The sequence below is a fragment of the Rhipicephalus microplus genome, unplaced genomic scaffold (assembly GCF_043290135.1).
Source record: "Rhipicephalus microplus isolate Deutch F79 unplaced genomic scaffold, USDA_Rmic scaffold_41, whole genome shotgun sequence".
Classification (NCBI taxonomy): Eukaryota; Metazoa; Arthropoda; class Arachnida; order Ixodida; family Ixodidae; genus Rhipicephalus; species Rhipicephalus microplus.
In genome coordinates this window covers 3,465,796-3,591,067 of record NW_027464614.1, presented here as the reverse complement: position 1 = coordinate 3,591,067, position 125,272 = coordinate 3,465,796, and the positions used below count along the sequence as shown (strand labels likewise).

General features: G+C 45.1%; 2 protein-coding genes and 1 pseudogene across 2 annotated transcripts; 1 reads left to right on the top strand and 2 right to left on the bottom strand.

Moving 5' to 3' along the window:
• Positions 1-26,033: 26,033 nt before the first annotated feature.
• Positions 26,034-78,336, bottom strand: LOC142786992 (pancreatic alpha-amylase-like). Its single transcript, XM_075884610.1, has 9 exons — positions 77,905-78,336; positions 73,380-73,537; positions 69,165-69,354; positions 64,418-64,494; positions 63,183-63,189; positions 61,896-62,142; positions 40,520-40,895; positions 29,348-29,666; positions 26,034-26,239 (listed from the first exon to the last, which is right to left on the bottom strand). The coding sequence occupies exons 1-9, from the start codon at positions 78,094-78,096 to the stop codon at positions 26,219-26,221; spliced, it is 1,587 nt and encodes a 528-aa protein (XP_075740725.1). The 5' UTR covers positions 78,097-78,336; the 3' UTR covers positions 26,034-26,218.
• On the top strand, positions 45,993-46,649 carry LOC142786994 (uncharacterized). The gene has a single exon (XM_075884612.1). The coding sequence runs from the start codon at positions 45,993-45,995 to the stop codon at positions 46,647-46,649; it is 657 nt and encodes a 218-aa protein (XP_075740727.1).
• A 22,769-nt stretch (positions 78,337-101,105) lies between the features above and the next one.
• Positions 101,106-118,187, bottom strand: LOC119168448 (alpha-amylase-like; annotated as a pseudogene).
• Positions 118,188-125,272: the final 7,085 nt, after the last annotated feature.

Below are 125,272 nucleotides of genomic sequence, written 5' to 3'. Positions count from 1 at the left end.
TGTCTAGAGTCTCCTGTATATTGTCGCCTGGGACTTATTACTATTGCATTTTGCTTGAACAAGTCACCGAAGCCACATACTCAAAATAACCATGGTTTGTATGCTCTCATGATGGCAAAAAAATCATTTAAAAAACATATTCTTGCTGCATAGACGAGCTTTCACTCGTACCTTTGAAATGTGCTTTTCTCTTTAGCTAGTTTAACTTTATCTTTAGCTAGTTTATCTTTAGCTAGTTTATCTTTAGCTAGTTTATCTTTAGCTGGTTTAGCTGTTTATCTTTAGCTAGTTTAACTTTAAAAGACAAATCTGTTTGTACTAACGAAGCCGATAAATGAAGTGTTCCTCATAAGAGAATTGGCTATGGAAATTAAACCATCTCATTCCTCCTGTCAATTATTTCAAACGAATATGAAAAAAAAGAAGTGATGGTCACCTACCTACCCTAACCCATGGAGAGCATAAAAAATATTTTGTAAGGTACTACAGTTTAGAGGTCTCTTTTTTTATTTCTATGAGTACTTCTTTTTTTTTGTTACAACTTGCATGGTTCTCTTCTTTTATTTCTTGTAAGTTACATCTTTATGTGCAATTATTTCAATTTTCGCTTGCTGACTGCATTTAGTTTCTTGTGCCATATATGTCCCATGAATGTATTTCTGTTGGGCGTCAGGCACACTCAAGCTACAGTTTTGTAGCTTTTGGTCAGGGGTGCATTCACCTTTCTGTATGGCGAAAATAGGGACAATTATATAAAAAAACAACTGTAACAGCCTGAGGAAAATGCGAGCAGGCTCTTTAATGAGGGTGAGAAAAGTAACAAAAAAGTGGCTATCTCTTTCGAAAATTTGAACAGACTAAACTAAAATAGTGTAATGTGATAAAAGAATGCAGAATTAAATATCAATACTATCCATGGCAAATAATTTGAAAGAAGGCTAGATGTTCCGAGATCTGACGTCACTTTGAAACCGATTGGTGTGTGGCACATTCTGTAAGAGAAGTGATGTTGCAGGTGTGCATGCGATGTCAGCTGCAAAGTATGTATGTCCATTTCTAATTGACCAATTTGCTACTGCCTGAAAGTCATTGAAAGGAACACTTCCTTAATAGAACACAAAAATGGAGTTTAACATTCACAAGAAGATTACTTATGATTACATTCATAAGAAGATCGAGAAGCATATATGTTCAACAGCTGCTCACGAAAGCTCGGGTCGCTCTTATCAAAAGAAGGATGTTACAACGTCTTTAACTCGTCGGGGCTTGCCTGGATGCGCGGATGGTAAATTTTCTACGTAAGATGCTACCGAAACGCGACAAAAACTTTTGGTGGACTTATTCTAACATTTGCCGATGCTGGATTTGGTGGTGATTTACGAAGTGAAAACCCATTGTTTACAACATAGTGATAGAAATTCAATAACATACTGATCCTAGCCACTGATGTCACTGCGCAGGGAAAGGCAACCGAGCTTCTTTTCTTACAAGAGAAGTGTCATACCACAGCATAAGAACGAGCTCTCTATGGTGGCTTGGCCCCGAATGGCTCATTATGCTTCAAGAAACATAGCCGAAACAAGATGAGGATATCGAAAATTTATCTGACACGTTACCTGACGAAAGAAACCCAACATGTAACGTGGTTCTAGTTGCGCAGAACAGGACGCTGGACCCTCTATTTGGGGTCACTAAACACAGTCACTGGAAGACGATCCTTCGAATCACGGCTTGGGTGAGGAGGTTCCTACGGAACTGCCGAGCAAGTTTTATTACGAGAACAGAAAATTCTCTATCGGCTCAGGAAATGGCTGAAAGCAAAAGAAACGTAAATAGGAACTTTTCAAGCACAAAGCTTTGAAAATGAGATTGTGGCTCTAACCTCGAACAAAGCTCTCGACAAATCGTCGCCCATACGAGACCTTCACCCTTTCGCGGACATCAAATGCATCATTAGAATCAATACTTGCCTAGACAACCTTGACGCGTCGAAAATGTGAAATGCCACATACTATTACCCGTAGATCATCGTTGTACACCCCTCGTCATAGACAGCCAGCATCGACATCTTCTGCACAGTGGTGTCGGTGTTACATTCACAGAGTTGTGGAATTAGTTTTGGAATATGTGTGGTCGTCAAAGAGTTGAAAGAGTACTTGGATAGTGCGTTGTTTGTGCAAGGTTTCGTTTAAAAGCCACTTCAACTTCAATGGCCCCGTTACCTGTCGACGGAATCTCGAAGTGTCACTGATTTGAAGTAACGGGCATCGAATTCACTGGTCGAATTCAAGGGCGACAGTTCGGTGAAAACTTTCGTTGTGGTGTTTACCTGTACAGTAGTACGAGCAGTTCACTTGGAACGTGTCAGTGGCATGACTGTGAAATACTTTTTATTGGCTTTTTGTCATTCTATTTCACGTCGTGGCTTACCAAGTGTCTTTTATTTTGATAATGCTACAAACGTTGAAGACAGCCAGTCACGAACTTAAGGTGTCGTATAATGTTCTACTTGATGAGCAGGTTATATAACATGGAAGTAATATTACATGGAAATTCATGGCGGAGCACGCTTCATGGTTGGAGGCTTTTGGGAGCGAATGACTTGGTTAAAAACTGCCCCAGAAAATTCTAGGAAAACTCTAGGAAAAAAATGCTTCAGCTTCGAGTAGCTTGACACTTTACTACCAGAGTCAAAGCAGAGACAAATTCTAAGCTACGGACATGCATTTTAGATAATACTGTCGAAGCAGAGGTACTGACTACTTCAAACAATTTGTCAGGTAGATGCCTCACGGCCAATCCGCAAACACAAGTTAGTGCTAACTCGAGAGGCCGCACAAAGACGCTGCGCGCCTGGAGACGTAGACAACAAAATCTAAATGACTTTTGGCAGTGCTGGCATAAGGAATAACTACTGACACTAAGAAGCGCGCACAGCAGGTCCCAGAAGATAGAAAACACTTTGGGATGTGGTAACATTGTCATAATTGAAGATAACAAAGTGCCTGTTACGTTTCGGAAATTGGCTTGAGTTGTTGAAAGCTTAAAGGGCAATGATGGACACGCCAGAGCATCACCATCATCATCATCATCAACATTAGCCTGATTACGTCCACTGCAGGGCAAAGGCATCTCCCGTGTTCCGCCAATTAACTTGGTCCTGTGCTTGCTGCTTCCAATTTATAGCCGCAAACTTCCTAATCTCATCAGCCCGCCTACGCTTATGTCTCCCCCTAACCATCTTGCCTTCTCTGGAAATCCAGTTAGTTACCCGTAATGACCAGCGATTATCCTGTCTACGCGCTACATGCCTGGGCCATGTCCATTTCGTCTTCTTCATTTCAACTATTATATCCTTAACCCCCGTTTGTTTCCTAATCAACTCTGCTCTCTTCTTGTCTCTTAGGGTTACACCTACCAATTTTCTTTCCGATGCTCGCTACGTCATCGTCATTTTAATCTGAACCCACTTTGTAAGCCTCGATGTTTCTGCTCTGTAGCTAAGTATCGGAAGGATACAGCTGGTATATACTTTACACTTGAGGGATAGTGGCAATCTACCTGTCATAATTTGAGAGCACTTGCCAAATGCGCTCCACCCCATTTTTATTTTTGTAGTTACTTCAATCTCGTGTTCGGCTTCGCGGTTATTACCTGCCCTAAGTAGACATAGCCATTTCCAACTTTAAGTGGACTATTACCTTTCTCAAAGCGCTGCTCTCTTTCGAGGTTGTTGTACTTCACTTTCGTTTTTCTGCAGATTAATTTTAGGACCTATCCTTCTGCACCCCTTGTCTAACTCCATAATCATGAGTTGCAATTTGTCCCCTGAGTTACTCAGCAATGCAATGTCATCGGCGAAGCACAGTTACGAAGGTACTCTTCATTAACTCTTATCCCTAACTCTTCCCATTCTATATAGCCTCTGAAAACCTGTCGTAAGCACGCAGTAAATATCATTAAGGAGATTGTATCCCCCTTGCCTTATACCCTTCTTGATTGGTATTCTGTTCCTATCTTTGTGAAGCACTAAGGTAGCAGTTGATCACCTGTGGATTTCTTTTAAGATATTTATATATGCTACATTGACGCCCTGATTCCCCAGTGTCAGCATGAATGCTGATATTCCTACTGAACCAAACGCCTTCTCGTAATCTATGAATCCTATGGATAGTGGTTGGCGGTATTCTGAACAGTTCTCTATTACGTTATTGATATTTTAATGTGGTCGATTGTTGAGTAGCCTGTTCGAAATGATGCCCGTTCATTTGGTTATTTGAATTCTAATGCCCTAATTCTGTTAGCAATTACCTTTGTAAATAGCTTGTTAAGGCGGAGAGCAAGCTGATTGGGCTATAAATCTTCAAGTCCATGTGATCTCCTTTCTTATGTATGAAGATGATGTTAGCATTCTTCCGAGATTTTGGTACTCTTCCCATCAGGAGACACCTCGTAAACGGGGTGACTAGTTTTTCTAACACAATTTGTTCTCCATCTTTCAGCAGATCTGATTTTACCTGATCCTCACCAGCAACTTTGCCTCTTTGCATGCTCTCCAAGGCTTTTCTGACTTTTTTTTATTACTGGTGGGCTGTCATCTGGGCTACTGTTAGTTCTCATAGTATTAAGGTCGTGGTTGTCCTGGCTACTGTACCGATCACTGTAAAACTCCTCCACTATTTGAACTATCCTATCCAGATTGGTAGTTATTTTGCCTTCTTTGTCCCTTAGTGAATGCATTCTATTTCGCCCTATCCCAAGTTTCCTCTTCACTGCTTTGACGCTTCCTCCGTTTTTGAAAGGGTGTTCAATTTTCTCCATATTATACCTTCTTACATCAGATATCTTACGCTTATTATTCAAATTCGAAAGCTCTGAAAGTTCTATTTTCTGTGTTGTACTTGAGATTTTCATGCTTTGACGCTTCTTAATGAGATTATTTCTTACCTGGGAAAGCTTGCCAGTGTCTTGTCTAACTGCCCTGCCTCCAACTTACACTGCGCACCCCGTGATACTCGTCAGATTATCATTCATTGTATGCACGCTAAGGTTGGTTTCCTCAATAAGTGCCAATTGCCTGTTCTTAGGCGAGACCCTGAGTTCCTGTACTTCCCCTCTCAGTGCTAGCTCATTGATTGGCTTCTTGCATATGAGTTTCCGTCGTTCCTTCTTCAAGTCTTTGTGAATTCGAGACCGTACCATTCTATGGTCACTGCATCGTACCTTGCCAACCGCCTCCACATCCTCCACGATGCCTTTGTGTGCACTCATTATAAAGTCTATTCGTTCTTATTTTTGCCTTTAGGGCGCCTCCATGTCCCATAACGGATCCTTGTTTTCGGTAGAAGGTATTCAAAAGCCGTAAAAAATTGCATTCTGCAAATTCTACTAGTAGCTCTCCTCTGGCATTTCTAGTACCAATGCCATAATCACCTACTGCCTGGTCTCCAGCCTGCTTTTTACCTGATTTTGCTATAAAGTCTCCCATCAGTATAGTATACTGTGTTTTTACCTTAATAATTGCGGATCACACGTCTCCAAAAAGCTTTCATTGAAGCGTCGTCATGGCGGGATGTAGGCGTGGAAGCCTGTATCATCTTCATCTTGGATCTCTTATTGAGTTTAATTACGATACCTACCACCCTTTCATCAATGCTATAGTATTTCTCTATGTTGCCAGCTATGTTTCTGTGAACTAGGACCCCCCCTCCAAGTTGTCTTCTGTCAACCAAGCCCCGATAGCAAATGACGTGCCCATTCTGTAGCACCATATATGCCTCATCTGTTCTCCGAATCTCACTGAGCCTTGCTATATCCCATTGAACACCCTCTAGCTCCTCGAATAGTACCGCTAGGCTTGCCTCACTAGATAAGGTTATAGTGTTGAACGTTCCCGAGTTCAGGTTGCGATGGCGGCCTGTCCAAATCCATAGATTCTTGTCACCCTCTGCAGCGCTGCTGATCTGACCGCCACCATGGTCAATTGCTTCGCAGCTGCTGGGGACTGAGGTCCGTGAGTTAATAAACGTTTGATTATGGAAGGTAGTGGCAAGACACTGTATCAGGGTGGCCTATTCTTCTCTGGTGAGACCCCTCCCTTTCAGCTCGGGTCCGTGGTGTCGCTACACACCAAACGCCTGCTTACGCGGACGCCCCTGCGGTTCACGTCAGAACATGAATTGTCAAACTAGCAGACGGTACAGAACACATGAGACCAGTTCAACTTCTTTGTCCAGGGAAACTGAGCAAGGGATATTGTTGGCCGCGAAGGATGTACAAAATCGTGATGGCGAGGTGCATGGAAAACGACGACGAAGAATTCATGTGAAAGTGCAGTGATAGTGCACGGTTTGCTTGTGACCGATGCGATCACTATGTTTTGCACGGCTTAGTACTCTGCGGCAATAAACCCAGCGGAAGTGCATTTTTCCTGCAAGGGGAGCGCTGTAGGTTCAACAAGTGGGCGGAGCACGACGGAGAAACCATGGAAAATTTTAAAGCCGAGCTAAAAAGTACTTGGCCGCGAAATGAAGCAATGGGGACGTTTTATGGCAGGCGTTATGTTACACGTTATGAGCGGGTATGTGCACTGAAGATACGCAGCGAGCTCAACCAGAACGTTCGTTTTGCCAGAGCTTTGCCAACTTTTTTAGAGTGCCAGTTACAGATGAACCGGTAGCAGGTAATCCAACACCTCAGTTTGAGCAGACTATACCGCCTGTTCAAGGACTGCGCGACAGAGCCGCCAACGCCGACCTCACAGATGGAGACACCATTAGTGGCAAACCAACCGTTACGGTGTAGCACACGCACCCACAAACAACCAGATCGTTTTCACCACGAAAAACAATGAAGCTTTAGAGGAAAGCATTCTGATAACGCACAGCTGCCCTTTCAGTAAATGTAATGTTAACGTGCGAGCTTCAACTACCGAATCAATGAGCGCCGGTTTCCGTCGTGATGTTGTCCGTTTCCCAGAACAGCCTGGAAAGAGACAGCTACATGGGACTGTTCATGACCTATGTTCGCGGTATTTTTGTTGATATTGTTGCCGTGTTTTGGTACACGGAATTTATAAGGAGTGAAGGCCCTTAGGCCCGGATGCCACCGTCGCCGCTTTCGAAGCTCTCTGTGCCGGGCCATGGCCTCCGAGATGGCGAGCGCGCGGCCGTGATCTCGGAAGTCTTTGCCAGATAAGCGGGCTGAGGGAAAATACAGGTGCGCGCTCCCTGCGAAGTGTGAGAGCAGGTGCAGCGGCAGATAGGTCCCGCCACACACTTACTCATCCAGTCATGCCCACCACCGAGCGCGGATCCCCAACCGACCACCATCACGAAAGCCAGCAGCGAGGCAAAAAGCATAGCCGTTCGCGTACAATTCCTAAGGAGCTTAGCTCACTGGTTGTATCTACAACTCCTGGTTGCATTCGTACACGGAAAAACTGCTAGTTTAACTCAGTGGATGGCGGTCCTTGTTATGGTAGCGCGGAAAAAAATAGTAAGGTATTGTCGCTTGAAAGCATAATGATTCTCAATTAGCTGTCTCATTCTGGTTACATACGGTCCTTCTGGGCGTTTTAGTTTTTTTTTCTGTTGTGCGATGCTGGACGGAAAACTCCTGCTGACAGACTGTAACGTTATCCCTTATAGGCTCACAGCTGATTAAAACTACGCAATTTCATTTTCTTTATTTAATGGAAAATGAATATCGCCTACTGGCTTCTAAGTTTACCTGTTTCTTTTATTACCAAAACTGCCGACATTAGCAAAAATATTCACGTATTGTTACTCTTTTAAGTATTGCAAGGCGAGAATGCCAAATGGAGTTCGAGCTCTGCACCTTAGCCTGAACCATCACGCTTTAAAACTGATCTTGTTTACTGCTGTTTTCAGAGCTAACATGGCGTTCTTTTTTCATACACTCAAAACTAGAGGAACACTCTTTAAAAATGCCCGATTTATAAAACACTCAGACAGGCGAAGAAAGATTCTTCTTTTGTGGTTCACCTGAAAGATCGTGCGAACGTGGAAATGCAAAATAGACAGCCTGCAAATTCACAAGCAGCCGCTAGGTATACACAAATAATAAACGACTATTCGTACCAAGCAACATTTTTGTTTGCACTCGTACTTTAAATCCACGTGAAGTACTGGTTGCACAGTATCCTCTAAATCTACGACATCGCACGTACCGCAGTTGGCGAATACTGCAAATACGATGCTAAGGGGAGTATTCCTTAAAACCTACGCAGTTCCATGGATTATTACAGGCTGGTAACTAACACAACGATAGGTGACCGATATACGTGCAAAATGCTCACTCACGGACATGCTGTATCAGAACTTGTGCCTCAAGGTTACGTTCATCGGTTCGACGATGTTGTTAAAAACTCTGGTTGCCGACACACGATCCCCGTTGCAAGCGACGATACCGGGCATTACCAGCGTGTGGGTCTTGACAATAACGAAGCGCGCCATGTTGGCCGTGTTGCTGAGGTCGTAGAAACGGAAGCGGCTCTCGTTTGGCGGCACGCTGATCACCAGCGATATATTTGCTTGATGCAGCGTTCGAAGCGTCGACGAGAAGGTCAATGGAGCGTAAAGGTAGTTACAAGCATCTTCCGGGTAATTCGAGTCTGTGTGCAGGCCCTGTAGGTGGCAATAACGGTTTTGTTGCACATTCGCCATAAAGTTAACTGCGTAATTTGTCGCAATCAGAAATCTAAGCACTTCACCGACCTCGCCCGTCACAAAGCGTGGCAGCTGATTGGCTGTGCAAGTTTTCTCCCAGATACTAAGGCCCGTATTCACAAACGCTCCTTTACTCAAGGGCGCCCCTCGACTTGATGAAGCCAAGGCGGAGTGTGCTCCTCCACTCAAGGGGCCACTGCGTTTCATGAACGCTCCTCCACACTTTCTTCGCTAAACGAGGCCTTGGAAATGCTCCCTTCACTTGAGTGAACTGCATGCGCCGAGAAAAGTGCCTAATAATGAAAGTATTCTTTATTGTGGTTAGGAATTGCCTATCTCTGTTCAATAAGAGAACGCTTTTCCTAGTTATTCTTATTTATAAATTGACATTACAGCAAAATGCATGCATTTAATGTGGTAGCGTGGTTCTCCTTTGCCTTGTGCTAGTAGAGTTTGTAAAACCCCCGCTTCAAGTCTGGCAACAGTCGCACCCAGGCAGCTGAACGAACAGCTTATGTCGTTTTGGCCGCTGGTGAACATGTCTACCTGCTTAGTTTATTTTGTCTCGTATGCGTTTACTAATTGCAGTTCATATTTACGGTAGTGTCTGCGTGTGTGTCGTATGAGACCCTACTTTCGACGGGGTGACTAACGAACTGGTTGGGTAATGACAGGAAGCACAACAGATGGTTTGTTGCTTTGTTTACATTTGCTTCACTGAGAGCCTTCTGATCACTAATGTAGCCAACGAATGAATACCGTGATGGAGTGAGTATTTGTTACTCTATATCACTTTGGCGTGCTTTTAAAATTCACCACCGCATTATGTACAAGGATTACTCATACGTAAATTTGTTCTTGCTACGGAAGTACGTGCACAGCTCCTAATGTCAGGGGCTCATGCAATGTTTATTTTTCTCATTTACTGCGAATTTCAACGAGGCGCTTTCGTAGTTGTTCCCCTGCATATGTTAGGAAATTTGGAAGACAATGCTCAAAACTGCTATTCAAGGTTATACCAGGGTAGCGTTAAAAACTAGGCATAGTATACCCGTGGCTGAATGTTTGAATTAGACTGCTACGCAAATTAAGAAAAGCGATCGTGTGCCTTTCTTTACCACTTGGAGAAAAATGCAGTTTAAAATTGTTGTTTTCTTCAATTAGCAGCATATATGGAAGGTTAACAAGAATTGGTGTGTGTTTTTGTGTGTCAATTTCAACATTTTAATCTTTCAAGGATACGTGAGTAATCAGTTATTGTTTTTTCATTGTTCTTATATTTGCCCTGCATTTGTCGGTGCGTCTAATTTATCAGATTCCAATAGACGCAACCTTTAATTCTTTGTAGCTTTCATCTGCAAGCTCACAAAGTGGCAACGTCTTAATTTTTTTCCCGTCTCCTTCATCTGCAAGCTCAGAAGCACATTTGTTACTGCACAAATGTGCTTCGCAACAATGTTTTGGCTTTTATTTGCAGAATGTGATTGCTGGGAATACTTGCTGAAAAAGATCGTGGTGTCTGTCCTGCATTCCAAAAACTCGGCGCTGCATAATTTACAGCAGATGTTTTATTTTTTGGAAATCATGAAATTTAAGGCGCGTCTCACTTTTGGCGCTGTTCTGTTTTAAAAACAATCATGTGGGTTCTCTCAACCTTGAAGAAAGTGTCGTCAAGAAGCATCATATTTTACTCTGCAGATTTATTGAAGGCCAGTGAAACAATGTGGTGAAAATGCTCAAGAGTATTGCAGTCATCACGAATACATCTGGTCAGAAGCCTGTAAATAAAATAACGGCTATTGCTGCATCATTAGCACGTCTGCCCGTTATAGCAACGCTATCTCAGTTCCGTGGAAGGGGAGTAGTGCTGCTTTATATAAAACAAGTTTGATTTTGTAGAACTGCTCTCCTGTAGAATCGGAGAGGTGATATTTGCAGTCATGTTTAATCACAAAAATACAAACACAAGGATGCCTATGTGTTGATAAATGGACAAAACAGAAGTTGTGAATGGTAAATTAACCTTTATCGCATGTTGCTTATAAAGGGCAACGAGGCAAACACAAGAATGCAACTTCAAGGTGTTCATCAATCCAACATATGCAACCTAAACACTGTAAAAATAAGAGTACAAGCTCGGTGAACATCAAAAATATGATCGAGGAAGTAGACACCATAGCGTGCCTAAAGGAGTGAGGCTTCACGCATTTATTGCAGTTTTTGTGCTTTTGTATGCAGTCTTGCAAACTCTACAATGCGTTGATAATATGGCACAGTTTTGGAGACCTTTCCTCTGTGTTCTTCGGTCGGCAGCTGGTCCCCTGCCCAAAAGAGGCATGAAATAAAAATGGCAGATCCCACGTACTGTGGGAATTGATTATATGCAAAGCATAAATGAGAATTGTTGATATGTCACTTTAACTAAGCACAACGTTACGAGGTGGAGGTAAATGATGCCGCACATGACTTCCGTGTCATGATTGTCATGGACCAAGATCATGTAATACTAGCAGTGTTGCTTGCTTCATTGCTTTTCTGGAGTGATTGCTTTTACTTTTGATACCCGGAATTTCTACGCGTTCTTGCGGCTGGTCGAGGCGCCACAAAGGACATGCAATTCTCGTAGCAGGCGTATATCGTGATGGAATGCTCTTTAGGTGCTTGGCTATGACGTCTGAAAACGTAGCACGTGGTCTTTTGGAGAGTAGAAGGGCGACGTGGTGGTCGGGGACACGGCTAGCATGTCGAATGTGCGCTCTGAGGCAATCCACCAGTCTATATGTCCTGACCAGATGGTCTTTGGCAAGCACGATTGTGGCATAAGTAGAAGCGCATCGGGGAATTCCTCGGCAGATACGCAGTGCCTGACCCTGCAAACTCCCTGCAAACCGGCAAGCTGTAGCGGAAGAAACCCAGAAATAAGGCCCTGTACAGCTGTAGCATGGAGGCCACAGAAGTTCCTCATGCTTTCTCGCACATAAATTTCATTATATGCACAATAGATAGCTGTCTCTTCTTCAAGTACGCACAATGCGAGCTCCACAAAAGACTTTTGTCAATTATTATGTCCACAAAACGATGCCTTCATGCAAATTTGACACTCTGCCCATTGATGTAAACAGGGTATGGCGTCATTGGTTTGCGTGCAAACGCCATCAACGTGCACTTCACAGCTGATATAGTTAGGCCTTGTTTCTGAAGGTAGGCTGTTGTGAGGTGGGCTGCCCGCTGTATTCGTGCACACACCTGAGGGCGAGTGACTGCAGCACTCCGGGGGCAAATATCATCGGCGTATAAGGATAGGCACACCGCTTTGGCAGAATTGCCTATAACAGAGCGAGAAGTTGAAAAGGCAGTTGATAGGTTAAACAACGGTAAGTTTCCAGGACCTGATGGCCTTTGTGCTGCAGTATACAAGGAGTTCAAACACGTGATCTTGCTATCTTGAAGGAGGCATTTAACGAGGCTTTTAAATGTAAACAACTTTCAAAATCGTTCTTGTCAGCCCACACGGTCTTAATACCTAACACAAAAGATCCCGCGAAGTTAAGAAGTGCCACTTCATATAAACCAATTAGCCTAACTAATGTTGACTATAAAATATCGATGACAATATTGGCCAGACGACTTCAGACAGTTAAGACAAATCTTGCTGGGTCCCACCGAACTTGTTGCATGAAGGGAAAAAAATAATAACCAACATAAACATAGCACGATATATTACTAGAAAGTTGTGACGCAATGCATCTCAACGTTGCCATGCTTCAAATTGACCTCAAAAAGGAGTTTGATCGCATGCCGCACGACTTCCTCCTTTCATTACTGGAGCACATTAACGTAGGGAGTTTGATTAGCGGTGGTGTGCGCATAGCTTACGCTGAATGCACGACCAGATTGGTAATAAATAAAACTGCGGGTGAGCGTATACCTGTGCTGCGGTGAGTGAGACAGGGTTGCCCCTTATCGCCCCTGCTTTTTGCCATTTTTATTGAACCTTTTGGTTTAGGTGTAACTAATGACACTGCAATAAGGGTGCTCTAAATTGCTTAAAACTGAAGTTAGCCTCCTTGCATACGCAGACGACATTGAAGTTTTCTGTACAAATTATGAGAGTATATTGCGTGCCGTAAATGCCGAGGAAACTTTTTGCCAGGTGAGTGGTAGTGCCGTGAACTGGGATAAGTACCTTGGCTTCTACGTCACGCCAAGAATATTTCTAAACAATAAATGGCAGGGAACCCAGTGAACTATTTAGGAGTACCGCTGGAGTTTTATCACGACAGTGAACGATATCGGAAAAAAGAAACACAGGCATTGCGCAATGATGTGGAAAAATGGAAAGGCTGGGGTATTTCGATATTCGCACGGGCCAAAACGTGCAACTTGTTTCTGGTGAGCAAGCTGTGGTACGTAATGCAGGTTTTGCACTGCAGTAGAAAAAGTGTACAGAAAATACACAGAGTATTAGCAGTTTTCATTAGAAGCTCTGTATGGAAAAGATCAAGCCGCACAAATCTCTTCAGGAAAGTTAGAGATGGAGGGCTCAGATTAGTTCATTTGCACATAAAACAACTTGTCAATCGTTTTCTTTGTCTATGTGATGTAGATGACCCATTTTTGAGAACTGTTATACAACTAAGGTTATCTGGAGTGCTGCCGGGATTTCTCGTATCGTCATCAAATGCGCAAGGACCAATACAAGAATACTTATAGGAAGTTGTTTCGTCTTTCCACTTTTTGTCAGTGAGATTTTCGTAAGAGTATCTGGCTGAAGTACCATATAAAAAACTGTATAAAGACCTTGTGGATGTTTTACTGCCTGTACCATTGTACCCTCAGCTATATTGTGCAGGCCCAGGACAAGATGTTCTGAAACGTGTTAAAAGAATGCTTGTAGCGCCAGGGGTCAAAACTTTTTCTTTATATTACATACTGGTACCTTACCAGATAAAACGTGGTTGCAGGGTAAGGAAATATTTGTGCCAAGGAGCACAAATTGCCACTTCTGTAATAAAGCGGAAACAATTGAACACATGTTTATAGGTTGCTAGAGTGGGGTGTTTTTCTGGGACATATTGCAAACAACCTTGAAAAAAGAATTACCGTTAAGTCCACACGGCATCCGTTTTCTTTCGGTTAAAAACGAGGCAGGTGTACCTTATGGTCTAATCATGCTTCTGGGCTTGCACAATATATGGAAAACCCGATGTGCCTATTAAAACGCGGATGCAGAGGTGCTATTTGTGCACCAATATTTTTGTGAATCCATGTGCCATTTTCTTCAAATGCTGAAGGGCCAAGAAGATGTACCAGACTGGATGGGGCGCATGGGGCGCAGAATGCCCAAGTATGGATCAATAGTCAGCTAAGCTGACGGTACCTTAATGAATTCTGTGTGGTATTTGTGACGCACTTGTATTTTGACAAATATGTATAGATGTAAATTGTGAACAGTCTTGATATGCAAGGCAATAAAGAAAAAATACCGCGAGAGGTAAATGTTCAGTGTTGTTGGTTGCTGTGTTGCGTACTATTATATAGTGCATGCCGATGTCCGTTCTGCATATAGGACGTAAGCTTGACGCAATCTATGCAGTTCACTGCTTTTACAAGATGATCGTCATGATTTTTTGAGACGTTAGTCCTAGCGCAGCAGGAATGATTCTGCTCTTGGAGGCAGTTGATGCACTCTAGCCCTACCATATTGTAATACTCTGTGAGAGAGTAGCGCAACTTCCGCAGAGGGTGTATGAACTCCTTTCAGAAGCGTGACTGTACTCTGGCGAGGGAGCTTGTTCACTCTCGTTCAGCCACAGTACCAGCATTCTGCCAAGAGAGTGGGCTTGCTCTGTGTAAAAGAGAGTTCCCCGCTCTTCTGAAAAGAGAGTGAAATATGGGACAAGCCTCTACTCCCGTGAAACGAGTTGCCAGCACTCTCTTGGTGCTGTGAATGCACGCATACGTATGCACACGACGACCGACAGATGGCTGCGATTTTCATAAGGTCTAAATAGGTGGCGTCACGTAACACAAGCGCTGCGCACAGGCCGAGGAGAGGTTTCCTTCAGTGCGACTCCATGTCTGTCTTGTAGATTTCATCTCGAGTAATTCAAGATACAGACGTGACTTCCAGTTTCTTTTCAGTCGGCGATCTTGTTTATGCAGATAATGGCGTTTAATCAGTCATAACTGCGTGCTTGACCAAGCAGCTATGAACGATGGAAGAAAATAAAAAAGAACATGTTACCACATTTTTGCTCGGTTAATGGGAGTCTAGCGACGAGGAACAGAAACAACACATCCATGAATGATTCTGTAAAATTCTGTTCAAGTCTTGAGTGAAACAAGTCCGCTTGTCAAAACATCAGCTCGACAGAACCCCTGTTTACATATTTTTCAACACACTAGCACTGTGCGATAGCGCTGTGTGTTGCAGCACGTTTTTCCTACAGCAGTTTGTTTTACAGCGCTGTCTGTTGGACCACTTGTGTGTGTCATGTATTTCATTCGTGGGGTGTCTTGCATGAATGCACGGTAAGATTACTTACCAAATAGGCCGAAAAGAAGCTTTCTGTTGGTTATAGGCCTGAAGGCCAAATTTTGAGGCACTAAGGCGGTGTGCTTGAAAGGCATGCATGAGCATTTGCTTAGGTCACCTACTACTCGGAAGAACACTACTTTACGTTTTTCTCCTCAATTGACTGCACTTTAAAAAAGTTTATTTTGATCACCAGTGTTTACCATTATCCCTTCTTTGCACGAGATTTACGATATGCTATCTCCAGGTGCACGTTAACAGCTTCACCTACCGCTAGTGTCAACACATAAATCATAAGCGTTAGCAGTTTTTTTGTTATTTACTGGTACCGCAATCACCATTCGGTGATCTTAGTAGCATGGTATAGCTGAAATAAGTCATAAATAAACGGCAAGTACGTTGTCATATAATACATAAATGTCTTGCACAGGTACCACTGAAACTGCAACATTAGTGCACCGCATCGCACATGCAAGATTTGTGTCGTAACATGTTAATGTTTTTGGTTGATCACTTCTAAGTTCTCTCGTTATTGACGCACAGAGGCATATTCATTTTGGCCGCATCGTTGTCCTATTGAAACAGGTTAAAAGCGATGTGATTGTGCTGCTCTTATGTTATCAAGGCCGCCATGTTGATGAACCAGTACGTTACGAATCTGTGATGATGGCGTAATGCGCGGGCCATTATACAGGTTATAAAATGTCTAGAGGACAGATAGAAACTTCTACGGGCAAGCAGATGCAATACAAATAGAAAATAACATTTTTATCAGCATGTAAAGCAGTATGTAGTACAATTCAACTGGTCAGATCGCTTTCTAGTTCCGATGAAAACAATGCTATTTATTGTTACTAAAACTATTGTGTTAGTTTGTTCCACTCGACTACGATGCGACAAAAGAATGAATTCTTAAAGCGAATATTGCGTGTCATATGTGGCACTAGGCGTCAATTTTGGTTCGTATATTTGTAACTATGCTTTATCAATTAAACAGCAACATATAGGACAAAATTTCATATCAGTGCATAATAAACTAACCACTACTTCTGGGAAGACAAGTTTCACAACCGTGTTATGCGGATCCCTACGAAAGAGGGATTATGAAAGTTTTGTCTCAAACTCAAACTGAGCTAACGCTTACCGCTGTTGGAAATGATGAATTGCTATAATACGAGCCTGCTGTGCAGTGCGGACTTGTGCGTTCCACGAAATACGGTAGCAGCCAAATGGTGAGTGGCACAAGCAGCGTGATACAGGCGATCGAGGTAAGGGACCCGACGTACCGCCAAACAGCCAGTCCCTCACGCTGAATAGTGTTCGGCGCGGTTGCCTGCGTACAAACGCCAGCTTACCGGCATAATATGTCTTGTTCTGTGAAGGCTAATGTTCGTAAATCAGATTGCTCAGGCACGCATATCATATGTTTTATATAGACGGACTGCGCAAAAGGCGCCTACTAAAATTTCGGTTTTTTTGATATTGTCACCCTTACCATACCGAGAAGGGCTTCGCAGATAGACGTGTTTTAGATTTCGGCGTAGCCGAGTCGAACGAAACAAACTATCTGGACAATACATTCGGTACACTCATCGATACTTTAGCTTTTCGGCAAATTAAAATAGATACCTGCTTCGTTGCAGGGCTCTGATCATTTGCTTTGAAAGCGAAGCTCTGAAACACCCGTTCTTGCGTTGAGTGTGGTCCCTTGTGCTGTTTACGGCGATACTCGTGCCAAACAGTGCTCACGTCCTCAGCCCAGCTGCTCACACGAAGGTTGCTACTTTGACCCCGGCCATGGTGGTCGCATTTCGGTGGAGGCTAAATAGTAGAGGCTCGTGCACGGTGCGATGTAAGTTCACTCCAAAAAAAAACCAGGTGGCCGAAGTTTCCGTAGCCCACCACCTAGAGGCGTCTCTTATAGCCATATCGTAGTTTCGGCATGTAAAACCACAGATACCATGTTTCATGCTATATATTTATGTAACGCAGGAGACGTGATGGCTGTACGATGAATTATGTTTTGTAGACTTGGTATTCCTCCTTCACCACAACTGCATTACACCATTGTCGTGTGGTTCTTCGCCCGCTTCCCCCTCCCTCCGCCAGATGCTTAGATGCAGGGGTGGATGATAGCATCTTAGTCTCCCCACATGAGCATTTTCAGTCTGGCGAGCGAGAAAAGCCATGCTGTTGTCGATCTCGTAGTTAACAGTAGGGATCTTACCTATGATTAGGTATGACACATCCATGACAGCACGGAGTTTGCCGCAGTTCGGGTGCCAGAGTATTTGGTATACAACAAAGTCTCCCACCTGAAGCTCTGATGAAAGGAACGTCTTGTCGTATATAACCTTGTTTTCTCGTTAGTTACCATTGAATTGAGTATTGCCTTTGCACGAGCTCCCTGAAGACTTTCGGCAAAGCCTCAACGTAGATAAAGATACGATGATGTGCCATACATAAGAAAACAGGGTGGGTAACCTGTGACTTTGATAGGTGTTTTGTTGTTACGACATCATTTTTTGTTCGCACAGGAGTGGACATGAATTGCCTGCGCCGTGACATCGCAACCATCACGTGCCCATCATCTTCTGCCCACTACATAACTACACATCGTTCATCATGAAGCCCACATTTGTTTACTCAACCATTATTATGTTACACCCACTAACAGGTTTAAGTTAAGCAAAGAAATGAAGTTGTATTCGGCGACAACGTCAGAGAGGATACACCACCACACTTTCGGAGTTCGTAGTTCATCTCTCAATACTTCTTACCATGTTTGCTTACTGTTACTGCTGTTGTGTTCGTGCATTAGGTATAGGTCATGCTTTGAACTGCTGCAACTGCTCAGTGTGTGAAGTGGCCAGGTTCTCTCTAAGCTGGTCAGTGTAGCTTTTTCACGAGGTCTTCTTGCAAGCTTGTTGCGCCATAAACGTAATTCAGTTGAATTCAATTCAGTCTCGCATTGGTGACGAGTAACAACGAACTGATTAGTGCGCTCGTTTAGGCCATTATACTGCGGGTGTTGTGTGCTTATGACAAGCTGATGAATTTTGTTGCGCTTGAGGAACTGCTTGAATTTACCGGCAGTGAATCCTGTGCCGTGGTCGGAAAGAAACTTCCGCAGCTCTCCAGCAGCGAAGACACTCTTCCGGCAAGAGATGTAGGCGTCGCAAGTCTCTTTCTTGTGTGCGAAACCCCACACTTAACGCGTGGCATGATCAATGGCTAAGTGTATGAATCGTTTGGATGAAATGTAGTTGCCAAAACCTCCGATAGTGTCCATGGCCAGAAGATCAAATCGTTGCTCAGCTGTTGGTAAAGACTCCAAGGATCCAAATCATTTGGTATTCGGCTTCTTGCAGCGCTGGCAAGTGTTGTAGTGCCGAATGTACTCGCTCATGTCGGTGATAATGTCAGGCCAATAGTATAGCGGAGAAAGAAGCCGAAACGTCTTCTTTACGCCGATATGACCGAAAGCTTCATGAGCTTTTTGTAGAAGAGAAGACCGCAGGGGAAACAGAACATACACTTTTCGTATTCATGTGCGTGTCATAATAGTCAGTCTATTCGCTTGCCGGGTGGTTTGTCGTCGTGATGCTCCCGAAATTTTTCAGCAGATGGGAGTGGAACTATGGGTTTTCGAGAGAGTTTGATAGCGTCAATGTTGTCAATAGCGCTTGATATTCACATCGTACATAGAGAGATTCAAGGACCATCCGAAATGTTGGGCTCGGGGATTCTTGATGCTCTTAAGCGACTGCAACGCTGCATGGTTCCTGATTACAGTGAAAGACTTCCAGTGCAAATAACAGTGTCATTTATGCATTGCATCAATTATTGCTAAGCATTCTAGTCCTGTGATGGTGTGCTTAGTTTCACGTTTTCGTACCTTGCGTAAATGGTATGCAATTGAATGTTCTCTACCTTCATCATCAGCCTGTTTCAAGACGGCGCCAATACCGTTGTTGGATGCATCCCAGTATAGCACACTAGGCCTGGAGGCATCGTAGATGTTAAAGAAGGGCTCCTCTGTCACGCATTTATTTAGATGAGCGAAAGCTAGCTCACATACTAATACCACGTTTCAGGTGGCGTGTTTCTGGGCTGGCGTATCAGTGGGTGAGCAATCTGACCGAAGTGGTTTATGTACCGACGGTAGACGTTCACAGTGCTGAGAGAGCACTGTAAATTTCTACGTCGTGGTGATGTCGGAAACCGTAGAATTTCATCCACGTTGCTTTGTTATGAAGTGCCAGTGCCATGCCGAAACTTGTGTCCCAGGTACTCAATGGAGGTTCGAGGGAATTGACATTTCTTCAATTTCAACTAGACGCATTCGTTCGCATTTAGAAGCTTTTAAACAGCGTCTAGATAATTCCGATGGTCTGGAAACGTTTTCGAGAGAATTGAGAACATCGTCGAAGCGACAGTGGGTTGATAGTCAGGCATCGTCAGCTTGTTTAGTTGGTGGTGATTTATGCAGAAGCGCGTATGTCGCTCTCCTTTTTTCTGTGTGAGAAGTGCCAGCGCAGCGTATAGTGACGTAGAAGGTCGTATCGCAACTCGCTTGAGAAGGTCGTTGATCGGTCTGCTCATTTCAACGCTGTCGGTTTCTGAGCATTGACAGGGAGCTGTACAGAATGAAACATTGTTTGTTAGATGAATGTGATGCATTTAGCCAAGGATGCGCCCGATGACTTAGAAAAAATGTCTTCGTACTTATGTACAAACTCATCGCAAACTTCAACTCTTCGAAGGGACGCGTCCATGTTAGCCGTGACATGGTTTAGTGCACGAGGGTGTATTGCTCTTGGTGCGCATTCAGCGTGTTAAGGTCCACAGAGGAGTTAAGAGGACAGGCACTATCCAAGCGAAGAAGTAACTTGCTCTTCATGCCTTCAGACGAGCCTGCGTTTATTTAGTCACCTTTCTTATTTGTATGTTCAGATTAACACGCTCCAAAATTTTGGTATATAAATGTGGCTTGTTGCACTAAGGTGCTCGACTTCCTCATTATTGGCTGGTGAAGCGCCGCCAGCACTGCTTCGCTGATACAGGCAATCGTAGCTCTGGCTTCAACAGTAGCGCTGACAAGGAACTCGTGATTGAGAAAGTGAATTACACGAACTTTGTGTCGCCCTCCTTGTTTCCCTGGTCGGTGGAGAAAGTGGAAATGCTTGAGTGTCATGGGCATTTATTATGCCAGTGCATCTGTGTTGGGTTAAACCATCCATTGCGCAGTGGCCCCATTCTGACGCTGGTGTTCGTACCGGAGCATAAATAAGGTAGACGGTGACGAGCGCTGTTGCTTGCGACGTAAATCTCTGTAATCTGAGCTGGTGGAAGGCGCTGCAACTTCACTATCTGCACAATGGACTCTACACAAAGTGCAGTTGGGAGTCATGCCTTTGTTTTAGACGAGGTAAGCCGAAAAAGCGCCATTCCCATATGAGCAGGAAGGCCGTCGATGAGCCCTGATATACGTTGTGCATCATTTAAGTCGACAGGGCAAACGAGAGACGTGTTTTTTTTTCAATATAATATTCCTTCAGGATCTCGCGCGGTCTCTACGGATTATGAATGAATTGATGGAAAGGACCGGGACGCCGCTCGTAAAGCGTTCCTTCACGCGTTGATATGTAGGTTTTCAGGCCAATTCAGATATACCGCATGACAAGACAACACACCACGTTAACATCAAATTTACAGCGCACCTGAAAACTGTCAAAGCTCCCCGCCGTGTCATGACCCACCGGTGAAAGAACTGGCACTTCTAGCTTTTGGTAGGAGGGCTTCTGCTGGGTGGGTCTCAATGGTGCACGGCGTTGCTCCAGTAATTCTACCGGACTTTGGACCTGCAAGTGTTGTGGTCATGTGTTTGTCTTGCATATAGCTGATTTTATGTTACACTAATATTTATGACAACTGCCAGGAACACACTAATTACATTTCTGGAAAAAAAGAATATGTACGCACACACTCTTAAATTTAAAAGCGGGACACGAGCTTTTTAACAATGAACAGAATGCTTGCCCTGCTCTTAATATTGCAGCTTTAACAAGTATTCACAAAACGCATTAACGTAACGTAAGGACATCTCTGTTAATCACCTAATAAAGAAAGAAATGACTAGTTTATGTATTTTGTATGGGGCAGTGTTCCTGGCTGCATGAAAATATCTCTCAACCCCTACGAGGGTTTCTTCGTTCAAAAGACAAAATTTGACTAACAGCTATGCTGCCCATTGAAATAAAGCAGGAGTGCGTTTTAAAAGGCTCAGAGACGCGACATTGCCGCAGATATACATATATCTATAGGTGGACTCTATCTGAAAAACTTTCCTTTAGACATGTTTAATCCAATCTTCTCAATATTACTTTGTAGACAAACAGCGAGTAAAAAGGTGTTTTTGTGTTCTACAGCATCCTTTCTGAAGAACTTGGCGCTGGCCACTTTTCTGTCACGCCATGTCGTTCATGACCTCAAAGCGCCGTGTGCGTGGCGACAGTGAAGGAAATAAAGGAAAGATGGATGACGATCACTGTTGTGGAACAAGAAGACACCCTTTTTACTTGATGTTTTTTTTAGTGCAGGATATGTAGCTCGGCAGCAAAAGTACACATATCAATTGTTCGGACAGATTTCGTAAAGCACCTGAATCAGTCATATTTGTTACCAAAATGGCAGTTGGCCGAAATTCTTTATGATCTTTATGAGACCTCTATGAGATCAATATACTGCAACATTAAAATGTAGCTCCTGCGAACAACTAGTCCTGCCAAAACTTACGAAGCAGCTTTACCGGTGGCGTTGCCTACAATGTTTTCCTCCTCGTCACCTTAAATTTCTATTCAAATTTCTTCCCATACTAAACACTTCAATAATTTGATAACATTTACTTTCTCGCTTTCTGTTCTTCCTCTTAACCATCACTTCCATTTTACACAAGATACTATAGTTTAAATAAATATATATATATATATATATATATATATATATATATATATATATATATATATATATACACATTCATATATATAAAGGAAAGAAGTGTATACTTAAGGGCTCGTTTTTCTGTGCTTTACACACTATAATGATTTCTAACAGACAATAATGCCAAGGAAAGTATAAGGGAAGCTATTAGATCGATTTGTAATGTAAATATGATTAAAAGTGGATGAAAAGATAACTTGCCGTGAGCAGGATCCGCACCTGCGACCTTCCAATGACGCGTTCGATGCTCTACCACTGAGCTACCACGAGAGCTATCCCCCCAGCCACTTTATTGGGTTTATAAGGGAGTTAAATGTGGGAGTGTCAATCAGCGAACACATCCTTTTTGGGCCTATTTGGCGTCACGTAGCACGTGAACTTATTACGACTGGGCGTGTAATATTATATATATATATTTATATATATATATTTTGAGTAACAATATATACTTACGCCCACAAAATGCGTGACCGATACCTAGTGACGGCTGGTGAATAATCTATCGCAGATGGAAATTGAATAATAACTCGTAAGTTTTAGAAAAACACGTCGCCTTGCCTACCCAAGCGATATATATATATATATATATATTATGAAGTCTTCGTAGTCTTGGTATATCTCATATATATATATATATATATATATATATATATATATATATATATATATATATATATATATATATATATATATATATATATATATATATACTTATATATATATATATGAGATATAACAGACAGTAATGCCAAAGAATGTGCATGGGAAGTTATTAGAGCCAATGGTATGTAAATAAGAAGAAACAAAAGTGGATGAAAAAATAACCAGCCGTGAGCAGGAATCGAACCTACAACCTTTGAATAACGAGTTCGATTGAACGCGTTATTCGAAGGTTGTAGGTTCGATTCCTGCTCACGGCTGGTTATTTTTTCATCCACTTTTGTTTCTTATTATTTACATTCCGTTGGTTCTAATAACTTCCCCTGTACATTCCTTGGCATTACTGTCTGTTATATCTCATTAATATTGTGTTCAAACATGGAAAAACGAGCCCTTAGGTATACACTTCTTTCCCTTATTACATACATATATATATATATATATATATATATATATATATATATATATATATATATATATATATATATATATATATATATATATATATATATAATGTAGAGAAGCCGCCGAACACTGAAATGGGTCGAACTCTCAAGTGCTTTCTAATGGGTCTACCCAAAAAAGGATGCCGCTCGCGCTGAGAGCCCCGGCTCGGCCGTTACTGTCGCCGTTGTGTATGCTCGCTGTGTGTCGGCTAATAAACGCCTTAACAAATATATATATATAAGTGAACCGAACTACAGAAGTTTATTACACACACACACACACACATATATATATATATATATATATATGTGTGTGTGTGTGTGAGCCGAACTAGAGGAGAAGGTTATTACTCGATTCGTGGCGCATACAGAGAGCAGCTCTTAACGTCAACCGCTCTCGGAACCCTTCCCCCAGTGTATACACACGGACTGCACTCCACGGCAAACAGAGAGAGGGGGGGGGGTCATTAGTCACCCCGCGAGTGCTTTGAAGACAGCCGCTGTTACGTAGCTCCGCAGTGACCACTGAGGAAGGAACCAAGTCGGTTTCGAAACATCGGGTTTTTTCAAAACTTTTGGTTGGAGTCTAAATCATCTCCCAGTTTCATACCCAACCAGACAGACTTCTGTCGAATGTTTACATTCAAGCACTGTAGATTAAGAAAACGTTGGGAGAAACACCTGTGTCACCGATAGGTACTGCCTTAGGCGGTGTGGTGGGCGGAAAGGGAGCTCTCACGGGCGAAGAGATATCGGGTGGCCTTGCTCTAACACATACCTGTGCCTGAGGACTTCGATTCCTTTCGAGGAAGTTTTTTTTGTGACAAAGTCAATAACGAGGTCTTGTGCACTTCAATCGTGGCTGTTTCTACAAATGCACACACCATCGTACAATCCTTGGCAGGCTCTTGTGCACTTCAATTGTGGCTGTTTCTACAAATGCATACACCATCGTAAAATCCTTGGCAGGCCAATGGATCTTCTTTATTTAGTACAGTTCAGTGCAAAGCGTTTTCTCAATTATCAGGAGGCAATATATTTCTGTGCATTTGAAGCATGTTAACGAGTGGAATTTTGTGAATGAATACATTAGAGCTGGCAATTTTTCATGCATGGCAGGCACATAACTCATGCCCGTCCAATGCTTTGCGCCAGAGTTATCAATTGCGGATGCTAGTTATCGCATTAAAATTTTGACGCTGTATTATCAGTCTTTTATATAAAAGAGGAGAAATAAGAATAAAACATATACTATGTGGAACTAGCTCAAACATGTACTGTGTAAGCAGCATCTGAATTCCTCATATTCGTAGGAAATAAGGCTCAGTAAATTCTACGGTGCGTACGAGGCTCTCTTACCTTGATGTTGGTCTTCGCTCGGGTACTTGGTGAGCCAGGAAACTATAGCGAATAAACAAGACCAATGAGATGGTTTCATGTTTGGCAATATATTCCTAATTACTGCAGTCGATCGCGGTCACCTTGTCGCCGGGACTTGCCATGTTCCGGGTGACCTTGGGGCGTGTTATCCTTGCTCCACCTATGTCGCTTGAGGAGGAACGGGGTTGTGGGGACGGTGGCCTCTACAGCAAAGCAACGAAGGTTCAACTGTGCGGTACATTGCTTTCGACGACTACAAGCGTTGATATAGTGTCACGGGTTTTACCTTTTTGGCCAGGTTCAATGGCGTCAACGTGGTCGGGGGCCTAAATAAATCTCCTTGAAATATCTCGTCGATTATGCCTTTTTTCTTTCCTATGACCTGGCGTCAGCACGGGGAAAAAATGGCTTCTTCTTCTTATTTTTGTTGATCTGTTGCTCGTGGCGCCTACCCACTATGGGGGGTTGGCCAAGTATTGAGTGGTTTTATATAGTGATGTGCGGTTTTAAAATAGTGGAGGTTATATATTAGCAATAGTACAGATAGCCTAGAAAATTGTGGTGTTTGATCTGGTGCCTATATATGTAAAAAAAAGATTTATTCTTAACTTTGGTCACTAATTTAATATTTTATACGTATATATTGTTGTAGACACATTAGGAGAATAATACATAAATATTAATCAACTGATGAGTTTCATTATTACAGTGCCTGACAGCCGCGCTATTCTCGCACTTGAGAACACAGAGATGGAGGCTCCAAAGCGCAAGAGGACAGGCACAGATAAATCCATACCACTACGACGTAAAGGTATTTATATAAGTGTTTTTCGCATTGTAGTAAACCACCTGCAGATTATAAATCAATGGCTTATTGTATCCAGTTCACCACAGAACGCGCACAGTGGCGAAGGTGCCTGAGGAGACCTGCATTTGTCGAAATATAGATTCTGTACCTTGCAGCGCAGCTTGTTTCTCCCGGCTTCTTCTTCTTTTTGAATGCGCGCCATTTACAAGCGGTTTCTTTGTGGCATTGAAACACTGAATAGCTGGTATGCACATCGATTATGACTGGTCACAAAAATATATCTTGCATGAAAATGATACGCCTTCAATATGTGGTGCACACTTGAACTGAGCGACTTCACAGTGATGAAATGTGTGGGTCAGTTATTTACTTGATAACATTAGTTCTTTTCAGCACCACCCCAGTCCCTTAACCCTATACCAAAACGGCACACGAAATGTGGACGTATTGATGCGAAACTTTATTGGTAGTCCTGAGGTGCACCGCTCTATGCGCAGCGGGCTGCTCTCGCGTTGGGACAGTGAGCTCAAGCCCGACTGCCTCATCGTGGGCCCTTTGGACGCGTTCCACAATTGAGCCCAGGCATCCGGGGCTTCCGATAGCGGATAGTCACTTGCCTTCGTTGATTTGGTGTGATAGTTTTAGTTGGCATTTCCCTCCATATTACCTGCTGTATGACGGAACGTTGTGCCTGTTAGGCACTCGGTAGTTTTGCCTGTAAAAAAGGAAGGTAGGACGGCCAGTGAATACGTGAAAGCCTTGACGCCAGTTTGTGAAGCAGAACTTAAGCAGCTTCGCTCTAGTGGGGCCAAGCCTGAAAAAAAGCGTTGAGCTGGGTCACCTGCTTTGTTTTTTTCAATCTTGTTGTTTACTTGCTTATGCCTCTTCTTTGCCTTTATGTAGTTTCTTCTTCTATTTAAATTATTTTCTTTCTTCTTCTTTATTCATATATCTCTCTCGCTGCTTCTGGTCTTCTTTTCATTTATTTCTTTCTGTCTGTTGCTTTTATGCTCTCGGTTTCTTTCTATACTACGCTTCGATCTCTCTAATCATGTCTCTCCTCCACACCCTAGCATGTCTCCTCTGCACTGTCACTTTCCTTTCTGACCCCCTTGCTTTAGTCTACAACGCCAGCCTATGTCATGCTTAATTGCCTCGTTAAACGATGGGAACTCACCACACTCGCCTGCGGATTGCGCGCGCTCGGCTTCGACTCCCGCGTTGAGAAGAAACATATCTTGCCTAGAATTTATCACCTTCTACTTCTTTCTATCTCTTCCTTTCTCCCCCTTTGATTATATTTCTCGCACGTTTTTGTGCTTGATCTCTCAGCCACCACATGTATTTCAACCCTAGACAGACAAACAGGCCAACGTGTTCTGGAAGCAATACAGAGGGAGGAGAGGACATCTGCTTTCTCTGTACACGCCCTAACTATTAAAGACAGCGATTGTACTTTCGGCTCTATGTGCAGAAAGATGACCTTGTTGTAAGTAGCTTGGCAAAATCGTCATCGTGCGTGGCAGAGAGAGCATCTATACAGCGCACGAAGTTGTCACTGCCTTAAGCACTCTCTGAACATACCCAGACCGGTCTTCACTCAATTGCGATGTGCCGGTGCCATTGCCTTTTCATCATTGAGCACATGGCTGGTGCTGCACAGCATCTAACACGAGTAAAGAGCGGTGCTTGAATCGATACACTGCTCTACATGGCGAGGCACCATGAGATGAAGCCTTTAGTGAGCGAAAATTGCACAGTAGCAACAGTTGTATGGAATCTCACCGGGAGATGGTGCTCGAATCCGTGACGCATGCTGACGTAGATTCTCGTCATCAAGCCATCCCTACTTTTGTAGGTTCAAACAGGGTAATCGCGAAAAAAGGAGAAATGACGCGCTAAATAAAGCACGCAACAAATTGTTGCCACTCCACTCATACTTCTCAGATTCAAAAAATTTCGTCGAAGTCAACCCCTATTTGATGATTACGTCAATTACCAGAAATCTGGTTCTACAAAACGAATCATCAACATAAAGACAGTATTTTCTTCTAAAGAACAATACATAGTTGAAGAGTCATCTCTTTCGCACCAGCCTTTCACCTCGCTGGATTCGCAGAGTTCGTTCGCCGAAACTCACTTTTTTTCAGAATCTCAGTTAAAAACAGCACAAGTAAAAGAAGCAAGGTCATGACACATTGATGAGGCAAGCTCAGGGTGATTTAAAACTTTTTACGTTATTAGCACGTACAGCCAAGATGCATTGTTTCCCTGCGTCATCTCAATGCTACTGGTATTTCACGTCATGAATCTTGAGTGCGCTATTAAATCAAATAGAAATGTTGTGAACAGAAGTTATGCACTCCAAGTTTTCAAAAAAGCCAACGCAAATACGCTTGACGACAAGGAAGACTCCCCGAATGTGCATTCTATGGTTAGAGTGCATGTTTACAAGTTTACGAACACGTTTTGTGTGTGTCGTTGCGGTGAACTCAGTGTGCAACTTCAAACTTGTCGCGCGCAGATAGCATTTTGAATACCATTATTGCCACACTACCAGCGCGAACGAAGTGCCTGTAGGGTTCTTCTGAACACGTTGCTCAATTTACTCTACGATCTCTCTTTTCTTTAAATTCTTTTTCAGCCCATCTGTGGTGGTCTAGTGGCTAAGGTATTCGGTTACTGACCCTCAGGTTGCGGGATCGAATCCTGGCGGTGGCGGCTGCATTTTCAATGCAGTCGAAAATGCTGTAAGCTCGTATGCGCACATTTGGGTGGACGTTAAAGAACTCCAGGTGGTAAAATTCCCGGAGCCCTCCACTACGGCGTCTCTCATTATCATGAGGTGGGTGTGGGATATTAAACCCCACATATATACATAAATTCTTCTCCACCGTAAAGGAAGAACAACTAAAGCGAACGCTATAATACAACATTAAGATATTTTATCACTCATGATCTGGAAGAAATTTCAAAGTGGGGGCATTGACAGGTATTCATGATGCCCCATCATTTCATTTCATGCACAAACAACCAAGCACTGAAATTCTACACAATAAAAACGTTCGTATACGAGTTACTGCAGCCTCATATATATTTGGCAGCATAGTTGGTCTGAACATTTATAGATATTTAACGCATAAATACACCAAAAGACAGAAGAGAGGACAGAGCACTTCGCCATGTCTTCTGTCGTGTAGCGCCGTCTTGCGCTAAAAAGTAGTACCATGGGTTCCTACAGCCTCGGTGCCAAGAAGCGATAATATTTCGGCAATTATTATTGATGTCAACACATCAGTATGGAGCGATGTTGTCCGCATATACGTCGCTCTATGCATATACACCACTGGACAAATGATTTCTGTGATTTTCAAGCTGTTACTAAAGTTTGCATGGTAGGCGCAGCAGTAAAAGCTATTTTTCTTCTGCGCGATGTTTGTGAATCTCCTACTATCTGGTTTAACAGCTTTGTCTATCCAGTGGTATCGCTTTTTGTTGCGTCCACTTCTTGCTTCTTCAATGATAGTTGCAGCGTGAAACTGTATAGATGTAAATAAATTATATTGAACTAGTTACTTTTACCTTCTCATGTGTAGGGGTACATTTCAGCATTGACTTCGTTTCTGCACTCAGAAGTTTTCTCCTTTTTCTAAGTTTGTATACTGCACTCAATGTACTTCGCAATGTTTCATCTAAGATTTCACTATTTTTAACGTATCACATTGTATATTTACCCCATCTATGACTATGCAGATGCAATTTATGGTTTATTAGCGAAACAAAATGGACAATAGTTTTCTAGCTGGGATACATGCGTGCTTACTTGAACGTGCAACGCAATCACAGGATCCTCCCAAGAATGGTCCACGGTAATGTTTAGCTTGCCGTCAGGTCTCACAACAAATGACCTTCCTGTGCAGCCCGATGAGGTCATAATACCAGATATGACGTCGCAGTATCTTCCCGGGGGCAAAGAAGTTTGAAGAACTGCATCTAAGCGGAATTCCTCGTTGTTTATGGCGACGAAAGTAGCATTTCCGCGACCGAACGCGATTGCATGATAGCCGTTGTCCCACCAGTTAGTGACAGACGAGAAGCCTGCCACGTTGTGCAGCTCGACGAGGTTGTAGATCTGTCTCCACCTGGATCATAATGAAATCGCTAATAAGTACACAACATATAAGCACTACGCAATTCATATAGTGATGGCAAAAATATATTTCTTCAGATGGCAGCCGAGAATGTTTCCATGTTAGATATGGCCATCTCCGTGTTAGATATGGCCAAGCTTAGTCCACCTTGTTTGTGGTGGCGTCATCGCATACGTTGCCGTCGAAAATTGCGCCGGCCTTTTTCAGTATCAATATCACTTGCAGTATATGACTCACTATAGTTCCCATTGTCACTCCCCTTCAGGGGAACGTTCTGATAGGTTGTACATAATTTTCTCCGACAAGACAAAACATAAACACAAATAAATGACGATAGCTATAGCGCGAGAACAGTTATAGCGCGAGAAGTCGTCGTTTTGTTCTCGCGCTATAAGTATCGTCATGCCATACCAACTAGCCCAAGCTGCCACACTTACTCTGTTTCCTATGGTTGGGCAATCTGGATTGATTGATTAATATGTGGGGTTTAACGTCCCAAAACCACCATATAATTATGAGAGACGCCGTTGTGGAGGGCTCCGGAAATTTCGACCACCTGGGGTTCTCTAACGTGCACCCAAATCTGAGCACATGGGCCTACAACATTTCCGCCTCCATCGGAAATGCAGCCGCCACAGCCGGGATTCAAACCCGCGACCTGCGGGTCAGCAGCCGAGTACCTTAGCCACTAGACCACTGCAGTGGGGCAGGGAAAGGGGGCAATCTGGATGTCTCACCGCCACGTTCATCGCAGTAAACAAGGCCTGTGTAAGCTTTTCCGACTCAGCACATTTCCTTTCCCTCCCCTGTACCTCGTCAATGAAAAGCATGCAATGCCTTTGGAACTAAGAGTTCAAAAGTATTTTTTTTTTCTATTTCAGTGCTACAACGAATTCCGAATCGACACGGACTTTATTCCCGGCAGTCCCAATGTATTTCCTTACAGTTCTTGCACAGGAATAAGTTAATACGTCACTTTCCCGAAGAAATTTGGTGGTTAACGGTGAACGAATTTGTAAGAGAAGACACAGCAGCAGCCGACTGTATGTGTAGTGCCTTTCCTGTTTCGATGCTGCTTTCACGGCCGCTATACACTACGTTAAGAGCATAAGGGTTGTTTCTGGCAGCACCGCTTTGTTCACCAGCTCATCTACTCCACTATCATTTAATTCTCTCACTTGCTATTTCTTTTCAGTAGTTCGTTGACAAAAAACGTTCTTGTTTTCTGCATTCTTAACATTTGAGCAATAACAGGCACTGGGTTGCCTTCACAATGCCTCAAAATTCAGCCATTTGATGGAATCACCAAATGTAGCATGCGCATCGCTTTCTCTCATTTTGTCTTCCGCGTTTCGTGAACTCCCAGCATGTTGTATAATCATTTGTAGGAACTGCATTGCGTTTTGCATGCGTTAAACAGTACAGAGCAATTATGCTGGCGCTAGCGCATAGATGAACTCGGTAGCGTGAACGCGAGCAGATCACGTTCATGAAGCTTTCCTCTTTCCATGTTGGTGCAAAATCATTGTGCCGGCATGATTACGAGTGCATAATACTTTATACAGTCCTCAAGAAGGCAACCTACCTCCAATCCTTATCCCATGCATTAGGTAAACGAAAGATTATTTAGGATCTTGAGAATTGTTTTGTTGGCAACCTCTTCTACTACGTCGTTTCTGTCTGCATAGCTTGCACAAGATTTTAGTGCGTTATTAAAGAAAAGTTCAACAACGTAGCGTTTTGACGCACAGAGTGCACTGAAATAAATATCCCAGCATGGAGGAATTGGGTACCAGTCCTTTAAATGTACCATTGGCTCCGCGTGGCAATCAATCTTCAATAAACGCATGCAGCCTAGATAGTAAACAATTCTATTGTTTCCTTGGCTGCAGCTGAAACTGAAGAGAACACCATTTGTCACAACGGCACTCAAAACATCGATTCGGTAAGTACTACTCACGAGAAGAATGCGTGCACAACATAAAGGCACAAGTTTGACTGGGCCGATACACGTACCGGGATTCTATGAACCCGGCTCCAACCGATGACGTGTGCAAAGGTGTCATCGTGAGACTGAGAGTAAGGAGGAGAAGGAAAGCAGGTGATACGGCGTTGCATAGTCTTGTATAATTTAGTCATCATCATCATCATCATCAGCCTGACTACGTCCACTGCAGGACAAAGGCCTCTCCCATGTTCCGCCAGTTAACCCGGTCCTGTGCTTGCTGCTGCCAATTTATACCCGCAAACTTCTTAATCTCATCTGCCCACCTAACCTTCTGTCTCCCCCTAACCCGCTTCCCTTCTCTGGGAATCCAGTCAGTTACCCTTAATGACCAGCGGTTATCCTGTCTACGCGCTACATGCCCTGCCCATGTCCATTTCTTCTTCTTGACTTCAGCTATGATATCCTTAACCCCCGTTTGTTCCCTAATCCACTCTGCTCTCTTCTTGTCTCTTAAGGTTACACCTACCATTTTTCTTTCCATTGCTCGCTGCGTCGTCCTCAATTTAAGCTGAACCCTCTTTGTAAGTCTCCAGGTTTCTGCTCCGTAGCTAAGTACCGGCAAGATACAGCTGTTATATACCTTCCTCTTGAGGGATAGTGGCAGTCTACCTGTCATAATTTGAGAGTGCTTGCCGAATGTGCTCCACCCCATTCTTATTCTTCTAGTTACTTCAATCTCGTGGTTCGGCTCTGCGGTTATTACCTGCCCTAAGTAGACATAGTCTTTTACAACTTCAAGTGCACTATTACCTATCTCGAAGCGCTGCTCCTTGCCGAGGTTGTTGTACATTACGTTCGTTTTCTGCAGATTTTTTTAAGACCCACCTTTCTGCTCTCCTTGTCTAACTCCGTAATCATTAGTTGCAATTCGTCCCCCGAGTTACTCAGCAATGCAATGTCATCGGCGAAGCGCAGGTTACTAAGGTATTCTCCATTGACTCTTATCCCTAACTGTTCCCATTCTAGGCTTCTGAAAACCTCCTGTAAGCACGCGGTAAATAGCATTTGGGAAATTGTGTCCCCCTGCCTTACACCCTTTTTGATTGGTATTCTGTTGCCTTCTTTATGAAGCACTATGGTAGCAGTTAATCCCCTGTAGATTTCTTCCAGAATGTTTATATATACTTCATCTACACCCTGATTCCGCAGTGTTTGCATGACGGCTGATATTTCTACTGAATCAAACGCCTTCTCGTAATCTATGAAGGCTATGTATAGTGGTTGGTTGTACTCTGAGCATTTCTCTATTACCTGATTGATAGTATGAATGTGGTCGATTGTTGAGTAGCCTGTTCGAAATCCTGCTTGTTCCTTTGGTTGATTGAATTCTAATGTTTTCTTTACTCTGTTAGCAATTACCTTTGTAAATAGCTTGTATACTACGGAGAGCAAGCTGATCGGCCTGTAATTCTTCAAGTCCTTGTCATCTCCTTTCTTATGTATTAAGATGATGTTAGCGTTCTTCCAAGACTCTGGTACTCTTCCCGTCAGGAGACACCTCGTAAACAGGGTGGCTAGTTTTTCTAACACAATCTGTCCTCCATCTTTCAGCAGATCTGATGTTACCTGATCCTCACCAGGTGCTTTGCCCCTTTGCATGCTCTCCAAAGCTTTTCTGACTTCTTCTATCATTACTGGTGGGATGTAATCTGGGTTACTGCTAGTTCTTATAGTATTAAGGTCGTGGTTGTCTCGGCTACTGTACAGATCTCTGTAAAACTCCTCCGCTATTTTAACTATCCTATCCATATTGGTAGTTATTTTGCCTTCTTTGTCCCTTAGTGCATACATCCGACTTTTGCCTATCCCAAGTTTCCTCTTCAATGCTTTGACACTTCCTCCGTTTTTCAGAGCGTGTTCAATTCTCTCCATGTTATACCTTCTTACATCACATACCTTACGTCTATTAATCAACTTCGAAAGCTCTGCCAGTTCGATTTTGTCTGTTGTACTTGACACTTTTATGATTTGACGCTTCTTAATTAGGTTCTTCGTTTCCTGGGAAAGCTTGCTGGTGTCCTGTCTAACTACCCTGCCTCCAACTTCCACTGCACACTCCGTAATGATACTCGTCAGATTATGATTCATTGTATCTACGCTAAGGTTGGTTTCCTCACTAAGAGCTGAGTACCTGTTCTGCAGCGACACTCTGAATTCCTGTACTTTCCCTCTCAGTGCAAGCTGATTGATTGGCTTCTTGCGTATCAGTTTCTGTCGTTCCTTCTTCAAGTCTAGGCGAATTCGAGACCGTACCATTCTATGGTCACTGCATCGTACCTTGCCAATCACTTCCACATCCTGCACGATACCAGGGTGTGCACTCATTATAAAGTCTATTTCGTTCCTTCTTTCGCCATTAGGGCTCCTCCATGTCCACTTGCGGTTTTCTCGTTTTCGGTAGAAGGTATTCAAAATCCGTAAATTATTGCGTTCTGCGAATTCTACTAGTAGCTCTCCTCTGGCGTTTCTAGTACCGATGCCATAATCTCCTACTGCCTGGTCTCCAGCCTGCTTCTTCCCTACCTTTGCATTAAAGTCGCCCATCACTATAGTATACTGTGTTTTTACCTTACTCATTGCCGATTCCACGTCTTCATAGAAGCTTTCAACTGAAGCGTCATCATGGCTGGATGTAGGCGCGTAAGCCTGTACTACCTTCATCTTGTATCTTTTATTCAGTTTAATTACAATACCTACCACCCTTTCATTAATGCTATAGTATTCCTCTATGTTGCCAGCTATGTTTCTGTGAATTAGGAACCCCACTCCCAGTTCTCTTCTGTCTGCCAAGCCCCTGTAGCAAAGGACGTGCCCATTTTGTAACACCGTATAGGCCTCATCTGTCCTCCTAACCTCACTGAGCCCTATTATATCCCATTTAACACCCTCTAGCTCCTCGAATAGTACAGCTAGACTTCCTTCACTAGATAAGGTTCTAGCGTTAAACGTTGCCAAGTTCAAGTTCCAATGGTGGCCTGTCCGTATCCAGAGATTCCTAGCACCCTCTGCTGCTTTGCAGATCTGACCGCCGCCGTGGTCAGTTGCTTCGCAGCTGCTGGAGACTGAGGGCCGTGAGTTGTTTGACGTAAGCATGTGGGAGGTAGTGGCCAGATACTGCACCAGGGTGGCCAATCCTTCTCTGGTGAGGGAGTGCGTTCTCGGCGGTGTTTGCCGGTGAGGCCGCACACCAGGCCTCTTAATGCAGTTCCATCAACACGCGGATTTTTTTTTTAATCCGGTTGGGAACTGCGCGGTACCGGGATTTGAACCACGGACCTCTTGCATGCGAGGCGGATGCTCTAACCACTACGCCATCGCCGCATCGGTGTATAATTTAGTAATAGGTGCAAAAAGGGAACTTAGGGTGAGCCATGACTTAAAGGAGAGGGGGAAAAGAAGGAGGAGAGAGTGTAGCTTATAAAATAGCATTATAGAATAGCATCTACACAGAAATGGGAAAGGAACGTCTTTTTGTATACAAATGAATGTACTTCCGCGCAGACAGTGTCTAGAGGAAGCTTGTTATCCAGACGAGTGTGTTCTCTTACCTTTTGAAAAGAGAAGTAAAGAAATAACCAAAATGAAATGTAACACAAGCGGTGAAGACAAACAAGTTGAAGGCTGAACGGAGTGGATAGAAGTTGCCCCTTACCCACAAAACCTTATACGTTGAAAGACAAACGTTGCGTCAGCGTATGAGGGCGTGTCGTACATTCAGCCAAAAAGGAAATGGCAGAGATTTATCCGGCAATGCACACTGGCCGCAAAAAACGGCAGAGAAGAAAGGAAAAGTTAAGGCAACTTCGCACCAGTAGTACAGAGCTTGGGATAAGAGTGGGGCTGGGGAGCTATGCAGGATGGGCCAAGCTTCTTGGGCAGGCAAGTTTGCTTTGAGCTCGCCCTTCGGCAGCCATGGCATCAAGACATTAAGTGATAGCAGCGTTGATAAAAATGGCTACAGAGCTGTTAAGAAAGGCACGAGTCATCGCCACCCTGGCAAAGCCCAACGTCGACCTCTTCCTTATTAGAACTCTCTGATCCCAAGCCCCGATTTTGATAGCTTGCTCTTCGTCGTTTACACTATACTCAACGACCACCGCGCACCAACAGTGACAACTGACGACGGAGACAACTAATACACAAGAGTTCTAAGCACACACTCTTTGTTTATGATTGAAAGTTCCTTGTCAGTCCTTGTTGAATTATCCGGGTTTTTTCTTGTGCCTGGCTGCCCAGCGATGTTTACGACGCTTGTTCCGCATTCGCGCCTTTGAACGCATTACCTGTGATGAATTTGTGATCTACATAATCGGGTTCTGTTCGCATGAACAACGATGATGTTGACTATTCCACAATCCCGTACTGTAGCCTCCGTTTAACAGTTGTCTTAACTTCTTTTTCTTGGTATTGTTTGCCTCAAAGCACCAGCCTCTTCTATTTGTCTTCGTCAGGTCTCTGATTTGCGGCTGTGGTCGGGCATTCCTCGCCTAAATATTATGTCACCCACATTGCCCTCAACCTTCACGTCTGCAGTTTTCTAGAAGATAATTTCGAGAAGTACAGCCACGGCCATGTCTGCGTAGAACACGCGAGAAGCCGCTATTTGCTCTACGGGGCCAAACCTTGAGGCGGTAGCGGGCTCCGACGTAGTCAGTCTGACAACTACGCAGCCCATGCTTCTGATACAGCACTTTAGAGCCCGAAACTGCCTCCAGGTTTCTCACTGCAGAGCAAAAGCCGGCTCCTTGCGTGCTCTACACAGACTTGGCTGCAGCTGTTCAAGGTGCTTCCTTCTGTGTCTTCATAGTGTTCCTCCTGTTTCTTTTCGCTCTATGAAGTGGCCTCAATTATTTTTTCGTCGGGCACTTCCACGCACGGCAGTCTGGACGGTATAACAACTGAGTTTGACAATGTCGTCTTGTACACATCCTCATTACCTCATGAATGGCCTTCTGGACTCACAAAGCCTTCTCGTTTTCGGTCAGAGGAATGCCTACACCGGCGAGCACCGGCGTTGTTGCAGATGTCTTGTCATAAGCTTTAAGAGTACTGCATGTTGACGAGAATTCTGAAGTTGTGGAAAGTGTCTTTGAACTTCGAGGTTCCTATTCGGTGTTGATCTTCGATAAGAAATTCAGACTCTCTGCTTCCAGATTGTCACTATTTTTCCTGAGGTAGACTCATCTAGCGCGTGGGCAATAATATCGCTATTCGGTGCGTAATAGCTGGACGGCGGTGACTCCGACGGAGAGAGCTAGTAATTTTTTGTGCTTCTGTTCTCATGCAATGTTTCGTTGAATGCGAAGCATTTCTTGGTTAATTTTGGCGACGTATCTATCTATCTATCTATCTATCTATCTATCTATCTATCTATCTATCTATCTATTCATCTATCCAGCCTCCTACGACTTTCAGCTCTGTTAGCCGTTTCAATGATTGTATCGATACCAAACTTGGTATGGAATAACATGAATGTATATCGTGTATAAGTAACTAGTCATACCATGAAAGTCATGATATCAATGTCGTGAATCTCATGATTTTTATTTCAATGTCTTGCTGCTCTTGCGCTTGTTTCGTTCACATGACATCTTGCAGAACTGGTATGGTATGGCATCACTGCATGGCGAACAAGTGGCAGGCCCTAACGTGGAAATCATGGCATGCCTGTCATGTAATACCATGTTAATCATGACTACGCCATACGCTCATGGTGCGCTCACGGTCGTTTCGCTTGATTCACATATACCAAATTCGGTATTACGCCTCGTGCATGAATGACAAAGGTATGTGACTGGTGCAGACATGATAATCATGAGATGCGTGTCATGTAAGAACATGACTACTTGCCACACTCAAAGTGCCAATACACTTCGATGTGATCCGGCGCGTGTTCGTTTTGAGCCGTCATGCTGGCAATGCCGCGCCAGGTGCCGTGTGCGCCACGCTGCGTTGCTTTGGCGCATGCACGTCTAAGTGCCCGGTGTCTCTCTGTCAAGAAGTGAGGCCGACGCAGTGCTGTCTGGGTAACGTCATCGGCGAGAAACGCAGCATGTCGCATTTGGCGCCGGTTGACGCCGTTCCGCGCCGACGGACGCTGGTCGCGCCTGGCTTCAGACTACGTAGTGTTCGCGTTTTGCTAGCGTAGCGTCACTGTACCCGTGGACTCGTGTCAACGTTACATCTGAGACTATTGGGCCCTTCAGGATGCGCTGGCAGCCGTTTCACTAGCTTATGATATACCAAATTTCGTGTTACGTGACGTCAATGAATGACGAAAGTGTAGGACAGGTCCAAACATGATAATATTGAAATGCGTGTCATGTAAAACATACCTACATGCTACGCTGATACGGCGGTCGCGGCCGTTTTGCTAGCTCAGCATATATAAAAGTTGGTATTACATGACGTAAATAGACGACGAAGGTAAGTGGCATTTTCAAACATGGTCATCATGACATGCGTGTCATGCAAATCTCAACTACATGCATGCTACGCTCATAGCACGCTCGCGGCCGTTTCACTAGCTCCCATATACCGAATTTGCAATCAGGTGACGTGAATAGATTACAAAGATAAATGGCAAGTCCAAACATGATAACCGCAACGTGGAAGTAATGCATGGCATAATTTACATCTGCCTTGTAAGGCTGTGCTGATTTTGAAGTGACATAACAATCTTTCTATTCGTTCTTTGCATATCATCGATTCGCACTGCACGTGGGATCTGCAAACTTTGTTTGCAGGTGAGCGTGTGAAGTGTTCAATGCATCTTCGATCTTATACTCCACTCTCGCCCTTGCTAGAATGGTCTTATGCTCATAAATCTCGGCTTCCTTTATCTCTGCTTCTAAATGATCAATGTAAACCGTATTTTTAATCTTCTTGACAATTCCTCTGCGGAGCTCGTGCTGTCCGGTCAAAATTCGGCAGATATTCTACAACTCACATATTGGTGGAAGCGTGAGAAAGCACTGGCTTGCCACGTCACGAGGCGAAGTCAGAGTCAAAGCACACAACAGCAACGAAGATCTGCTCAACGAAGATACGGGCATCGTCAAGTTGTCATGCCTCGCCATCTGGGTCGCTGGTACGACAAGACCTCGCACATCAGCTTTACCCACGGTGGTTTCACAAAAGTACACTAGGCTACGGACGCAGCCACAGTATGGGAAGTTCATTCCGTCTCACATCCAACGGCCATGCCTTCCGGGCCTTCACGGCACCGAAACGTTGAAGAAAGAACGAGCCCCCATCCCCATGGTGAAGCCCATCGTCAACATTTTGTTCTGATCTCAACCCGCAACGATGATAGCGTCTCTCGTCGTCGTTTAGACAATGTTGAACAGACATAATATGGACAGCATGTAAACTGAAATCGTCGTTTCTACTGGTATGTCAAAAGGCAAAGAAACTCGCACTTCCAATTTGGTGTAGGCCGTGCTTTATCACCGGTATATACGGACACGCGCTCGTGACACCTAACGAAGGCGGCAGTCAGTGTTTTCAAGACGACTTTGTAAGTAATTTAACCTGTGCCCTGAAAACAAAATGTGACTCTGCAGGCAATACGTGTTGTAGACTGTTAGCGGTGAACAAAGCGTTGGATGTCGACAATATGATCATTACTGGGACGCGCTGTCTTTGATACATCACGCTCCGAGCTTTTCAACCTTATCCCTGGTGGTCGCACAAGCTAGAATAGGCTTGCATTCTGTGCGAAATTGTAACACTCAGGTGCGTAGTAAAAAAGTTAGGAAGAAGGTGTGGGGAGGGCTCCTTTTTGCTTTTGGCAGGGGCACCCCCTTCAAAGGGTCCTTTTTTGCTCTCTATGCTTTTTGCTCTCTATGAAAATATTTCGCAGGGTGGGTTGGGTGGGGCACGAGTTTGGGCGCTGCCTCTTGGCTACGCCCACGGCTGCAATCGCGAAGCTTCTTGAAAACCAACTCCAGCGATTTTTTATGTTAGTGGATCTAAATGAAATTATCTGGGTACGTTATTTTCCACATTTTTGTCATTTCAGTCAAATTATTTGCTTGAGATATGCGCCGATCGTTGGCAAATGAATTTTCAAGATAGCCTCAAAACACTCACCTGCCTTGCCAGAATTATTGGCAACACTGTCAGTGTGACGTCATGTTTGGCATTGCAACTGGGTCAACGAAAGTGACCCAGTCAATAGCACCGCTAACTTTGGCCGCTACGGCGTTTACTGTACATTCACTGTGTGTTTACAAGGCGACGGTGGCGGCGTTTGGCACAAAATAGCTTCCTTCCTTCCTCTGTGGTGTTTGCCCGCTTGGCTCGGCACGCTCGCCTTTGAATCACTCCCTGCTCTTCCCGGTATTCACTATCTTCATATTCCGCGCCGTCGGACAACTATACGACCACCGGTTCTTACCAAATAGTACGCCATACGTAGCAATTCACTCGGTGACGTTACGATATTGGTATTGCGCATTTTTGCTTATTAAAATTATTTTCGAGTTTGCTGAGCACCTCGGCTATCGGGCTCATGACAAAATTGCCTCAAGAACAAAGCGAAGCAATAACGCTGACATGGTCAAAAATCGCCGGAGTTGGCCTTCAAAGAGTACACCATGCTCTGGACCTAGCATGGCTAACAGTCTTTGCAGGTCGACTGAGGCGGAAATGTTGTAGGCCCGTGTGCTTAGATTTGGGTGTACGTTAAAGAACCCCAGGTGGTCTAAATTTCCGGAGCCCTCCACTACGGCGTCTCTCATAATCATATAGTGGTTTTGGGATGTTAAACCCCACATATCAATCAAATCAATCAGTCTTTGCAGGTCGAAACTCGTGGCACTACGAGCATTACCTGTGCTCACATATCCATCCGCCTCCACAGGTGTTGTCGCTGCGTCGAACTACGTTTTGTATGTTCCACGCAGCATCGAACGGCGGTCCAAACCAGGCATTCTGGTCAACACCACTGCGGAAGTCGCGGGGCCAGTGGTAGCTGCTCATAACGCGAGGCAGTCCGTACGGCCACGCTAGCATGAAAGCGATGGCCATCTTGTACAGTCGGGGTTCGAAGAACGTCAATATATCCGCGCCGCCAGCTCCGTGACCCCGCTGGTTATCATGATTGTCCACGAAAGTGAGAGCGTCTCCACCCGGAAGGAAGCCCCAACCCTCGCCAAAGTTTCGAAGGTACTTGAGGAGCTGGTTTGGTCTTTTCCTGAGCACTTCTCCTTCAAAAAAGCGAAAATAAAGTATGTTATAATCACTAATATATTACTAATGTCCTACGTAAGGTATTTCACCACTTAGGTCCCAACTTCTGCAAAACGAAGTTATATTTGACTAGGATATGTATTTTGCTTTACATAAAACACATTACGAATCGCAAAACAAAAGGAGCGTGCAGAAGCTTTAGCGTCATATGGAGAGGTAAAACGTATCCACTCATAAACAAAAGTATGTTACAGGTTAGAACCGCTTTTAAATAAACATGGTTCTCCTCTGATCATCATGACATTCAGCACAATTTACTAAACACTGTGCGAACCCCCCTCCTCTGCTTTTTTTTCGGTGTGCGGTATATAGTGCGATTGCGGTATAATTTAGGCCCAATATAGAGCACAGTGCCCGTATGTGAATGCATCCTGTGGCCGATGGTGCCTCATACAAACGTCACCGTTGGTTTACGGGAGCTATCGGCCAACAACAACATACCATGCAGCAGTCGCAGTAAGCTCCTATGATATTGAGGATGGACCTCTGTGTGAAGAGAAAGCAAGTGGCAACGTCACGCGAGCCCTCCCATATCTTTTCGTTGCACACTACTGTAACGTTTGGGCGTGTTGTTCACAAGAGCGTCTGCTTTGCGCTGAATTCGTTCTTTCGCCGAGCATGGAGGGTGGCCCAATCACCGTTAAAACTGACTGGCGAGCCGCATGCGGCCCGCGGCCCATACATGACTGTTTTTTTTCTCCTATGTAATTTATGAGTTTGTGACCGCTCGTAAAATATTTATACGCGTTTGCATTGCAATGAACTCTTCATCGAATGAATATTCATTTAACGAACATTTCATACTAACGAACTTTTTAAAATCCCTAGTGGTTTTCGCATGCATTATACGCAAAATGTTTCAGTAAAAGAACTTTCTGAATAGCAAATATTTCAGTTGAATGCAATTATCTGCAGACCTGGGCCTATTTTTGAGATGAATTCACTGAAGTTTTGCGTTCTTCAGTAGTGGCGCAGGCGAACAATGGCGCCCCCCAAGCACCCATCCGTCAGCGGCGCTGCTACATCGCTCGTGCATACCATGACGCCGTGGCAAAGCTGCCGTGTGGCTGGTGAAAGCACAGCCGCGCTAGCCTGCAACTGCGCGTTCGTTTCTTACCATAGAGTTAATATACTTCTTACGGCTTTCACAACGGGTGTAGTACATGCCTCTTGCCGCTGCTGTGAGTGGGATGCTGCTACCTTGATCCTCCTCCGCCACTCCGTGCAGCGTGCGCAACGCCTGCACATGATTTGTGGCACGCTTCTTCACTTTCCATGGGTTGAAAAAAACAAGTGAAAAACAAGGAAAGATGGTCCTCGAAAACAGTGCGCGTGGAGTCACGAAAAAGTTTTCTGCCGTGTGCTCTGGGCTGAGGATGCAAGGTCATGGTCGCAGCGCCTATACCGGCGACGGCTGGTGAAATATACTCAGAAACTTTGCCATTTCTTTCGCGACGTGTGAGAAGGCCATAAATAAAGAAGCGTGTGCAGGTGTAGTCTAGGCTGGCCGTGGTGAAAACTAGGCGCGCGTGCTTCAATCGCATGTGCGGAACAATGAGGCATAGAATTTTTTTCGGTGCTTGTCCTGAACGTAAAGAAGCAGAGGGTGACAAACAAAATGTATTTGCTGAGGCATGTTAAAATCCTACATCTATAGCCGAGGCTAAACTATAGTAGAAAGCTCTGAATTTTTGTGATACGGCAATGAGCTCTGCCAGAGGGAGTGCATTGAAAGCAGACAAGCCCTTTTTGTAACAGCGAGGACACTGAAAAGTATTCACTGCCAAGTGAGAGACCATCTGATGACTATATACAACTTGTGACGAGCCGAAAGGTGAAGAGACGTAACACCAGGGCCTCTGCGTGACGGAATGAAGGAGTACCGCACAAGCCAGGGACTAACGCCATCATTTTCGTTCCTGTTGACCCTCACGGCAGCATGAAACGCCTCAACAAGCCATCTGTTTCGGTGCTGCTGAATGAATGAAATCATGGATATCCGACTGAACCCCCCCAAGTACGTCATGGCGATTGGTGTTTTGCACACGACTTCACTGAACACACTACAAAACTTCACAGAACTTGATGAAATCAACCTACGTCCTACATTCCAGGGGGCTCTAACGACGTCACCGGCGTAATCTACGACGTTGACGCTGCGATTTCAAGCTCCGACTTGTGTGGCCTCATCAAACCAGGTTGCGAAGCTACCATCATCGCCAAGGTTGCTCGAAAATAGATTTCAAGGCCGGCTCCATACCTTCCTGTGTAGAGGTGGGCAAATTCCGACATTCGGCAAGACCATTTGTGCCTAAGCCACTGCAACTCCACAACTGCATGAAACAAAGTCACATCAGAACCATATGCGAAAACACGCGAGTATTTTTTAACTGCGCTAAAGCTTATTGCCTCGACCTGTAAAGGCCATGCCCTGAAATGTTCCAATTGTGATGAGCCCCACGAAGCCTCCTTAAAGTAGTGCTCAAAGAAGGAACAAATGGCGGGAGACCTTACATCACATTGAGAGGATGCGGAAACCATCAGAAAGTGGCCACGTCAGCGACAACGACGCCGCAGTTCATTCAAGAGAAACATTGCCTCTGCGTCTATAGCACCCCTTGTACGCCCTTCTTCACTGACTCCCTTGTCAGCCTGACCCTTCACGACCGGTGTGAATTCTGATTGGCCTATATTTTCGAAACCACAGTCCCACGTATGGGTGACAGCTGGTCTAAACGACAACACCGAGAAAGGCATAGGCACATCTTACGCAGCTTGGCCTTCGTTGCTGAAGTCGCAGCGACGTGCTGAGTCACAGTACAGCGAACACTAACCCCCGTATTCACAAACGCTCCTTGACTCGACCCTTCACTCGACACGCTCTTTGAGGAGCGTTTTCCCAGTCACAAACCACGCTTCACTTAAAACGCTTCCTTCACTTGAGAAGATCTCGAGTATTTTCTCTAGACTGTCACGGAAGCAATCGACTTTCGTTGAATCATCCCTCGAGTGAAGTTTTTGTGCCAACATCGCGTTCATGGCAGAGTCTGTGTCGCTTTGACGGCGTTTCTAGAGCAATTAGGCTGCCACCGCCACGTTCTTTCGACAGAGATGGTACGTGATTCCTATGGAGCTGTCTTCGAACGGTTCGGCAACTGCTACTGTGGCACCGGGACAGGCGACCGTGGTGTCAAGATGACCACTCGCTTGTGTCATGGTGTGTTGTGTCCCGTGCACGAGCCAGTGAACGCTCGAACATATATTTTGCGACTGTTCAGCATATGCTAGCGAACGTCAGCAACTGATATATTAGTCGACCATTAACCGATGACGTTGTGTTAGGTCCTTGGCCTGACGCCAGCAGAACACATGTGGTTATACGAGCCGTCATCACTTTTTTAGAAGCCACTGGACTGGATGCACGTCTGTAGAATTACCCAGCCTAATAAGAGCATATCATCTCTCTACCTTACCATCGTCATTCATCACTCTTTCACTCCCCAGTCACCCTTCCCCAGTGTAGAGTAGCAGGCCAGAGCAAACTATAGCTCAGGCCAACCGCTCCACCTTTCTGTAAATAAATTCTCTCTCTCTCTCTCCCCGGGTGTGCGTATACTCGCCATGCGAGTGCTCCAGGACTTATTGCGGACGCCAGTGCTTTGAAGTGTTTCGATCAAGCTCGCACACCGCATCAGTTCAAGCGTGGTGCGAAAGCTCGACAAGCAAGCGGAAAGGAAACATAATACCAAACTTTTGATGCGTTGCATTCACAGTACTTTAGAGTGGCTTCCTCTCCGGTGACTCTTTGCTACTCTAGCCAAAATTTACGGCGAAACATACCTCCGTTAGACTACCGTCTGTCACAACAAGCAGGCAAGTTCTTCTGTGTTTTTTTCATTTTTTTGTTCCGATCACTATTAGAGACAGTCTAGGAAAAGCAAAACACAATACAATTGGGCACAATGAGTGTGCTGCTGTTGCTACTACGCGTGAAACAGAGCTCCCATATACAGTGTCGATGCGGCTCACAATACCAATGAACAACCAAGCCCACCTCTATGGGATCAAGCAGAGGGCTATGCTCTGTGAAACCTGCATGTACGCAAAATGCATTGAGTGCCGTATGAAAACGCAATTATATGAAATAAAAATACGACAGTTACATAAGGAGATTATTTTTTTTATTTGAACTCCCTCCTCCCTCTTTCGAAGGAAAATAGCTGGCTATATGGCACTGACTCGAGCAATTAGAAAAGGAAACTATATAACCAGATGCCTGGTCAGTTGCCCAAGTTCCTAAGCGAAACATGTGTCGAAATAGTCAAAGCTCAATACTTCAACCATGTGTGCTCTTGAACACAAGACCACTTGGCAGCAGCGGTTGCGGCGGAAAGAACGGCGTAAAAGAACACGGTCTCTTCTTCTGTTTCGCAGGCTGTTGGCATTCGTCAGACACCGTGCGCATTTTGCGTCGTCCACATGCACATCGCCGTCGGTGCGAAGGAGAAGTAACAAGCTCCGCTGCGCCTGCGCCCAACTACCCTGCGATAAATTCTACCGCACCTGCGCCGTACAGCCACTGGGCTTCTTAAAGGGAGGACCAAGCCATCACCGAGACCACTTGGCAGCAGCGGTTGCGGCGGAAAGAACGGTGTAAACGAACACGGTCTCTTCTTCTGTTTCGCAGGTTGGTGTTGTTTCTATGCCCGCTGTAAATTTGGTTGTGCCGCAACTACTGCCGCTACTGCTGGTGCTGCTGTGTAAACTACTGTTCTCATTTATCGCTTTGTGCAACTATGCCCCGAGATGGAACATGCTCTGTGTGCGATAAGCCGTTCACTGGGGACGTCGTATGGATTTAATGTAGCGACTGCTGTCAAGCATTTCACGCCGGCAAATGTGCTGGAATTTCTGAAGCAACTATTAAGTCCAAAGGGCAGGCATACTGCGATGCATGGCGCTGCCCTACCTGTAGACGGTCGAGGTTGCGAGCAGCATCAGTTGAATTAAAAGAACCGGGAAGTGAGGCCGACATGCAAGATGTCCGAATTTGGATGAAAACTATTAACGACAAGCTGGATAAACTAGTACTGCTCAAAGAGACAGTTGAGAGCATTGACGACGCGGTGCAATACTTGAGTGAGAAATACGACGAAATACTAAAAAAAACGGAACAAAACGAGCGTGACGTCAAGGACCTTAAGCGCAGATTGGAAAAGGTTGAGATGCGGGACCGAGAAGTAGGTGAAGTGCAGGCAGAAGTAGATAATCTTGAGTGGAGGAGCCGCAGACTCAACCTAGAATTCCATGGAATACAGGAAACAGAAGATGAAATTTTGCTAGAAACGATCAATGCAATGGCAATTAAACACCAGTTCCCGCCACTCGCAGAAAGCGATGTGGTTGCCATTCATCGGCTTCCGCCCAGAAAAGATAAGGCGCCGGTCGTTATCTGTCGTTTTGCGAAGCAAGCGGACCGAGATTTCTGGTGGAAAAACAGAAAGAAACTGAGCAGCTTAAATGAGCACTTCTTCTTGATGGAAAACCTGAACAAAAGAGCGCGTGCGCTGTTGTTTGAGGCAAAGAACTGGGCTAAAGAAGCGAACTTCAAGTATGCATGGCACTCAAACGGGAAAGTTCTAGTGCGTAAAGCTGATGGGGAGAAAGCCATACAAATTGCAAATGCTAGTGATCTAAACAAACTAAGCTAAAGAAAGAAGAAATGATCGGCTCAACATGGCTTGCGTAGGAAACGATTCTTATGTGCTTCCGGAAGCGTTTTCGCAGAGTTTAGGAAATTTCTATTTAAATTCATTTAAATGTTTTCACTTGATTGTGCAATCGGTAAATAATAAACAGTCCGACCTTAGCCTTTTTTTCGAACAATTAAATCATGTATTCGACGTCATAATGTTAACTGAAACATGGTCAACAGATGAAGCAAGCGTGTTTCGCTTGCCTTCGTACAATACGTTCTACCTTAATCGAATTTCCAGTCGTGGCGGTGGCGTATGTATTCTAGTAAAAAAGGTCCTTGACTGTGACCTAATTCAAAATTTCACCCACTCTTGCAATGACTTCGAATTTCTATCAGTTAAACTACAAAATGTGGTTCTTGCCGTTTGTTATAGACCACCAAATGGTGAAACGGCATCCTTTCTGGATTACCTGGACACGTTTTTTGCGTTCACTAACACAAATCGCTTAGACGTTGTGTGTGGCCGTGACATGAACATAAATATGCTCAAACAGGAAGCTATAGTACAAAAACTTGATATTTTGCTGAAATCGCATTGCTTTTCAAATATGATCACTGTCCCTACGAGAATCACACAAATGTCTTCGTCCTTGATTGATTTGTTCTTAACAAATATACCGACAGAAAACCTCAAGGCTGGTGTTATTACTGTAGATTTGAGTGATCATTTGCCAATATACATTTGTTGTAGGAAACACTTATGTGACAAAAACAAACCGAACACATTTTTCACCCAGCGTATAAACGAACAAACTCTGAAAATATTTTCGGAAAAGATTTTGAGGGCTCCTTGGACGAATATACTTAAAATGAATGAGCCAAACAAGGCGTACGAAGAATTTATGAACATACTAAAGCCAATTTATACTGCTTCGTTTCCTCTGGTTAAAACAAAGCAGAACAGGAAAGTTCGTAAACTCTGGATCAACGCGGAACTTCGGAAAAGAATACAAGAAAAAAATATGTTATTTAGCCGCTATCTTAAAACGAAAGACCCTAAATTGTTTAAAGAGTTCAAGGTTAAACGAAATCGCCTAAATAAAGATCTCAAAAAGGCAAAACAAGAATATTATAACAATATGTTTAGTTCAGTTCCTGGGTGTTCAGATATAATGTGGAAAAGGCTAAATTCTCTCTTAAATCGCAATGTGTCCACGGGTTCAGTACATAGCATGAATCTTAACGGCGAGGTCATATCAGGAAAACCCTTGGCCGACACTTTCAATAAATATTTTGTAAATGTCGCAGAAAAATGTGATGTGAGTAGTAACCTTGGAAGTGTCCCATTTATCGACAGTACCATTTTTCTTGATCCGACAAGTGAGAATGAAGTGAAAGAATGTCTTGATTTTGAAAAACAGTAGAGCACTTGATATTGACGGGATACAAGTTCAACCTATAAAGCATGTCATTATATTCCTTCTTCCTTATATAACGCATATATTCAATTTGTGCCTTGGCCGGGCTGTTTTTCCCACTAAAATGCAAGTTGCACGCGTTACCGTCCTCTTCAAGAAAGGCGATAGAAATAACATGTCGAATTACCGGCCAGTCCTATCGAAGGCATTAGAAAAACTAATATTAAAAAGGCTGACTAATTTTGAAAGGAAGTTTCAGTTGCTTCATGACTCGCAGTATGGTTTCCGCAAAGGCTTCAGTACAGAATATGCTCTCATGGCACAGAAAGAGTACATTTATCAGCAATTCGAACAGGGAAACGTTGTGTTGGGGTTGTTCGTAGATTTTACGAAAGCTTTTGACCACATTAACCACAAATTGCTTATAGAAAAACTGGAACGGTACGGTATTCGGGGAACGGCGGGATCATTAATACAGTCCTATTTGCAACACCGTAATCAGATTGTTAGCCTGGGTGGTTGCAATTCCGATTCTTTGTCAATCGTTGCAGGAGTTCCACAGGGAAGCATTTTGGGACCTTTCATCTTCAATGTTTACATTAATGATATCGTGCACATCTCCTCTGACGTAAAATTTATAATATATGCAGTTGATACGAATATATTTTTAACAGGAAAATCAGTGAACGAATTAATAACACATGCAAATCTACTGCTCATTAGATTAGAAAAATGGACAAGAGAAAACGGTCTAAAAATAAATGTTGCAAAGACTAAGGCTATGGTATTTCATGCTAAAAATAAAGCGGAAATTGTAAAACAAACGATCTTTTTAAATTTCACCCCTGTCGAGATAGTTCCTTCTCTTAAATAATTAGGAGTAATATTTCAAGAAACATTATCATGGGATCACCACATACACTTCTTAGCTACGAATGTCTCTCAGGTAGTCGGTCTTGTGTACCGAAACAAGCACTTGCTTCCTCGGAATATTTTGTTGTTAATTTACAATACCTCATTTTTATCAAGAATCAATTACTGCCATCTAGTTTGGGCTCTAACTTCTAAAGAAAACATAAACAAACTTCATATGTTGCAAAAAAGATTTGTACGGGCTGTAGAGAACGTGCCACGTACTTATCATACTCATTCCTTATTTGAAAAATACAACCTAATGCCAGTAATAAAAATGTACGATTTTCTTCTGTCTAAGACAGAATATAAGCAAGACATAAAAAACTCTAATCCGTTTCTAAAGCAGTTGGCAGATTTAATACTTAACCAGCCTAAGTATAATACCCGGAAAAATGAAGTGTGGACTGTTCGAACCTTTAGAACCACATACGGTCTTCAATCGTTGGGAAATAAACTTCCCAGGTTACTAAATGAATTTAGGGATAACGAAATTGACTTAGAAAAAAATCACCTTAAAACAACTGCGGAATCATTTCCTCCAGATGTCATGATCACTCGTTTCTGTTACTTGTAATTTTCTAAAGAATGTATTTTTGTATTTTTGTTTTTGTTGACGTGTATTTTGTATACTGCTCTGTGTTTTTTTACGATATGTTTTTGGTGTCTTGTTTGTTTTTTCTGTTTTAGGAAACGAGTATGCATTTGTGGTGTTGCCAAAGCAATAAATTAGGCATATTTCTTTTATGATGCTTTTTCTGTGTTTTGCAAGGCAAATGCGCCTGTATTTTTCACATTGCGAAATTATTTGTTTATAGCAATATATGTACCAATATGTTACACCTGTACAGTGTTGATTGCTCTTTTTGTCGTATACATGTTTGTATGCTTCGCTCGGATGTATTACGCAAATGCTTCCTTTTTTTTGGCAAATACGCCAACATTTTTTGCATCTTTTGAAATAGATTTTTTGTCGTTGTTGTTTAAGCATTAGACGTTTCGTTTTATCACACATGTACAGTGATGATTTCTTTCTTGTCATAGACCTGTTTATGTTTATTTTACGCGTATGTTCCAGAATGTTTTTATGAAAGTGTTACCGCTGCTGCGATGTGTTCGGGGAGGGGGAAGGGGGGCCTACGGCCTTGTCAAGCTGGCATCACGCCAGCTTTTTCGGCAGGTCTCCTGCATCATGTATCCTTGATGTGAAATAAAGTCATTAATATTATTATTATTTATTATTAAATACTAAAGATTGTGTGCACCGCTAAAAGTAAAAAAAAATGCGGCTTTGGTGTCCGAACTAGTATGTTTTTCTAATATTATTTCTTGCCTTTTTAGTGCAGGGGACCAGCTGCCGACAGAATGAGAAGGAAATGTCTCTGAAAATGTGCCGTATTAGCAATGCATTGCAGAGTTTGCACGACTGTATACAAAAGCACAAAAACTGCATTGATTGCGTGCAGCTGCACTGCATTAGGCCCGCTATGGTATCTACTCCCTCGATCTTTTGATTTTGTCCTCCAAGCTTGTACTTGATCTTTACAGTGTGGAGGTTGCATTTGTTTCATTGATGAATACTTTGCTGCTGCATTCGTGTGTTTGCCACGTTCCTCTTCATCACCCACATGTAATAAAGTTTAATTTGTCATTCACAACTTCTGTTACGTTCATTTATCAATACATAGGTATCCTTGTGCCTGTCTTTTCATGATTAGACAGGACTGCAAAACCACCTCTCTGACTCTACAACAAAGTTCTGCAAAAATCAAACTTGTTTTGCATAAAGCAGCACCACTCCTCTTCCTCCGAACTGAGATGGCGTTGTTCTAACTGGCAGACCTGCTAATGATGCAGCAATAGTGGATGTTTTATTTACAGGATTCGGACCAGATGTATTCGCGATGATTGCAATTCCCTTGAGCATTTTTCACCGCTTTGTTGAACTGGTCTTCAATAAATCAGCAGAGTAAAATACGCTGCTTCTTGACGACCCTTTCTCGAAGGTTGAGAGAACTGACAAGATTGTTTTTAAAACAGAACAGCGCCAAAAGTCAGACGCAGCTTCATTGTTATGATTTCCAAAAGAATAAAACATCTCCTATAATTCATGTAGTGCCAGGGCTTTGAAAGGCAGCACAGACACCACGATCCTTTTAGACAGGTAATTCCAGTAATTATATTGTGCACATAAAATCTAAAACATTAGTGCGAAGGTCATTCGTGCACTAACGAATGTGCTTCTGAGCACGCAGATGGAGGGGACGGGAAAAAAATTTAAGACGTTGCTGCTGTGTGAACTTGGAGACGGAAACTACACAGATTTGAAGGTTACATCTATGCGAATATGTCAAATTAGACGCATCCACAAATGCAGGGCAAATAGAAGAACAATGCAAAAACAATAACTGATTCTTTGGAAGTTTAAAATGTTAAAGTTGACACACACACACCAGTCCCTTTTAACCGACTATATACTCTGCTAAATGAAAAAAAAACAACATTAAAATGTATTTTTCGCCAATAGGTAAAGAAAGGCACACGATCGCTTTTCTTAACTTGCATAGCAGCCTAATTCGAACGCTCAGCCACGAGTATAACATGCCTAGTTCTTAACGCTACCCAGGTATAAGCTTCAATATCAGTTGCGAGCAATGCCTTCCAAATTTCCTTTTATACCCAGAGGAACAACTATGAAAGGTCCACGTTGAAATTCGCAGTAAATGAGAAAAATAAACATTGCACAGGCCCCTGATAATAAGAACTGTGCATGTACTCCCGTAGCGAGAACGAATTTACGTACGAGTAATCCTTGTACGCAATGCGGTGGTGAATTCTAAAAGCATGCCAATGTGATGTGATATATAGTAAAGATTACTCACTCCACCACGTTATCGATTCAGTTGCTACATTAGTGATCACAATGCTCTCAGCAAAGCGAAAGTGAACAAAGCAACAAACCATCTGTTGTGCTTCCTGTGATCACCCACGCAGTTCGTTAGTGCCCCCGGCGAAAGTAGGCTCTCAAACGACACAGATGCAGACACTACCGTAAATATAAACTGCCATTAATAGACGCAAACAAGACGAAACACTAAGCAAGTAGACATGCTCACCAGTGGACGAAATTCCGTCAGCTGTTCGTTCAGTATCCTGGGTGCGACTGTTGCCAGACTTGAAGCGGGGATTTCGCCAACTCTACCAACACAAGGCTAACCCCCGTATTCATAAACGCTCCTCGACTCGACCCTTCACTCAAAACGTTCCTTGAGTGGCGTTTTCCCATTCACAAATCACCCTTCTCTTGAAACCCTTCCTTTACTTGAAAAAATCTCGAGTATTTCCTCGAGATTGTCAAGGAGGCGATCGAGCTACCTTGAATCAACCCTCGAGCGAAGTTTCTGTGCCAACATCGGGTTCATGGCACAGCTAGTCTCATTTTGACTGCGTTTCCTCGATCAATTAGGCTGCCACCGCCGCGTTTTTTTTTCGACAGTAACGGTGCGCGTTTACTAGGGAGTTGTCCTCGAACGGCTCGGCAGCTGCTACTGTGGCGCCGGGACAGGCGGGCGTGGTGTCAAGATGACCGCTCGCTAGTGCCGTGATGTGTTGTGTTCCGTAAATGAGCCAGTGAACGCTCGAACATATTACTTGCGACTGTCCAGCATATGCAAGCGAACGCCAGCAACTGATATATTCGATTGGCCGATATATTAGTCGACCATTAACCGATGAGGTTGTGTTAGGTCCTTGGCCTGACGCCAGCAGAACACATGTGGTTATGCGAGCCGTCATCGCTTTCTTAGAAGCCACTGGACTGGATGCACGTCTGTAGAGTTACCCAGTCTAATAAGAGCATATCATCTCTCTACCTTACCATCGTCATTCATCACTCTTTCACTCCCCAGTCACCCTTCCCCAGTGTAGAGTAGCAGGCCAGAGCAAACTATAGCTCAGACCAACCTCTCTACCTTTTTGTAAATAAATTCTCTCTCTCTCTCTCCCCGGGTGTGCGTATACTCGCCATGCGAGTGCTCCAGGACTTATTGCGGACGCCAGTGCCTTGAAGTGTTTCAATGAAGCTCGCACACCGCATCAGTTCAAGCGTGGTGCGAAAGCTCGACAAGCAAGCGGAAAGCAAACAGAATACCAAACTTTTGATGCGTTGCATTCAACGTACTTAAGAGGGGCTTCCTCTCCGCTAAATCTTTGCTAGCCTAGTCGAAATTTACGGCGAAGCATACCTTCGTTAGACGACCGTCTGTATCGATGAGAAGGTAAATTCTCATTTGCTTTTTTTGTTTTTCATTTTTCCTGCTTCGGTCAGATCACCATTAGAGAGAGTTTAGAAAAAGCACAACACAATACAATTGGGCGCGATAAGTGTGCTGTTGTTGCTACTGCGCGTGAAACATAGCTTCCATGTACAGTGTCTATGCAGCTCTAAATACCAATGAAACACGAAGCACACCTTCAGGGGATCAAGCATAGGGTCATGCTCTGTGAAACCTGCATGTACGCAAAAGTGCATCGAGTGTCGTATGAAAATGCAAACATATGAAATTTAAATACAGCAGATACATATTGAGATTGTTTTTTTATTTAACCCCCCTGCCTCCCCCCCGAAGAAGAATTACTGGCTATGGCACTGATTCGTGCAATTAGATAATGAAATTATATAACCATATGCCGGGTCAGCTGCCCAAGTGCCTGAGCCGAACTTGTGTCAAAATAGTCAAAGCCTAATACTTTAATCATGTCTGTTATTCCACGCGAGACATACTTATGAGTGTGTGCACCACTAGAATTAAAGAAAAATGCGGCTTTGGTATCCGTGTTACGTTTTTCTAATAGAATTTCTTGCCTCTTTTGTGAAGGGGACCAGCTGCCGACAAAACACAGAGGAAATGTACCTGAAAATGTGCCGTATTAGCAATGCATTGCAGAGTTTGCACGACTGTATACAAAAGAACAAAAACTGCATTGAATGCATGCAGCTGCACTGAACTTCGCGCGCTATGGTGCCTACTTCCCCGATCTTATTTATGAAGTCCTCCAAGCTTGTAATTTATCTTTACAGTGTGTAGATTGCATATGTTTGATTGATGAACACTTTGCAGTTGCATTTTTATCTTTCGCACGTTGTTCTTCATCAGCCACATTTACTAACGTTTTATTTGCCATTCACAACTTCTGTTTGGTTTAGTTATCAATACATAAATGTCGTCATGTTTATCTTTTTAAGATTAGGCAGGACTGCAAAAACCACTTCTCCAATTCTACAGGAAAGCAGTTCTAGAAAAAATTAAACTTGTTTTATATAAAGCAGCACCACTCCTCTTCTACGGAACTGAGATGGCATGGTTTTAACGGGCAGACGTTCTAATGATGCAGCAATAGCGGATATTTTATTTACAGGAATCTGACCAGATGTATTCGCGATGATTGCAATACTCTTGAGCATTTTCACCAAATTGTTTCACTGGTCTTCACTAAATCAGCAGAGTAAAATACGCTACTTCTTGACACTTTCTCGAAGGTTGCGAGAACCCACAGGATAGTTTTTAAAACAGAACAGCGCCAAAAGTAAGACGCGGCTTCATTGTTATGATGTCCAAATAATAAAACATCCCATATTATTTATGTTGTACCGGGGCTTTGGAATGCAGCACAAACACCACGATCCTTTTCAACAGGTAATTCCAGTAATTATATTGTGCACATAAAATCAAAAACATTAGTGCGAAGTCATTCGTGCACTAACGAATGTGCTTTTTAGCATGCAGATGAAAGAGACGGGAAAAAAATTTAGGACGTTGCCGCTGTGTGCACTTGGAGACGGAAGCTGCACAGATATAAAGGCTACGTCTATGCGAATCTGTCAAATCAGACGCATCCACAAATGCGGGGCAAATAGAAGAACAATGCAAAAACAATAACTGATTCTTTGGAAGTTTAAATGTTAAAGTTGACACACACACACCAGGCCCTGTTAACCGACTATATATGCTGCTATATGAAAAAAAACAACTTGAAAGTGTATTTTTCGCCAATTGTTAAAGAAAGGCACATGATCATTTTTCTTGACTAGCGTAGCAGTCTAATTCAAACTCTCTGCCACGGGTATAACATGCCTAGTTCCTACCGCTACCTTGGTACTATCCTTGAATATCAGTTGCGAGTAATGTCTTTCAAATTTCCTTTTATACCCAGAGGAACACCTACGAAAGGTCAACGTTGAAATTCGCAGTAAATGAGAAAAATAAACAGTGCACAGGCTCCTTAAATTAGGAACTGTGCACGTACTCCTGTAGCGAGAACGAATTTACGTACGAGTAATTCTTATGCATAATGCGGTAATGAATTCTGAAAGCACGCCAATATAATGTGATATATAGTAAAGAATACTCATTCCCCTGCGTTATACATTCGATGGCTACATTAGTGATCAGAAGGATCTCAGTAAAGCGAAAGTAAACAAAGCAACAAACCATCTGTTGTGCTTCCTGTGATCACCCACGCAGTTCGTTAGTGCCCCCGGCGAAAGTAGGCTCAAAAACGACACAGATGCAGGCACTGTACCGTAAATATAAACTGCAAATAATAAACGCATCCGAGACAAAATAAACTCAGCAGGTAGACACGTTCAGCAGCAGGCGAAATGCCATCAGCTAGCTCTTCGTTCAGTTTCCTGGGTGCGACTTTTGCCAAACTTGAAGCGGGGTTTCACTAACTCCACCAGAACAAGACTTAGGAAAACCACACTACCACTCTGAATGCATGTATTTTGCTGCAATGTCAATTTCTAAAAAAAAGAATAACTAGAAAAAGCGTACTTTTATGTACAGAGATAGGCAATTCTTCACTACAAATACGAATACTCTTGTTATCAGGCGCTTTTCTCGGTGCATGCCGTTCACTCAAATGAAGGAAGCATTTCCAAGGCCTCCCTTGGCGAAGGAAGTGTTGAGGAGCGTTCATGAAACGCAGCGGTCCCTTGAGTGGAGGAGTACGCTCAACCTTGACTTCATCAAGTTGAGGGGAGCCCTTGAGTGAAGGAGCGTTTGTGAAAACTGAATCAGCGACTGTCCAGTTACCTTAAAACAGTCTTCATGGTTCTTCAGTCACTCTTTCTAGTCAAATCCTGGCTAGACTACGCACCCGCAGGCAGTAAATCAAGTCAATCACCGCTTCTACGCTGCTCCGTATCCGCGTCCTAGAGAAACTGGCCCGATTTGAAGTGGCCTTTAGAAAAGCCGGGACAAAGATTCGTTGTGGTTATTTGGTAAATTCTTTTCCTGGCAAGATATGGCCTGCGGTCAAGTGTGATATTTCCGTAGGCGGTCCGGCCCTGAGGCGGTGGCGAAAAAGAAAGCATCAATTTAGGCTTTTAAGAGCGACTCCTCGCCGATAATGTGGCGGATATTATGACAACCAGTAATTAGAAAACCTTTATTATCTCAATCACCTACATCTGCAAGATTTTCACGTAAAGCACACACAGCCCTGGAATCGAACTGAGGAGCACATGCACGTGAAGCAGATGTTTTACCCATTGCACCGCAGCGGCACCGCACGAAGGTGAGACTTTTGGGGGGTACACTGTAAGCAAAAGTTAGCCGGGATGAGAGTTTCTCCAGCACATGAGCCCACAAAACTCCTCTGCCCCAATTATTTACTCCCTGGTAGAAAGTGAACTCGGCACATGTCATCGTGAAACGCCCCCTGCATAATCACAGAGTTTATGAACGACATGACCTTGTTAAACTCCCCAGGGAGTTTCAGGCCACGTGGTTACAAACTCCCTATAGGAGCTTTAAAAACCCTCTTCGGGCTTGGCGTGTGTGTGTATGTGTGTGTGTGTGTGTGTGTGTGTGTGTGTGTGTGTGTGCGCGCGCGCGTGTGTGTGTGTGTGTGTGTGTGAGTGTGTGTGTGTGTGTGTGTGTGTGTGTGTGTGTGTGTGTGTGTGTACGGGCATATGTTTGCACGTCAGTGTGAAACACATGTGCTTTGTGTGGCTAACCGTGTAAGCATCTGTCAACAGGCAACGAAATTATAAGTTCAGCGAAGAATAGCAACAATTGGTTGGTATTTACTGTGAACATTTCAACATATTTCGAACGGTTAAACCACGGTGCACATCGGTCCGATTCCTCAACGAAACGCCGTGAATGCCGCGCTTCAAAGGGCTGAGTAACAAAAAACTTCGAAGAATAAATTAATGGTAGCAAAAGTAAGCTGTTACGATCGTCAGCGGCTGCTCCTGGAGTTTCACCGTCAAAAACTTTGAAGCGGTCTGAAGTAGGCTTCGCTCGACTACGGCAGGCTGGCCGGCAACCGGTCTGAGAGTTGCGCCGGCGACGCGCTCGCCCCGTCTCCGCCCATTGTGGCTCCTCGGAGTGTCACCGGTATTTTACCGGCTGTAACATCTGAGTGGTTAGAAGTCCTCGCTATGCTATCGGTATCAAGCCGGCATCGTATCGAGCTCGCACTGCGTGCCGGCCACCGCGGCAAGCGCTACGAGCTAGCACCGAGCACCGGTGAGGCAAAGAATGTGTTTCACAAAAAATGAAGGCTGCTGGAATGTATAACAGTCTTCTGCGCCTTGCGACCGCAGCTGTCAATGACTAACTACATGGCGAGCGCCGAACGAGGCGGAGTACGATCGTCAGCGATTGCACCGTAAAACTTCGAAGCGGTTCGAAGTAGGCTTCGCTCGACCACGGCAGGCTAGTCAGCAACCGGTGTGAGAGCTGCGCCGGCGACGCGCTCACCCCGTCTCCGCCTATTGTGGCTTCTCGGAGTGTCACCGGTATTTCACCGGCTGTAACATCTGAGTAGTAAGAAGGCCTCGCTATGCCGTGGGTATCAAGCCGGCATCGTATCGAGCTCGCACTGCGCACCGGCCGCCGTGGTGAGCTCTGCGAGCTATACATGCAGTGCATGCGAGCAACTGGAACAGCGACTGAGAACCGTCTCATTCGTTTAAGTCTATCGCTCCGTAGCTTAAACTGCGTGGATAGCGGACACCTATTTCTGTGGATGGGAAAAACAACGAGACGTAAACTGCACATCAGCAAGCATTTTGTGATCGCCAGCTGTCATTCATCGAATCACCATGCCGTACACGTGAGTGAGGCCTAGTCGTCGAACGCAGTAGCGGTGGTCTACCTCGGTTCATCGCTGGAGCTGCTAAATTTGCCTGGTTAATGTGTTCATTCAAGGCCGCGCGCACTTTGTGTATGATTCAGTGCATTTTACGGGTCCACAAACAGTACTGCTAATGCAAATTCAGCCCGTACGACAGAGCGTCAACTGATAAAACTTTTAGGAGCGAAGCTCCTTATGGCGTGGCTTGGGCGTCCCTCGTATGTAACCACCAGTGGCACATACCCGAAATAGGTATGACACTTGACCTCCAAGGTGGTGCCAGTGAGAGATTTCGTCTGTGCGTTGTTTAACAATAAAAAATAGTGCTCAATGTACGTGCAAATGGCTGCTAATGGGGAATGAGAGACATGAGCATTAGGCTTTTAGTTAACGCGCACGCTGCGATCCCCATTAGCAGCCATTGGCATGTACATTGAGCACTATCGGACAAGAAAGGGATGCTACATTATACTCGCTGGGTGTAACCTCCTTAGCTTTAGAAAGGTTTAGCGAGCGTTGAGCCTCAGTGCCATGAATACAATGAACTTGTATATACCATGAATGAACTCAAGGTGGTTAAAAATGAGAAGTAGATACGAAGCGCAAGCCGTAAGAAAGTAAAAGCCGAATTCTCCTGTCTCTCATTTCTCATTAGCAGCCATTGGCATGTAAATTGAGCCCTATCTGACAGGGAAAGGTTGCTACGTTATACTCGCTGGGCGTAACCTCCTTGGTTTTCGAAAGGTTTAGCGAGCGTTTGGTCGCAGTGCCATGAATACAGTGAACTAGAATATACCATGAACTCGAGGTGGTTAAAGGTGGGAAGTGGACCCAAAGCGCAGGCCGTAAGAAAGTGTGCGTGTGCCACCTCTTGTTTAGTCCTTGGAATGTCCGCTGGATGGCGGTGCTTCTATATGGGGAATATATCATAAAAAGATGCGAGATGGTGGGACTTGGAGTGTTGAATAGATGAACGAACGGACACACAAACAGACGCATGGATGGACGCATGAACGGACGCAGGGGCGGATGCATGAAAGAACGCAGGGACGGGCGCACAAACAGACGCATGGACGGTCACACAGACGGACGCATGGACGGACGAATGCTTCGCCCCACTCTCCATCATTCACTCCGTGGATATGCTGCCATTTGTTTTCGCTATAGTAGAAAAATATTGAATATTAGGCAGGCTTAGGATAAAAGGCATGTGTGTTGAAGTGTCTAAATCAGACAACTGCAAGTGTGTACTTACGTCGTGCGTATTTATTTCCTAATTATTAGCGAAAAAGGCTTTCACTTGGGCTAAATGGGAGGTAAGAATGTGGTGCCTATATATACCCGGTGACTATATGGTAGGTGTGTACTGCATGTGGCAAGCTGTGTGAGTGCGAGTGTTGTGATATTACGTGAACATTGTGATAATATATCTGTACTGTAATCAGTGTTGTGCACATTAAGTGTAATGTAATTAAAGTTGCGTTTGCGCATGGTACGGCTGCAGACATAATTTTTTTTCTCGAGCGATGCAAAAACATTTACTCCCATACTGACCTGAAAAAGTTCCTCAATGGATGTAAATAAAAGCCCCCTGGCATCATGCAAAAACCCCCTACTGATGGGGAGTAAATCTTTTACTCCCTACGGACGGTGTTCATAAAACTCCATCGGGGCGTGCGCTAGAGGACGTCATTTACTCCCATCTTGGCTTATTTCTGTTTACAGTGTATATATCTACGAAGTGGCTTTTTGCAAACTGTGACAGAACCTTTAACTGTTTTTGTGCCTTGTGCATGCACTTGACAGCGAATAGTTGGTACGGCTTCGTGAACTCGAGGAAACCACGGTGAGCGCTTTCGACTCCGACCTCAACCCACGGTACGCCGTTCCGGAAGAACGATTAACGTGTGTTCGTGCGTCGTTTTAGTGCTTCCCGTGAACTTCGGATGTTACGCTCATCGAAATTGGCTGACGAGGCTGTGTTGGGCTGTCGAAATCGCGTATGTTTCTCGCATGTGCGTGTGCCGGGAGAAATTTCGCTGATTTGTACCGGGAGGTACACGCGTGTCAATGACAGTAGCCAATTCTCAGTTGTTTAAAGACGATGCGCTTTCGCACGTAAACGCTGCATGGGTATTTTAGCATGCCTACTCTAACATTTGCATGTCGTGCGCGCGAACTGCCGCGAGCTGCACGCTGGGGCAGCAGCGCCTTTTTAGCATTTCGACGATTACTTATTTCAACTAGTAGAACTTATGCGCATTATTTCGCGATATATAGTCAAGTGTCTTTACTCATTTGCAGTGTTTAACTGATCTTATTTATGAAGAGTGGGTATACTCTTACCTTTATTCAGCATCACATCGCTGTTCAAGTGACTGCCAAAACGCCCGTCAAAGTCAAGTAGGACGTACACAAATTAGCGACGGACAGGTCGGTCTTCCTCCAAATAAATAATGCTGCTGCACATCTATTTCGCAAACGTTCGCGTGCACTTGGGGTCAAGAAATGGTGCAGAACGACCCTCGAAATCGTTATTGTTACTGCATACATTTGCTTTTTAAAAAATGGGGATTTTTATAGCCGGTACATTATCTCCACAGCAGTACACAGGTTGTCTTGGTGATGGTTCTCTTTTACAAATTCATTCTGGAATATGAGAACTGTACTTATTATTCAAAAGAGTGAGCAAATGGCGGTGACATACGCTTTCCTGCTGACTTCTGCACCTGACTTCTGTACCTATTGTTCATCTTTAAATTACGCAACTACTAAACAAACATCGATCAATCGACTTTTAATATTGACCTTTCTCTCTCTCGCTGCCTTCGGTTTGTTTCTTTTTTGTCACACTTTCCTAAAATCATCAGTTCAACTTGTTTCGTAGAGCATGAACATCGACATACATAGGCCAGTGTTTCAGTAAGCTGCCGCGCATGCACTAGTCCTCTTTGATTTAGTTCATGACACAATGTCATACCTCGACAACTGATGAAGGGAAAGTTGTTTGTACTCTTTTATTGAAGTCAAACGAGTAAAAATGGGGCTGCACATTCCAGTGTTTGCCCAAATGCAAAGAAATGTATGATACATTGACTAAAGTGAGCCGTATTGCACTGGAAAATGTTTCCGTCCCAGACCATCTTGTAGAAAGCGACCATCACAAGACAGCGGGACGAAACGGTGACGCACAAATGACATGGAATGCAGGTGACGGTGAACGTGACGCCGCCTTGTGGCGAAAGGGGGGGGGGCGAGGGAGGCGTTTTTTTTGCTTTTTTTCGCGCTCGCGCTTGTGTCTGAACACGTTTCTGCATCAGTTTATGCCGACTCCTGGCGCCAGGCTGGCGCGACAAAAATGGTGGCTCTTCCCCATATTTTCTTTTTTCTCCCTTCTTGCGCCTGCTCTCACCGGCTCTATGCGTTACTTCTGCGGCGCGCGGCTGCCACGGGTATCTTTTTATTGCTGGGCTGGCTAGAGACAGCATTTTAGTGAGTACGCAGCAGCGCGCCACCTATATGCCGTTCGTTATGCGGCACCTGACTGAGAGCGTAGAAGCATTTCACATGTTCGTCGTCTAGCACTCAGCCCGACCAACAAATGTTCGATAGTCTTTGTTCAGTACTTGCAAGTCATCAGTGGACACTATTACTGAACTATCTACAGTGCAATATGAAGTGGCCGAGATCCTGTGTTTAGTAGCATGGAACGCAGTAGTGTTTTTTTGTCTGCACATTGAAATCGACAATATGATAGCTCTGTTGGACTCTGCACTTACCTAGCTTGGCGCCATAAAGGAACTCTGTCACTCTGCCCATTGCGATATACTCCCAGCGGGTGATGGGTTCACCGTGGCCCATATCGATCACCTCCTGGTAGATGAACGGCTTGGACCCCGCAGGAAAGAACTCTGTGCTGAGGTTATTAAGCTTTCCATAGATGACTTTCAAGTCGACAGGCCACATATGCTTGGCGGCATCGATGCGAAATCCGGCTACGCCAAAGCTGATGAGTCGATTTAGGAACTCAGATATCTTCACTACAAAACTGCGCGAAAAATCGACAAGAAACAGAGAAGGCACACACACAAGCGCAGACTAGCAACTGACAGTTTATTGAAAGAAAACACTTATATACCTAAAGAAAACTATGACGTGAAAGATTAGAAGTTGGCAGTGAGATAATCAATCTCTAGTTGGTGCAAAGTCACCGAAGGCCTCGCAACACACGTGTCGCCATACTTGTGTATATAAAAAGCCTCCGCAACTTCTCTCGCTGTCCTATCCCTGTGCCGTGACAACACCCTTGTTTCGTGAAATAAAGGGGAACACTTGCAATCCCTGCAATGTAGGCACAGATTCGACGAAGGGTGGGCCTTCAGCGATGCCCTGTGATCCATTAGTCGGTTGTTCAAACATCTTCCAGTTTGCCCAATATAGCACCTACCACATGATAAGGGGATAAGATACACCGCACCAATTCCACACTCTACAAACGTTTCCCGGTGTTTGACCACACAAACATACCACTTTTTTTCTTTTCCTTCAGCTTTCCTATCCACCATTGCGCACACTCGGCCCAACTTATTCCTGGACGAAAAAACGACATTAACACCGAATCTATGTCCCACCTTTTTCATGCGGTGGGAGAAGGCATGAAGATAAGGAATGCACGTGTAAGGCAAACGTTTATCTATGCCCGCTCTGTCATTACCTTCCCGTTTTAGTTTCTTCAATAATCTTTCACTTAGAAGACCCAGCCTTCCTTCTGGGAAGTTCGATAACCTAAGCCTAGTAAGCTGGTCATGAAAAGCCTCCGACATCTGATGCGGGCACGATTTGCACAAAGCAGATTCGAGACACGAAGTGGCGACACCATTCTTGACCAGCTTTGAGTTACAGGAATGAAAATCAAGAATGGGCTTAATCGACCTCGGCGAATACCGCCAGCACGTGTGCTCCTGCCCAATCCTAATTTTCAAATCAAGAAACTGAATGCAGCCATCTTTCGGGACCTCAAAGGTAAATTTCAAACCCCGTCCTTTCTCATTAAACATTTTCAGCACATTGACCCTGGACCTGACACAGTTGTCCATTTCAACAAACACCAGATAATCATCAACGTATCTCATTGTCTTAAGCGCTAAACTTTCTAAGCCTCCCTCAAGGTCTCGATCTATCCTCCCCAAGTATACCTCACTCAGTTTAGGGGCAACACGGGAACCTATGCACACACCCGATTTCTGCCTATACACACCACCTTTCCATTCTACCAAAGTCGAGCGAAGATACATCGACAACAGTTCCAGGAAGGACGCAACAGAAACTCCGCACTCATTTTGGAACTGTAGGGCGTCGTTGTGGTCCTGTATGCAGTCTCTCACACTTTTCATCAAGGTTTCATGCTCCAACGAGTAAAAAAGGTCCTCTACATCTATGCTAAACACTGACATAGGCCCGGGGGGTACCGTCCTCAGGAACTGAACGACTTCCTCGGAATTCTTCACCCGAAAAGGATCCTGCACCTTTAGAGATGATAGGTGCTTTTGCAGAAATGCTGATACCAAACATTGCCAAGTTCCGCGTTCTGAAACAACCACCCTAAAGGGATGGCCCTCCTTGTGTGTTTTGACGGTGAAGAAAAGGTTCAGCAAATTGCCTTTCGCACCTCGCACCGCCGCAGCCAACCCTTCAAGCCTCAGTTGTTCCAGTAAGGCGACGGCCTTTTTCTTCACCTCCTTTGGTTTTTCTTCAACCCGCTTGAGGTTCTTGTGAACAGCTTGCATGCCCTTCTCAGAAAAAGTCCTCTCATACATGAGGACGAAACTCCCTTCCTTGTCAGCAACTAATGGCCTGATGCTGCTTGAACCCATGTAATCCACCAAGGAATTCAACTTGCACTTCCTTCCAGTGCTTCCACTGAGCGTAGTCACCACACCAGCTCCTTCGGCCACGCACCTTCCCCTTTCACCTTCCCCTTTCACCTTTATTTCACGAAACAAGGGTGTTGTCACGGCACAGGGATAGGACAGCGAGAGAAGTTGCGGAGGCTTTTTATATACACAAGTATGGCGACACGTGTGTTGCGAGGCCTTCGGTGACTTTGCACCAACTAGAGATTGATTATCTCACTGCCAACTTCTAATCTTTCACGTCATAGTTTTCTTTAGGTATATAAGTGTTTTCTTTCAATAAACTGTCAGTTGCTAGTCTGCGCTTGTGTGTGTGCCTTCTCTGTTTCTTGTCGATTTTTCGCGCAGTTTTGTAGTGATGATTTACCAACTCGCCCAGCGTTCAGTACTCTTCAGATATCTTGGCTCGAACGTGATCTTTACCATGGTCCAAGTCCCGAAGTCCGACCAATTCACAGTTGCGCACCTGTGATACAAGGTAAATACCCCCTGAATTGCTCGGATATCTAAAAAAATGTAGAATAACAGTCAGCTACGCGCAATATTTATGTACACTCCAAAGTATTCGCATTCTTCATAGACTATCGCTCCACCAAGAGGAATTCGGGAGCGTCCTTTCAAGGTTTATATAGGCTGATGCTCCCTCGTGTAGCTGTGCTACCTTCAGTGTTAACGCATAGGCGAGTAATGAACACTACCACTCTGCACGTCTCTTGCATCTGTGAGCAAACAGGACCCGCCGTGACACGATAAATCTGATTCGTTCTTGCGTTATGTGAAGCTTTCGTGAAAATACGTGGCAACTGGCGCTTTCGATGAAAGTCCTCAAATTACGCATTTCAGCTTGGCGAGGTTTTCCGTCGTCTTTTAGGCTAGTTAGGTATCATCGTCTGACCTATTAAGTCCAAACAGACCTTGTTTTTTTGTGTATATCGCATTCGTCAGTGCTTTTGTAGTGCATGAATTTCGCCTTTTACGCGAAAGGTCGCGCGGGCTCGCGATTCCTCAAAATGGCCACCTCTGAACCTCCTATTTTTGCACGTTTTTTTATAGACAGCAGCACATTGCGAGCGACTTGCTTGTTGACGGAATAGTAAAATTAGAGAGTGCTAGAACATTCTAGTACTCTCCAGCGAAATGTGCTCGACGCCCAGATAAACGTGGTGACGCGCTGCTGTTGCTGTTGTCAAGTCATTTGGCACAGGCTATTTCTCAGATTGCTTTAGAAGTTACGTTGAAAGAAACGTCTTGACGACGGTGATTTTTCGCTGAACGTAGAAGGCTGTCACCGAGAGTGAGAGCGACGGCCAACGATGAGCTGCGAACTCACAAGGAGCGAGTTGCACATGCCGTCCCCTCGTGCGTTAATAATTTTTCACGCTCCTAAGTCAATTTGATTGTATTTAACGTATATTTTCCGTTAGCTTGGTGAAAATAAAAGCATAGTTTTTCTTTTGCGTTGCATGTAGCGCAATTACTGTGGATATTATGGAGCGCCGGATGCTGCCAACACACTCGAGCTTCACCAGTGAATCGAAATGGTTACAGAGATGAAACAGGCAATTACGGCTACAGTCCAAGCACTTCTGCCAACTTCTCCTCTACTACTTGTAGCTTCCCAACAGGGTTGTTGCTCGACTAAATATTGCCATTTCAAAATTGCGAAAAGAATGCGTGTGTATTCTTTCCGGTATTGATATTTCGATCGCGCCTTTGGAACCTGCAACTTCCGAGTGCAGTGAACGGCGCACGGTTAGTGCCTGAATATGACTGTGACACACGCGCGACGTAATGTGACGTTAAATGCTCGTGCATCGTTGAAGAAGCAACTTCATGTTCCTGCCAGCGCAAGTAATGACGACTGCGTAATATAGGCTTGCAAACCTTCACCACGTCAAACATTCGGTTCTGTGCATCCGCGATGACGGTACTATCGCGAGGCCTAATAGTGCGGAAAATACGTCAGCAAGGCTCGGCACATACGAGCTTGGACACCCGCTCACTTCATACGTCAACTCTTGTAAGCGCAGCTTTCTGTAGCACGCATAGGAATTCGCAAGGCGTCGTTCATGCACGGCAACGAAGACTTTCACACCCACACCTCTCACGCCGGCGCAAATGTCCCTGTGGCGAGCTTTCATGGTTTTGGAGAGTATATTGGTGTCATGTAAGTTTCAGTGCACGTCATGACTTTATTTGGTGAAAGCGACAAGCTCCGTATGTCCACGCGCCTAATCTGTTGCTGTATTAACAAAGGAGTTGACCCTCCTCTGGGCGCCATCTTGAATCGTACAGCGCGCCACCTATTCCGAATTTTGTGTTACATATACGTACAATGCTGAAGAAAGAGACTTCACGTGCTTACTGTTTCATAGCACAGGTGATGAAATGTAGTTATGTCTTTAGTGCAAAGCATTCTCTCTCGCTGACTGCATAATTCAAAGATTGCGTTCCTGTGGTGAATAAATGAGCATATATGATTTTTATACATTGTAAAGAAGCATCGAGTATTTGGATGCAATTCTGGCACAGAGTCATAATCATCATCTTGTTTCCTCACATTAATTTTTTCGAAACTAGATTCACGCGAATACGCCGTGCGTGACAGGGAAGTGCCAGCACCGTGGCGATAAGTGATAACGCGAGGAAATTGCCCGAGGTAAATGACGATAAAGTTGTGTGATAGAAATACTCGCGAAGTACTCAATTTCTTTTACTCTGTAGTTGCTACGTACTGCCCGATTATTTTATCATTTTATACACAGCTAGGTGCTCTACCGCGTTACAACAAAGCAACATTGCAGTGCGACAAGAAGCCCTTGTATTGAACTAATCTTGAGCCTAAGCGCAGTTCATTTTCACTACAGACCTGCTAAGAACGAACAAACACGCAGTTAAAATAACAAAAACAAAATATTGTCGTTGTACAATACAAAAAAAATTTCACAATGGACACCTGCAAATACTGTTGTGAATCGAAGCCATGTTAGCATTAGGCATCGGAGGTTCCACAATTTTTACGTTGATTGATTGATATGTGGGGTTTAACGTCCCAAAACCACTATATGATTATGGGAGACGCCGTAGTGGAGGGTTCCGGAAATTTAGACCACCTGGGGTTCTTTAACGTGCACCCAAATCTGAGCACGCGGGCCTACAACATTTCCGCCTCCATCGGAAATGCAGCCACCGCAGCCGGGATTTGAACCCGCGCCCTGCGGGTCAGCAGCCGAGTACCTTAGCCACTAGACCACCACGGCGGGGCACAATTTTTACGTGCCTTTGTGACAAAATAATGTACAACTTACCATGTTCACTCTACCAATTTCGACTTATTTACCTGGGCATCCTTTGGTAATTCGGAAATGCAATGCCGCAGGATGGAACACGACTTCATTCTTAGTAGTGCAGTTATTTCACCGCGTGAGTGGTTCAGTGAATAAATGAGTAAACGTCTGAACGTGATGGAGTTTTTTAAAGGCGCCAGCAACAAAAAAAAAATCGCGAGCGCGAGTACCTTTAGCACTATATGTCTAGTCACCAAGTGCTAATCACAAGCTCATTAGTGCGGCGACATCCTTTTATGTTGGTCAGTGCTATTTGGCATAGGCGAAAGGTGATAATCGACAGAATGAGTCTGATTTCCGACATCTATGATTATGTGGAACCGGGAGCGACTGCCTGTGAATTAATGAGCGTCAGTTTAATTGACGCGAGAACAGGCTGTGTACCCAGGGGCAAATATGAACGTCCTTAATAACCTTCAGTGCTAAAGGGGTCAGTAACTATGAAGCAAATCGCTCATTTGTACGAATAAAAGACGCTTTCCCTAATTTACCACCTACCTTACACTAAAAGCCACCTACCACCTACACTTTTCATTATTGCCTACATTGAGTACGCGTCATCCCTCAAGACTGCTCTAGGCGATTACGTATTGAGCCTATACTAACCAATAGTTCTTTGAAGTTGTGTTGTGAATAATTTGTTACAAACCATGTTTTATTCTCACGGCATTTATCGTTGCATTACCACCCTCTGTAATACTTCTATTTTCCCTTAGTACAGTGCAAATAAACGAGCAGAATAAAAACAATACTAAGTTACCAAATTTAAAGGAACATGCTTTTAGTGTCGTGGTTCGAAAAGGGGAGTCAGTAAATTTATATAGCACATGCTCAGGCCTTTACAGACCAGCATTATCTGTAAACGCGTTCGCGTACTCATGCTCAGACATCCACTCTGAATCATAGCTTAAGTATCACTACGAACGTGAATGGGCGTATAAACGTACCAAGGATGTAACTGCAACTTTATTGGTGTGCTACTTATTTCATCAGCAAGGAGCTAGTACGCATTGTTCAAATGAAGGAGCAATTCATACGTGCACTTGAGATGGCACCCAGAAGCACGTTGGGTGAATCTTGTTAAAAAGTAAAAAGAAGCATTACGGAGTGTGGCTAGCTTTCCTCTAACGTTTCAACTTTAGTTGCAGATGTCGGCTTTGAAAGAAAGTTAGTACAATAAGACCAATGCTCTTAGCCAAAACTGTCTAGTGTAAAGTAGTTGCCTTGCCTCTACTGTTTCGGTTAAGCTTATTCTTTAACCCTTCTTAAGAGTTCCGAGTGATCACAAAAGTGCATACAATTTGCCAGAAAAACAACGTTTTCCTACCAGACGAGAAAGTGCCTGAAGAAATACAACTAAATATCATTTACACGCACAAACACGTACAACTACGTGACAATTTATACGATAAAAACCGAATCCGTTAGTTTTAATTTATTGCGGCCAATCTGATCCACAACTTTTTTCTTGCAGCTTAACAGCACTAGTAATTAGGATAAGCTTGAAAAGAAATGATGGTGTTACCAATTACAATGCACATTTATTATTTATGGTTAACTGCATGTTCGCTACGTTTGTACTGACAAAAAGGCTTTAGTTATGACAATGGCGTTCCTAATTTTAGGAGACAAAGAGTACTCAAGCAATCGATACGTGACCTTCGACAAAATCGGTTCAAAATTTTCGGCGTTTACACTTGTATACAGTGTAAAAGACACGCGGGAGTACTCGACAGACGCTGATAGCGAATGCTCAAGAATTAAGCCAAATTCTAGACAAGTTTCTTACCTGCAGTGCATCTCCGTAATTCTCAATTGTTCCTGACTCACTGTTGCATTTTTCTTTCCTGTTGAAATCATTGGGACCATACGGTACGGCTGGGTAACTTAACTCGTCGTAATTGAAGCTGCACCCCGCTGTTCCCTTTTTTATTTGCAGAGGACCAGACATGTGATTGATCACTACGTCCACGTACACTCTGTGGAAAGACAAGAAAAGGATTATAATGATTTGTTTAAGAAGTCTGTGAGAAATTATGCTGAGTGTGACGATGTTAAACGTTGAATTGTGTGCCAGTACGTGCGTGCCATTGTAATTGTGAAATAAGCGCTCTGTTATGACAAGAAAAGAGAGAGAGAGAAACGTTACTTTTATTTATGTAGAAAGCAGTTTAGTGCTTAGTAGGAGGAGAGAAGGGCTTGTTAACCTTGCCTATAGATTACACCAAGAGGATTTGCGCTCTTGGTCACTGTATATGATCGCGACGGGAGCAGAGTTGTGCACAGGCCAGCCATTATGTTCAATGGCTGCGCAGGGAAACCACTCGTCGGACGCACAGGAAACGAATATGGTGAGATGTCCCAGCGCGGGTGGTATGCTGCAGACTTACACACGCGTGCTGATCAAAATTGCTCTCTTACAGGTAATCAAAATATGGCTGCAAATTTTGACTGGTCGTAAAACGACGCGTACAAGGTCAATTCCCCAGTGTTTGGACGAATACGGCAGCAGTGCAGGGTGTGGGGCAGTGGCTCACATAAATGATTTGTGGGATTTAACGTCCCAAAACCACCATATGAATATGAGAGACGCCGTAGTGGAGGGCTCCGAAAATTTTAGCCACCTGGGGTTCTTTAACGTGCACCCAAATCTGAGCACATGGGCCTATGACATTTCCGCCTCCATCGGAAATGCAGCCGCCGCAGCCGGGATTTGAACCTGCGACTTGCGGGTCAGCAGCCGAGTACCTTAGCCAATAGACCACCGCGGCGGGGCGGGCAGTGGCTCCTACGCGAAGCAAATGTGCAATTTGAAGACAGTATTAAGGTGAATCGAAGGCAACGTTTTTGAACTAAAAGCAACGGAGTTAATTGAATGTGAATTAGGCGATTCAACCGTTTGACTTATTCGAAGGCACCATATGTTACCGAAGGTATAATGCTGCAGCGAGGCAGTAAATGGCTCTGCTAAGAGAAAAAGTGAGTCAACTTATCAAAGCATTCGCACTCAGAATACTCATGATTTGACACTAGGAATAGTGCGCGTCTATTGCTTACTCTTGAGAACGCGCCTAAAAGCTGATGATTGATTGATTGATTGGTTTGTTGGTTTATATGCGGGTTTTAACGTTCCTAAAATCATCATATGATTGTGAGAGACGCCGTAAGTGAATGGCTGCAGAAATTTCGATCGGGGGTTTCCTTAGCGACCCGTGTGCCTAAATTAGGTGTATACACCTAATTTAGGCACGCTAGTTGACAACATTTTGTCTATCAAAAATGCAGCTGCCGCAGCCTCTATTCAATCCCGCCACCTGCAGTTGAGCAGCCGAGTACCTTGACCACTAGATTACTGCCACGGGGCGCTGAAAGTTGGGTCGCTGAGCAATGTGAATGGGAAATCAACGTTTATAACTGATGAGCACACCAATTGCATACCTGTTGCTAAACAAACATGTCATGACTGATCGAATGGGATTTTAATTTATTTGACGCTGCCTGGCGCTCAGGATTGCCATAATTGGCCGAACTGTGCCTATTTGGCTACTTTTCCGGCAATGGCATGAACAAAAAAAAATCACAGCTTATCCACCGAACGATTGATGATGGGCGGGGCGAAGCATTGGAGGTTTTCAGTGTTAAACCATGAACCATCCACGAATATCACCCACTACATCATCATAGACGGGACAAACACTGTATACAGAGTGCCCCACGCAACTTTAGCCAGAGTTCCAAATTATGCCGCAGCACGTAATTATGACGTGATCAAATGTATGTTCCTCGCCGTTGCCTGGAGTTGGTCAGGCTATTTCTTATTCTCAGATATTGTTTAATTAGATATGTTTAATAACCAACTTTTCAAGAAACGAAGATAAATAAAATTTTTAGTGAAGAAGTTGTAGATCGGTTTGCGAAACGTCCGATTAGACAGTTTTGAACTCTATATCTGCTAGGTATTAGTGTTTTTCTGCTAAATGCAAATGCCTGCGAAATAAAAAAAAATACCACGTGACAAACCCGCTCACGCGTCAGTGTGCACAATGATTCTAATGCTCCCTAACGTACTGCGTACGAACGACACGCTTCCCTTGCGCTGGTTCATGACAGCAATAAGCAGTCACAGCGGTTGTCGTTTGTGTGACTGATAGCAAAACGTGTTCATCCTAAAGCCACCACCATCCCTGCGGCCCTGCCGAGACAGCACAATGGGGCAAATGCTGTTGTGGTTCGTCTACGGAACGTTATGGAGCACTAGAATAATTACGCGCACTGGCGAGCAAGCGGGTTTGTTACATGGTATTTATTGTATTTCGCAGGCATTTGCAATTAGCAGAAAAACATTAATACATAACAGACATAAAGTTTGAAACTTTCTAATCGGACGTTTTGCAAACTTCTCTACAACTTTCTCATTGATTTTTTATTGCTCTTCGTTTCTTGAAAATTTTGCTAATTAAACATATCCAATTGCACAATGTTTGAGAACACAAAAATAGTCTAACTCCAGGCAACGGTAAGCAACATGCATTTGGTCGCATCGTGATTACAAGCTCCGGCATGTTTTTTTTTTTAACTCTGGCTAAAGTTACGTCGGACACCCTGTATAGTTACACAAGAAATTTTATTATTCGTAAATGGTAGCTATAAGTAATTTTCGCTTCCTCTTCATTTAAACGGCTTTGTGGTCCGTAAATTGGCGGATTGGTAATAAGGAGCAGTGAGCAGTTTGTAAATGCGGAACTATAGGCGGTCGCGTATAAACAAGGAATCAGCACAGTGGGACAATCTATCATTTTTCAACGCGCACCTGGATACAAGAACACTCTTAATCAGATCCTGGTTAAATGCTGGCGATATTCAGGAAATCAGACGAAAAAATGCCTGCTTTCCTGGCTATACCTATTCCTTTAGGCGGGACCTGATTAAGAGTGTACACGACCATCTTACATTTCAAATTGGCTACCTCTCAACAGTATTTGCTTTATGGTCGGTTAAGGGGTGGATCGGTAATGGGGCGTAGTGGGATGTTTGCAAGTATTAAGTAGGAGACAAAAGTGGGTACACAGGCGGTCAAGTACATGCATACAAAGGACGGGCAAACCCACACCTTTAGAAGCTTCGCGCCTTAAAATTTCAGCCGGTTGGGGGCTATTTTTATTGCTATCTGGTCCCCCCCCCCATCGAACTGACTTTTTTCAATCCTGTGGCATCACTGCCGCTTCTGTTCGAGCATGCGTTGTAAAACATGACGGCCAAGGCGTGCTTCGAAGTCTCACAATTTAATTCGGCGTTTTTTCTCTTTCTTCTCGGTTCTAACCTCTTCTCGGCTCAAGTAACGATGCGCACTGGCCCAGCATAACCTACAGTGGCGGTCAAAATAATACAAGCTAGAGGAGCATTTCGCGAAACTAAAGTAAAAACAGCACCGCGGTGCCTTCTCACGGCATTTAGCGAAGCTCGAGAGGGCGTGCTGCCCACGCACATACTTTTTACACGAGACCGCTATTTCGCTCGCTTCAAGGGAGCGCTCACCCGAACGTACGTACACTTCCACCAAAAGGCTCTCATAAATAATCATTTAAAGACTTTTTAGCACACATGCGTGGCCACTTTCAGCAAGATTTACTAGCTTTCGCTGCAGCTGGCTGCTTTTTTGGTGGGTTGGTTCTGTTTTTTTACCAATCCTTCTATTTTCGACCTGGCGATTCCGGCTCATCCCTCTACTTCTCAGCGAGACCGTGACGTTGCTTTTGAACTCACGGCTAGCAATGGAAACAGCTAGCAGTGATTGCAAAATCTACCTGTCACTATCAGGAATACTTGCTTTAAAATGATTGTAACAGTCCTAATATCTTTCCCGACGGTAAAGGTATTTGTAACACCAAGTTCACGCCTTACAGTGGCGTCTGATGCGATCCTGGTAATACCACGATGTTTTTGCATCTATAAAATAAATGTTCAGCCAAGGTCAAAAGAAAGCAACGTCCGTTTGCGCATTCACCTCACGCCTGCCTCGTTGCAGCGACGAACCATGTCACGAAACTGCGTCTCGTTGCCGCTCCGAGTACCGATTTTGTAACTGACAGGCTGGTACCGCTCATACCATGGTCGTTTCACTGGCTCTCCAAAGACGATGCCGTGCTCGTTTACTGGCGATGTCTGTTTGAAATGGACAAAGTGATAACAATCGCATCATTATTCATTTGCAGTAAAAAGAAGAAATAGTACTCACTTCAAAGAATTTGATATATAGCTCTATGTAATTACAATCTTTGAGCGGTGTAACCTGAAATCTGTAAAATTGGTTGATCACTGGCTTATCCACTCGCCGTAAATATTGCTTACGATCATAGAACGGGATAGGTCTTTCGCTGTGTTGTAGCAGTGGTCACGGGGCTTGGCTAAGCTAACCCTTTGGTTGCTGGACTGATCCTGGCCGTGGTGCTCTGACTGTCTTTTGTAAGCTCATCTTGAAGAACATCAGATGGCCTGAATTCTTTGAGCCCTTCACAACGGCGTATCTCATACCCACACCGTGGTCTTGTAATGTAAAGTCCCGAATATTATTATAATTGAGGTCTCTTGATCGACAGCATTAATTTGGCATCTCTAGTGAATAATATAAAATAGCAGATAAGCATTTTTCTCTTAAGTAAAACTACCTAAACGTCATTACCATAGTCTTCGTGCGGCCGCCTAAATAAGAACTTTTTCAATATGGATTAGAGGAACCTGTTGAAAGTTTTGAAAAAAAAGTGTATTTTTATTATTGATTCTCGGTGAAACAACGCCCACTATCAGAATTTCGGTAAGTTTGTCCTAGGGAACCTCGTCCCCCTAGCTACGGGCCTGCTTTCTTGAGAGCATATCGTTGCCACAGTGGCAGCGACGGACACCTTACTTGACATCACTCACCGTAAAATTATTTAGAGAAATCATTTTTGTGCAGCGCGTGTTAGCTTTATGTTTTCTTTAATTGGCTTCGGGTCGTCCTTTATATGTCATTAGCAATTTTGATTACTGTTCACGTAGATTTAGCAACTACGTTGCGTGGGATTTGACGCTGCCTTTCACACAGTGAGAGCGAGCGGATGGTCTTCAAACGTGCTCAGTGCAATAAATGGCGCTCTTGCGCAGACGTAGGTAATGACTTTACGGACGTTGGGTACGTTGAACGAGCTAGAACTCATAATTGTCGGAAAGATGTCTTCGCAGCTGCATAGAAGCTTGCCACTGAATAGAAAAGCTACCTCGCTATTTTCAGATATGCTTCTTTAACTTATAGAATATTTTGGGCAATTGCAAATATTGTGGGTTATGTTAGTACAACTATATAGCCTGAAAACGGTTTTTTTTTGCTATGAAATATTTCTGGACTCACTCAGTGACGCTACTGCTGAATTTAGCAAGGCCATTCCAAATCAGATATGCATATGTACTCAAGTTGAGCACGACATATCGTGGTGTACAATTTGTAGAAGACTTTAGAAGAACCGGATTCTTGAGAGATGTTGAGACAACAGTAAGAGAACGAAGGCCTCACATCGCAGCACATTTAATGCAAGTTGAAAAAATTCAGCATGCTATCAAAAAGAACACCAAGTTCCCTGATCTCATAAAATTTACATAACGACACAGTATTGACAGCATAAGGAATGGAAACGTTGGACGTTTTGCGAGATACAACAACAACAATAATAATAATATTAATAATAATATTAAAATTAATAATAATAATAATAATAATAATGATGATGATGATGATGATGATGATGATGATGATGATGATGATGATGCACTCATATAATTCTGACATGGTCGAAAATATCTGCCCACATTGAATGAAATGCTAGTATTCAGGTGCGCGAGTGTGCACCTGAATAGTGCGCGCAGTTTGGTGGGTATGTACCGGCATACGTATCTTATAGGTAAATGCACTACAGCGTTGGTGTTAAAAGGATATGTTTGCAAGTAGTTTTAATCATTACGCGCCTGCACAGAAAGGGGCTTGATTGATTGATTGATTGATTTGTGGGGTTTAACGTCCCAAAACCATTATTTGATTATGAGAGACGCCGTAGTGGAGGCCTCCGGAAATTTTGACCACCTGGGGTTCTTTAACGTGCACCCAAATCTGAGTACACGGGCCTACAACATTTCCGCCTCCATTGGAAATGCAGCCGCCGCAGCCGGGAATCGAACCCGACACAGAAAGGGGCTGTTTACATAATGTAGAGTTTGGCGTAGGCATCACGCCAGCCCACAAAAATGTGTCATACTGATTGTAATCGCAAGGCAATGTTTAAGCTAATGCTGATGACGGCACGTGCGCATTAGTGACCTCGACCAATTAGTGGCACACCCACACCAAATAGAAATTTTGTGAACTCAGCAGCCTACAGTAAATGTTGCTATAAAGCTTCAGCATTTCATTACATGGTCCATTATTGTGTATCACGTGTGAGTCAGTTGCACCTTTCTTAACGTACACGTGTATGACGCGAGATTTATTTGACGCTTGCACACATTACACGAAAATAATTGTTTACTAGTGCAATCATAAAATTTTCGATAAATGTACTACGTGCACAGCCAGGAACATTATACGTAGCCAAAGGAAACGCAAGATGTAATTTTGCAATAAATTAGTACAACTTCCATCTAGAATGTAATCATAATAGTGCCTGCAAGTTGCATTTACGTAAGTTCTTTTTTGTTTTTGAAAGTACTCCCTTAAACATTGCACTGCACATGTAAATATGGGAAATGGCAACTGAAAGCAATCGCAGATGAGGGGTCAACAGGATTAATTAAAATCTTGCTATATGAAGGGAGCATATAGCCATCAAAACCTTCAAATAATCAGAAATTTTGTCTACCGATGTGGAAGCTCAACGTGCACTGAAAGTACTATTTCTTGTTGCCACTCCAAACAAGGCATTAATGTGAACAATCAAGGTTGCATGCATTTTGTTTTTACATAATACTTTATAGGATTGCTCTATAATATTAGCGAGGTTCGGAAGCTTCAATACGTTTGTGACCTGACACGATTCCTTCCTCGTATAACATGTCTGCTCTCGAATACATTATTTACGTCGTATTAATTGCAACTTATTGTTTCAAACCTAAATGTCATGAAAAATGTGCGAGTTAAATTAAACGAATTCATGCATGTATGCATTTAACTGAGTTGCAACTATCACTTACACAAAGCTGACGTGAAATTTCGCTTTTTTTGCATGGCAGAAGCAACATATATAATTAATACTCCTATTGTTGTAGAAAATAAGCAGGTCAGCTTTGTGAACAAATTGTTATATATTGCAATCCGCATAAAAGTGTGATCATGGTGCTAAATGTACACAAGGTTCATTCCTTATAAGGGAGCACTTTCACATATAAGGATTCACTTGATATGTTATATATGGTGTGGCCATGCATTATTATGGCCGGATTTGACTCCTTTTATGGGCCAACCGCGTCATATATGGCTGTATATAACCCCATACATAAACCGACTCCGCCAGATATACATCCGTAGATGGTATATGGAAGCCACATATGCTGAGATATATGCTTATATGTGGCCACATATAACCTATATATCAGCCATGTATGGCAGATATATATATATATATATATATATATATATATATATATATATATATATATATATATATATATATATATATATATTTGAAGGTATGGGATATGGCACAACGGGAGCGTTGTCAACAAGGAAAAATATATTTTCCAACAGTTTAAGGAGGGGTCCTCCCTTCATCAGGGGATGAGTTTTACTGACATGAACTTCCAAGTATAACTCATCCCCTAATGAAGGGAGGACCCCTCCCGAAACTGTTGGGAAATAAATATATTTATCCTTGTTGACAACGCTCCCGTTGTGCCATATCCCATACCTTCACGAAGACTAACTGGCCCATTCAATTATTACTCCCACTGACTATATATATATATATATATATATATATATAGGCAGGCATGGTGGTTGAGTGGCCGTAGCGTTGCATATAGTCTAGTAGATCCTCCGTGAGCGGTCACAACGTGGTTTATTTCGACGTTTCGGCCTAGAGTCTGGCCTTCATCAGGCCAGACTCTAGGCCGAAACGTCGAAATAAACCACGTTGTGACCGCTCACGGAGGATCTACTAGACTATATATATATATATGAGAAAGAAGTGTATACTTAGGGCTTGTTTTCCGTGTTTGGACACAATATTAATCAGATCGAACGCGGAATTCGGAGGTCGTAGGTTCGATTCTTGCTCACGGCAAGTTATTTTTTCACCCACATTTCTTTCTTTCTATTTAATTTAAAATGGTTCTAAGAACTTCGCCTATACATTTCTTGGCAATACTGTCTGCTAGATCTTATGTATATATATATATATAATATATATATATATATATATATATATATATATATATATATATATATATATATATATATATATATATCCTGAGAAAGAGATGCGGAAATAATGAGTGCGTTAGCAACTTGCCTGAACACCACCATAGCCGCGCGGTCCAAGGAATGTCTCGCATTCTTCGGCAATGTCATCAAACCTCCACTCGAACAAGTGCACGATCACGCTTCGACCGGGAGCCATGTTTGGCTCCTTGTTGCTTCCATAGACGCTGTTGCAGAAGATCCACAGCGCAGCAGTCAACCGTGTAATCTCAGATGGCCCCATCAATTTGTTTGAGCGCCGCCGTTGTACACTCCTACACAGAGATCGAAAACCCGATGTTGAACTCGTTTTGTAAACGCGTTTTTGCTTGCTTGATTACTTGTTTTTTTGTTTTTCCTCCAGACGTCTATCCCGAGAAAAAACGTGCGATTTATTCTTTGTTTTCTTCGATCTGTAAGCTATACCTGCAGATGTCTCTAGGTTTTCAGTGAGAGACGTCAACCATTCCGCCGTAAAATGCGATCGTACTCTCCAGGTGCCCCTTTTCAAGGTATTCTGGAGTGTTGCGGACAGGCTTCTGCTTATCGCAACACGCGTGTATCAGTTATCACTGAGAGACTCATATTATCTTCACCTGGGTGTGCGTTTCTGCCTCGTGATTCGATAACGATTATCAATTTGGCAACCCCCTGCGGCGGGATGCCTCTCTTTTGTGCAAAATCGTAGAAGTAGAGGAAAAATAAACAAGTATAATAAACTATTTAAAATAGCTTTCTTCTGCTTGTTTATTTTTTCTCTGCGATGAACCTCCTCCAGCTGGCTCACTTTATTGAAAGCTCTTAAGGCAAAGCTTTGTTTCGCTTCTGTCTGTCTAACCGGCGGACACACATTATCTATACGTTCAACCATGCTTCTGGAAATACAAAGGAAATAACGGACACAAAACGAGGACGTGACCATATTTCGGGTTATCACTCGTTTTCCCCTGCCGAAATATTGCTTGTGTTCTCATTATTCATATGATTGGATTCAGACTTTATCAGGTACTTCCTTTTATTAGGGTCTTGAATGACAATAACGAAGCTCTTATTTGTACTCTAAAGCAAGTTACCAAGCACTTAAACTGTACCGCGACAAATATGAAGCATCCGTAACAGAACGCAGTGCATTGATGATTCATAGCATTCGGATAACTGCTTCAATAATTGTCTACCGAACTCTTCTTAACTATTTTTATTTCAAGTATAAACAGCATTATTATACCAGATAAATACTACGGGTTGCTGCTGTAAGGTTTTAATTTGGTATTGAGGGTGTATGCACATATTCACAACCAAAATACTTTTCGCAGATCCCAGCTACCTTGTGAGTCGATGTTATAAGCATGCGCATGCAACGTGAATGTGTTTAAAGTATTTATTGAGGGATTCATTATATAGTGGAGCCTAATATATGCACAAGTCGAAGCCTAGAGACGCGCTGAACAGACTCATCTGTTTTATATTAGCGGTTGTTTGCAGTTTCAAAATGATGCAACATCCACGTGGACATTAGCAACACCAAAAGCGGTAAGCTGATATAAAGCGCTCGTGTTCGCGCTGGCACTCACGAGGATGGTAGCCCTTAACACTGCTACGCAAATCTATTTCAGCGGATGGCGCTTAACTATAATGGAGGTGAACACGACATGACGGCTGGATCATAGGAGTGCATATATAATGTTTGTAAAATTATACAGCCGCTATGGCAACCAGAACTGACGTTTCATGAACATTAGAGTCTCTTTGCAAAGTGTTTTTTAGGTCTGGCGTGGCTGTATGATAGAATACTTGATCGCCACAAAGAATTCCAGGATTAGATTCCTGCTGTTTGCATTCGTTCGGTCAGTGCTGCCTATTTAAGCCTTTTTTCAACACTGAAGAGTTAAAATTGACTATGCGAGTACGGCATTGATATCATTAGCTAAAGGGCCAAGAGAGCTAAAAGTCAATAGATACATAGATAGATAGATAGATAGATGGATAGATAGATAGATAGATAGATAAATAGATAGATAGATAGATAGATAGATAGATAGATAGATAGATAGATAGATAGATAGATAGATAGATAGATAGATAGATGCGCAGATAGACGCCAAAAAGGTTTGCAGTACACAAAGAAATGATTGGAATTTAAAATACCAGAGCGTTTTGTTTCGTCCCAATGATTGTGACAATACATACTTCGTAATGTACTGGAACAAATATTGAAAAAACAAATCTCCACAAATACACACACCAAAAAATGCAGTTGTTCTAGTACGCGAAAACATTCTTGTAAGAGATCACTAGTTTGTGAGTACTCTATTGCATTGCATTGTTTTATGGTTTGCGGCAAAGATGTTCATTTTCTAATATGTTGCATGACACATGATGTTCTCTTGAACTTTGAACGTTTGTATTACATCGTTATTTCAAATAATATCAAAGTTGCTTCAGTCTTAGTACACACAGGTACGCCAAGAAACAGGAAGGGGGGGCATAAGCACGGGTTCCTTCAAATGAATTGCATTTCAAGTTTCGCCCGGGTATGCCCATGAAATGATGGTTCAAATGAACAGAAGCTAACTTTAACGTATCCGGTGCTAGCTTTGTGAAGCATATCAAAAATAAATCCCTGAGAGTGGCCGTTTGAGAACATGGTCCATGATTCTCGTTCGTCCAATTACTGGTTCTGTTGTTTTCTGCACGTGTTATGAAAAAATTTGTCCCCGTCTGTGCTTATATTGTTTAGCAAAACTCGCCCTCTTTTGAGACCTATGTAGCGTATGCTTGTACTTGGAGTGACACATACTCGTGTTCAATATTTTTGTATGTAGGGCGTAGTTATCGAGAATTTCACACTCCGTGGTTCTATTGCACACAATAAAATGGTTACGTTCCTTTGAACGTTTGTATTACACCGTTATTTCAAATAACATCAATGTTGTTTCAGTCTTAGTATACACATGTGCGCCAAGAATCACGAAGGGGGGGGGGCATAAGCACAGGTTCCTTCAAATGAATTGCATTTCAAGTTTCGCCCGAGTATGCCCATGAAGTGACGGTTCAAATAAACAGAAGCTAACTTTAACGTATCTGGTGCTAGCTTTGTGAAGCATATCGAAAATAAATCCCTGAGAGTGGCCGTTTGAGAACATGGTCTATGATTCTCGTTCGTCCAATTACTGGTTCTGTTGTTTTCTGCACGTGTTATGAAAACATTTGTCCCCGTCTGTGCTTATATTGTTTAGCAAAACTCGCATTCTTTTGAGACCTATGTAGCGTATGCTTGTACTTAGAGTGACACATACTCGTGTACAATATTTTTGTATGTAGGGCCTAGTTATCGAGAATTTCACTCTTCTGGTTCTATTACACACAATCAAATGGTTACGTTCCTTTCGCGTAGCCTTGTTCCCTCCTCTGTGTGCTTCGTGTAAGCAACACTGACACCTAATTATGCACCGTCATTGTGCCACACCTATACTTGCCTCTTTCATGTGCCCACACTGTGCACGCACCCATCCTATTCCTGTGTTGAAAAATGACAAATATTGAGTGATGCTACTATTTGGTTGTTCACTCTGTCTGGGCTCAGAGGCTACGAGCCTTATGGACACGAAAAATTTCGACTAATGAAAGAAGTAACCGTTGCTGACAGCGCAGCACCAGCACGAGGGTGAGCCACAATTTACGAGACAAGGGCTTTAGTAATTATTACGCTGGCCTCGTAAGCTATGATGTAGCACTAACAGCTTCTTTGCAACGCACAATGTTTCACCTGAACAAAGGATAGGAAGGCATTCATACAACCAATTTATCTCGGCTAGAATTTCACAGTTTCATCGGCACTGACTCTGCGATGATATTTTAACAATGTACACGCCTCGTCAGCATGCGCGACGAGATGTATTGCTCACAGGTAGTTCACCCACAAGTATGAAATTATTTTGCCAGCCTGCTTTGCTTTTCATTCATGTTTTACGACGGAGGCTGAGGACCTGGAATACTCACGTCAGGGTCGCTTTATCATGAGGGAATGTGCGTGCGTTTGTAACTGCAAAGTTATTTAAATGACCTTCAATAGAAAATCTCAAAGGCGAGGTGATGAGTGTGATAGATTTGGTTAACACAACATCTACGAGATACCAATGGCAAACATAGCCGGGAAAATTTTAAGAATCAATAATAACGTACACGCCTCGCGACTAAACGAGATGTGGAGCTCTTCGCGACGATGACACCAACTCTGAATAATGTAAACAAACCTACTTCTCAAGTTTTTGTTGGCTGGTTGCTGGCACTTCAACTCGGCAAGAGTGTGGTACGAAAACCACGAAGCTTCATTCACGAGTTGACAGAAATTCCATTGGCAGCTTCGCGAAGCGTTCAGTAACCACAAACAGAAAGAGAGAGCAGAGCAGGCACCTTCTTCGTGGTTTCAAATGCCGAACGAGAGCGTCGTTGTGTTTGTAGAAGAGATGTCGCGACTGTTTCAACGGGCTGACCCCCACATTCCAGAAGACAAAAAGGTGCGCCTGCTAATGCGAGGCGTAAAGGAGCAGCTTTTCGCGGGCCTTGTGCGCAACCCTCCTACGACTGGGTCGGAGTTCATACGTGAAGCCACAATTATGGAGCGCGTGCTTCAGCAGCGGCTGTCGCAGTGTGAACGTTAGACGGCCATGTCCAGTACATGCTCGCTTGTAACAGGAGGTGATAACAGGGAGGCCCTCACAGAACTCATACAGCAAGTTGTACGCGATTAACTTCGGAAATCTCATGCATCGTCCTCTCCGAGTATCGCTGCTCTTACGGACGTCGTTCGTAACAAAATCAGGCAGTTCGTTCATTCCTCACCACCATCTTAAGTCGAACCTCCCACGCTTTTCTACGCGGATGCCCTACGCGTCTCTTCGCCATCGACGGCACATTTCGTTCATCCACCTGCCCGCACCCTCAGACGCTTTCCAAGCCCAGCCCATCGCCTGCCTTCTTTACCGATATTTGTCCTGGCCCGCGGAAGTCCATCGTCTGGCTTGCACCCGACAATCGTCCTTTGTGCTACCATTGTGACGAAGTTGGACACATGTACCGCGACTGGTACTACCTACGAATAGGCCTACGCGAATTCCACCCAGATGCCCGTTGTTCCCGCTATGGTGAGCGCCTGCATGAAATTTCGGATTACTTGGAAGGTAGCCGTCGCGCTCCTATCCCGCCACGACGACGGTCACGGTCACCATCACTTTGTCCGTCCACATAAACGCACCGCCCCCGACCCGCCTTTGGGTCCCCTGGTGTCAGTGGTGCAAGCCCACGCCGGGGAAACTGTGAACGATGACGTCCGGAGGTGAGGCCGCTGTCACGCGAACCGACAAATACCCTCCGCCGCTGCCTTAAGACATGTCGTTAAAGCCTGTTTCTAAAACCATCAACAGAACGTCCGCTGCCATTACCATTTCCGTCGATTGGTATCTGGTGACTGCGCTTGTCGACACGGGAGCTGATTACTTAGTGATGAGTGCTTCATTGGCCACCCGTCTACACAAGGTGCTGACAGCGTGGTACGGCCCTCAACTAATCACTGCTGGAGGACACCTCGTATCCCCTATAGCAAGGTGCACCACCAGACTTGAGATTTGTGCGTCGGCTTTTGTAGCGTCATTCCATGTACTGCCCAATTGTTGTTGGCCGGTCATTTTGGGCATAGATTTTCTGCAAGAGTATGGAGCGATAATTATTCTGCGTGATTTGTTCGTCAGTTTTGCTGTGTTTCTGCAGATTTCAGCATCGAGAACGAACATCGTGACGTGGTCTTACGCGTAGTTGCTTTCGTCACGTTGTCACCTCGCAGTAGTAACCTCATGCTTGTTGAGTGTCCACGGGAGCAGTCAATTACGGAGATCGCCGAAGGTAACCTCACGTTATTGCTTGATCGGGAAGTCGCCATTGCTCGAAGTCTCGTTCAACTCCGAAATGGCCAGTCTACGCTTTTATTTAAGAACTTCAGTGGCAAATACAGGCATTTTGCGAAAGGCACAACCATAGTTTACTTGAAGGCATAAGATGATTTGGACGCCTTCCCTTTGATTACGATGATCTCGACAGAGAACAGCTCCGATACTGACGTGGCTAGTCGCCTCAATGTCAATAACCAGTTGGAATAACCTAAGAGGGCAAGGCTCCTCAGTCTCCTCTCATCCTTTAGTTAATGTTTTGCCACTACGTCGAAAGTCTGGCAGACCTCTCTAACGAAGCACAGAATTATCACTGAGCCCAATGTCAAACCCGTGCGCCAACACGGTTACCACGTGTCGCAGAAGGAGCCGGATGTCATCCGTCATCAAGTGAAACAAATGCTCAAAGACGACGTAATTGAACGATCGACTAGTCCTGGAGCGTCGCCAGTTGTTCTGGTTAAAAAGAAAGATGGTTCACTATGATTCTGCGTCGACTACCGCAAACTGAACAAGATAACAAAAAAACACGTATATCCTCCTCCCCGCATTGATGACTTCTTGGATAACCTGCCGCACGTCCGTTATTTCTGTTCCATGGATGTCCGGAGAGGATATTTTCAGATTGAAGTAAATAAACGGTACCGAGAAAAAAACACTGTTTATTACACCTGACGGTCTCTATGAGTTAAGAGTTCTCCCTTTTGGCATGTACTCCGCTCCAGCCACATTCCAACGAATTATGAACACAGTTTTATGTGACCTGAAGTGGCACTCATGTTTAGTGTATTTAAACGACGTAGTCGTTTTTTCTACAACTTTTCAATCACATTGATCGGCTTGAGGCAATTCTTCTGGCTATTTGCACTGTCGGGGTCTCCCTGAAACCGGAAAATTGCTATTTTGGATATGAGAAACTCCATTTTTTCGGTCACATTGTCAGCAGCAGTGGTGTTCGCCCCGACTTTGAGAAGGCTACGGCAGTTGCTTTGTTACCGATACCGAGAACAAAGCATGATGTGCGCCGCTTTCTGGGCCTTTGTGCTCATCACCGCCAATTCGTGCAGAATTATTCAGAAATCGCCGAACATCCACAACAACTCGTCACGGACGACGTCGCCTTTGTCTGGGGTTCCAACAATATGACGCTTTCCGCGACTTTCAACAACGCCTACAAACGCCACCGATCCTTGGTCACTTCGACACCGAAGCAGACGTGGAAGTCCGTACTGACGCAAGTAACCTTGGCCTCGGAGCTATTCTCGTGCAATACCAAAATGGCATGGAACGCGTCATCGCCTACGCTAGCCGCACGTTGTCATCTGCGGAGAAGAACTACTCGACGACTGAAAAAGAATGTCTGGCAGTTGTATGGGCCAGAACGAAATTCAGGCCATACTTGCACGCCCCTTCCGAATAGTCAGCGACCAATACTCTCTCTGCTGGCTAGCGAATCTAAAAGATCCTTCAAGCCGTCTCGCCTGATGGAGCCTTTCGTTACAGAAATTCAATATAACAATGGTTCACAAGTCTGGCTAGAAACACACCTACGTTGACTGTCTTTCCCGCGAACCCGTCGAGATCGCTGCAGAAGACAAGAATGAAGACTTTAGCTGCCTTGCTATTCTCGCATCAGTAAACCAAACTGAGCAGCAACGCGAAGACTTAGAACTACAGCCACCAGTCGAGTACTTTAAGAGACGTCACCGACAACCCTCAGATCAGTTTGCACGTATTTCCCATGTTTCTGTCTACGCCAAGACAACCTCTACAAGCGCAACTTTCACTCAACGAAAACTGTTTTCCTCCTCGTCGTTCCTGCAGGTTTCCGCGAAGATGTTTTACGTGCTTGTCACAACGAGCCATTGTCAGGGCATCTTCGCTTCCCACGTACTCTGGCGCGGATTAAGGACAGATACTACTGGCGAAACTTACAAAAACCGTCCGGCAGTACAAGACATGCACAACTTGCCTGTGCCGCGAAAATTCAACGACGAAACCAGCCGGTCTGCTTCAGCCTTTACGACCCCCTCACGCACCATTTGAAAAGGTCGGGATAGATTACTCGGCCCATTTTCAAAGTCTACGGCTGGTAACCGCTGGATTGTGGGCGCCACCGGCTACTTGACCAGATACTACGAAACACAAGCCGCCCAGCGAGCAGCTGCTTCCGACGTGGCTGACATTTTTTATCAAGAACACTGTTCTCCGCCACGTTGCTCCCACTGTCGTCATCACAGATCATGGTACTGCTTTTACGGTACAGTTGGTCCGAGAGATCCTGTTTCTGAGCGACACGATGCACCAAACAGCAACAGCGCACCACCCGCAAACTAAGGGCTTAACCAAACGCCTTAACAAAACGATTGCAGAATACTGTCGATGTATGTCGCCAAGGATCAGAAGAATTGGAAAGAAATCCTCTCGTATATCGCCCCGTATACAATACGGCCCTGCAGGAAACCACCGGCTTTGCTCCTTTTCGTCTTGTTTACGGCCGCGACCTCACCACAATGCCTGACACCATGCTGCAAACCACCTCTGCCGGACATAATTACCCCGGACGCAGATGCATTTGTTCAGCGATCCGAAGACGCCCGGCAGCTGGTGCGCTTTGGCATTTTAACGCGGCGAAATCCAGATTCTCACCGCTAAAACACTCACCACAGAGCAGTAATAAACGAACCCGGTGACCTAGTCTGAATTTTGACTCCTATACGTCAACGTGGACGTTGAGAAAAATTATTATGTCGGAACTTCGGACCATACCTAGTTCTTCATCGCATTGGGGAAGTAAACTACGAAGTTGTCCCAGCTGACACGTTGCACCGTTCTCCTCGGACCAAGCTCCTCGCATGTGGTTCACGTCTCCAGGTTGAAGCTTCACTATTCGCGATGACTGCAAGTCAAAAACTTTGTGATGTGGCACTTGCTTTCAAGACAAGTGTACAAATTTTTCTCGCTTCTTTTTTTTCACCTCGCCCTTTTTTTCTCAATGCACACACACATTTGCGACTACCCTTTGTAGTTTTTCAGAGCAATGACATTCATTTGATGCCTCTTTTTTTTCTTTGGGCAGAGTGTAATGCGACGCTGTCTTGGTGGCAGAAGAAAAGAGCGAAGAAGTGAATGGCTGCTGTGGCTGAGTAAACAGTCGTCCACTTTGAGTTCCTGTCTATCGTTTCCTCTCACGACAATATGTATAACACCTATCATGAATATTTTGCCGTGTCGGTAAACTGGAATATGGCAGCAGCCAAGCTGTCGCTATGCTGCTTTTATTCTGCCAGCCTCGTTAGTTGTTTATTTCAATGCACCTATGTTGCAAAATATATTCCAATTCGGTGTCGTCAGGCTGAAAGGGCCATCCTGCTTTGTCCTGCTGCAGCATGGCCATTACAACTTGTGGAACCTGTACAAGGAGCTTCAGTAAATACGTCCAATATTATTAAAAGATTAGAGAAAGGAGCACCTACGAGCTACCTGCGGTGTTTCTTTTCCTTTGGCAGAATCAATCTTCAAATTTTTACAAATGCCAACTACTGCAGTAACTATGAGAATTCGCACAATTATCTCATTACCTCGCGGAAACTGCCAGTCGAGTCAAATAGGCGAATTCAAGCCCTTCCTAAGAATATTTCTAGCCACTTTGAAATTTCGGATATGATCCAACTGGTAATCACCGATGAGCGATGAACTCTCGCTCATCGATCTGGTGAAACCAAAACCGACGCACCGAGCTGCGCATGTACCATTCACAGGCACTGCGCCGTGCTCCCGACCGGGTTGCAGAAATTAGCTGCCTTTTCTCATCTTCTAACCACTACCACCACCACCATTCACTTCGAAAACACCCTTAATGACGACACTGTTTTCCTCGCCGTTATCTACCGTCAGTCTATACACTTCGCTTCGTGACAGCTGATTGACGCTCACATATTCTTCTTCCTCAATGCGAGGGCCTCAAGTAGCCCACATATGCCTCCTTTCCGTAATTTTTAAATAGTATTGGACGCATTTCATGAAGTGCCCTGTACGTGGGCCTATATACTACGGTGTAGGTAATCTTGCATAAGGCATGCGTGCCAGAAGAAACTGCAGACATTGCGTAGGAACGTTGAGTTCTGATTCACACTTGGCACATCAACGAGTACCATGCGCGCAAAGCTTCACTTGTCTTACCGGATACAAACACAGGTAGCCCTCTTTTCGTCACCAGCTACCCTCTCGAGTGTTAGCGGGTATTTATCTATCAAATAAGAAAACAAGATGTCGCAGCTGCAGAGTCAAACGTTGTGCATGATCTCTTTCAGCCCTTGCTAGCATAATATTTCCGTGGCCCTACCGATAGCCCCCTTTCCAATGCGAGTGAGGTCTGAGACTGAGGTCTATGAATGCCGTCTTCATTGCTGATTAGTGGTCTCTTACGGAAGCATTTGTTTCAAGTGATGGGCGCACCTTATTGAACGTGTGGAAATGCATGTGGTGAATAATCAAAGCGAATGTTCGCCCTGTTGGGGCAGCCGCAGCTTTCTACCCTTCCGCAACGTTACCGCAGAGTTGTCAACTTCGTAAAAACATCGGAAGGTCGCTTTTCAACTGACCGGCAAAGACAGTCCCTCTCAGCAGTGTTTGCGCGCCTCGAGAACCAGTCATTTTCTGAGCATTCAGCCTTGCGATGTCTGAGTGATCAAGTTTCTTGCCACAGAGGCGGTGAAAGTTTTTGCGAAGCATTCGCCTCGTTCAATACTATTAAACTCCTCTGCGCTTGTGTTTCTACTTACCTCCCTGCTCTCTAACTTTCATCTTGTTTACTTTTCTATCTACGCAAGCCTCGTCTCCAGTCATAACCATCATAATCAACAGCCTGATGACAACGCCCGCGGTTATCTTGCCCTCACACTACGCGCCCTGTCCATGACCAGTTCTTGATTTCGATTATGATGTTCTTAACACCCGTTTGTTCCCTGATACACACTGCTCTTCTCTTGTCACTCCGCAAGTGTGCAGGGTAGAAAATCAGATATTTATTTTTCAGCCAATATTCTCGTATTTCTGTCTTATATTTTATTTACTTTATTTATTTATTCAAGTACCCTAAAGGCCCACTAGGGGCATTACGTTGAGGGGGGGGGGACATAAACAGAATACAATTTTTTCAGAGCATGAATAATTGCATGGTAGTACAAGTATATATATATATATATATATATATATATATATATATATATATATATATATATATATATATATATATATATATATATTCAAATAAAGCAAATATGAATGAAAGTAACAGGGCTGCAAATACGTTAGTAATGCTGAAATAAACAAAGAAAGCTCAGTTATTGTAGCAATCCTGGAAGGTAATTTATTCCATTCCTTTTCGATAAAAGTAAAGGCAAATTTTTGAATTTTTCTGTACCGGCGAAGATAGGGTTGACTTTGAAAGACTGATCGGTGCGACTAGAAGTATAGAGTGACGGTGAAATATGCGTTTAGGCAAATGAGGTGTTAGAGTGATACATGGTATGGGAAAAGGATAATCTGGAAAATTGCCTGCGCACAGCAAGGTAGGGCATATTCAGCTCTGCTTTCAAAGATGAAGCGCTTCGAAATCGTGACTGTGATGATAAGATAAACTGAGCTGCTTTATTCTGAGCGGCTTCTAGTAGATTAGTATGTGTGATCTGGTGGGTATGCCAAATGATTGATGCATATTCCAGTGAAGGGCGCACAAGGACATTATATGCTTGAAGCCTGGTGTCCCTCTCGGCTAGATATAAACGTCGTTTCAGAAATCCTAGTTTCTTCTGCGCTTTGCAAGTAATGTGTTCTATGTGGTCAGTCCATGTTAGTTTTGAATTCATAAGGACGCCGAGGTATTTTACCGTTGTAACTGAGTCTATTATTTTATCGTTTAGTACACAAGCATTACATTGTGCTTTCAAAGCAAAACTGAATGCCAAGTGTTCAGTCTTTCCTACATTAATTTGTATCTGCCATCTGCTGCACCATTGTGTTAGCTTACGAAGGTCAAATTGTAGAGCTAAAATGTCGTTAGGACCAGCTATTTTTCTGTATATAATTCAATCGTCTGCGAAAAGGCGAATTGTTGAATTATTATTTGATGTTATGTCATTATTATACAAGAAAAAAGCGGACCTATTTTTGTTCCTCGAGGGACACCAGACTTGACAAGTGTTGGACTGGATATATAATCATTTGTTTGAACTACCTGAGAAAAATTATTTATAAATTCTTCAAGCCATCGTCTTGATTTATCGTCAAGATCGAGGTTGCGTATTTTTAGTGTTAGTCGTTTATGATGAATGCGGTCGAAGGTATTTTAAAAGTCAATAAAATATTGTCAACAATAAGAGACGAGTGCAGTGAGGTGTGAATGTCTGTTACCAACTCGTAAATCTGTGTTTGGCATGAGAGTTTCGGACAGAAACCATGCTGATTGTTTATGAGCAGATTATTTCGGTTGAGATGCGCCATTAGGTTTCTGTAGATTACGTGTTCTAGCAGTTTGCAACTAATTGGGGTCAATGATATAGGACGGTAGTTGTTAAAAGCAGTGTTATCACCACTCTTAGGTATGGGCAGAACATGAGCTATTTTACAGTGTTGTGGTACGCATCCAGAGTCAAGTGACTGTCGGAATAATAAAAAAGTACAATTGCTGAGATGTGACTAGTTATTTCAAAAGTTTTGTGCTGATGCCATCCGGGCCTGGGCTGGTCATGAACGGTAAGCGGTCAATAGCTTGTTTTACACCGTAGGAGAACATAATAAATGATCGAAAGCTAAACGGAATGGCTGGTTGCAGAAGGGTCAAAGAACTATAATAGGATTTTCATCTGTGTAGATTCCAGCAAAGTACTTGGTAAATTGCTCGGCACACTCATCTAATGTTAGCACGTCGCCGTCGGCACCTAACATAGATGGCGCCAACTGATCTTGTTTGGAGTTAACAACATTCCAAAAGCCTTTTTGGATCTGCTTTTAACAAGTTTGGTAGAGTGCAGTTGAAATATTTACTTTTTTCTACAAGAAATACTTTTTCTGTTTGTTTCGAGATTTCTTTATAATTTTGCCAGTCGTCGGCCTTATCTGACTGACTTGTTCTTTGATATGCTCATTTCTTACAGTTAATGCATGTCTTTACATCGCGAGTGAACCATGGATCACTTACACGTGAGCTTATCGTGAGTCTGGGCACACATAAATTTTCTGTTCGTTTAGGTGATTGCGAAATATGCACCAGTTCTCATCGGTTGTACGGTTTGCGTAGTTAGGCTGGAATTCAACTAAAAATGTTGTAACATGCGATTCAATTTTTCTGTCTGCCTGCGCATAGTTAAGTATTTCTTTTGTTATTTTTCTTTTGTCAAAGCCTTGTACAGTGATCGAGCAATGTACGGCTCTGTGATCACTAATTTCATCCAAGATAATGTTACGAGTAACTTGTTTAATGAGCTATTTACAGCGCAGAGAACCCGACGAGCAAGATGGCGTCAGACCAGCATCCAACGGAAAAACCCACTTCGTCCTCCTCTTTCTTGCAGCCGTGTTTAGCCGCATTTTCGTATCATAACCCCCGGCGGTAGAAGCACCGTCCCGGTGCTAAATTTATGCAGATGATGTCGAAGGGGGGAAATAGGGCTTCAGCCGAGCCACGTGAACGGTGTCGCTCGGAGCTGACGATGACATTATTGGATTGGTTGGAACAATCTCGTACGTGACGTCTGTCACTTGGCGAACGATACGGAATGGTCCAGTGTAGGGCGACAACAGCTTTTCCGACAGTCCCACATGCCGAGTGGGTGACCAGAGGAGCACGAGAGAACCCGGAGAAAAGTGCACGTCCCTATGGTGAGAATTGTAGAGCTGTTGTTGGCGCGCCTGTGAAGACTGTAGACGGTTACGGGCGACTTGGCGCGCGTGGTCGGCGCGGGCAATGGCTTCACCAGCATATTCAGTGGCCGCAGGTAGTAATGTGTCTAAAGGTAGAGTTGGGTCCCGGCCATATAGTAGAATATCCGGCAGTGTTGTGACGAGATGAGTTGTAGGCGAACTTCACATACGGCAAATGAATGTCCCAATCATGGTGGTCTGGCGCAACGTATTTGGCAAGCATATCGGTTAGGGTCCTGTTAAGGCGCTCCGTGAGGCCATTTGACTGTGGATGGTACGAAGTAGTAAATTTGTGTTTTGTATGACAAGACCTCAGGATTTCATGAACGACAGCTGATAAGAACGTGCGGCCACGGTCGGTGAGAAGTTGACGGGGAGCACCGTGCACTAATATTATGTCGTACAGCAGAAAGTCCGCAACGTCGGTAGCGCAGCTGGTCGGGAGTGCTCGTGTGATTGCGTACCGCGTCGCGTAGTCCGTGGCAACAGTAATCCATTTATTTCCGGCTGTGGAGAGTGGGAAAGGGCCCAACAGGTCGAGACCAACTCGAAAAAAAGGCTCGTTGGGAACGTCGATTGGCTGAAGGTAGCCGGCTGGGAGGGCAGACGGCGTTTTGCGACGCTGACAGGGCTCACAAGCGGCGACATAGCGTCGAACCGAGCGGGCAAGTCCAGGCCAAAAAAACCGACGTCGTACCCGATCGTATGTGCGAGAAACGCCCAAATGGCCCGTCATGGGAGCGTCATGAAGTTGATGCAGGACAGTGGAACGCAGGTGCGCTGGGATGACAGGAAGTAAGTCTGATCCAAAGGAATCAAGGTTGCGGCGATATAGGATCCCGTCTTTCACCAAAAACATTCGTAGGGACGGGTCGCGAGGCGTTGACTCCAATTTGTCAATGATGGCTCGTAAAGAAGCATCCCGACGTTGCTCTTCGCCAATGTTTAACAACTGCGACACGGAAAAAACGTCCGTGATAGCGTCAGTATCGGTTGCTTCGTCAACAGGGTAGCGGGATAAACAATCCGCATCCTGATGTAATCGCCCTGTTTTGTACATCACAGAGAACGTGTACTCTTGAAGGCGTAGAGCCCAACGAGCAAGACGTCCCGTGGGGTCCTTCAGGGAGGCTAGCCAGCAGAGCGCGTGATGATCCGTGACAACACGGAATGAGCGCCCGTACAGGTATGGGCGAAACTTGGCGACTGCCCATACAAGGGCGAGGCACTCACGCTCCGTGATGGAATAGTTGCGCTCGGCTGAAGATAGCAGTCGACTTGCGTAGGCTATAACACGGTCGTGTCCGCGTTGTTGCTGCAATAGCACAGCTCCTATGCCATGTCCACTGGCGTCCGTGTGAACCTCGGTTGGAGCTAATGGATCAAAGTGAGCCAAGATTGGTGGCGTTGTAAGCAATATCGTAAGTTGTGAAAACGATGACGCTTGGTCATGGCCCCATGTAAACGAGGTGTCTTTCTTCAAGAGCTCTGTGAGTGGGCGTGCAATGGTCGTAAAGTCCTTAACAAAGCGTCTGAAATATGAGCACAACCCCACAAAACTGCGGACATCCTTTGTGGTCTTCGGAACGGGAAAGTTCGTGACTGCGCGAATTTTCTCTGGGTCTGGACGCACGCCTTGGGCATCGACAAGGTGACCGATCACGGAAATTTGACGACGAGCGAAGCGGCACTTGGAGGCGTTAAGCTGGAGTCCGGCTCGACGAAAAACGTCCAGAATAGCTGACAAACGATCAAGATGCGAGTCGAATGTGGGCGAAAAGACAATAACATCGTCAAGGTAACACAAGCAGGTTGACCATTTCAGCCCTTGGAGCAATGAGTCCATCATTCTTTCAAATGTGGCTGGTGCATTCCAGAATCCAAAGGGCATCACCTTGAACTGATAAAGACCATCAGGAGTGGTAAATGCGGTCTTCTCGCGGTCCATCTCGTCGACGGCTATCTGCCAGTACCCTGATCGAAGGTCAATAGTTGAAAAATAAGTGGCACCGTACAGGCAGTCGAGGGCGTCGTCGATGCGAGGTAAAGGATAAACGTCTTTTTTTGTAATTTTGTTAAGGTGACGGTAATCGACACAAAAGCGCCATGTTCCATCTTTCTTTTTAACAAGGACGTCTGGAGAAGCCCAGGGGCTGCATGAAGGCTCGATAATGTTTTTCGCAAGCATTTTGTCGACTTCGTGTTGTAATATTGCACGCTCTGACACCGACACACGGTAGGGGCGTCGGCGAATGGGGGTTGCATGGCCAGTATTTATGCGATGGGTGACAATCGTCGTTTGGCCCAAAGAGTTACTGGCAAAGTCGAAAATGCTACAATAGCCCTCAAGAACGTGGCAAAGCGCTGCAGCTTGCTCAGACGTAAGGTCCGATGACACCATTCGCTCGATGTCGGCGCCCCAAGAACGTGATGGAGTGGAACCACTGACTGAGCTGCAGCAATCGTCAACTCTGAAGGGCTCGACATGGTCATCTTGGAGAGCAGTAATTTTTGCCAGGGAGATACCCTGTGGCAGAACTTGGGTGGTGAACGAAAAGTTGACCAGTGGAAGGAAGGTGCGGTTTCTCTTAATCGTCAGAATCATATGCGGCACAGCAACCTCATGTGTAAGCATCACTGCAGGAATCGGGGCCACCATGTAATCACCATCAGGTACTGGCGGCGTGGAGGATAAGTCGACATGTGTGACAGAGTTAGGAGGGAGGCGCGTGAAATCAATGCAGCAGAGGCTGGTTTGCGGAGGGCTGGTCGGGTGGGAAAAGAGGGGTAAATCGAGATGGAGAGAACCAGCTGAACAGTCTATGAGGGCAGAGTGCGTGGCTAGAAAATCCATACCGAGTATGAGTTCATGAGGGCAATGTTCGATGACGGCGAAAAGAACGACAGTGCTTCTCTCCCCAATAGACACTCGCGCAGAGCACATGCCAAGAATTGCAGCAGTTCCTCCATCGGCGACTCGTACAGCTCGGTTGAGGGCGGGCGTGACAACTTTCCTAAGTCGGCGGCGAAGGTTAGCACTCATAATGGACACATGCGCGCCAGTATCTATCAATGCACTGACACGAACATTGTCGACAGTAACGTCCAAAAGGTTCCGGTTCGTTGTTAATGTTAATCGAGGATTTCTTATGAAGGTCGTCAACGCAGCTCCACCTCCAGAAGCTGCACGGCCTAGTTTTCCGGTCGGAGATGCTGCGAATAGGTCGGGGAGGCAGCGCGGCGTTGTGGGGGCGACCGGGACTGACGACGAGCAGGGGACGGTGACCGGTCGTAGCGAGGTCTGCTCAGAGGTGCTGTAGGAGCGGAAAATGTGGTCGGCGTTGATGGAGAAAGCGGTGGGGACGCCTGGCGAGCAGAAGTGGTGTGATACTGAGGTGCATAATGGGACGGTGGAGCCCAGCGGCTGCGGAAGTGACGAGCGATATGGCCAACGCGTCGACAGTTAAAACATATTGGCCTGTCATCAAGAGTACGCCATTCGGACGGATTCCATTGTATGCGAGGTGCAGAAGGGGTACGATAAGAAGGCTCAGCAGAGTATACGGTAGGAACAGGATGTAGGCCGACATTCGATAGCTCTTGACGAACGACCGCTTGTATTAAAGAGATCGTGGTCGGGGAAGGCGCAGGCGTCGGTAATGTCGTGGCTACCGGTTGTGCTGCCTCGACCTCTCGACGGATGATGCGTGTAAGGTTGTCACATCGAGGGGCCTGGTGGAAGGCGTCGTCACACGAAGAAGTGGCCGCTGTGTCCGGAAGGCGCACGATGCTTTGGGCTACGCGGCGGGCTTTAGCTTGTTCGAGCCGTCGGCATTCTTTAAGGATTGTCTCGATGCTCGAGACGTTGTTAAAAACCAGCAAGTTGAAAGCATCGTCAGCAATGCCTTTCAAGACGTGGTTAACATTTTCGTCTTCCGACATGGACTGGTCGGCCTTGGTACAAAGGGCCAAGACGTCAAGAATGTAAGAGACGTACGATTCGGTAGAAGACTGGGCCCGTGTGGCAAGAGTCTTCTTCGCAGCGAGCTGACGACCAGATGAATCACCAAACAGGTCACGTATCTTTTCTTTGAAGAGATCCCAGCTCGTTATGTCTGCTTCGTGGCTTTCAAACCATGTTCGGGGAGTGCCGTCCAGGTAGAAAAGCACGTTGGCGAGCATGAGCGTAGGATCCCATCGGTGAGTAGCACTGACGCGCTCGTACCGCTTCGGCCAAGTGTCGACATCGATCGTGCCATCACCGGAGAAAGTGCCGGGATCCCGGAGGTGCGGTATTGTGACGTAGGTGGTGGCTTGGACTGATGAGGGCGGCGTAGAGGAAGTACCAGCAGTCGAAGCAGTCGAAAGGTCGCCGATAGTGCGACCGCTGCGCGTCTCCATCGAGGTACGGGGGTCGTCCACCTCCACCAATAATGTTACGAGTAACTTGTTTAATGAGCTATTTACAGCGCAGAGAACCCGACGAGCAAGATGGCGTCAGACCAGCATCCAACGGAAAAACACACTTCGTCCTCCTCTTTCTTGCAGCCGTGTTTAGCCGCATTTTCGTATCAATATGAACACGTGCCTAGTCCAGATTGTTAGTCAAGATGAAGTCTAATGTGTGGTTACCGCGAGTGGGTTCATGTGGCGGCAGCATTTTCGACTGAGGCATAAACGCTGTAGGCCCGATTGCTCAGATTTGAGTGCGCGTTAAAGAACCCTAGGTGGTCGAAATTTCCGGAGCTCTCCACTACGGTGTCTCTCACAAACATACGTTGGTTTTAAAATGTTAAACCTCCCATAATAATAAAATCAACAGGTATTTCGGGCAATTCCGTGGTTTCAGCATTATTTTCGCAAGAATGCTTCTACTGTACAGTCAAATAATATACTAGTAATGTAGCAATTCATGAATCTTTATTGCAGAATTATATCGTGAACAACAAATGCACAATTTTTTGCTAACTTTGCTTAGAGTTCAGAAGTTCGTAAACTTGTGGCAAAGTGCTATAGCGGCCAACATGTATGCTTCTAAAGGTGTAGCGGAAGCTGCTCAGCACCACCGCATTTTTTCTATCCCGTCTGCAGCCGGCCGTCGACAGCGTGCCTACGCGCGGCCCCAGCGCCTCCTCCTCCGTGTTCGGGGAACAACGTGTTGTCGGGGCCGGCTCCGGGGATTAGCACCGGCGGCAGGCTACCTCCACTGATCTCCACTAGGTAGTGGAGATCAGTGGCTACGTCTGCTTGCTCGGGGGGGCCCCCTTTTCCTCTTTCTTGTAGAAGAACGCGGGGGTGCCTCCTTCTCTCCCTCGTCGAGGGGAGCTCTCGTCACTCGCACGGAGTGGAAATAAACAGTCTTGCCCTGCAACTCCAAACCAGCTTCACGTCTCCTTTTTCGCTGCCTCGGGCAGTCGACATTCCCGGCCGCTACAAAATTGGTGACCCGAACGCTTCAACGAACACGCCGCGATGAGCTCCGACGACAACGCTGCTGCCTCCACGCCTGCGGTCATCGCCACAGAACTGAAGCTACCAAATTTTTGGCCGAAAAATCCAAGAGTTTGGTTCAGCCAAGTGGAGGCCCGTTTTCAGCTCCGGCACATCACCTCGCAGTCGACAAAATACCTTCACGTCGTCACAGCCCTGCCACCCGAAATCGCCGACGCTATCGACGACATTTTGGTTTCACCCCCCGCGCAAGAAGAATATGACACCCTCCAAAAGACGGTGCTGGACCGCCTCGAGGCGCCTGAAGAAAGTAGACTGCAGCAGCTCTTGTGTCGCGAAGAGCTGGGCGACCAACGACCTTCCCAACTGCTGCACCGTATGCGGCAACTACTCGGTGTGCACGCGCGTCAGGACGGCCAGCTCCCACTTCTTCGTGAACTTTTCCTGCAACGGCTCCCCCAGTCGGTGAGCGTGGTTCTCGCGGGTTCAAATGAGACGTTCCTTGATCAACTAGCGCAACTTGCGGATCGCAACACGGAACAGCCGGTGAAACATAACGTGACTCACCCCATCGTCACCTCCGGGCCGCCAGTCACCGCCCGGCCACGACGGCTGTCCAGCAAAAGGCTTCAAGCTGCACGCAGGGAGTTAGAGCACATGCTGCAGCTGGGAATTGTTCACCCTTCGTCTAGCAACCATTCATCGCCGCTACACATGGTGTCTAAGGACGACGATTGGCGCCCATGTGGTGATTACAGAGCCTTGAACGCATCGACAACGCCGGACCAGTATCCTCTGCCACACATTCACGATTTCAGCGCGCGGCTGGCAGGTACGAAAATATACAGCAAGATCGACCTTGTAGCGGCATACCACCAAATCCCCGTCGAACCGCAGGACATACCAAAAACAGCCATAACAACTCCGTTCGGCCTGTTTGAGTTTGTCTGCATGCCCTACGGCTTGAAAAATGCCGCACAGACCTTTCAAAGGTTCATGGATGAAGTCACCCGGGGTCTTCCTTTCATCTTTGTCTACCTGGATGACATTTTGGTGGCCAGCAGAACGCCTGCGGAGCACGAAGAGCACCTCCACAAGCTCTTTCAGCGTTTGGATGAGCACGGTCTGGTGTTGAAACCTCAAAAGTGCGTGTTTGGAGTAGAGGCGCTCAACTTCCTCGGCCACCACATCACTGCTGAAGGCATTATGCCATTTGAATCGAGGGTGGAAGCCGTCAAGAAGTTTCCAGCTCCAACATCTTTTCGCAAGTTGAGGGAGTTCCTCGGGCTCTTAAACTTCCACCGGCGCTTCATTCCGTCTTGTGCTCGAGTACTCCAGCCATTGACCGACCTGCTGCGCCGAGACGACCAAAAGGCACCAGAATTTTGTTGGTTTGACGAACACCAGAACGCTTTTCAGAAAGCTAAGGACGAGCTAGCCGCGCCAACACTCCTCATTCATCTACGGCCTGAAGCTCCTACACGCCTCATGGTAAACGCTTCCTCCACATCGGTCGGAGCAGTGCTGCAGCAACAGGAGGGCGCCCAGTGGAAGCCACTGGGCTTCTTTTCGAAACGTCTGAAGCCTGCAGAAGCACGGTACAGCACTTTTGGAAGGGAGATGCTCGCAATCTAGTGTTCCAATAAGCATTTCCGCTACTTCCTCGAAGGCCGTGAGTTCTTCATCTTGACAGACCACAAGCCCCTCACCTACGTATTCAAAAACAACAGTTCCTCCTACTCAGAACGAGAGATTCGTCAGCTCTCATTGATCTCCGAGTTTTCTACAGACATCTGCCACGTTCCCGGGGTCGAAAACGAAGCAGCTGACGCCTTGTTTCGCGTCAACGCTTCCGGCACAGAAGTCCTGGATTTCGAAGCTATGGCCGCAGCTCAGCGGGACGACCCCGAGTTGACAAGACTGAAGGGAGGGGGATCTTCACTCGTGCTCTCGGAGGTTGCACTTCCCTACGTCCAGAGCACGATAACCTGCTATACCTCCCAGGCAGCACCACGACCTTTCGTCCCACTGAACTTTCACCGAGTGGTATTCAACACTTTCCACTCCATCAGCCACCCAGGTGTCCGCGCCACCCAGCGGCTGATAACGCAACGCTTCGTTTGGCCCGGAGTCAACGCGGACGTGCGACGATGGGCTCGGACATGTGAAACGTGTCAGCAAGTGAAAGTGGCTCGCCACAATCGGGCTGCACTACAGGAATTTCGGACTCCTGAGTCACGGTTTGACCACGTTCACCTCGACCTCGTGGAACCACTACCGCCCTGCCAAGGATTTAGGTACCTGCTCACATGCATCGACAGGTACAGCCGGTGGCCCGAAGCTATACCAATTGCGGACATATCAGCTGAGACCGTCGCGCAGGCCTTCATTCAAACATGGGTGTCCCGCTTTGGCTGCCCCACACGCATAACAACTGACCGGGGACGGCAATTCCAGAGCAACCTCTTTTCCGCACTTTCAACGCTCCTCGGCACGAAGCTGCAGCATACAACCGCCTACCACCCCGCCAGCAACGGAATGGTTGAGCGCTTCCACCGGCAACTCAAAGCCGCACTGGCGGCGAAACTCGACCGCCAGCACTGGGTGGAGAAGCTCCCGCTCGTTTTCTTGGCCTACAATGAACGGTGAAGGAAGACCTCGGCTTCAGCGCAGCGGAAATGGTCTACGGCTCAACAGTGCGCCTCCCGGGAGAATTCTTCTCCGACCAGACACCTTCCGCCCCAACAGACTCCGATTACATCGAGAAGCTGCGCGCATGGCTCGCGCAACTCAGGCCAACAGCACCTCGCATCGCCCGCAACAGGAAAGTTTTCACTTTTCCTGACATGGACTCTGCTACCCATGTGTTCGTGCGACACGACGCAACGAAGCCGCCCCTTACTCCGCGGTACGATGGCCCATTCAAAGTTTTGGGACGTACTAACAAAACCATCGCAATCGACGTGCGGGGGAAACGAGAAGTCGTGGCCGTTGACCGCGCCAAGCCTGCTCATATTGAGGTTTCCATTCAAGCAGCCTCTCACGTACGATTTCAGTGCTAACCATTGGACTGTGACCTTTCACTATTCAGCCCGTAACTGCTGTCCTTCTTTAAAAGCTCCGCAATCTAGGGGGGGGGGAGCCTTTGTAGTGGAAGCTGCTCAGCACCACCGCATTCTTTTCTATCCCGTCTGCAGCCGGGCGTCGACAGCGCACCTACGCGCGGCGCCAGCGCCTCCTCCTCCGTGTTCGGGGAACAACGTGTTGTGGGGGCCGGCTCCGGGGATTAGCACCGGCGGCAGGCTACGTCTGCTCGCTCGGGGGCCCCCTTTTCCTCTTTCTTGTATAAGAACGCGGGGGGTGCCTCCTTCTCTCCCTCGTCGAGGGGAGCTCTCGTCACTCGCACGGAGTGGAAATAAACAGTTTTGCCCTGCAACTCCAAACCAGCTTCACGTCTCCTTTTTCACTGCCTCCGGCAGCCGACCTTCCCGGCCGCTACAAAGGTATACACCCTATTTTTTCAAGAATAACTTAAGAAACGTTCTTGTGAGTGAGAAATGCCTATCTAATGCAAATATAATGGAAACCGTGAATGGTGTTCAGGACCACCTGTTCGTTCTTACGGGGACACGTGCAGCGTATGATTTACTTAGAATTTCCTATTCGCAGATTGCAAATATAATAAGGCTGTTACAGCTGTCTTTGATGACGTGCGTAATGCGTTCATTATCGAAAACAGGTATAGAGTGAAAATAAAAACTGCGGATTGTGTGTGGCTACTGATATTTGAAACAACCAACACATCTTTGCAGGGAGTACTTGCTAAATGTGCAATATTTACATTTTATGCATTGTTAAAGGCTAGAAGCAGTTTTCACTGAACGCCCTGTATTGTATTATTATAGACAGCTTAAGCATCGCATTTCGTTCACCTGATTTACGTCTCCATAATTATCGATACCACCGAACTTGCTGCTACACTGCCTTTTCGCGTGGAAGTCATCGGGAACCTACGGTGCGGCAGAGTATAGCTGTATTCATCGTACTTGAAGCTGCTGCCCACTGTGCCTTTTTTTAATTGAAAAGGACCAGTCATGTGATTAAGCGCGGCGTCCACGTACACTCTGCGGAAACAAAAAAAAAACGAAATTGTGATATTTGTAGACGTCTTATTAGATCTTTCCCGAATGTGCAGATTCTTATCTATTGGAATCTGCCCGAGTACGTGCTTGCCTGTTAGGTCTGCTCTGGCTGGTTGGTAGCTAGGGAAGGTTATATAAAACTGTTGTATCTACATTCAAAACCAAAGGGGCAACAGCATCTGAGGCCCGAGGCGGGGTAGAAACCACACACAAAAAAACGTATCCAAAAGTGAACACTCTGGTGGCTTGGAAAGGTTCTAGGCGCTGCAAGTTTGAAGAGAGAAGACTGGGTCTTCAGGTTGATTGATTGATTGATTGATTGATTGATTGATTGATTGATTGATTTGTGGGGTTTAACGTCCCAAAACCACTATTTGATTATGAGAGACGCCGTAGTGGAGGGCTCCGGAAATTTCGACCACCTGGGGTTCTTTAACGTGCACCCAAATCTGAGTACACGGGTGGGTCTTCAGGTTGAACAGTTCGTTGGGCTGAGCTTGTGGCCACGTAAAGTGAGCAAGACACTGGCTCTGAGATCGGTGAACGGAGCGTCGGCCGTCGATCAACTGACAAGCAGCCAAGCGCGTCGCGAATTATAGGGGTAATGTTGAATATATCAGCCTTATCAGTGATCACTGGTCTTTGCGCAAGCTTTGGAATAATCTCGAGTGTTCGCGTCTTGCTGGTGGAGAACCTTTGCTAACTTTGTAGTTTGCGCTGAGCATTCCAGAGCCAGGCTCTGTGGGCGAAAACCAAATCAAACAAAAAGTGGGAACAATAAAGGCGCGTGTGAATATTTCTCCGCGTTTAGCAGGAATAAATTAGTGCCCCCGATTCTATCACTTCATCCTTTTGATAAATTATATTGGTTCAGTGGCAGGTCAACAACGCTTGGGCATTCGACAAGATACATCAAATATTGGGTGGAGATAGGGAAAGAGGGTCGTCGCAGAGGGATGGAAGAATTGCACCAGTGAATCTCAGCAAGGCAGTGAATCCGGCCCGACAGCCAAGAAAACTATGGTAGTTGTATTTGTTAGCCTTTCGAGGTTTAAGTATGAATAGGATATATTTTCACTTATTTGAGGCAAATTACTCACAAGAAGTAGGGCAATGCAATAAGTATTTTGTTAATTTTCTTACGCATATAATAAGCCAGCTTGACTCAATAGCCAAGAAGTCGAGCAATTGTTACGTCTTCCTATTCCAGATGTTTGGTCTTCCGCTTCATGCGACGTTTTTGCGGACAATATCGTGGCACACAATCACACCGCATCCAGACTGACGGGTCTATCGTCGGCCGACTGTATACGAAAAAACCACTGGGCAAGCTGTGTTAAGGCACCTTTCTTGAACAGCAGAAGCGACTCGCTCGAACCCTTCTTCGGGATGCATCAGCCACACCAAAGTTACCGAAAGAGCACACCTACAAGGAGCTAGACATGACTGAAAACAGTATTGGGCATGACGACTCCGCCGTGGGCATGTTTATTATCACTTTCGTCTTTTTGATAAGGGTGAAAAAATCATTTGACAAGTGTCAGAAAAGTAACCAAATATTTCTTGTGTTTCTAGTTGCGCCAACGTGGTGAGGTAATGTGTGTGCACCTGTGCTTGCTGGAAGTGAAGTAATCTCTTTTGTAATCAGGAAGTCTTGACTGAAATCCACAAGTATACTGACGCAAATGCTTTAAAAGGGGTATCGAGAAAACTTCTCAACCTATCAACATGACATTGGATACTTTGGCAATCAATAAGAGCTCAATGACAGGCGTTGAAGATACGCTTGCGACTTTTGAAAGCAAAACTATTTATTTTGCACTCAAGGTTGACGATCTTTTATATTGCTACATACATGTTGACATTTTGTGGGACGATGCACGTGTGTGTCTGACGAAGAGCACAAAGGGTGGTCATCGCTCGTTCGCTGGTGAACCGGTCACACTATTACTGCTGGTTTTAAGTACATCTCATCCACAGCCTTGTCGATACGGCGTCGCGTCTTATCCGTAACATATTTGGTGGATGTGGAACGTTCGCCGTCCTCACCAAGAAGCCTCGCAGTTGCCGCATCGTTCAGTCTACAACCATGGCTACCAATGACAACAGCCCATCAGCGACTCCATCTGTAGCTCCAGCCACGACATACTTGACGATGCCCTACCCGCGTGATTCCGGTACACTCTCCGCACAACTTGGGCTTGACGTTGACTACTCCTTGGCTCCGTATGTACGAGCGTGTTAGCCAGACACACCGATGGGACCCTACCATGATGCTCGCCAACGTAATCTTTTATTTGGACGGCACCCCACGTGTTTGGTTCGATGCCCATGAGACCGAAATCACCAGTTGGGATATCATCAAGGAGCGACTTCGCGACATCATTGAGGACCAGTCTGGTCGCCAAATGGAAGCGCGAAAAAAACTCGGCACTCGCGTGCAGTCTCTGCAACTGAGTCGTATGTCTCGTACATACACGACATGCTCGCGTCGTGCCGGAACGTGGACGAGCAAATGACAGAGAGTGACAAGGTGAGTCACATATTCAAGGTCATTGTGGACGAGGCTTTCAACTTGCTCGTGTACACTAACGTCAGGACCGTCGATGTGATTATTAAAGAATGCCGCCACTTCGAAAAAACCAAAAGCCGCCATGCCCTGCCTCAACTTACGCGGCTACCAAACATGGCTGTTACATCTACCTGCACCGATCTCAGTGCCGCATCCTCCATACAAGAGAACGTGACACGTATAGTTCGACGGGAACTTCAGTCGTCAAATCCGGCGCCATTTTCTTCACTTCCACTCGACCATGGCACCGAACAAACACCTCAGGCGGTCTCTGTTATTCAAGCCGTCGTGAGGCAAAAAGTTGCAAAAGCTCGGTTTTCATGTGACCTGCTCTGTTTCCCGACCCGCCTCCGGACCGATGACAATAAATGTACCGCGCCGTGACTCATATTTTCTTCCGCGATCCCACAATCTGACGAAATGGAGAACAGCAGACGACAAGCCAATCTGCTTCCGCTGTCTCCATTTCTCCCACTACTGTCGCAAACTTGCATGCCCCACCATTGGAGCCAATTTTCATCCTCTCCTTGATCATACGCGGACCCCCGTCAGTATCCGCCCAGCCGTGAGTATTCTGCTTCCGACGCACCTAACAGCCGCTCTACCTCTCATTCACCGTCACCGCAACGCCACTGTTCTCCGTCGCCCCAACCCCGCCGCTATCCATCGTCGACTAACTCTGGATCTTCCCGGACGGAAAACTAGATTATTCAGCTCCTGGAGGTAGTGCTGCATCAAGTGCGAGTGACCCAAATCCTTCGTTGACGCTCCCTACTAATAAGATTTTGCTGGAAGTGCGCGGGGACGGTCTTTCTTTGACGGCTTTATTTGACACTGGAGCTCAGGTGTCTATATTGAGTGCTCGTCTCTGTCACCGCCTCAAAAAAATTCCGCCATATCCACGAAGTGAATGATGATGAGTGGGCGAAGCTCCGGAGGGAAACCTGGTAAACCATAAATCCTCTGTACATTTTGCCCACTTGATTTTATTACATCGCTCCCCCTAGCGTACGTCGCCGCACTAAATCGAACGATTGCCTTCAACCAACGACACGCGCCATATGTGACATCATTCATATTTTATAAGATCTCGCGTCTTTCATCAACTACAAGTACCGCTTTCTAGTTTATAACATCTTGCATCTTTTCATCATCAGCTACAAGTACCACCATCTAGTAAACACTACAAGAACTAAACGAGAGGTGGCTACATACAGGAAACGGTACCGCCATCTAGTGAACACTGCAAGAACTAAACTAGAGGTGGCTAGATACAGGGGACGGTGCCGCCATCTAGTGAACACTGCAAGAACTAAACTAGAGGTGGCTACATACAGGCTACAGGGGACGCACAGCCCACGCCCTAAGGAGCTTCGCCCCTAAAAAGTACTCATTTTTGCCGCAACAAAAGCCGTCCATGTCGCCGATGATGGAAGTTTGGCCGTCATTGGAATGTGTACAACACGTATTAGCCTTGCCGGCCGCCATGTTCCTGTTTTATTTACCGTGCTCGACAATTGCCCTCATAACGTCGTCTTCGGGATAAACTTCTTATCGACACATTCGGCCCTGATCGACTGTTCCGCCGGCACTCTCTGTTTAGAAATACCTCTTCTTCCAGATTCTCGCCCCGAGCTGCCGAAAGCCTTTGTATCACAAACTTCAGTCGGATACTGCCAGAAGCCCTCAAATTCATGGAATTGGCAACAAGTTCACCTGTTGTTGAAGGTGATTATGTCGATACGCCTATTACTGATGTTCTCCTGGCGCGCGACATCACTGTGCCACACTCCGTCGTAACCATGGCCTCTAACCGAACATGTCTGCTAATTATAAATTTTGGTTTCACGCAGCAAGTACTACCACACAGAATTTCAGTCGCCACGCTTCGACCCTTAATAGACGCCCACGTCGCCGCATTTGCAGCTGACGCATGCTCCGATCTTCCATGTCGCCCGCAGGATGCCACATCCCTCGATGCGGCCTTGCGCCCCATGATCTATTTGAAACTCAAACCTGAGCAGTCCGACGCCCTATTCCGCCCTATGGCTTCATACCGCGAAATATTTGACATCGACCGCATTCCACTCGATCAGATTTTCCTCGTGAAGCACCGCATTATTACAGCTGATTCTCCTCCCATTTATTGGCCGACCATACCAGGTGTATGCCATGGAGCGTAAGGTAATTCAAGAAGAAGTCAACAAGATGCTAGCCAAAGGAATTATTGAACCCTCCTCGAGCCCTTGGGCACCTCCTGTTGTGCTCGTAAAAAGAAAGATGACACGTGGCGCTTCTGCGTTGATTACCACTATATTAATCGAATCACGAAAAAGGATGTTTACCATTTGCCCCGAATTGATGACGTCCTCGATTGGCTTCATGGCGCACGATACTTTTCTTCAATCGACCTACGTTCTAGCTATTGGCAGATTGCGGTGAACGAGAAAGAGCAAGAAAAGACTGTTTTTGTAACTCCCGGTGGCCTATACTAATTCACGGTGATGCCGGTGTGGCTATGCAACGACCCAGCCACAGTTGAGCGTATGATGGAATCGCTATTGCAAGGGTTTAAGTGGTCAACATGCCTGTGTTACCTGGAAGGATGTCATTGTATATTCGCCTACATTTGAGACACAGCTCCAGCATTTGTCAGCGGTTCTCGACATCTGCCGCACTGCTGGTCTTCAACCAAACTCATCGAAATGTCGTTTTGGCCGCCAGCAGATTACGGTGTTGGGCCACCTTGTCGACGCATCAGGTGTGCAGCCTGACTCACAGAAAATTCGTGCCAGCACGTTAAAGAACCCCAGGTGGAATAAATTTCCGGAGCCCTTCACTACGGCGTCTCTCGTAATCATATAGTGGTTTTGGGACGTTAAACCCCACATATCAATCAATCAAAATTCGTGCCATCACGAGCAGTATACCCCAGTCTGTCAAGGACGTCCGCAGATTTGTGGGACTTTGTTTCTATTTTAGAAGGTTCGTCAAAGATTTTGCAACGATCACTCGATTACTCACCGAACTCCTGAAGAAAAACGTGACTTTTACGGGTGGTTCCGCTCAAGCTGCCGCTTTTTCTCAACTCATCACCATCCTCACGACTTCACCTATATTGGCCCACTTTGAACCGTCCGCTCCAACAAAAGTTACAAACGATGCGAGTGGTCACGGGATTGGAGCCGTCCAAGCCCAACGCCAGCGGGGATACGACCGAGTCATCGCCTACGCTAGCCGCCTTCACACAGCTGCCGAGCACAGCTATTCAATAACAGAGCGTGAATGTCTTACTCTTGTTTGGGCAGTCACGAAGTTCCGCCCATATTTATATGGCACGAGTTTCTCGGTAATAACGGACCACCATGCGCTGTGTTGGCTTTCGTCACTGAAGGATCCTACTGACCGGCTCGCGCGCGGGGCTCTGCGACTGCAAGAGTATACCTACGCGGTGGCGTACTATTCCGGATGCCTACATCGAGACGGAGACTGCCTGTCCCGCTACCCGGTTGCTGAGTCGAGCTCTATGCCTGACACCGACACCGAGCCTGGCGTCTTTTCTCTTTCACAAACGACATGCATTTGTGACGAGCGTCCTTGATGCGTCCTTGCGTGCTATCATTGAGCGCCTCGAATCACCTTCTTCCAATCAGTCCCATCGCTCATTCGTGCTCTATGGTGGTGTATTATACCGCCAATGTTTTGAGCCGAATAGACCGGCCCTGCTGCTTGTCATTCCGAAACACCTTAGCTCGGAAGTTCTACTTGAATTTCATTACCTTCCGACTGCTGGTCACCTTGGTGTGTCATGCACTTACGACCAAATACGCCGACACTTAATTTGATCAGGGCTTGCACGCTCAGTCAGAAGATACGTTGCGGCTTGTGAGAAATGCCAGCGCCGCAAAACACCATCGACACTTCCCGCCGGATGCCTTCAACCACTTGACCACTCTTCCGTGTTGAACCATCAGAACCACTCTTCCGTGTTGGCTTGGACCTACTTGGCCCTTTTCTCTTGTCTTCCTCGGGTAACAAGTGGGTAGCCACGGCCACCGACTACTCCACGCGTTATGCCATCACACGAACTCTTGCAACAAGCTGCGCCACAGATGTCACCGACTTCCTCCTCAAGGAGGTGATTTTGCAACCGGTAGCCCCAGGGCAGCTGCTTACAGACCGTGGCTGCACCTTTTTGTCGAAGGTAATAGCCGCCATCTTGCAATCATGTCAAACGTGACACAAGCTGACTACGTCATACTAGCCGCAAACCAATGAACTCACGGAGCGTCTAAACGGAACTCTTACAAACACGCTCGCTAAGTAAGTTTCTGCCAACCAGACTGACAGGGACCTCACGTTGCCGTACGTCACATTTGCCTATAATTCTTCTCGCCATAACACTGCCGCTCACTCCCCATTTTTTCTGTTGTTCAGCCGAGAACCTACATTACCCCTAGATGCAGTCATTCCGTCTACAACAACACTGACCAGCAAATATGCCCTTGACGCTAGTACTCGGGCTGCCCTTCACGCGAAATCACCCGCACTCGCTTTCTGGCCTCTTAAGAAAACAAGCAGTGTTTGTACGATCAACGGCACCGCGACGTGCACTTTTTACCCGCATAATTGGTGCTGCTGTGGTCCCCGACCCGTCAAGTCGGCTTGTCGGAAAAACCTATTTCCCGCTACACGGACCCATAGTGAGTGTTTTGTGAAATTACTCCTCTGACATACCAAATTGCCCCTGCTGCCCCATCGCATTCAACTGCCTCACCGACCACCGATATCGTACATGTGGCACGCTTGGAACTATACCACTCTCCCGCTGACGTTGACATCTAGATTCGCCGAGACGGCGCTTCTGCCGCCGGGGATTATGCTACATGCATGTTGACATTTCGTGGAACGATGCGCGTGTGTGCCTGACGAAGAGGACGAAGGGTGGTCTCCGCTCGACCGCTGGTGAACCGGTCTCGCCATTACTGCTGGTTTTAATTACATCTCATCCACAGCCTCGTCGATACGGCGTCGCGTCTTATCCATAACAATATGAAAGCACGAGATGAAACCACTATATGTGGTATTATCTGAAGAGGAAAACAAGAAAGAGTTAATTTGCACTTAGTTTGTAGATTGCGCTCAAGGTAATGTCATAACACAAACACATATGACTCCCCCCCCCCACCCATGACGAAAAGGTCTGACGCAAACCGCTTGTGATTTGTTCGTCTTTTCTTCTTGAGGCACTTTGTGGGTACACACTATTACTTCAACCTTACAATATCTTGATCATTGTCCTTTCATTTATCTGAGGGAGGAGGGGGTGCTCTTGAGGAAGCCTGCCATTTTACGTGCTTTTGTCGTATCGAACTTATTGCACAGGACAGCTCTGTTGCCTTTATATTTTGTTGCCTATTCACACACTCGCTAGACATCAGAGTGGTAGCAGTCTTGGAAGCATACAGAACGTTCCTGCCAATAATTACGAACAGAGCAATGTCGCGTCCACATTGTGCATCTCAGCCTACAAGACAACAGCAAATGACGTATATTTGCGAGGAAAACTCAGCTTCTATCAGCAGTTAACTGTATCATGCAAGCATATAGAAAAGGGAAAAATAAAGGATACTCCCCGCAAAGTGCACCCGAACGTGTCTAAAAAACGTTAGCACATAACGTTTCAGTCGCAGCTGTAAACAGTTAAACTGCAAGTGTGAAAGGAACTAAAAAACATGGCTGATGTGCTCGTACGACTGCGACTCATCGCCTAAAATTGTAAACAGTGGTTAAGAGGCCAAGTGCAAGCAAGGCAAACAAGCGAAAGCACCTCGAGTTTGCAAGGTCGCATCAAGAATAGACCGAGGACCACAGGGATAAAAGGTGGTTCTCACAGACAAATCATCGTTTACGACATGGTTACGACAAGGCAGCGAGTCAGGCGGCCACTAAACTGACGTTCCTACACCACAGCGCACAGAGCATATTGGGGCTAGACTGGCGGTGAAGGTGAACCTACCCGCTGTGTGTGTGTCGTGTTTTTTGAGGCCCTGTCGTGTTGCGCTTCGGCGTGTTACTTATGAATCCTTGCCAACTAACCCGCCAACGTGTCCTAAAGAACCTCAATTATATGCTGTTCCAGCACACACTGCTTTCATAGGTTTGTGCGATGTCATCACTTAAAAAAAGGCACCAACTACAACAAAAACAAGAAAGACGTTTGGCAGTGCGTAGAAGACGCGGTGAGTAAAGGCCGGCACTCATGACGCCAAACTTTTCAGCACATGAGAGTGGCTGAGGAAGTTACTTTTACGGGTCATTCGTGTCTCAGTGAGGTGAGAAGGGCCTTCATTTTTTTTTCGTGGAATTTGTACGTAAGGTCAAAAATAAACTACCTTATCAAGTACTGGCACTACCGCCCACTGGCTACATCTCTACTGCATGAAGTATAGAATTGCATGCACTAGGCTATATCCCTATAGTGGAGGTGCACTGTGTACACAATGACATCTACTGCGCTCTTAAGGCATGCAGCGTAAAACTGATTGATTGATTGATATATGGCGTTTAACGTCCCAAAACCATGATATGATTATGAGAGACGCCATAGTGGAGGGCTCCGGAAATTTTGACCACCTGGGGTTCTTTAACATTCACCCAAATCTGAGCACACGGGCCTACAACATTTCCACCTTCATCGGAAATGCAGCCGCCGCAGCCGGGATTTGATCCCGCGACCTGTGGGTCAGCAGCCGAGTACCTTAGCCACTAGACCACCGCGGTGGGCATGCAGCGTAAAACTGCGCGTTCTATTATCAAACAAATGAGAAGTTATACATCAGATAAGAAAATTCCGTGAGAACGGGTTTGAAACTCACCTATGAAAACTATTAGAACAATTATCCATTTTGCTAATACCAGAAGCAATCTCGCAGAAGTACAATTTATCTGCCTTTCTTCATTGCAGCGTCTGCATGCAGCACGAGTACAGTAAATCGACATAATTTTTTTTCTTTAAATAGGACCCTATCACTATGTTTGCTATGCTTCTGATCAGAGCCTTCGCGTACAATACGAGCTTCCTGACAATACATGTCTACAAAAGAAATATGAAAGCATTAAGCAAAAAAAAGCAGCAATGTGTAGGTGCGCACTAACCTGACGCCGGCTTTGTTACAGCGACGAACCATGTCACGGAATTGAGTCTCGTTTCCACTGCGAGTTTCAATTTTGTAACTGACAGGCTGGTACCTTTCGTATCACGGTCGTTTCTCCTTCTCTACGGAGGCCATACCGTGCTCATTTACTGGTGATGTCTTTTTAAAATAAACACAAGGGTATCAATCGTGGAAAACTGGATAATGAAAGAATAGAATGAATAAAATGGTGACAGTTGCTAAGGTTAATATTTTTTTGTATTTTCAACCCCGATAACATAGGAGGGGCAAATACGATAGATCGGCTGATCAAAATCCTTATTGTCAACTTTAGAGCGTGTGCTCGTGCGCAGCAAGCTGCTCACACGTCGGGACTAAAAGGCCTAATCTCTCCGGCACGACGAGGGCCCGCTGTACAGCTAAAAACTCTTTATTGAAGTTGGAGCTGCGTAGAGCCACCTGCAAGTTTTAGCTGTTACTTCCGTAGCCGACATGCCAGAAGATATGCCTTACGTTCGCCAAGCTTTTATTGCGATGGCAATTACATTGACGCTCTCGGCTGGATTTCGCCGCCGGCGTCAGCGTCAATGTCATGCACCGTATATATATATATATATATATATATATACATGCAAGAAACGCAACGTGGCATCGAACGTGCAACCTGCGCGTCGTAAATGCGAGGCGTTAAACACTGAACCACCGTGGGGTACCTCCTAGGGCATACAAACGGCAAGCTATTTATATCTACCACTCACCGCTGTTTCCTGGTATCTCGGGGGGGGGCTGTTGTATTTTTAGCATTATCAGCAACATGGCGCAGTGAGCGTGCGGCGGCTCTTAGCGCTCACGCGTACTTTGGCCCACGTGGGGAAAAAGGGGTGTACGCTCGATCACGCGCCCTTATAGGGGAGACCCGCTCAAGTTTGCGCGGTGACGCCAGCGATTGCCTTTCCCCTGCCAGAAAAAGCGCACAACAGTAGCGTCTTCCGACCCTTCCGCTCCTTTTGGCTTCCACGCATTTGCGAAGCGTGCGCTGCACGTGAAACGTCCCTCGTACCGCGATGTCACCCCAACAGAAAAGGGGAAACTATTACGGCGTCGTCAACAGTCACAATACCATGCAAACACGAAGGGGTTGACTCCACCAGTAAAATTCTACCGATTTCCAAACCGATGGTACGAAACAAACAAACGACAGTAATGGATTAAAGCAGTGCGCCGAAAAAAGTAAGAAACATTTTCTTCATATACATTAGCAGGCCCACAGTGCATTAAAAATAACAGCTGTTAATTTCTGCGCCACCGTTCCTCTAATCTATCGAGTTACGGAGACATGCACGTCCCCATCTTGAAAGTATAAATTTTCAACGTCCGTCTTTAGAACGCTCTTAAAAATAGCGAACAAATATTTTATGCTGCTACTATTATTCGATATTGTTGGAGACGTAGTAGTTGAAGCTGTGTACACGTGTGGTATTGTTGATGTGTTGTTATATATTTTATATCTACGCAGCGCTGACGGAAGTGTGTGATTGCCAAAAGCTTGGACAATGATTTGTAGCAGACATTTTGTGAGAAACTGCAAAAATGACTCAAGTCTGCACCCGTCTTATGTGCCGACAGTGTTTCCAGCGGCTTACAAGAAACGGGCACATCACGTGGAAACGGCGCAGAGGTATGATAGGCAGTGAAGCGCATAACTATCTATGCATTTTAAAGCATTTTCTGAGGACTCTTGATTCCTCGTTTCAAGCTCAGCGAGAATTCGTTCCGCGTATGCGCAATTATCAAGTCAAGCGAAAATAGAAGGGTTTTGATCGAACAAGGCACTTTAGCACCGTTACTTGTTAAGGGTAAGATTGGAACGCGGTTAGTAACAAGCACATTACTTCTTTAATAGCTTTAGTACAAAGTAGAAACGACTGACGCAACAGACAATGCAAAATATTTAATCAATAAATTTTCATACGCAGCTGTCTCCGTGAAGTTCATGTATGAAGCGTTTCTGTGCACACAGATGTACACAATTGTAGTTTTTTTTTAATGGGGCGTTTTGCCATCGTACATGTTTTTATAGAGTTTGGTTTCGTATGCAGTACTTGTTTTATTTTGTGAATGTAAGGCGTTACTAACAGCATCACGGAAACCGCGTCTACTCAATTTCAGACTTCTTGTACAATTTATACTTGAAGATGATAAAAAAACTATTATTATCAGCCGCACTACAGATATGCTCAATGATGATCACCGTACAATATCTGCATAAAAAAAACTCCAACGTATGAACATTGTTGTGAACGGCACGATCTAATCTCTGTCACAACTTTATTTTGCTTAGGTGGAAGCGTCACTCTGTGAGGGCAGCCGGATCAGCACAAAATTCTGTGGAGCAGGCTGTGCCACAAGGTATTGCTCAAGACGACGCAGCAATGCAAGATGAAGAGAACTCTGTTTTCCTCGATGTATATGACTCGCTTTCAATCTATTTAGAATCGCTAGAGACGCCATCGATGTAATTACATTTGCCGCTGGAGATGCGACGCTCCCGCTTGAGTGTACAAGACCACGAGAACTATGAAAAAAAGAAAAAAAATGCATTAGCCGTTGTTGCACGTCCGTTGGCAGATACAGTGAACAAGTTGTTACTGAGTGTGCAGGGGCCGCCCGAACAACACGGTGCATTTTTGATACGTGACCAAGATAAAATGTCTTTATAGCAATGCGCTCTTCCCCTGCAGATTAGACACACACAAAAAAGTTTCTCTGAAAGCTGGGCGCTCATCATGATGGTACGCACGCTGTTCGTGAACTCAAAGTACCCGCGATGAGAACGGTGATAATGCAAGGAAAGACACGCGAGATAGATGTCAATTTTCCTTGTGGGTGAGAAAGAAGCCCCAGAACGACCATTTATTTTTGAAATGCTGTGTATACACCGCACGATAACTTGGGTCGGTGCTGGTAGATTAAGGTATCCCAACTAATAGCAGTCACAGCGCAAGAACCGCTTAACCTAAAGCACGAGGAGCGGCCTTACCCATGCATCCAGTAACAAACATAGTGCATAGTACACACAGTAAACCAAATAAAACAGGTATATAATTATGAACGTGCAGAAAGTTTTATTCACCTCCAACGTCGTAAACAGCGTCGTCTTTCACTTGCGAAACGCACTTCGCTCTGACGAGGACGGCGTCGTCTGCTACTACTTGCTTCGCTGCCCTTTCACCAAATTCCTCCCACCAAAAAAAATCCTCAATTGCGGCATCCTAATAAATGCGGACAGAGCGCATACATCATAACCGCGCGCGACGCGAGACTCTCAAAAACACGTGCAGAACGCGTGCAGCGTACGAGCAAAGCAACGCGTTTTCAAGTAGGTTGAAAGGGACAGCGGAGGGGCCAACACTTGAGTAACCAGTTTTCTCCCAACATTGACTGACAGCGCCACGCTCCGCAGCGCCTCCCTCGGCGTGGTTCTCCTCTATCTTGCAGTGAGGATGATCGTACATCTTGGCTAGCCTTTGGATTTTGCCAGCGCGGTTCTGTTGTAGTTTCCGGGCGCACGAAGGTCACTGCAATTGTTGCACAGCCTCCATTTGCGAAAAGGGCGCGCTTTTCAGATACAGCGAAGTAACAACTGAGACGCTTATTCACGTTCATCTGTACCTGTAGGTACGTTTTGTGCGTCATTTTTGCGTGAGAAACGCGGGGCACGTTTCAATCTGCTTGTCATTCTGCGCGTGACCTTCCAATTCGTTGCTATCGCATTCATTGCTTCGTCTTTGCGGCAAAGCTGTGACTTTCTGTATACTGGGCATGTCCATGCCTGTATGTATGGGTAAAGTCATATCGAGGAGCGCGGTATTTGGTTTCGCTCTCATACCTAGAAGGCTTAGTATTAACTTCTGTGTTCTGCTGAATGCACAGTGTGAGAAGAGACGAAGGCTTCGAGCCAAGCAAAAGTGCAGGTTAAGGTGGATTGAATCCGTCTTACGTCATGGTAGCTGGTATATGCACTGCGCCTTTTCTTTATTACCAAACCTCATCGACGGAGACAAATTTTTATGGGAGGCCTCAGAAAGAAGTGTATCCAACTCGGCTTCTTTATTAGCTGTTAATAAATAAGCGACGAACATGCACGGTACTCACCTCTAAAACATTAGACACCTGTTAGCGGTGCCGGTAATCAAAGATGTATTAGGCGGTTGAGCAAAACCATACATTATCTACTTTGATACTCATGCACGTCATGCAAAGCTGCGCATATCCGTAAAACCAGTAGCTTTCTAGAATTTGATGATAAATACAAACAGTTAGAGCCAAAAAGAAAAAAGCTCTTCGCAACCCTGTACATCTCAAAATGAACCATTCGAAAATAATATCCTAATTTTGAAATTTCATGGAGAGCAGGCCTGCTCGATTTTGTTCCGTAACGCCTTTGTCCGCTTTTTTTAACGAGTGCTATGCACAGGAGGTGTTCAATCACGCAAACACGTAACTTAATAAAAAGTGGCTCTTCGCAGCTGTCGGGGATTGTAGGCTTTTGTACATTTTAGTTTCTCACCCCGCCCTTGTCATGCTGAAGTTCTGCACATGAAGCCAATCTAAAGTGAACTAGTCATTCCATTGGGCAGTTTGGACGCCCTCCTAATTGTTTATGTGTCATGTTAGTGGTCAGGAAACAGACCGCTCATGGTAACACCACCTTCCATGTTAATTAGCTTTATAAATTCTACAAAACTCATGTCTTCCTAATGCTGTGAAAATTTCTATTCTATGAAATTCCTCGTTAAAAGCATCACTGATATGCCAATATAATGTTCTAGCACAGCATACTTGGCGTCAGCAATGGCGTTACTCTCGTAAGAGCGCCGCGTTTATCCATGTGCGCATAAACAGCACTTGTGCGCAAGCGTGCAAAGCCAAACGTCGTGCTGTAACGTACGAAATGTCGTTACGGAGGCTGCGCAAGCCATGTTGCAGCTCGTGATTGCCATAAACATGTTCGCAGAGCTATGGCGATTCGCTCTGTCGTTAAGTGATATTACAACGAAAGCTGTTGTGGGATCACAACACCGGTCACGTGCGGTGCTGTAGTTGTCCGTCGCCGCCGGTGTCGGTAACTACTATCACACAAAATAAGAAATAAATCTCAGTAAATAAAAACACAAAAGGCGTAGTGCGATACGAACTCGGGTCCCCTGCGTGCCAGCGCAGTATTGTGCCACCGAGCCATGCCGGAGCTTGGAACTCGCTTGCAAACTTGCCCTATAGGCAGGCTTGATGTTGGGAAAGGAAGCGCGTTAATATGAGTATTGAAGCGTTTTAAATAGCATAGGAACAACCAGGCGTCACACAATGCGAATTGCGTAACGAGTGGGTCATCCAACGCTGCAACCGATCACAAGGCTTTTTATTGATTACCTAATAATTGCAGAGCATACCCAAAATTCAGACCTAATTCTTCATCTTCGTCAACCACTGCACGAAAAATTAGAACAAAATTTCTCGCAAATGTGTGGTGTACATCAGGATTCTCTGAAGAATGACTGAAGATAGCATAATGAATGCCGGCCCACTACTCATAAAGTATGCTTATTTATTGCGTAGTGGGTACACAGCAATCGTGCTTGTAGCACCTACCAAAACAATGTTCAGAAAAGTCTATTTAAGGCTTCTCTACCAGCTTTCGCGACTGTGCTGCGCGTTCCGTGGAAGCCTGGCATTTTTTTTTCTTCATTTAGTGACGATTTTACGTAGCTGTGGACGACTTTGTGGGCCGTGATATATTCATAATTATTCTGATAACAAAAAATTGGTATGAGCCAAGGTGTAACGAAAATCAACCGAATAACGATCAAGCTTGTGTATGCAATGTACGACACCCCCCTGCACGTTCGGCGCACGCTGGTTCAATAACGCTTTAATCGTGGTCCTAAACATCGAATATTAATATTCTAAATAACGTGTTAATTTGGGACTTTTTTAAAAAACGTGTAAGAGAAAAATGCCATGCATTAAAGGCGATAACGCGCTTTATTTAAACAAACGTCCTGATAACACTATAAAAACGGTTGTACTGTTTTTGTTGATAACTAATTTAAGTGAACGTCTAGGTGCGGCAAAGACCCTCAGTTACTAAGCATAACTTGTGGGCAAAGACGACAGGTGTGGGCAAAGACGACAGAGCCCCCTGCAACACTAGCATAGCTAACAATTTTTTGGGGCTAGGAGGCGCGGGTGGCGTGTTCAGCCGCACTTTATGTTGGTTCGTGGCTGCGTTTGTATGTGTGTGTGTGTATATGTCAATAAGCAAGACCGCACAATTTCAGGCGGGCAGGGTAGAGGGGGCCTGAATGCTGGTCCGCCTTTTTTCCGTCGGCTAAGCAAGGGTCTGTATGCAGGTTGGCCCACATAGCTTGGCTAAAATCTTACGTTAGGTATATAAGGTACGCCGAAAGCAACATGAACCAAGTGCATTCTATTCACACGAGCTGACAGCTACTAAGGCTTTTTTTTTATTTTCCAACAACTAATAGATCATGCTCCAATGCTCCAGTGGCACATCGTTTAAGTTATAGACTGAATACATAAATCATGACCGCAACGTCGTATTCTCTGGTGTGTTTACCATTGATGTTGCTTGTAGGCGTATCTATCTATCTATCTATCTATCTATCTATTTATCTATCTATCTATCTATCTATCTATCTATCTATCTATCTGCCTATGCCTCAGATGTAACTTTCTCACAGCATGCTACATGTACAATCCGAGGAACTCCGATTCAACCGTAACGTATAGGCTCTTTAAAGAATATAACGAAGTAGTCGCTAACGCATGGTGGTAGAAAAATTTTTGGTCTGTATAAGGATGTGTGAAAAGTGTACATGTGTTACGAGGTAATTATAAGCATGACGACAAAATGTGCGACTTGCCTGAACACCGCCGTAGCCACGCGGTCCAAGAAACCTCTCGCATTCTTCGGCAATGTCGTCGAACCTCCACTCAAATAAGTGCACGATCACACTTCGACCGGGTACCATATTCGGCTCTTTGTTGGTTCCATAGACATAGAGGCAGAAGAGCAAAACTATAGCCCTAGACCGTAGGTAAGTTTGCGACGTCCACATAATTTTGCTTGCAAGCCGACCTGCGTCTGGCCTAGTACTATTTGGCGAAGAAAGCAGGTGATAGCTCACTTAGCGTTGGCCTTCTATCCACAGAGAGAGCGTGTGATGTTTGCTTTATTTTTCTCTTTCGTTCATAAGGTATGATCGAGGCCGTCTCTTGAAGAGCGTTCCCTTCTGAGCGTGTTTTATTGCCAAAGGCTTACAGCGACAGACACGAGATGTTCCGCGTACAAATGCGACCACTGCCTCTTCCTCTTGTGAAGAGTTTATGAAGTGTGCCGAACTGGCTTTTGCGTTTATCTCACGCAGGCGATGCGTTATGTACGCGTGAGCGACCACCTCTGTGAGTGGCCGTGTTTGAGTGGCCATTGGATAAAAAGAATTCTCGGTGTCGTAAAGTGGTTTCGCAAGAATGCGGTCTTTCATTCACAAGATAAGTGAAAATACACGTACAGGGGGAGAGCACTCTTGGGTTGAACACGCGAACTCACTATAAGCGTCGCGTAATGCACATCGGCAGAAGCACTGCACATGCGGTGCACGTACTTTGCGATACACTCTTTTCACAAGGCACACACGTCATGTACACTTTTGTTTGTCATCTGCTAGCCGCATTTTTTTGTCGGCTGAACCAGCGTGTTCGGCTTTTCAAGGTACATTTCGATAAAAAAATTAGAGCGTGAATACCAATATTAGTATGCAGCAATTTACGTTTTGACTGTTGAAGAAAGAAATCTGGTAAGAATGATGATAACTGATGATTAGTGGAGGTTAGAGGCGCGAGGGCCATACGTGGCCAAAAAGCGCCATGCCCTTTATTTATGTAAGGAATGACCAATGATTGCGATGATAGGGTGAATTGTGCCTGTATAGAGGCCTGAAAGCACGTGCTATATGCAAGCATAAATGGTGTGTATAGATTATAAATTTATGGCATTGATATGTGGTGTGATCCAAGGGTGTGGGATAATTTCCAAATAACAATGGTACGTACAAGTGAGCGATCGGGAAAAAAGGCAAGTATGCTTCCTCAAGGTTTTTGTTGCCAAAGTCAATAAGGAAGCGGGTGCTCCTGCTAGTAGGTACCGCAAAAACAGCCTCTGTGGAGAGGCCGTCCTATGGATTTTCTTGATATATGACATGAAAGCTATGAATATCATTTAAAAATGCAAACAATGACTCATATTTCAAAATCGGTCTTTACGTATTTGAAGATACACAGGAGTTTGTTTGCGGGAAGCTAACGAAAGTGATTTTTTCTAATGGTGTCTAACTCAGCGCATTGAATGAAGATGTGAATGACAGTGAGTGGTTCACCGCACTTATCTCATAAAGGTGTATCATCACTGGACAATGTGCGCGTATCCTATACTTAATCTGGCGAGTGTGACTTGTGTGTGGCGTGATATCGAAACTGACGACCAGCTCCCTAGATGTGCCTTTATCAGATGACGTTTTTTCTGCGTTTGTCTGTCCCATAGCCGCTGCCTTTCGTTTAAGATATGGCTTCATGTCAAGTGCAGGAATAGCTATGGATGTATTGGCAGCGCTTTCCTGGGTAGATGCTGCTAGTTGATCCGCCAACACACTTCCATGGATGTCGTGGTGCCCTGGCACCCAGCACACCTCAATATGCTGTCTAAGAGTTTGAGCTTCGCATATTATTGTGTATAGTGAGACGAGGACATGATTTGTGTGTTTTTCATTCATTCCAAAGCCTTTACCACACTCAGGGAATCGGCGTTTTGTAGTTTTAAATCTTTATAGTGTTTTATAACTGCAAGAATCGCATAGGCTTCTGCTGTGAAAATGCTTGTATTTACTGAAGAACGCCGACATATGAATAAAATGAACTGGCGGCTGCGTAGTGATTTGATTTGATTGATTTGTGGGGTTTAACGTCCCAAAACCACCTTTGATTATGAGAGACGCCGTAGTGGAGGGCTCCGGAAATTTTGACCACCTGGGGTTCTTTAACGTGCACCCAAATCTGAGTACACGGGCCTACAACATTTCCGCCTCCATCGGAAATGCAGCCGCCGCAGCCGGGAATCGAACCCGCGACCTGCGGGTCAGCAGCCGAGTACCTTAGCCACTAGACTGGCGGCTGCGTATGACACACAAGTGTGAGATTTAGATGCATCCGTAAAGAACTCGGGACAGGTGCACTTGTGTTACAGTCCAAGAAGGTATGTTCGGATATGTTTAATAGGTACATGTTTCGTGACTTCCATGAATGACACATAAAAATCTATTACTCTCCACTGCCCAGGCGGGAGATTTGCTGAGGGGGCTGCCAGATGCTGCTCGAAGAGCGGCACACCCGTTTCTTCCGTCAGGTCCCTCACACGAAGTGTGTTGGGCTGTCGTAGCGAAGAGCGGTTGTGAAAAAGAGTTGAGGAAGACACGTTATTGACTATGGGGTTTGAGATGGTGATCCTTGTTTGCATTCACCTTTATGAAACATACAAATGATATGTAGGACCTCTGCAGATGAAGTGACCAGTCATTCGGCTCAGCGTAGAGGCTTTCTATGGGACTATAGTGCGAAAAGCACCCGTAGTTAGGCGGATGCCTAGATGACGGACAGGATCAAGCATTTGTAAGGCACTTTCTGTTACAAACTGATAGATTATTGCCCCCGTAATCTAAGCGATTGCGAATGAGGATTTTGTACAAATCAATCTGGCACTTTTTATCACCACCACATGTGCATTGTGACATTTTAGGATAATAATTGTTTTTGTGAATTTATTTTTCAAACGCTTAATGTGTGTTATGAATGTCAGTTTGCTATACACGATTAAGCTTAAGAATTTGTACTCCGTCTTCATAGAGAAATGCTGACCATCAAGGTGGATGTCTGGGTCAGCACAAAGGCCTCGCTTCAGAAATAACAGGACGCAAGTACTTTTTTGAGCATTAAAGCTGAAACCATTCTGAACTGACCATGTTGTGATCTTGCCCAGAACTAGTTGCACCTGTCACTCACACATTCAAAGATTGCATTACTTAAAACCTATTTGCATCGTCGACAAATGCGCAATAGAATATATTTCGTGGAATGCAAAGACGCAAGGAACTTATCTTCATAATAAAAAGAGTGAAACTAAGCACACCACCCTGTGGCAAACCTGTATTTTGTACAAATGTTTGGGACAACACGTTGGCCACCCGAACACGAAATGTCCGGTTGGACAAGTAACTTTCGATTATGGTGAACAATCTACCGTGCACACCAAGGTGATGCAGGTCTTTTAATATACCAAAGCGCCATGTCGTGTCATAAGCTTTTTTCATATTGAGGAAGACTGATAGAAAATATTCATTGTGGACAAAAGCGTCTCGGATCTCGGCCGTGATACGTACCAGGTGTTCACTGGTGGATCTGCCTTCTCGAAACCCTCACTGGTACGGCTCAAGTAGTTGTTTGTTTCAACGAAGTGTATATATCATCTTCTCAAAAAGTTTACATATGCAACTTGTCAATGCCATGGGCCTGTAATTCACCTCTGAAGATAGGCACTTGCCCTGTTTCAAAATGGGTATAATGATGGCTTCTATCCAGGAAGCAGGTATCGCACCTGAACACCATTTAACATTGTAAAAGGAAAGTATGGTGCTCTTTGTTTCAGCAGGTAGGTTTCTAAACATTTCGTGAAATACACGAACGGAACCAGGGGCAGACGTGTCGCAGCAGTTTAGAGATGCCTATAGCTCAGGTAAACAATACGGTTCACTATAAGCTTCGTAATTAGTACATTCTTGCTCTAGCTTCTGCTTTTCCATTCTTGTTTTATAGCGTTGGAAGGCCTCAGAATATTGCAAAGTGCTGGACACGTGTTGGAAGTGTTCGCCCCGAAAGTTTGCCTGATCTTCCAAACTCTTGCTTTGTGCGTTCACCAGTGGGAGCGAATATGTCTATATTCTGATAATTCTACTGACCTTGCTCCAGGCTTTACCCTCGTGTGCATAGGAAGTGATACCCGCTAGAAAATTTTGCCAAGTTTCCCGTCTGCATTGTTGCCGCGTCCTCCCACCTTCAGACTTTATAGTTTAAAAGTTAGTGAGGTGTTCTGCTGTTGGTTGCGCACCAACCTACAGGCTTTGTTTTGTTTCTTGCGCGCGTTTCGACAATCGTTATTCCACCATGACACAAGTCGTTTTCCAGACTTCTCATTTGATTGTGGAATGCGTTTTGTTGCATAGTCGATCAGAAAAGCTGTAGTGTTGTCAACTGCAGCTTCTATGTTTAAGGTACACAGGTCAGTTTACCTTAACACAGTGAGGTTTCTAAACTGTTCCCAGTCGGCTGCCTCCCTCTACCATTAAGTATCTAGTGAAGGACATGAATTTGCTATTGGTGTGCTTAGAATTATTGGGAAGTGGTCACGTCCATATGGATTCCTTATAGCTTCCCAATTAGGGAGGGAAAGAAGAGACGGAGATGCAATGCTGAGTATTCGACCATTCCAGCGACTGTAGGCGGCGCGACGGTACGTCGAAATGGTGGACGAGACGGTGATGTCGCGAGCGTGCACGTGAGCGTCGCAAAGCGTGAAGAAGCGTTCATTGGTTCATAACTTCTGAGACACCGAACAACTGCGTCGCAAATTTTTACCGTGTGACAGCTTCAGAGCATGGCTGCATGGCGCCGCCTGCGTCGTCGTAATGGCCGAACTGAAGAGAATGTTCTATTTGCGAGTTTGTAATACATTGGGACATTCGATTAAAAAAAAACACGCAGCGGAAGAAAAAAGAAATTGTTCAATCAGGCGACCTCATGCATCCAACGGCAGTAAACCCAGAGACTCTTATGTGGATTAAAGTCCCCAAGTATTAGATGCAATTCTCGTAGCTCGTCTATTAAGAACTGTCATTCATGTTTTAGATGCGGAAGCATCTGATACTCGCGCCTTGTAGTGCGCCGTCTGCGCCGTCCGCACCGCTTCTCGAACATTCGACAGCTGACAGCGCATGCGCCGTCGCGCCGTCGCCATCTGTGCCGCGCGCGCGCTTCTCCTTCGAGAACATTCAACAGCTGACAGTGCATGGGCCGTCGCGCTGTATATATACTCAAGGTCGGCGCTCGCTCGCTCAGTTGCCGCTCGTCGGTTGGTTTGTACGGCGCGTCGACGTCCAAGGTCGCGGTGAAATGAATTCCAACGAATCCACAAACACAATGATCGACGTCCCTTCGACCAGCGCCGTCCTTTCGCATACGTGTGTACGTGTTCACTCATTTGACACCCCCTCCTACAACCACGTTAACCAATTTAGCCATCGACCCAAGTAAGTCGCAATTTAACACCCCATTTCACAACCACGTTAACCAATTTAGCCATCGACCCAAGTAAGTCGCACTTTAACACCCCGTTAACCAATTATATGCTACGCATCCGCCTCAGTGTTCTCCCGAAGGAAGCTGCGGGCAATTTTTTTTTTGTAAATTGCGGTGTTGAGGTATGTAGACAGAACGAATTGTGGTGAGTTTATTGAAGATAACGGCTCAAATAGCCACTGCCTCAAGGAAAGTGTGAAGAGGCACATGTCTGCATGCTGTTCTTTGGTTAGCAGTAACAGCTACACTACTCGATAATGCCATTGCATCATCTCAATCCCTTCAAAAAATGGTATAATTTCATAAAAAAATTGCACGTTTTTCTTTCAAGTGGGTCTCTTGTACACACAGCACCTATGAATGGAGTTTGTGGAGCAGTTCCCGTAGGACATCGAGGTTTAGAAGAAGGCCTCGAATATTCCACTGCAGTATTTGTGTCGGCATGATTAGCACAGGACGGTGCTGTGTGTATTTTAATAGGTTTAGTGTACTACAGGGTTCAAGAGGCAGGACTATCGTCCGGCCCCATTATTGGCTTTTTTGTTTTTTTGGCACGGTCCAGAGAACCGCGCCAGTGTTGCTGCACTAGAGGTACCATTTTTGTTTTCGTTGCCTCCTGAGAGGCACTGGAAGGCCGCACGTGTGGGTCTTTAGTTTGAGTTTGGGGCTTCACCTAGTGTAACAAGGCCTTACGACCCGATGGCCCTGGAGTCGCCGGCCCCTGTTCAAAAGTTAGCGGAGTAGACTTAAAGAGGTGGTGACACCAAATTTGCGTAATGCATGTTCTTTGTTGTAAGCGTTTCCTTCAATTCCGGGAAGCATGATACACACACTATTTTTGCTGAACTGTTTATTATTGCTCTACTCATGTGGACCACTTTCACGCCGACCCACAATGCGCATGCTGGAGTGTTAAAACCCAACACCCGCCTATCCCACCACTACTACTGTCATGGAATGCTTCGTTCGTCGGTACGTTCCTGTCTCGCTTGGCAGTGCCGAAAGAATCCCACTCCAAGTCCTCCAGCTCCACTACAACCCTCATTTGTCCTGCCCGACCGTTTGACCGTGTTGATATCGATCTGAATGGAGCTCTTCCGATTACACCGGCTGGAAATTGCTGGGTAATCGTGGCTAATAATCACCTTCCGTGCTACGCAGAAACTTCCCCACTCTCTTCTGCGTCAGCGAGTGACGTCGGTCGTTTTATATTGGATCAGATCATTTTACGTCACGGTGCACCACGTGAACTCCTGATTGACGGAGGGCGTGTGTTTTTGTCGGACGCCGTTTAATCGCTTCTCAAGGAATGCCAAGTCATTCATCGCACCACCTCCGCGTATCATCCTCAAACTAATGACATTACGGAACGATTCAACCGTACATTAGGAGATATGCTGTCAATGCACGTCGCAACCGATCACTCCAACTGGGACAGTATTCTCCCTTTTGTAACATGCGCGCCTAATACTTTTGTCCAGGCAACCACTGGTTTCTCTCCACACTTCCTCCTTTATAGTTGCGAGCCCTCTTGCACGCTAGATGCCATCCTTCCTTACTGCCTGGATGTTGCTGAGTCGACGACGATGTCACAAGCTGCTAAATACGCGGAAGAGTGTCCTCATCTTGCCCGCTCCCTCACAAGTGCTGAATAGCAACACCAGAAGCACCACTACGATAGCCCGACGCCTCCGGCTTCTTATGCATCGGATGACCTTGTTTGGCTTCGCATCCCTTCAACCAGTCCTGGTCT

What these genes read in the sequence shown, in the direction of transcription:
- LOC142786994 (XM_075884612.1), top strand. Translation starts at nt 45,993, where the DNA reads ATGAAAACTATTAACGACAAGCTGGATAAACTAGTACTGCTCAAAGAG.
- LOC142786992 (XM_075884610.1), bottom strand. Translation starts at nt 78,096, where the DNA reads ATGGGGCCATCTGAGATTACACGGTTGACTGCTGCGCTGTGGATCTTC. An exon ending in TGCAACGAGGCAGGCGTGAG is followed by an intron (nt 69,355 to 73,379) that starts GTGAATGCGCAA and finishes GTCTTTCCACAG; the next exon opens with AGTGTACGTGGACGTAGTGA. An exon ending in ATTACGGAGATGCACTGCAG is followed by an intron (nt 64,495 to 69,164) that starts GTAAGAAACTTG and finishes CTTGTATCACAG; the next exon opens with GTGCGCAACTGTGAATTGGT.